The 121,896-nt window shown below is 39.2% G+C and overlaps 1 protein-coding gene across 1 annotated transcript; it reads right to left on the bottom strand.

Moving 5' to 3' along the window:
* Positions 1–14,859: 14,859 nt before the first annotated feature.
* On the bottom strand, positions 14,860–69,458 carry MEOX2 (mesenchyme homeobox 2). Its single transcript, XM_075417465.1, has 3 exons — positions 68,645–69,458; positions 29,099–29,271; positions 14,860–16,113 (listed from the first exon to the last, which is right to left on the bottom strand). Exons 1-3 carry the CDS (start codon positions 69,153–69,155, stop codon positions 15,889–15,891), a joined length of 909 nt encoding a protein of 302 aa, XP_075273580.1. The 5' UTR covers positions 69,156–69,458; the 3' UTR covers positions 14,860–15,888.
* Positions 69,459–121,896: the final 52,438 nt, after the last annotated feature.

Raw genomic sequence — 121,896 nt, 5'->3', positions numbered from 1 at the left:
AAGGGTATTTTTGTCATATTTTTTCAGCATTTTCTGCTCTTGAAATGCTTTAACCTTTTGTTCCTACTGAGGAAAAATGTGTTTTGTTTTTTTGGTGGGAGCGGGGATGGGATGGGAGTTACTGGAAAAATAAATTCCATCTTCAAGGCAGGCCTATCAAGTAACTTTAGAAGAATAACCTGCCCACCCATTGTGAGTGTTTCCAAATTTTATTTGGCATGCCCTGCTGTGCAAGTTCTTGCACTTTTATTTCTGAAAATCTATTATATAGCTTACAATCTCAGATTCAGGATAGATTTCTTATACATGACAATCATTTGATCAGATATAACCTGTTTAACAGGTCTTTGTACTATCTGACCAATGATTATAACTGCTTATTTGTTATTACCAGAATAGTCTCTTTGATGTTTTTGAATTGGAAGCATATGAATGTCAACACTAGGTAGAACCAAAATTATGAAACATCTTATGACACGAGCTACCACTGTACTGCATGTGTGCAGGCAGGAATAATTTTGGTCATTTCTGTGTGGAAGCATAGGAGGTACCACCTTTCAAGCAAGACTAACGAAAACACTGATGTTTTTTATCATAGAGAACAGTCCTAGAGAATTATAAAGATTATGCACATATGTCTGAACTTCAACAGAAAGATAGTTGTCATAATTGACACTGAACATCTTTTTAAAGATATATTCTAGTACCAGCAGATGTACTTGATAAAAATCACTGGGTAATATTTTAAAGCTTGAGCTCTTTAAGCATCATCTGGCCTTAAATCAACCAGTTTTCTTTATCATGAGGAACAAGGAATAATTTCTTTTTCCCAGGAAAATTACATAATTTCTTCCTAGCCTGTAAATCCCTAGTCCTTGAGGGAGACATTATTTTCTGTGGATGACTCCCCTAAATAAACTACAGTGAGTTCTAAATGCTGAGTGCAGTTAATGCGTTTGAACAAAACAACCAGAGTAAAATGGTTAGCTACCAAAGGTGGTAGAACATCTTTGGAATGGTGGAAATATCTTTTTCTTTTCTTCTAATGATAAAGTTACCTGGGCCCCTGGCAGGCAACAATCCCCCTGTGCCAGTAAGCCTGGTAGGAGATGAACACTGCCACCCCCTCACGACCCCAAAGGCAGTCTACAGCCACTGGCCCCTGCCTCTCTGGAGCTAGTGCTCACCGCTGGTCCAGCTGCCTGTGTGCTCCCTGTTAGCAGTTTGTTCCCTTTCGTTGCTTTTGAACCACTGCATCAATGCTGCAAATTCAGGTCTGAGGGCAAAAAAGGAGCCTCTCTCCTGCTGCCCAGAGTCACAAACTGCCAGCCTCCTCCACCCAGGGATTTTCCATCCACCCACCCACCCACCACTCATCTGCAAGTAGCCTCTCGTTCTCCTTCCTTTGTTACATCCTGCAGCTGATGCTCATGCTGCTCCAGGAGCTCTGTGAAGACCCTGTCCTTCACCTGCTTGTCAGCCTTGAAGCTACACAGTCACGCGCTTCGTCCCACTGCTCCCTTACACAATGTCCAAGTACCTCTGCCAAAGTACACCTCCCACTGTAAGACCACCCCAGGAAGAAGCACCAAGTGCTCACCGCAGCCCAGACCTGCATAAGGGCATCCTTCATTGCTCCAGGACTTTTAATACACTCCAGATAATTTATCTGTCACATATTGAGGACCAAACCTTACAATATGGTGCAATCCCATCCTACCTGGAGACATTGCAGCGTGTTCTTCACAACCTAGCTGGCTCTTTAATTGCCAAAATATCTACTAGCTGAAGTCCTACTGACCTAAATAGGTTCTTTTCTAACCAGCAATCAGATAAAGGCAGAAGTCGCAGGCCCTTATTAATTAGCAGTCTCTCTTCTAGGTGGTAACTGACTGAAGCTGTTAGCTCCCAAAGGCCATAGAATCTTTCAGAAACAACTAAAAGCTTAAATTTGGACTGAAGAAGAATTAAAAGCAGAGCAAACTGAATTAATAAATACAAAAAAATCTGCAGATAATGGTTAGGGGGGAAAATGTTATGAAAAAAACTTAAAGGAAAGCAAGCAAGCAAGTGGAAATTCATAGAAACCCCAAAGTTTCTGGAACACTGAAAATCTAGAGCAGAAATCTAGTTAGACGTCCTGGTATAAGGTACCGTATGATGAGTTAATTAAAGACTACCATAATGCATAAGCACTAGAACTGTCAGATAAACTTAAGGAGACATGTTTTCAATCTTTGAGTGCTTTTCCTTTTGCGAGCTTGAAGTTCATTTCATGCCCCACACTTTTTAATATAGTATGAAAAGCAAGAATAACTCTAAAAGTTGTTTGAGAAGATAAATGATTGAAATGAGTATGATCAATCAAATTGCGAGTAATGTATATTTCACAGTTAACCACAGCAAAAGCCTTTTTTTGCTTTTTTTCGTCCTCTTTTTAGATGATAAATATAAATGAAAAGATAAATTAAATTTTATTTATGCATGCACATCACTTTGAGGAAGAAAAGACTATCCACTACAAAATTCACTTATGAAATGCCTGTTTTTTTCTCCTTGAATCTAGTTCCAAAATGTAGTTCTCTGTATATTCATGAATGTTTCTGATCTCTTTTTATGTTCAGGGAATGAAATAGGCTTCAAATTTGTACATCACAAGTATGGAATGTATTCCCTGATATTTAGTTGTGGGGAATCCTTCCAGCATTACAGATTAACTTATACAGCAGCTGGGAGCAAGATGTCTGTACGTTTTCTTTGCTGTGCTGTTTACCTGTTCTGAAACACTTACTGGTTTAATATCTGAGCCAAAGCCCAATCGGAATAGTAAGATTTGTATGTGCAGCTTTTTGGGGGATGCTTAAGGGTTGGTGGGGGTTTTGTGGCAATTTTTCAAGATGCTGGGAGACAAAATAGTGGAAAATTAGAAAAAGATTTGCAAGAGTCCAGGTGCAACTATCAAGGTCAGTTCTGTCTAGTTAAGAGTAGGTTTGCAATGAATCAACTCCATAATTTTGACGTGAATCACCTCTCTAGCTTTTAAGAGACTGATGAGCTACCTGGGGAATGCATGTTCATTCTTAAAAGATTACAAAATCTAGCACAATCTGAATAGTCAATCTGAATAAAGCAATACAATTTATAAAATACATTCTTTTCATTTTTCAGTTTAAAAAAAAAATTACATTGACCTCTCAACTCTCTGTAGTTACTTGTAAATTGATGAAGATTTTAGACTACGGTTCTCAGTCAGTAAATCTGCTATTTACGTGTTTGAGCCACTTCTGTAGCATCGTTAGTCCTTTCTTTTCGGCCACAGAGAGGTATATCTTTGGATTTGGAGTGCAGAGAGACGAAGAGATGGGATGGGAAGTGGGGGAACCGAGAACAAACACAGACTTCCCTCTGCCAGCTCTTCAGAACTCAGAGAAGAAAGTTCATATTGACTTCAGACTGTCTTTGAGAAGTGCCTGAATACAGGTGTAGCTTTGGTGCCCAGGTGTTGTCACAAAGCTAAAGGAATTTGAGACATGTTGATCTATGTCTCCAGTTTAGCTCTCAACATTTTTTTGCCTTTTTATTTCTTCAGCTTTTTTACCTTTCAACCTGAGCAGACCCTGGCTTTTACTCTAATGTAGTAATCAAAGAAAATTGTCAATGAAAAGGCTTCTTAGAGGATTCTTTCCCTTTTTTTCTGTGTTTTGTTTTTTTTTTTCCTCTGCTGGACACTGGATGTAATGATCACATACAGATCTGTATTTGCTTCAGTGTTACAGTACTGTAGCTGACATTAGGATCTGCAATGACACATTTAGTGTGTAATTCTGAACTACCACATATGCAATTAGTGTGTAAAATGTTGGTATCTGTCACATCCAGTCATTCTGCTCCAGTGAAGCACATTCCTACATAAACGTCCTCCACAGACATCTTGTCTTACTGACACTAGCTTATTAAAAATGTCTTGGACCTCATGCTAACTGGCATTTCAGAAGCTGAGAGTTTTCTTTTTAAAATTTAAAATAACATATTTTTCACAGAGCAAGAATTACATTTTCAAAAAAGTTCACATATTGAGTACTCTATGATCATAGATATATTGTAGAGACAATAGATATAATATATGAAGAGTTCTGATGGATCAGGCTAATTAAATTCAGAGAAATTATATTTCATCTCAGATATGTCACTAAGTCTTCACTTGATTTTTTAACTCACAAACACACAAAAAATATCTTAAATGTCGCTAAAAATAAGATACCCTTATTGCCTTGAGCATCACAGCATCACTTGTAAAATGAAATCTCATCTTTTATGCCAGGCTAAGACATGCTTGTACTTCAGTAGGAGAAGATCATTGTAGCGACTGAGCTGATGCATTTTTTCCCATACATTGTTATTCTTTCTTTGCATTTGAGAGATACAATGCCCAGGCATGTTTTTATTTATACTAGTCTGGGGAATTGCCATTACTCCAGTTGATATTGAAGACATATCTGCCAATTCATAGTTACTAAAAATCACAAATTATATTTTAGAGAAGTAATTGTTGCAATCATATTTGGCTTTCCCAATTCACTTTAAAAAAAAAAAAAAAAAAACAGAAAAGATCCACACATTGTTTTCCTTTCAGATAGGAGAAATTAAAGAGGAGTGAAATCCAGTGTCCTGATTAAAATCCAGTTTGTGTAATTGCAGTAATCACAGCAGTGCTAAGTAAGCAAACGGCAGTTGCGGTTAGATATATCATTATTCACATTCACTTCTTCCGCTGTCATTCTCTGGATTGGTAAACAGCTGTGAAGTTTCACCTCAGAGAGAGCTGCACAGCAGTGATAGGAAAAAGTAGAGGTAATAGGTGATTATGCATTGCATAAAACTGCATATAGCTTTTAGTGCAATTCTTTAGATGCCAGTTTAAATACCTGGATGATAATATAATCTTTCACTGTCAAAATTTCTGTGAGACCTGTATTGGTCTTGGTCCTCAGAGTTTTGTCAGACTCATCAAAGATGACTCCAAAAGGACTGTTCAGCAAAAAAGCCTTTTTTTATACTGTTGTGAATTTCTGCTGTTCTGAGGCAGTGGAAGGCGTCTGCACATATTTTGCATATGTGTTAGGAGACTATAGTCTCCTGCCAGAATTAAAACAAATCTCTGTGTTGAACTGTCACATGCTATATTCACAAAGTCATTCAAAAGGCCATTGTAGGATGGGCTCAGTCGCAAGGTTATGGCTTTGTACTCATTTAATCCATAATGTGAGCAGGTATGGGATGGATTTTAGCCGTTAGTTCATTACAGCACAGGAACAATTTCGGTGCAATTTTCAGCTTTGTTTTCCTTTCTTTCTAGTCAAAATGTGTTTATCTAAGCCTCTATTCTGCAAATTTAATGAAGAACGCACTCTTAACAAGTAAAGACTGGGATTTTGATAGGTATTCAATCCAGGCCAAGAAAGGGTTTTAGGATTTTTTGGTTTTGTTGTGTAATGAAATGTCAATGGTATATTTTGATAAATGTAGTCATACAAAGTCTGCTTTTAATTTCACAAGCTCCTAACTCCAGCTTCACCAGGCTTATCTTCGTGCCATTGCTGGATCTTTAATTCTTCTTTTGTTAGTCTCTTAAGAGTCTGTATAACTTTTAACAGGAATCTGGCTGAGCCAAAAAGGAAATCATCTCAATAATGCTGCATGCCAGTGCTTTGTGTACATCTCATTATCGCAATATGCTAAGTCAGTCAGAGGCTAAGCATGATATCGAGCACAAGAGGAAGTCCGTATGAAAGTAAAACTGCTCTTCGTAGTAGAAGACTGGTAGTTCAAAATCACCGAGATGTCTCAGGGTTGATCAAAAAAGTAACAGCACTAGACACTTGGTTACTTACAGGACTGCTCTTTATCTCAGTGTCATATCAATCTATTGTAAATATTTTGTCAAGGGTTCTGCATAATGCTGGCGAGAAAGTTGGATTACTTTCATCACTGATAAAGCAAACAATGCAAAGACTTACTGTCAGAAGGAGTAAATGTGCCTGTGCTTTCTTCATGCTCATTTTTTTAAACCACTAACAATGTCATTCATTCTGAATGCCAAGATTACAAAGAGTAAAAGGACTGTTTATTCAAAAGACCTTCTGAAAACGGCATAGGAAATAGGAAGCCTTGCATTTATACTGGTAATCCCTCACCTCCTAACAACACTCATCTGCTAGGGAGTAACATCTGGCTCAGTATGGTGAGTTTTCATCTTCTGTTGGGAAGGCTGGTGTAAGGAACGGAGGAGCACACTAACTATTGTAAGTGAGAGGCAGCAGCAGTGTTTATCCTGGGAGCTGGGGCTCATGGATCAGTTAAATGGCTGCCTGCAGCCCTGAAGTGTTGATTCTGGCCCATTAACCATCCTATTAATCTTCAAAAAGCTTTAAAGCATGAGTGTTTTGGAGAGTGCATATAGGTGAGAATTTGCAGGTGTCATTCACAAACTACAGCCATCTTCCACTCTCTTTTCAACAAACAGCTTTCCCAGTCTATTAAGGCACAGAAGGAAATTCTTTCCACCACCTTTCACCCTGTCTGAAGTTTCTGGGACCATCAGAATTTTTAGCATTTTGCAATATGGCAGTGCAAACATAAAGGAACAGAAAGTCGGTTTACGAGAATCAGAAGGATATTTGTTTTGGAAAATTTATACACTTTATTCAACCCACATCCTTTAACTTTCACTTTTTGAGTGTCACCACAATGCATACTGCTGCATGAGTCATCTCAATCCTGTATCAACCAACATTTCTGTTCTCTGTAATATTCTGTTTTATTCTTTTGGGAAAGAACAGCATACAAGAAGAGGGCAATTTTAGGCAATTCGAAGGTTATACCATGCTTGACACCTGACTTCACTTTAGTAACACCTGCCTGAAGAATAATTAGCAGGCCACTTTTAAAGAAAGAACTTCCATACACCACAGATGGCATTTTTCATACCAGACAGGCAACGATGTATGTTGGAAGTGAGCCAAACTGTCTGCAAAAACTGTGAGAAATTCAAGACAGACATCTGAGTGGAAGGAAAGTTTTACCTTCCTCAACACCCCTACCCCCCTGCAACCATTCGGGAACATCTGTTCAATCCTACCTCTCTGTATAATGCACTTTATTTTTCTTATCTACTAATACCACAAATTACACAAGAAGGAAAGCAGCATAGTAAGTGTCTTTTATATTGGTTATGAAACCTATGATTTAATAATGTAACATGATGATTTGTCAGCCATAGAAATCCCGTATTATAGGACTCTTGTTAGAACCAAGAACAAAATTTTCTTAACTGGGTAGCAATATGGGGTCCTCAACTCACATTTCCATAAAGTGGTCCTAATTTTCACTTTGTTGAAACTTTGTTGAAATCAAGATACTGTGTGTCATAATGGAGGCACAAAGTCAACAGTCACTTTGGAAATTATTGGCTAATGTCTTAATCCTGGACCGTTCACTGATTTGTATGAACTTTTGTGTGTATGTTGGGCTAAATCCAAATCCCTGTGAAATCAATCGTAATCTTTCCGTTGCCATCCATAGGCTTTAGATGAGGTCCTTTGCTTCCTTAGAAGAATCTTTCCTTCTTTCTTGCAAAAATTTTCTAAATAAAAGGATTCCTGAGAGCTCCTCATAATATTGTCATCAGAATCAAATGTCTTATGCAAATATACTAAATTTAGAAAAGTAACAGCTCTATGTTGTACTTACTATCGCTTATGAACTAAAAAATTGTGCATTTAATTTCCATAGTTCCAATGAATAGGTATATACAGGAGAATTATAGAAATATATATACAAAATTATTTACAATGTGTTGTAATTCCAAACCAGGGCTTTTTTTTGTCCCCTGCTAGTTTTTACTCTCTTAAATGCATTTCTGTGGTGATTGCATAAAATTTTTCTAAGGGCACTTTTCAAGATAAATTTTTAGTTTGGGAAAATGCCCGTTTCAGTATTTTCTCAGCTGTGCATGTGACTTTCTTGGCAAATAATGTGGTAAGCATTCAGAATAAGCATATTTCTAAAAACCCTGCAGTCCATAGGCAAACCTAAGTAACATGTACACTGTCTATATATTCATAGTGACACTAAGGCTGAGAGTCTGTCCCTAAATAATAAACCACTTTTATTGATATTTGCCATGTTCATTGATTCATATGGTTTTGGAGCACACTTTTATCACAGAATCACAGAATCACAGAATAGTAGGGGTTGGAAGGGACCTCTGTGGGTCATCTAGTCCAACCCCCCTGCCGAAGCAGGGTCACCTACAGTAGGCTGCACAGGATCTTGTCCAGGCGGGTCTTGAATATCTCCAGAGAAGGAGACTCCACAACCTCCCTGGGCAGCCTGTTCCAGTGCTCCGTCACCCTCAGAGGGAAGAAGTTCTTCCTCATGTTCAGACGGAACTTCCTGTGCTTCAGTTTGTGCCCACTGCCCCTTGTCCTGTCACTGGGCACCACTGAAAAGAGCTTGGCCCCATCCTCCTGACACCCACCCTTCAGATATTTGTAGGCATTTATAAGGTCCCCTCGCAGCCTTCTCTTCTTCAGGCTGAACAAGCCCAGTTCCCTCAACCTCTCCTCGTAGTGGAGTGGTTTTATAATACAAAACCTGTGGTATTATCATGTGGTTATAAGACCAGAAGGTTCCTACAGAAATTAATTATTGTGCTGATTACTTAAAGGACGCGTGAATCTGAAACTAGTTGGTCACTAATGTAAAATAAGAATTTACAAAGTTTCTCTTAATGGATGTCAAATTTTCAAAATTTACAAATAAAATCCAAACATTAGCAGAAAATTACTTATGGCCAAATTTTGTCTCTCTCTTGAGAGAGAAGTGTATCTGTTGACTGGTAATGTTATTATGTTAGGCATCAGAACTGAATATTTAAATTCAAGTATAAAACCTTAATAGATATAAACATATTAGGTAAAAATTTCTAAAATAGTCACATTGTTACACAAAAATATGAAATCATTTATGGAAAGAACAGGGATGTGGCAACATGCTTTATTCCAGTCAAATAGTTCTCTGAATAGAACTAATGCCATTTTAATTATTATTCAATGTCCTGGATCACATTCTTATACCTTATTTGAACTGTGTCTTTCACTTCTGCTTTGAAGAACCACTTATTGACTCTGGTATTTTGAATCCTGTTAAAGGAAGGAGTCAGGCTTGCGAGGGTTGGAAGAGGTTTCATGGAAAGCATTCAAGGGCCAAATAAGATAGAACAGAACAGAGTCCTCACAGCCCATTTAGTAGGGCACTGAGCCTAATCCCACAAGGCTTACTGGGCCTATGATACACGGTGACCAGTACAAATTATTTGAGTCTCTTGTCGTTTATCCATTAAAAACCTGCCTTTCTTTAAAAAAATCTTTGGAGTCTGTCTACAGAAATAAACTGCAAAAAAGGGAACTATGATTATTTCCTGCTACAACTACTATTTAACAGGCTCTTCATTTACAGCACTTTCTGGGATATTTGCTGTTTGTTGACACTAACCAAGTCTGCTGCCCAGGTGATTGTTTTCAACTGAATGAAAGAAAAGTTTCATCAAATTTCCACAGGCAGAAGTCATGACAGTTCAGATGCCAGACAAAGGACAATGGATAACAGATCTGCATGCACGACTTGGACAGAAGTAATAAATGGCTGAGAAACTTCTAATTCATTTGCAGTTTATACAGATGACTGTGATAACCTCTTATTATGCCATATGGAGGCCCTGACTAACAGCCAGGGGCTTTAAATTACGTTGAAATTGATTCCTGCGCTTCAGCTTTCAGCTGTAAATGACGTCAAAAGACTATGGGCTTAAAGTGAAAATGAACAGAAGTATATAAAAGAAAATGAGCTCTAGTAAGTCTTTATTAATTTGAGGTAATAATGTGCATCATCACTGAAGCCCTGTGCCAGTTATTGCCAGCTATTGGCTACATTGCCCTTTTTAATTGAATATAGACATCAGATTGAGTACAGATTTCTCGCTTTCAATCCACACACATTACATAACGATATTAAATTGCAGTACATAATTGGTTAAACATTACTGTTTAAAATTTCTTGAATCTTGCAGCCGATCTTAAATACTGCATGTACTCTATTAAATACAAGCTCACCCAAGAGACATAAACTGACTGAAGCCAGGAAATTTTAAACGAAGTCTCAAGCTGACATTTTGTCCCTAACTCATATAACTGTGTTTCCTCATAGCTACTAAGAGTGCATGTCCTAATGGTGTTTCTATCTTTATTTGTACAAATAATATTATTGAAGCAGTCAGAGCCTTCATTTAAGAAAGCAGGATACATGAACTACCTTGAAACTTGGCCTGTGGTGGAAAGACATAGGTGTAAAATCTCTCTTTCTTGTGCTCCTTTTTGTCTATTTTTGGATCCATTGAAAAGAAAAGAAAGTCAAGAAGAGATAAGAATTTAATTAAATTCCCCAACTACTTCCAATTTGTGATTTACTAAATTCAGCCAGCTTGCAATGGTGTTGTTTTAACCACACTTCTTGAACTGCTATTGTCAAAATAAATTTGAAAACGATGAAGCCATGGTAAACAAAAACGCAAAATAAAAGCTCAAGAGTCATAAGGGAAGATAAATAAACCCTGAAAATAATATATAGTCTTGTACCCCAGAGGCAGCAGTAAAAAGAATTCTTATCATCCATCATGTTGAAAATTAAACTGTTAAACATGACTTTCTTTTTACAACCAATTATATTTTCTGTGTATGTTTCCTAAGAGTAGACGTTTCTATGTCTAGCTCAGTGATACGCTAACAACAGAACATTAAAGAGAGGTAGACTCTGAACAGATATGATATCAAAATTACTGTAACTCAGAAAATACATCATTAGTCCTCAGAAGCAGGATTCATTGACAATAAGTAGTGAAAAGTGATTAGCCGCTATTGAATAACAGGAACTAATAAATAAATCAAACTAGGTTTCATCACATTTCACTCTGCCACCAAATGCCTGCACAACTTCGGGCAAATCACAAGCTTAGGGCTTGATTTTGTCCATCTGTTAGATGCTATAGTCTTAGCTACACCATACAACTAGATTGGTAGAAGAACCCTCTGCTAGTCTGTAGACAGACAGAAGCCAATTAAGATAAAAAAAACCTTCAAGTTATAGTTCAAAAGCCTTTATCCATAGCTTATTTCAGTGGTATAATTACACTAAAACTTTGATACAAAGTCATAATATGTTCCAGCAGGTGATTGATCCCAGGGGCTTCCATAAGACGGTTTTTGAGTGGTTGGGGTATTCAGAAAAAGACAAGACATCGTCTGCATTGATGAGTCCTGAGCAGACCCGCTAACGCACAAAGTGGAGTTAAAGCACAGGACATTGATTGCTGCTATGTGTGGCTTGAGTATGAGCTAGCCGAAATCTGGAAGGCGCATGTCTGTGTTTCTGTGGGGCTGTGCTTGTAAGAAAATTCCTTCAAGACCATGGTAGGAAGCTCACTGTGCTTAGACTTCATAGCTTCGACTTCTGGCAGTGTGGGATCTCTGCACCATATTACACCTACCAATGGTGTACCCACAAAACTGTTGCTTAAAGCCACCGCAAGTCTTTAAGTAATCTGAGAGGTTACTACGTGTAGTTAGCACCTTACAGCCAAATTCTAATTCTGAGCTGCTTTTAAAGCATGGGAGACAACCAATTTTGTTAGTCATCTTTTTTTTCTGTAGTATGAAGTTACATAATTTGGTCCTTTGTTTGAAGGTTCATTCATTAGGTTACATAATTTGGTCCTTTGTTGGAAGGTTCATTCAATTATCTAAACAAAAATTCTCCTAGCACTGTAAATTCATTTGTACATGTCTCTTTTCAACCTATGGTTGAAGTCTCAACAGATTCAGGTAAAACTAGGAAAATGGAAAAAGACTATCCTTCTCAATAGGAAAAAAATTATTCCTGGTAATGAGATTATTATGGCTCACATTGTCATCATCACATATATTGGCTGCTCACCCACTGCAAGTATCCTAGGCAAATCAGGATGCCACTAACAGAACAATACACCTCTCAAAATGCCTTGGGCTAGGAGCACATTGCCGGTGCATTTCAGGTACTGCGAATAAAGCACTTCCATTTGTTCTGTAAAACGTCAGCTCAACTTGGCTGCTCTCTTTTCAAGTTCAGTCTTAAACTTTGTGTGAAAGACAGCAACAATTCTGCAAATCTGAGAAGGCATTTTTGGCAAACAAAGTATTTGACAGATAAGAAAGTTAAGAATCCAGCAAAACAGGTCATATTATATTTGACTCTGTTGTTAAAAGGTGTTATTTGAAAATTCAAGATGCTTTCTTTCAACCTTTCATTCTAATTTTTCATTTTGAATTTTAGCTATATTTCATCTAAGAGGAAGAAAAAAAAAGCCAAAAATAAAAATCTTTAGTCTGAATCACTGGGGTTTTTTTCCCTGTTTTGATAATGACCATCACCCAAAAAAACTTTCCCATCCAACCATGAAATCAAAAATATGAAGTATTCATAAGTAGTTGACTTATTACTTTATCCTACTCCCATTCTCAGCAATTTTGTATGACAAAGGCATTTGAAAAAGAACTAAGAAACAAGCACAAACCCCCTTGACTTCTGGAATCAATAAAATGCTCTGAAGTCTTGAAAATAAATGAATTACCCATTGCTTGGCTATTTTAAAATAAAATCAAAGACTCACAGAATCACAGAATGTTCGGGGTTGGAAGGGACCTCTGTGGGTCATCTAGTCCAACCCCCTACCAAAGCAGAATCACCTAGAGCAGGCTGCACAGGACCTCGTCCAGGCGGAGTCTGAACATCTCCAGAGAAGGAGACTCCACAACCTCCCTGGGCAGCCTGTTCCAGTGCTCCGTCACCCTCAAAGCGAAGAAGTTCTTCCTCATGTTCAGATGGAACTTTCTATGCTTCAGTTTGTGCCCATTGCCCCTTGTCCTGTCGCTGGGCACCACTGAAAAGAGTCTAGCCCCATCCTCCTGACATTCACCCTTAAGATATTCATAGGCATTTTTAAGGTCCCCTCTCAGCCTTCTCTTCTTCATGCTAAATGAGCCCAGCTCCCTCAGTCTTTCCTCATAGGAGAGATGCTCCAGTTCCCTCACCATCCTCGTAGCCCTCAGCTGGACTCTCTCCAGTAGCTCCTCATCTTTCTTGAACTGGGGAGCCCAGAACTGGACACAGTACTCCAGATGGGGCCTCACTAGGGCAGAGTAGAGGGGGAGAATAAAGTCCCTAGATCTGCTGGCCACACTCCTCTTAATGCACCCCAGGATCTCATTGGCCTTCTTGGCAGCTAGGGCACACTGCTGGCTCATGGTCAACCTGTCATCCGCCAGGACACCCAGGTCCCTCTCCACAGAGCTGCTCTCCAGCAGGTCTGTCCCAAGCCTGTACTGCTGCATGGTATTATTGCTCCCCAGGTGCAGGACCCTGCATTTGCCCTTGTTGAACCTCATCAGGTTCCTCTCTGCCCAGCTTTCCAGCCTGTCCAGGTCTCGCTGAATGGCAGCACAGCCTTCCGGTGTATCAGCCACTCCTCCCGGTTTGGTGTCATCAGCAAACTTGCTGAGGGTACATGCTAACTCTTCATCCAGGTCATTGATGAAGAAGTTGAACAAGACTGGGCCAAGTACTGATCCCTGGGGAAGACCACTAGCTACAGGCCTCCAGCTAGACTCAGTGCCGCTGACGACAACCCTCTGAGTTCTGCCATTCAGCCAGTTCTCAATCCACCTCACTGACCACTCATCCAGCCCACACTTCCTGAGCTTCACTATGAGGATGTTATGGGAGACAGTGTTGAAAGCCTTGCTGAAGGTAGACAACATCCACTGCTCTCCCCTCATCTACCCAGCCAGTCATGTCATCGTAGAAAGCTATCAGATTGGTCAAGCATGATATCCCCTTGGTGAATCCATGCTGACTACTCCTGATAACCTTTTTTTCCTCCACTTACTTAATGATGACTTCCAGAATGAGTTGCTCCATCACCTTTCCAGGGATGGAGGTAAGGCTGACCGGCCTGTAGTTCCCTGGGTCCTCCTTCTTGCCCTTTTTGAAGACTGGAGTGACACTGGCTTTTCTCTCTAAAATGATCATGACAACAATTAATGTGCAAGAAAGATCAAAGCTACAGTGGAAAGGATTTGGAAAACAGACACAGAGTTCTTGACTGCATTTAACTTTTATGATGCCCACAGAGCAGAGCTCCAGGGAATGCTCAGAAGCATTTACTAGGATATACACATTTCTTGCTTACTTGCTCTTTCACTCAGCCCCTTCTATCACACTACCCAGTCCAATTCATCTCCGAAGTTTTGGGGGATATTTTCTTTTTTTCTCCTGAACAGTTTATTGAACAACGGCATAATATAAGCATGCATCCCTTCCTGATATTTATTCCCTTTCATCCATTTCAACAAGGTCCAACAAAATAACCTTTTATATTTGCTCTGAATCTGGAAAAATGATTGAACAGGCTCTTGTTGTTTTTGGCTGAAGGCATCATTAGCTGCTAGATGACTTTTTCCTGCTAAAGGAAAGAGTTTCCCAAATGGATCAAGGTAGAAGGTTTATCCAAGATTAAAAGCCTAAATTTGAAAACAATGCTTTGTGTTGTCCACAGACAGAGTTCCAAAAGACCTGAAAAAGGCAAAGCTGCTTAGGACTTCTACAAAAAACACTTCAAGTTCCCTATGAAATCACTGTAGAGAGACCAGAATTATTTAAAAAGGATTATTTATTAAACATATTTCTTTACAAAGTACAATCAATAGTTTGCATTAAATTTTGGGTTTTGGTATTTGCCTGTATGTACAAAAAAGCTTATAACAGAAAATGTGTCTTGATTTTACACATGGGACACAATACTGAGTTACCTTCATACTTTGATTTATACCAACATAAGCAGTTGAAAATAACTTTCAGCTTATCTGCTGGGTTTTTTTAAATGAAGATGAAGCAACAACATTTCTGCAGAGTGTCAGTACTTATCAATGTATTCAATTATGACAAAGTAGAAACGAATAATCCTTTGGGAAGTTTCCACTGAGAATGAGTGGAACATCACATTTTTTGGCAGGTTACTGGATTATCCTTATGATCCTAAAAATCATTGTTTGCAGTTATAAGATAAGAAGAATTGAGGAGCTAGGTAAGTTTAATAATACCCTATTAGCAGCAGTTGATAGTAAATGCAACATAAGGTTTGTTTTGTCTGTCATACAAGGACGTGTCCTAGCAGACACTATTGTATTGTTCTCTACTTGAACAAAAGTATCTGCATGTATTGTATGTCTTTGAAAAACAAAACAAAAATAAAGAGTCAAAAAGCCATTTATTGTCATGAGTGACTATTGCCATCAGCTAATATGAATGCATTGCTAAAATTAGTGAAGACAGGAAAATGCTGTAAGGTAAATATATACAGAGTTAAAATACATTTCTTATCCACTAGATAGTGATTTTGTGGCACTGTGGTTTTCAGAATATAACGTCTGTTGAGAGCAATGTAATTTTCAGTGCAAGCTAAAGCAAAAATACCTGCCCGCTGTCATAAACATGACAAACAAGTCTGGAATGTTCAAAGTAAGTTCATCTTCCACTTCTCCACTCTTGAGGCACCTTTAAGACATGGCACTTACTGTAAACCATCTAAAAAATCAAGAAAAGCAGACACAATAAGCCTGAATTTTCCATAACAACTTTAAAAATCACTGCCAGAGTCACTTGCATACGTAAACGATGCCTGTGTAAGGCTTGCCAGCAAAGCATCTTTCCTGAGAACGGAGCTGGGACACTCTCTGTGTATCATAAGTGTGCGTGCTCAGAGCTGTGATCGCTGTCGTGGCTGTCGTCGTTCGCTAGTGAGTCCCCCGTGTGCTGGAGACCAGCTGCGCTGATGCCAGAGAGCTCGGAGGGGAGCAGCGTGCCCTTTTTCACATTCACCAGTTCCTTCTCCCGGGCTGCTGCCCCTTGCTGGCCCCCTTTTACCCGCTTCCACTTCATTCGTCTGTTCTGGAACCAAACTTTTACCTTCGCAGAAGAAAGACAAAGCAAGAAAATAAAGATGGGGGTCACTGAAGGTAATAATGATCTTTCTAGCTGTAGCACAGCACTTGGGGTTTTTTGCCTTTTTTTTTTTTTGGATGTGCCTTTCTGTCGGTATGATAAAAAGCTTAGCAAGCCTTCCCTGAAAAGCAGGCAATCCAGTTTTGCATAGGACGTGAACCCTGGGGATGTGAGGATAACGACCGCACAGGAGGTAAAGGGGTCACTGCAAGAAAGCAGCCAGGCTATCTGCAGCTGATAGCTCCGCAGGAAGATCTGAGAGCCCTTTAGAAAACATTAAAAAGCTCACATACTCTTGAAAAATGTCTTAATGCCATTTCACAGGCAGAGAAAACAAGAGGCAAAATGGTTCCCATCAAGGGAAGAAGAAGAACCTACATCTCCTTCACCAGAGAGCCTCGTCTGGTGGCAGGGACCCACACTGCTGCCCCTCGTGCTTACAGTGCTTTGAATCACCCTGCAAAGGAGGGCGGTTACTCCGGAAAGCAACTTGCACTTAAAAGTTTGCATTGCTTTCTGCCTGTTTGTTTCTGTAAACTGGTAGTGAGTTTCAAGTGGAGCACTTTAAAAGCTCTCAAGTGGAGCACTTTAAAAGCTCTTTTTTTTTTTTTTTTTTACTTGCTGAAGTATCTGAAGGAGCATTTCTTACCATCAAAACTTACAACTTCCCTGTCTATTTCACAGATGTATCAAAATGATTCTAGTTGACTGATCTTTGATTCTACTACATTTAAACACATAGCCTGGTCAAATTTTTCAGACAAATAAAAATACCCTGAAAGCCAGAGAGCAAGGCATTTATAAATTTGAGTCAAAATCAGCAAATAATTTCAGATGAGAATGGAAAAGAAATTCATAGCATGAAAGATTAAAAATGTATCTATATTTAAGTCACATTAAGCCCCAAGATTTTACTCCAGCTGAAACTCATTTCCCCTCCTCCCTTTCTCTGTATAGAAATATATGGGGGGGGATGTAATCCTAAATTATTTGCACAGTTTTAAAGTACCAGCACTGCAAACCACAAGGACTTTTTTTTTTCAATAGCCAAAAGAAAAGAAAAAAAAAGATGTGCATAGCATCTGTCAAATACAGTAGACCAGATTAAAGGCTGATTTCAAATCAACTTAAAATATTGTCACTGAAAAGAGTATGAATAGAAGATTGTTGGGTTTGATCCATTTAGAGTTAATGTTGCCAAAAAATCTCGTGCGTGTGTGTCTGTGCAGCTCTGCACATGAAGGTTCCACAGAAAAATAAACAATGTCTGCAACTTTTCACTTGGAAAGAAAGCAAGAAAGCTTGCAATGTCGGTGTATCCTCTGCTGCGTTTAGCAGAATGTGTTTCAGAGTTTTAAAAGAAACAGCAAGGAACAGGCACAGCAGGACATATTGTACAACACGAGTAACAGAGCCACAAAAATGCTGTTTTGCTGAATCTGTCTTATACATCCATGAAACACTGCAGTGTTTACTATCACTTTGAATTTTACATTTAAATTTTACTGCAACTGAACTGATAGTTAACATCACTATCTGTATGTACGTACGTGGGATGGAAGAGAGATATATATATGTATTTTTTTTATGCTCTATATTCCTCTTAAAGCCAGTATGAGCTGTTAAAGCCAATCATTTGGGAACAGAGCAAAATGATTCCAGGTTAGTTAAGAGCCACAAAGCATAGCACATCCTTTCCCTTAGTCAACTCATCAGAGCCAAAGAATCTGGCTTGAAACATGAAATGAGTGTAAAGGGGAAGGTATTTATTACAGGCTGCTGTGTTGTTGGGAATTATCATACTGGAGTCACATGCCAGTGGTGTCCATGGAACCAGTGTCTTCAAAAGGCTACAGCATTCGTACAGCAATGGCAGCTTTTGGGGGGAAGTTAAGATGTCGTTTTGTTTACTTTTGTTTTTTAAAAGAATGAATTTTCTCTTGTAAAAGAGACTACTAAACTGGTGCCAGACAGTGTAGCAGTTGCAACTGCAGTCATAATCTAAACATCAAAAATAATACACTTTGGATTCAACCCAGTACCACACAACATTATCACTCTTCTTCTGAAATAAGGGCCCAGATAATTTTATTCGGTAAGAAGGAATGACAGGATTGGAGTGATGTTTAAAAGATCCAGATATTTTTATGTCCTTGAACATTTAAGGAAGAAGTCACAACACTGAAAGTCTAAAATGAAACTATAAAGTATCCAAAAAGTGGTTTCAAGAAAAATTACAATGATGCATTTGAATCAAAAATTTCAATGCACAGCCTGGATTCAACCTCCTTTAACTTACTGGAACAGGAGAGATCCAGGCAAACCACCTTCCAGATGCATCCATTTCATTTTTGGATACTTGAGAAAGTGAAGCCAATATTTCTGCAGTCATTGTCAGAAACTGTTCTGGCTGGGGCAGATGTAAGCAGGGTGATTGCTGCCTGGCTTCTGATATAGGGGCTCATTTCTGCTCTCCTCCTACAGACAGAGCCAAACTCTTACATCTGCTCGCTTGACTTTTTTGACTCTAATAAATTCTTTTTGTTTTCCATTTTTTCTCACAATATTTTGTTGCTGCTGCTTTTTATAATTCAGGTCACTTCACAAAACCACAGCCAAGAGCAGTTGCTCTCCTGAAGCGTTAAACCCAGGAGAACTGATTGGCACCAGCTTCCAGGTAATGAGTAGCCGAGGACAGGCTGGGGAGTATCTCTTCATTCAGATCACCTACCCTCAGACTAGCTCATCCAGCCATGCCCTGAAATGCCTCCACCAGGGATGATTCTAGGTCAGCAGCTGTATATTAGTTGATATAAATCAATTAAACATCGATGATTTCCTTTTTCAAGAATAAGCGCATGATAAATTTATAAATTCCTCAGATGATCCAGCAAGCAAAGCTATGTCTACGTATGACCCGCTGTCTGGGAAATATGACATTGAAGGAAGTAGGGCTGAAAGGACTGCATTTACCTCTGCACGCACTCTCTTGAGTGTAGGAGAAAGAAAGTATCCCTGGGGCTCCCACAGGAGAATATATCGTAATGACTGGCATATAAGCCTATCAGGCTTCCCATAAAGAGAAAATGGTAACAATTTAAAAAAGGGAAAAAAAAAAGGATTTAGGCTTTTTTATTAATGACTTCAAATAATCTGCATCAGATTTACTTAAAGAATATAAAATAAGAAATTTATTTAGTATGCTAAAATTATTTTCAAAAGCTAGAAATAAATTATAGTGAAGTTTATCATTGAAAATATTATGAGTGTATTTTTATGTCATTTGCTGCATTTTTGTACAGCAGGACTCTCATATGAGGGAATAAGTTAGGTATTTTTATATATTTCTTTATGTCCTCCATTATAAAGTACTCAAATCCACTTTTGACGTGATCTGAAGTACACTAATGTCAATGTGAGTTTTCCATAGTGTTCAACGGACTCTAGATGAAGACTTTAATGCTCATGTGCTAATAATATGTGACAGGTCCTTCACTTGTTATTTCCTCTAGAGATCAAATTAAGATATTGGAATTCTGAACTTCCTTTGGAGCTGAAGAGTCAGTTATGGAGGGTATAGGTGTTACTGATATCTGATCTGTCTATATTTTAGTAAAGGGAAGGAAGTAAAGCAAACTTTGTGTGAAGTACTTCAGAGTGTCAGTTTATCTGGATTCATGGAAAACTGTGCTTATTCAAATGCACAACTCATTTGAAACTTACAGGTGTTTCACAAAACATGCATCAGAAGAAAACACCCTGAAGAAACACAAAGGAGAGAGGAGAAAGAAAGAGGAGAGAAACAAAAGAAAGAAAGAAAGAGCAAGAGTGAGAGAAAGAAAAGAATGACTGAAAGAAAAATAAAGAAAAAATTAAAATAAAAATAAAGGAGAGAGAAAAAGCCCTAACTGAAATGGACTTGAAAAACTCTTGAGCTTTTTTTTCCAGTGAAAGAACTAGCTTGTACAAGCCATTTGCAACTTTTGCAAAAATGATATCCTTTCAAAGTAGTTTAAGGATCTACTACAACAAACGGTACTGTAGGTTTTATGAACCTTTTTATGCTGTTTTTCAAGTCTAAGGTAGCTCCAGCAGGAGCTGAGAGTGCTCACCACCTCCCAGAATCAGGTCCTGAATGCCTTATTAAAATGCACTCCCTTTTCTCCACCCTCTGACTAGCACAACTTAACTGTATCGAGCAAGCATATGTATGTACGGAAAACAAAGGAAGTGGCGGGAAATGAACTATATTAAAGATGATGGGAGCATTAACAGCTGTTTCTAAATCAGCACTTATGAGCTCGTCTATTGAGCACATCTGCTTACTGGCACGAAAGCACAGTTTCTTTTCCCTTAGTCAACAAGTTGTTTAGCATCTGCATCTCCCCATCTGATGATTAGAGTGTTACTTCAGATAGGAGGAAACGATTTCACATTGCGCATCTCCTGATGTGCAAGATAAATAGTTTTCCCGTGACCAATTTGTTTTAAGGTCTACACTATAGGAATCATGGGAAAAGATTCAAAACAAGGAGGTTGACATTGCTAGTGTCTACATCACTAAAGTAACCATTGTATACTTAGGATATATATGTCCTTAGTAGGCTTAAGGGCCACATTATGGGCTCTCTTGCATCTGTATCTTTAATACAACTCCATGATATGGGTATAAACACATCATTTGGGTTCCAAATAAGTGTATTACCTAATCTTCTGATTTAATACCCCTTCTTCAGCAGAGCACTTCAGTCACATTAGGAATAATTGACTTCTACCATGCTCTGTAGAACACAGACACTTCCCTTTCCATGGGATTTTAGGATTCTGTACTTACAGAGAAAAGCTAAACAGTTACCTTCTATAATTAATGAGTTTTTCTTAATAAAGACATTCTTTTCTGGAAAATTAAAGCATAACTGAAATCAAACTACCTTAGTTGCACTGTCTGATGCCTTTCTTCTTTTAAGAAAAAAGACATTTCTCTTTGAAAAAACTCTTTTCTGAAATGAAAGATTCTTTCCTAAAATTAGGTTTTCTATTCCAGGTTTTAGTGGCATGAGTCCCAAACGAGATTAAAATTTGAGGTCTGATATCTTGGAAACCTTAAAAATTAGGAACAAGAGCACTGTGCCAGTTGAAACTGTTATTTGCTATAAGGGATGCATATTTCCAAGTATGAGTCTTTGAAGTCAGTATCCAAAATTCCATGTTTTATTATACCTAAATGATGTGTCAGGAAGACCAAATCACCAAGCCTTTTAAGTGCCCCTGGACAGCCATTGTCCATTTTCTTTTATTCTTATTATTTTTGATCTGTCAATTTACTTTCCTCTAATGCAGACAAACATATGGATAACAAAAAATGACCCTGACATTTCAAAATTTAAAAAATTGATAAGTTTACTTCTCAACTTTCTTTGGCTCTGAAAACATTCCTGTTATTTTTAGGTAGTACACTTATGCTGCCAATTTTTAAAGAAAGTCAAACTCCTGAACTTTACAGAAATCATTGGTGTTATACAGATGAAACTTACCTTTTTTGCATATATAGAGATAGTATTTTCATGACAATTTATTCGATGAACTTATAAAAGCAAATAGGAATGTAAAACCAGAAAAGTTTCCTTTCCTACTCTAGAGTATGACTAAATATAAGGGTTGGAAGAATCAAATCTGTTAGTTTTAAATATTTACGGAAATGGTAGTCAGAATTATCAGGTCACTTCATTAATTAAAGATAACATGAGATTTTAAATAGTTCAGCTGGATTTCAGTCATGCTGGATCATGGGAGAGTAAGTAGTTTTATTCAATTAAACTTATTTTCTTCCTTATATGATTTAGAGAAATTCCAATTTCTATTCCAAAAAAATCCTCTTAAAAATCTTAAATATATTTTAAGCTTAAAACAACTTTAAATAAATCTGAGTATTAAATGTCTTCTTAGTTATTATAAATTAGTACCACAATATATCAACTGGAGAAAATTAACTTTTCTTTGGAAATTAATGAGTGGTACCAGAACCTTCTGATTAAAATTGTCACCTGCTCACTGATGTAAAGCAATCTGTGCCGTGTTACGTTACAGGACTTTGCATTGAATGTGCACAAGTACTTTACAGCAGCTGTTGAGAAAAAAGGGAGGTTTTGGCAGGTGCACAAAGGACAGCTGGAGCTTTTGGCACCCAGGAAAGTGTAGGAGTGAGTTCTGGTTTTTCGTTACATAGAAGCCAGTTGAGGTTTGGGTGCTGCTTAGGTGATACACTCAGGATCCTTTCTACCTCCCACATTTAGACAGGGATGGAATAGATATTATATTTCAGAGGAGAGCAGTGATAGGAGTATTTGATTGCTGTTTCAGAAGTCTTTGAGACTCAGTTTACCTCCGTCTACTCCATCCAAAGAACTGCTAGTTTCTCTACCAGTGATCTTCAAAACTAATTTCATCATCAAACAGCTAACCCTTCCTATTCAAAACTTCTCTTAATGAGGTTTCAGGGTTAACGTACCTCAAGCAGAATGGGACACACTACTTCAGGTTCTTTCCTCCTACTAGCTTGTTGTACATAATCTAAGGGAGTATTTTTTATAAAAGTAGTCTCTCTTTTTTTTTGTCCAGGGGCAAAGAAAGGTAATCTGTGGGGCTGCTGCTAGAACTACCTCTACCTTGTTCTCCTATAATATATCTTTTTAGAGTCTGCCTTCATCTGATTTCTTTGCATATATATAGAAATCTGCAAAAGAAACACATGATGGAAAACTAATTTATGGAGAAGATCACCTTTAGCTAAACTTTGTCTTTTCTTTATATAGGCATTTACCTTCATGAATTATTCACATGTAGAGCATTTTATTTCATGAGAAAAAAAATTCTAACATGCATTATTCTGCACCCATTTTGCACAGGTCATCTAAGTGTGAAAGTGAAAAGATGGTGGTCAATCAAGACTGGCTTTTGGCTGAGTATATTGATGCTTTTTTCTGCTACCACTTGCTACATGTCAAGAAATGGGACTGGGCAGAAAGCAACCTCTGACTAGTGGCCCATGACAATCCTGCAGGGCTCTATGGCTATGGAAGCCATCTCCCTGCCCAAGTAAGAGCACCCTCATTTGTATTCACTTGAACTAGTTCCACAGTTCATGACTTCAAACCTGGAGGGATCTTTTTGCTTTCCAAAACAAGCCAGTCCCAAGTCTTTTGATGGTAAACTAGCCTCAAAATCAGCATCCAGATTTACAACTAGTAAGCCTCAAGAAGCTGCAGCAGTTTTCAGCAGGGCTTGCCTTGAGGAGATGAAACTAGTGAAATCAGACAGAGATTCTACATTTTTCAATGCACTGCATAAAAAAAGCCTCCTTTATTCTACTTGTTCATTTGTACCTCTCCAATACTATTTGTTCCTCACTTCTTCTTTCTGTTTTTTAAAGTGAGCATTAATGACAAATCTAAAAAGCTCCTATCTCTTTACACACGACAGAAAAAGCTGTGTCTTTCTCAACTTGTGTCCAGGAAAGAGTAGGTATAGAGGGAAGAAGAGCCTTACTCGCTTTGTAAAAGCAGCTGTATGAGCTGCTGATATTTCTGTCTATATCGCATATGCTGCTTGGCACACACAGAGGTTTATCCCCACCCAGAACCTCATGGGGTTTCTCTGCAGGTGTAGGGTCGGTTCACAACCAACAGCTTGAGGCACTTGGATCTTTGCACATGGAAAGGCTTGTTCAAATTCAATCAATACTGCAAAAGTAAATATGCTGTTTGAAGTTTAGCCATCTACTTTTTTTTTAAAGAATTATCGTACAGGTCAAAATTATGCACGAGTTATAATTAAGTTTGCCAGGAGCATTCTTTCCTAAGAAAGAACAAACCAAGTTAGCACAGTAACTCTTACTGCTGGTATTTATATTGCTCAAGACAAATATAAAAGTATTAGTGACTTTTATTTTATGAAGAGTGTTGCTTTAAATAAAATAAACAATCCAAAGGATTTCAAGCCACACAGGCTCATTATTATAGTGTGTATAGAGAGTGCTTAACACATGGAAGCTTGGAATGAGCAGCTGCCTTTCAGAGAAGACGTGACAGCACAATAAATCAGACAGATAGGGTCAAGCTTGTCCTACCAATCCATCGTTTGATTTTGTTTGAAAGTATATAGGGGAATAATTTCACCACCTAAACTTAGAAATCTAGCTTCCTAAAGCAGGAAACTAGTCATGCTGTGTGATGCATGGAGAGACATTTATTCTTCCAGAGGTGGTTCAGAACAATCACCTAACTGAGGAACAATGAACTCCCTGATTTCTCATCCAGGTGACCAAGTGAAGCTACTCTTACCCTATCAGTCAAGTCTGAAAAAATGCAGGGATTAACCTCCCCTGAGCTCTGTAATGCTGAAAAAGGTTTTCATGAAGTCATCATGTGATGACGAATTGAGGTAACCGGGTCTGGAGGAAAATTTCCTAATGGAAAACTTCATATATTATTTATATACCCATAACAATGCAGTGCTGCAGTGTGGGTTACAGTACTGCACCAACATTGCCCAAATGCATTTAAATAATAATGCTGCTTGCTTCTCTTGCTGGTAGAAAAAGGCATTACAAAGCTTCTTCCTTTGTCACTCATGCCGTGTTGGTACCACATACAGGGTAGCCAAACACAGATGCAAAAGCACTCTTCATTTTGACAAAATTTTGTCCTTTGTCTATGCAAAATAGGTGGCTTCAGGCCTCTTATAAATGATTGGTGGCTTCTGGGTGGGTATTGGAAATTAAGAAGAAATAAACCTTCTCATTGCCATCAGCAAAATTTAGTCCGACTAGGTGGCATTTTCTGTTTATGCTGGCAAACAGGAGCATTACATACTTGGACTGTTTATTCTGGTAACCTTAGCTAGCCTGCTGAATTGCGACATTACTCTTTTGATTAGCTCCATGCAAAAAGATCTTGAGAGGTGGAAAGATCTCCTACTCTTTCTATATTTGGCAGAACCAACTCCATAAAAATGTCCGTTTTGCCACGCCTCTGATACTCCACTGCAGCTGCTTCCTCTCCTCATCCCACAGTGAGGTATTAAAAAGTTTGCATGGAACCTTCTCCAAGTTTATCTGGATGTACAAAAAAGCCAAGAATGCACTTGTCAAGGTTACAAATATCTAGGGAGCTAAGATAGTTTTTAGTTTAACTGGCTCTTCAAAATATAATAGAGGCCTGCCAGCTGAAAATTATTAACTGCTGGCTGAGCAGAGACTGTGAGTGCACTCTATAGGAGATTGAGCAGGAATTATATGTACCTATACTGCTGGAATACTTATAATACCATAATAGAGCCATCCTACAACCAGATGTGCTTATAATGCTCTCAAAGTGCACTCTTAATATCCAGGCAATTGAGGCACTTATTTCATTTCATCCTCCTGTCTTGTAACTCAGGTTTCCTTTTTAGGGAATGATAGGATTACTTCCTTCTGATCCATATGTTGTGAGGGGTTCTTTTTCATTATTATTTTTGTGAAGTGGCCTTCCGTGAGTCATTTATGTTTGAACTGATCTTGTAAGTTGTTTCAAAAGTCAAATGAAGCCTTACTTTGATGACTGTAGAAAACTTTAATACCTTTATATAGCTTTTTAAATATGGTCAGACATATGTTTTTTTCTGCAGCTTGTTTAAATGCCAGAAAGGTAATTATGAAGTGTTAGTTGGTCAGTGCCTCTTTTAAGCTGCAGCGTATGGTTGAAATTATCACTATAGTCAAGAGGAAGGCAGAACTTTCTTAAGATAATAGGCCTCATGATTTATCTCACATCTTGGGAAATAACTGAAAGTTGTAATTTAGGATGACTCAACAATACTTTCCTCAGATTAGTTTTTGTCCTTCTGCTCTCTGAATAATATGATGTTTGTCACGTTTTAAAAACCTAGTAAAAACAGATATGCTAAACAATTCATCCCATCAGTGGTTAGGTCTGCTCTCAAACCTACTTTCTAAGCAGATATGTTAGTTCACCCGATACCCACTGCTGGTTTTTGTCATTGTATTATCTGAACCAAGTTTCAGTTCTCCGTGTGCAAATTCAATGTTTCATGAAAGATCAAGAGAGCTTCCAGCACAAACAGGTCTACAGCCTACGGTGATGAAATGGAGGTCATCACTTGTGTGTTCATTTATTTCAAACAAAGGAACTACTGCCTATCAGGTACCATTTTCTGCAATGCAGCCTTTGGGGGAAAAACAGTAAAGGAAAACTGTTTCAGAAATAGCCACACTCTAAAAATGATACCTCACTGGAGAGTGTTTTTTTGGAATTCCATCAATATATTTTAATTCAGTCATAATAATTTTAGAGATAGGACTATTTTTTTTTTAATCTGTTGTAAGATAGGTATCAAATATGATCTCCTCTGTTGGGACAGCTAGTAAAAGAAAGTAATAACAGTAGTAAGTAAACAAGTAAGTGCTGTCATCCCACTCAAGAATAATCATTCACTCTGCTACAGATGGAAAGACAGGTCCTGAATATGAGTTCAGTTTCTTAACTGGAAAAAAAAGAAATAATAGTGTCACACCAGGTTCACCTTGCTCTATTTTGGTTTAAGTCACTGAAGGACTACTGATGTAAAACAAGTATGCAAGAAGAGTCAAGCCTTTTGAAATACCGCATTCAGCTTCTGAAGACTGCCATATACCATGGAAACCCACACTCAGTCCCATGCCTATTTACAGCGTATTTCTGTCAAAGGAATATATTTGATTTTATACAGAGACATTTCTAATTGACAACGTTGGAAGTTACATCATTACTTGACTTAGTAAGATTCAGAAAATGAAAAATATGTCCAGAATTTCTTCTCAATTTTCTTTTTGTTTTTGATTAACAATACAGTTTTTATGCTATCATTTTTTTTCTCTCAGACCATTTGATTGTGGCAAGATAAAGAACTAGACTTAATCAAGCTAAAAATCTTAATGCTTTCCTTTTCTGAGCAAGGGTGGATTTAAGCAGGACGAGAGGAAAGAAGACATGAAAGCAGGCAGGAAGGAAGGAACGAAGTGAGTTATCTCTAGCAGCTCAGTTGTCATTCTGTGGTAATCTGGGGAAGCAGAAAAGAATTAGATAACATAATTGAATAGACTAATTATAATTCTATATAAATTATCACAATTATCAGCAGAATGCTTAGAACCAACATTATGTGAAAGACTGCTCCCATGACTTCAAGGAATTCTCTGCACTTGTGTAGCACAGGCTGCCTTTTCTCTTCCAGAGACAACATTCAATACTTATCTGTCCCTTTTCAGTATGTTAAATGCTTTTAGTTTAAATATTTTGTTTAGGATAGTGAACTGTCTCTTCATTTAGTTGTACTACTCAACCTGATCTTTGAAGAAAAGAATAAAGAATTTATCAGGGAGAATAGTTAAATTCCAGGCCGAATTCACCATTATTAGATATGGGAATATGTTTTCTGAATTCAGCTAAGTGATTCGCGTTAAATTGGCCAGCAGGTATTTTTAAAATTTTATTTATCATTACTCAGTTCCACACAGACTCTACATTTGTCACTGAGACATGAATTCATTCCTCCTCCCCATAGCTGTCAAAATCATGTCTGGGAGTTAATCTAATATTGTCTCAGCTTACCTTAGTCACTGGAAATGAAAAAGGTAAAATTTTATCAATTGTTTGATACAAAATGGTGTGCTTTACAAATACAACAAACATATTTAAGTAACTGAAAATGACCCCAGTGGAATCTGGCAATGTGTTCAAGTCAAACAAGACAATCTGGAAGGGACAGCCATTCTCTAGAAGCCTTCAAAGAAAAAAACTGTTTCATTTGCTTGTGTGAGTAAATGTCTGTTCATATGTATAGAAAAGGTTGGATTTTCACTGAGATATCTACTTATAGTGTGTCAATGAAACTCAGGAAAATTGCAAAACTCTCATATCTAGAGGTCACAAATCCTGGTGCTATTTTGATACCTTCCCTTTAATATATCGTCATCTTAGTGATTTTATCTATAGCAGTCTCTCAATCTAATACTGATTCCTGAAGCAAGGATGATTGACTATCAGTAGGCTAAAAGCTTTCAATTTTAATGATAAAACTGTATGTAATATTTAATCAGATTTGGTGTACTTGAGCCCAGTATTCTAAATGTCTTTACTAAAACACATTTTCAAATGTGTATGTTGATGTAAATATTATTTGAAATGTGACTTTACTACCTATTTAGTGTGTTGAGATGAGATCCTGAAAAACTTCAGTACATGCTTAACATTAATATTTCCATCAGAAATCAGTGTGACAACATGCATGATGAAACTAAAGCACATGCAGAAGTGTTTCCTGGCCCAGGGTTTGGTGAGCAGGAAACCAGTTAACAGTGATAAGAAATTCCACCGTCTCCTCAGCTTTCACAGCACAGAATAAGATAAAGCGGTTAAAAATGCCTGTATTCCAGTTTTGCTGGTGTTCCCATTCTTGCTGCCATCTGGAAACAGGATGTTCAGAAACTCTGGACAAATGCATTATTAAATATATGCAGTTGCATATATTTAATAGACTAAAACAAGATGCTCATATTTGTTTCATGCAGGCAAATCAACTGCTTGTACATGCAATATGTGGGACCACTTCTTCAGCCACATCAGTGTGAACAGATTAGAAAAGATGTGCACCAGTTTAACAGATATATTACTTGTGCTTTTATCTTCCATCTCTGCCTACTAGATGAAACTAATCTGTAGCTGGTACATAAAAAAATATAAATGACTTGCATAGCAGAGAGGTAATAGTTGTATGTCATTTTGCTATAAACATTTAATCTGATATATCAATATATCTATTAGTAACATAAACAAGACCTCTACTGTGAGGAGCTGATAACCACTGGTAAATATTGAGCAAGCATTTAAAGTTCATTAGTTTGCATCAGTACCTGTCTTTCAGTGAGGTCAAGGTTTACTGCTATTTCATATCGCCTCAGCCTGGTCAAATAGTTATGATGAGCAAATTCTGCTTCTAGCTCTCTGATTTGCTCCTTGGTGAAAGCTGTCCTTTCCTTCCTGGGTTTACTGTTGACCTCTGACTTGTAGTTTCCTTCTTGGGAATCTGAAAAAGAGAAGATGAAAATATGGAAGCAATGACAAGTGTACAGCGAGATAAGAAACAAGCCCAAAGATAACAGCATGCTTAAATCACATTCTTCAAACTTTCTTCTCTCAGAAACACACCCTTGCTTTCATACCTATGGATTCTTCACTGTAAGTCAGGAAAGCAGCAGTAATTCTGACAGACGTGAGCTGCTGCTTCCATTCACAGGCATCAAATATTAGCTTAAAACCTCTCAATGTTTCATTTCTTAGTAGTTCTCTGTAGAATTTCTGCAAAGCTTCAACTTCTTCCCACGTCTGGCAACTCTCAGTGCATCCAACCAGTACAGGATGTGTATCATTTGATTAGTGTCTTAATGAGTAATACTCCAAGAATCTCTCTCTCTCTCGTATCATTTCACTAATACCTTAAGCCAGAGATCTATTTTAAAGAATACACTTTAAGATTTAGTCCAGTTAGACTTTCAGGGAAAGATAACAGAGAAAGCATATGAAATTCAACGCACATCAAAAAGAAATTGGTGAGCACGTCCTGTGTGATAATGGGATCTCCTCCTACTCATGCCACAGTGCAGGTAGGGAGATTATGCTACAGCTGGTGTCAGCATAGGAAATTTGCTACCACTATAGCTCATTACCTGGGGAATACTTTGGCCACAACCAGAGACCTTTGCTGAAAGTTTTGTTACCACCCTCCTGATTCCTTTTACTCTCAGAAACAGGTACAGGTCCTAAGCCAAACTACTGAACTCAGTGACAGTCATTCTGTTGCTGTCAGTGAAGTCTGTTTAAATAAATGAAAGAGACCAAACTGTACAAAAAAGAAAAAAAAAAAAAGAAAACAGAGAGAGTGGAAAGAAAAAAACTAAAAAAAAAAGGACCAGACATTTATAAGTTTGGGTATGTTACAACACCTATAAATCCAAAATTAGCAGGACATCAGTAGGAGTATCATTAGTCAAATTCTGGCCTCATGAACCATCTTAAAAATGTCACAGATAAATTCACACTTCAGCTGCTGATTTAAATAGAAACCTGCATCAACATCCAAATGAACAGGCCCACAAGCAATCACTCCCTGGGACTCTGTGTCAGATGAATCATCGACATGCCTGAGACTGTCCAACTGGCCAGTGAGTCTGGTTTCAAAACTACAGTCAACTGTCTACAATTTACAGAGGTACAAAAATGTTTTCACTTTTTGTCAGTTACTCTGTTCCTTGGAAGGGAACTTTTTTTTTTTTTAAATGAGAACTGTTGATGCTTGACTCAATGCTATAGTCATTAATTTAAAATGTTTTAAAGCTAATGCCTTCAAATCACCAAACCTCTTAACTTTTGCTGACATGACACACAGAACTCTGCTCCAAATGTGCAGTGTACTGCTGGTTGTATGACTGAGGGTATCCACAAAAGTTGTTGAGTGGGTGTGAGATCTGTTCAGCCACAATTGGATTAGGGATTTTCTAGGATAGGACCCCATTAAATGGCACACCCATTCACTACAGTGTGGGGCCAAGGTCCGTTTTCCAAACTCAACATAGAAAACTGGACAGATAAAAACCACCTTAAACCTAGAAGTTCATTTCTTCCTTCATACTAGTTGGCAAACTAGAGTCACTATAACTTGTCTCTGCTGTTGCAGGAACATGCACATTTCTTTTCTTCCTTGAAATTTCCTCATCTGCCACCTTTTTATAAGGTCCAAATACTATGTAGATGACCTGAACTTAAATACTTGAACACCTATATCAGCATTCCAATGAATCACCGAAGAGAGACACCTAAATCATTTTTCTTAGCGTTCGGACTTAGCATTCTTATACCACCAGACATGTTTCATATATATTTTGAAAGCAGGTTGGTGTGCATACTCCTTATCTGCAGTATGACACAGAAATTTTTTTCATGCAAGTCATTGCTAAAGTCCTCTTAACTTTCTTGGCAAACCTGTGCCTGTGTGAGGCCATGAGCCAAGAAGTCTTCCTATGTCAGTACTTGCTGTAAGAAAGATCCATGGCTTACTGGTTTCCAAACTAAAGGTTGCAAATTTAAATAAAATCAATGCACCAGCAGGTGACATTAATACCATATTGAAAATCAAATACTAGAAATAAAGACATAAGTCTGGAAATGCAACAGAAAGTGGGGTCAAAGGTGTAAACTCTCAGTAGCTGCTACTTTCGTGAATGGTCAAAGGGGAAAACTTCAGGAGTATCCATCCAAACATCTCTCAGGAGGATACTGATCTCTGTAAGTAACTGAGACTTATAACACAAGCAATTTTTTTCTGCAAGCAGATGAAAACAGAATTACTGTACAGCCAGGAAAACCATAAGGAACCAAGTCATCATTTGGGTTTGTACTCGTGGTTCTGAGTTCCCAATTTACAAATGCTGTTAGCATCTAAATGCCAGGTTCCTGGGATACTGATGTAAGGAAAAGGAAATGTAATTACATGAGTAGCATTTGTCCTTCATCTTTGCCAGCACAGAGGATTCAGCACTGCTGGCAATGTTAGCCCACACAGATCCTGTGTGAATACAAGCATGCTTGGACAACTGGTTCTTTAGACATTTCCTGCCATTGCTGGATAGTACCTTCGAATCAATGTTGTAAGTGCCTGGCAGCCACAGTTTTTTCAGCAGCATGATTTTGTCAGCAGACTGACACAGTGGAAAAGATACCAAGTTTTATTTGTTTGCTGGGATTGTCACTGAATGCATTTGTAATAGTCAAGATACTCTGAAAAAACCCCGAATGATATATTCAAATATTGATGAAAGCAAAAGATGGAGAGGTACGCAGAAACCTAAGACAGGCACATAGAAAGCTGACTCCCTCTTGGTACTGAGATTCACACAACAGAACAACTGTAATCCTAGGAAATCTGTTTCAGCAAAGATCTGGCCAGAAAGGCAGTGGTATTCTGCTTAATGCATTTGAAATACTGAAAATACATCTAAAAAGAGACTTAGATGGATGCCAGTTAGGTGAACATCAGTTATGAACTCTTGCTGTTATCTGACTTTCTCTGCTGCAGTGTTGCTGCGGTTTGTGTACAGATTGCCTTTTATTTACCAATTACATCATGCTACTTAGAATAATAATTTTTAGAAATGCTACCTCCACAAATTTTGGTTGTTTTAATTTCCAAAGCGGTAAATCTAGGTTTTCTGATTGCTTCTTTTTAACAGTCTCTATAGAGCCAGGATCAGGAGCACCCATCTCTTGCTGACCTTCAGGTCTCTGTTTGTATCACCTAACTAGCTTCTCTTTGGTGGAAAATGGGTGGGAGACTTGGAAGAGATTTTTGGCAGAACTCATGTCAGCCTACATCTGTTTTGCAGCTGTTGCAACTAAGACAAGAAAAAAGTCTCAAGAACCTTAGTTTTCTTCTACTAGCTACATCTTATACCAAATGGTAGGTATAGAGGCAGAGAAAAAAGCCTAGGGGGATCTAGGCTACACTCCTTGCTGCTCAAAAGGCACACATAAAATATATACAGATGGTACAAACCACTTGGTGAAAAATACAGCAATGTATATTGTCTGTCTTCTGCATTCTCCCAGATGAATTCTGGCACACTCTCAGAAGATAAAGCCTACATGAAGGTATAAGTACCACATCAGTCCCTCTTTGCAAACCTTTGTTCCTTGGATGTCAAGTAACATAGGCAGTTAAACACTGCTTTGAGGGATGCAGGTCATACCTCTTCTCAGAACTGTTTTTATCAGTTTTCAAAAATTCCAGGCAGCATCTTTAATATCTCCTGTTAGACAAAAATGCTTGCTGGTAACCAATGTAGAAGGTACCATTTGGAAAGACATTCCAAGTTATAAATGACTGTTCTACAGATTTTTTGGAGGCTTTGTTTTTTCCCGAGTTTAATAATAGCTTTTTTTTTTTTTTTAACCAAAAAAATCATTACTAATCACACTATTCCTCACCCTCAAAAGTTACTTCTACGTTAAGGAAAGGATTGCTGTTAATCCCAACATTTTTATTGTCCTGCCAGAGTTCACGTTTCCTTCTCTCTACATCAAGAGATGAAGCATACCAAGCAAATACAGAATCTAACTCCTATGTGTAGGAGTGGTCCTATGTAGTGGTCATTTTGATATTTTTTCTTTTGGTGCATGCCTAGGAAAAAAGGACTGCTTGCAGAATAGGGAAAAGAGACTGACCAGAAGATCTGTGGCACAAAGATCTGCTGCTGATTGGCTAGGGTCAGAATCACAGGCAAATGTGCAAGAAGCAACTGCTATTTGTTTTTTTTCAACTAGTTCAAGAGTTGATGTGTTTTCATTTCTCAGACAGAAATGAACTTTCAGATTATACCTGCAATGTAAGATCTCAGACAAGAATTTAAAAAAATAAGTCAGATTGGCACTGTCTATTAGCAGTTGCAGATGGTTTTCAGATCCTGAGAGTGAGCAGTGACAATAACCACTAATAATTTGTGACAAAAAGGCCGTCGGGATTTCACCCCAAGAACTGTTATTCAACTTCCAGGTTTTCAACTTTGACTCACATCTTTCAACACTTATTCTCAGAAAGCCCCTACCATGCACAATGTATTTCTAAACATATTTCATTATAAATTTATAGTGAAGTTGGATAAATTAAATGTATTTAATTGCATACCTTCCTATAAATGATGTTCGGGTGTTTGCAGAGAACAACTACTACCTGGATACTTTAAAATGAAGCAATCTATACAAAATAATCAATAAGAAAACCTTGTTACTTTACCAGTTTAATGTTGTGTGAAAGAACATTTCTTTCAAACTTAATTCCTCTACATTTTTTTACATCACTAACATGTAAACAAAAGCTTTAGAGCTTCTAAATATCAACAGAACACAGCAACGATATGTGATTCAAAGCAAAATGCCTTTTGCTTTTTTCCTTCAAGATATTGGCAATGTGAATTTAGGGAAAAATACTTCAGTATCAGGGCAATAATCTAGCAAAAATATCATTAATCTGAAATACACATATGAAGAAAATAAGCAACTTTGTGCTATTACAGTTGCAAAGGGATATTATGAAGGAGAGGACAACTTTGTTTTTTAATGGTCAGAAGTACATACTGGTATACAGCTGAATTGGCTAATCTAACTGTTTCTAATACTTTACAGTTAATTATATTTTGTGACAAAATAAAGTGGTACACTGAGACACACGCAAGGAGCTGGCATAAAGGTCTCCATATGGTTCCTATTGATTTGCCAGCAACTGCACGTGAGAACAAGAGTCACCCCAAAATAGTCACTTTCAAACATTTTTGACATTTGATATACTATGCAGTTTTCCATGACATTTCTTTCTATTTTAATTTCAAAGTTGCTCAGAATTCATATGTAAACTTATCCTGTGTCCAACTGCCCATTGCTTTCCAGGATCCTAATTTAAATCCTTACTCCTTACTTTTGAGTATAATCTTTGTACCAAAAAAATTAGGTAAATCCAGGGCTACACAAAGCTGCATAGCTATGCTTATTTTGATGCACCTACTCTTATTTGTACCATTTGAGACTATGCAACCAAATGCTGCAGACTTAATTAATCTTTTTTTGTTTCATAATTTTTCTTCTCTGTAAAGTAATTTAAATAATATTCTTAGAAGATTTTTCTCAGTTAAAAGTACGGTTCCAAATCACTGAACATGTTCAATCTGAGTACCTCTTCTGAGAATGTCATTAAAAGTATTTCTGGAGCTGCAATTCACTAAATGTATTTAGAGAATCCTTTATGAAAATTGGAACAAACAGCATCGTCATTTTCATAACTCACAACTCTGCATGTGCAGATAGGCAAAGCTACACAGTAGCACAAGCACAATGTCAAAATTATGTGAATCCTTCTCTTCATTCTAATGAAAGCAAACATTTGTTTGCTTATTGAGTTAATGCTTTTTAATGCAGTCTGTGACAATTTACAATTTAAAAAAGCCTCATATCCACTCCCAAAAAAACCATGAACCAGCACAGAAAAACCTGTGGGTATTCTGAAAAACATTATGTACCATCCTAAACCGTTACCTCCTAGTTGTTGCTGCCAACTTTTTTTGTTATTAATGCCTCCTAAAAGTACAAGCCTAGGAATTATACTGAAGTATTAGAAACACTGATTCGTAACACTGTGATAGCTAATGCTCCAGATTCTTGAAGATACCTAGGCTGGAAAATATGTGTTTCTGCCAGGTCATCTGATTGATCTAACTATATAGCACATGCATGCAACTTCTTTTTCCAACTGTGCAAATATGGAAGACAACATATGAATTCCCTCATATGAAGAATTACGTTGTTTAGTAGATCTTTATGTGGAAGGCATTACTCTCAGTCCCAAATGTTGTATAATTACAGCTTATGTTAGTAAGGGAGATCTGAAAGACACTTTAAGAAACACCTGAAAATTTGTCTAGGAAGTCAACACAGGGTTTCCCTTAAAGAAACCTCACAGGCTGCACTTTAATAGGACTTTATCCAGTGGGACTTCCAATTCCCATTTGGAATTCTGGAGGTACATCTCTTATCTGCAGCATCGGACAGCATACATGTGGTGATTGTTTGCCTATTTCCGAAACCATTTTTATAATTTGCTTTCATGCAGAAGAGTTTCATTAAATGAAGGTGAGAGCTGCCAGCACCATCTCCCCACAGATTAGCAATCAGTCCTCCTGAGTTAGCCTACAAAGAAATTTTCCATGCACAAGCCTCTTAGAACAAAGACATCCAAGTAAAGAAAACGGTAGTTGAGATAGGAGCTTATACAATCTTCCTTTTCTTGAGTCTCATCTCCTAGACATCTCCCACAGAGGCTCTGTCCTACCCGAAGGAAGCGGAACAGAAATGAAGAGCAACCAAACCCACCCCAAACACTGCGCGTGCCTCAGTCATCATTGTCAATCTGATGAAAGCCCTTCCCTGGACAGCAACTGTATCAGAACTCCAAGGAGGCATTAAAATACTCCTTTTGGCCCTACAGTATTGCACAAAAATACTTAGGAAAACAGATTTTTCGTGCAAAGATAGTACATGAAAAATCTAAAGCACTAGAAACTGTACAGAAGTGGCTGCTTAAGAAGAGAAAAGAGTATATGACACATAGAACTTATTTAGATAATCCCCTCTCAACAAGTCTTATCTCCATAAAATGCTGGGCTGTAGTCTTCATTTTAGCTTTGTGAAGAAGGGAGACTCTTGTCCTGCCAAAAATACTAGAGCAGCCAACATAGGCAGTGTTCTGGTATTCAGATTTAACAAAAGGCCATATTTAATTCCTATCTGAAAAACAAAAATCTAAATTATTTTAATGATAAAGAATGCACTCTGGATGTTTTAATCCTTTTGGCCAGTGAGCTTTTTGAGGAGGTGCTTTCTCACAAGTATATGTAAAGCTGTCTCTTTGTCACAGTTAAAATATAGTTCTGATTGCTCCACTTTATATGGCATAAAATACTAAATATTTAGCTTAAGACAAAAACAGAACCAGCAAAACCAGAAATGAGGCTAAGGAATGGAAAAATATGTTGCAGTGACTTGCTGCTAAGAAATATATAGAGAAATTATACCAGTATGTATTCTGCATGAGCTATCTAGAATTTAAATATCATGAAAATAGTTTGTTTTTTCTCTGTAAAGCCAGACTGCCACTGTTAATATTAGGGATCCAAAGTACAGTGGACATGGGAACATATCTAAAGCAACACATTTTACGTACCTTGTTTCTAAATTAACTTTCTTATATAAATGGCCATTAGTTTTACATGTTTTCAAATTTACGTTCAAAGTCCCTTGCATTGAAAGAATCACTACATTCCACTGCAAGACTAGCGATGTCTTCTTCCCAAATGGCAGTCAGCTCTTGCTAATAATTCTGTTGCTTAGAATTTTCAGACCTTCTGGATGTTATTCTCAGGATCCATGAGTAAAACACTATTAATGAGGTGTTACAAACTTGGTTACTCCACATAAATATCTCAATTATTTAATTTTCAGATATCACTACAATAAATCTTCCTTGTGAATTTCCAAACATCCTTCTAATAACCAATTGTTGTGGTTTATTCATATGCAAACAGACTTCAGTTTTTTTACACCTAGTCACTATAGTCACCTTGTCCAAAGTTTGCTGAAATCAAAGTGTAATTTCCAGACTTCATCGAGTGTATAGCCTTATGCTTTCTTCCTTAGCTGACGTGCTATATACAGACAGTGCCATTGCCCGCACTCCTCACACACGTCATTACACTAAAAAAAAGTAAAAGCCAGAATCTATAGCAATTGTTGTAGATCTTGGAACAGACCACATCATTGTGTCACAATACATGCCTTCACCAGGGCAAACGGCCTAGAAATGAGTGTGCCATTTGGGCCAGTTTCTAAGGATAAACTAAGTTCTTCCTCAGATTACAGTGGGCAAGCTGGGGCAAGCTCAAGAATTTCAGTGGAATCGCTTCTCAGTCACAACGGTGTCAGAGCCAATTTTGATCCCATTAAAAGACCCAGCTTTCTGTATGATCATGAAAGTCTTGAGTTGATTAAAGAAAAGTATTTTCTTAGGCTCCTATGTATATATTTTCTCAAAATATACATGCAGAACTTACAGGGAAAATCTTGCTGACTTCTAAGTTTGCTTTTTAAAAAAACTTTATTGCAAGTGCATGAGCTCCTGTCTGAACAAAAAAACAAATAGTTTGCACATAAGCCAAAGAACCAAGGCTTTTAGTTTTCCATACTTAGCAATAAAAGTTGAAACACTTACAGAAGTTTAATACAGTTGGAGTTTCTTTAGGGCTCCATATTGCCTTACTCACCCATCTTTCCAAAGCAGGTCTTCAGGATACAGTTACACAAAGGAAAATATAAATGGGTACCAACAATTCCACTTTAACTCTTTCTAAGAATTATTTTGCTGCTACAGGAAACAGGAAGCCATTTCACAGTGGTATTTTTCAGTATAATTCTTCCATGTGTGTTACACTGACAAATTTTTTTTTTCCATTCATCATGGAACAGATTTATTTGGAACTCCTTAATGATGTAGTGAAAATTTTATATATGTTGAACATGTGACAGAAAAAAACAGTGTCTGGAGCAAATCTAACATCCAATATTTCTGCTTAATCCTGTGTTAGTGTGCCCTTTCTCCCTTCTTTTTTTTTCTTTTCCAATCAGTCTGCCTCAAATGTTTTTACTCTTTCTAAAACCTGTCCTTTTGGAACAATCGTAACTGGCCTCTGCAGTGTATGTAGCACCTTGCAGAACTCCAGGATCACAAATCACCTTCCATTTCACAGTCTTGATGAGTGTCGCAGTCCTCACAAGCAATTTCACATGGTCGTTCTCTGCCTAGGTGGCTGCCCCTGTTGGACGTGGCTCAGCTAGTACGGCGTTACAGCTTTCAGCGTGAGGCAGAGATGTAAGCCCTGTCTGGGTCTTTAAGAAATATCATAGATTTCTGTACAAATGCGTATGCCTGCATATGTTTTAGTGATGTTTTGTAAATCTTATTATCCCTCAGAAAGCATTAAAATGAAGCCAACAGGCCCAGCTGTGCTCATAACATACCTTAGTAGATATCCAGACTTTTTTTAAGAACAGAAAAACACACACACTCTCCTACCAAACAAGGTTGCTGTTCTGGGTGTATTCTACTATTTCATTCACAGTTTACTTTACAACATTGTGCTGAAGTATAACACTAACTATAAAAATGGAAAAACAGTGGAAAGTAGTTTCCCACATGAAATTAAATTGAATTACCTGTCTTTCAGGGGAAACCAAAATAAAAAGGGTTATAAAATAAATTTTTTCAGATATTTAAACTATTTATACCATTGGCTTTCAGACCAGCCATGAAAGTTTCATTTTTCACCTAAAACTATTACTATCTGTTAATACTAGATAGGAAACCTCCTAAAGACTGCTTTAGAAGTCCTGACTATCAGCTGTTTTTGACTTACAAGTTCTCCTACTTAGCAGCATGCCTCATTTTCCTTTCTTTGTGTTTTCTCAAATGATTATCGTAAATGGCAGAATCCATTAAAAACACCCAGAGGATCTGTCATGTTTGAAGCTAACACAATTTCCTTTTTTGAACTATAGTACAGTTGTTAAGGGATGGAAAAATGCTCACATAATTAAACAGAAAACCCAAAATAGTTCTCTAAAGAGTATATTTGATAAAGGAAATAAATCTGTAAAAGAAATAAAATCTAACTAAAATGCAGGTTTAAGTTTTCTGCTAAGTCTATTTTACTATTAATTTTACAGTCTCAGAAAGCTTTTTGATAAATAATTTTTCTTGATTGCTAACAATGAAACTTGTTGTACAGTTAAATTTGTGACTCATAATGAAAAGCTTTGGCAGGCTGCAGTAAAAAAAAAAAAAACACCTTCAACTTTGATGTAAGCAAAAAGCCGCAACACAACTGTTTGGAGTACTTCCTATTGTTTTAAGATTACAGTGCAAGAAAATATTTACTATATATCTAAGAGGGGAGGTCACTTCAACTACAGGTTCATGTACAGCTTTTGAGACAGCAGACTTTTATACCGTACTTGTACTGTCTGCTTTTATATGTATGATATACAGACACTATAGTTAAATTAAAAGGTCTAAGCCTCTTTTAAATGTCTAAAATGGACAGCTACTTCCAAAGGAGCTGATACTCCTTACACAGTCTGAATTTTTAGTTTGGGAGGAGAAAGTACAGTAATAACGGCCTGATTTTGCTAACATGTCAGTGTATACATAAAGTTTGGGTCTCAAGTGAGCACTTGAGAACAGATATATTTAGAGAAAAAGAAAAAAAGAAAAGAATCCCCCAAAACCCATAAACATCCAATGATTAAACCACAAGTCTGCAGTATGCTAGTCAAATCAGAAGGTCAGTTTGTCCCCAGCTTTGTTTCCAAATGCTTTTCAGTAATGGAAAGTCTTTCTGTGATCACTGTACTAATACAAAAGTAGAAACTTTTATTTTCCCAAATAAGAGAGGCCATTTGGCACACAAATGTTAAATAATATGGCCTGACTCTTCCATCATTCACCTCACACAACTTGCTGCATGTAAGCTGGAGAAGAAAGGCCTTCCTGGTAATGTGCTGGTGAAATAGTCTGACAGTGCATGTCAAAGCATAGTAAATCCTATATATGTTTTACAATCCCAGACAGTATTTGTTCTTCTCTTTTAAAGAAAGCTCATTTAAAATACCTACCTCTACTGGGATAAGAAAATTAATAAACATTCATTACAATTGAAGATACAGTTGGGTAAGTATAACTTTTTTCTCCATGCTAAAAGTTGTAGCACCGAAAACAAATACAAAGGTTCTTTAATTCTTCTGAAAAAAACCCCACATAAGTCCACACATTGTCTGTTGTGATTGGTTGTCACCTCCAGTAATGGCTGGCAGGCTGGAGGCAAAACATCATCCCCACTTTTGACTCTGAAAGTGTTGAACTCCGTCTTTCTAAGAAATGAAAATTGCTGGTTTATTTCTTTGCTCTTCTTCCCATCCATATAATCTAGGGTTGGATGCTCTGCAGTAAGAGTAGACGCAATACTTGAGATTATCAGATCACGGAAATGGGGGAAAAAAAGAGCAATAAAATTATTAGCACACCTACTGAGAACACAGGAGTGTATTCTAAAAAGCAGAGACTTCAAACAATGAAATCCCGGCATATATATCAGTAATCAGCAATTACAGCGCTGTACTTCATGCAACAAGAATGAACACTGCATTTGAGAGTGCTAATGGGGTGAGGAGGGAGAGGTAGAAAAAACCTCCTCTGAACCTCAAAAAATATCTCCTGAACTCTGGTCTGGCAGCTCGGAAAAAGAGCACGTAGCAGCTCTGAAATGGCACAAATTCAAGAGGTATATTAAGAAGTGGAATAAAGGTCTGCAGCTTTCCAACAAAATGAGTTATAGCAGTTAGACACAAGCTCTGCAGCCTTACTCTTTTCAATATAAAACTTTATTCCATCTAATTTTGAACTGCTTGGTCACTACGCTTCCGCACAATTAAGTAAGGTCATTGGACATTACACTGTTTTTATCAAGGGTATCTTACTTTAAAATTGCACAGCTTTGAAAAACCTTAAAGCCAATAAAGGAGCTTTTCCAGTCTTTTTTACCCATCGATAGCCACCCCAAATATGGGGCCTCTCACGTTCCTGCTTGAGGCAACGGGAAAGCCTACGAACGAGGGACAGTTTGCTTAGCATTAACCATCCCTGCAATATACTGACTGATAGATTTTGTTGATGTAAAACAAAACCTGAACCATCCAATCTCAGCTGTCTGCTGTATGACAAAGTGTCAAGATGCAGATGTAAAGTATTGAACAACTTCATTCCTTCTCTTACCCGCTCTTCTGCTGAGAGCTCCTTAGCAACACAGCACTTTTAGGATTCATCTGCTTGCTGCCTGGTTATTTAAAATGTCCAGCTAGCATGACTTGCATCTCCCTTCCTTTCTGCGGTCCCTAGTGACTTCAGTCAGCAGAGCAAACGTCACTGGGGCTTGGAGTTACTGTCGATGCTGGACTGAGCATGCTCTGGTACAGCATAGCCCTATAAAAATGGTACTTGTTGAATAACTGCACTGGGTTGTTTTACATTGTTGCAATGTTTTCCAGAGGATTTATAGGCCTCTGGGGCACTGAAAACATGGAGCAATATCTTCTTTTGCAGATGTAAACATGGGTTTGAGTAAATAGATAATTTATGCTGGTGTTAGAGCATTTGGTGGATGTTTCTTGTCATAAACATGCTTTCTCCATCTTTCAAAACAAAACCAAAAACCGGATATTGACTTTCTCTAGCATCCAAAACCCCAGCTTGCTTCTTAAGCAAAATTGGACTCAGTTCATTTCACAAATCTGAGACAAAATTCAAAAGGAAAGGAGGTTAAAATGTTGGTCTGTTAGGGTTATGACTATGCTGAACTCATATAAAAGATAAAAGAGCATAACATGCTGATATATCTGATGTTTTTATGCAAGACTGCCTTGTTTCCACTAAACAACGAAAAGACAGCTACTGTTTAACTGAAGAAACTGATGGAAAATCCTCATTACTATATAAACAGTGGTTTAGGCATAAAAAGTGTTTAGTTTATGCATCTGTGCATTTAGCTGAACACTAAGCTTTTTCTAAACACAATTTGGTGCCTTCCTACTCCCATATATTTTCACTTTCTTTTTGAAAGCAGGAAATCTGTGTCTTCTCATGCCTCAAAATGTAAACCAAAAAAAAATTAATGATTTTTGTATTGTGTGTTGTACCTAACTCACCAGAGAATCCCGGTACATTGCTCCTACAGTTGTAGTTTCCCTTTAAAGTCTGTATTTTGTTTTGTTTTGTTTTTTACTGTCTTTCCAAGGGAGTCTTTGGTCTACCATCACCATAAAAGACCTCATGGGTTACATCATCTACTTATTCTGTTTTGGTATTTAGGCTGCTTTCTTATTTGGTGTTCTGTCATCCAGCTGCTTATCCAGAACTAAAGCTGAAGAAAAAAAATCTTATGCAATTACAACAGAATGTTCTCGTTTTACTTCCTAGTTTTTAAGTCACACCAATAAAAATGTATACATAAACCATTTTTTTCAATTATGGCTGCCATTCCTGGTTCCACAGATTTCACCTCTTTCCAGCTGATCTAGTCTCTATTAAAATCTCAGTATCAATCCCTTTCTCTCTTCATTCACTTTCATGATATCAGCCCTTCAAGCCCTTGACATAATAAAAGTTGTCTTGGCAGTAACTGCCATGCAAATTAATCTTCGCTTTTGTGGACAAACTGAGAAGATGTTGGTAAGACGAGGCTGAGAACAGCAAACATTCCTTCTTGGATTGCATCAGTGGTGACCAGATAAGAAGTTCAGGTTAACCACCCTCCTTCAACATATTAATGAGCATTAATTCACCCGTATATTAACACACAAGTCAAACACGATTGTTTCATGGATGGTGCCCTCTTTGTAAATAGGACCTACCCCCAAAAGCTACTGAATAGACCCACGCTTGCTTTTGTGTATCTTAATACATCAAAAATGCCTTTGAATCAGTTAAGAACTAATTCTGATTTGCTTTTATTTGATTTGCTTTAACTTGCTCTGAGAGATAATAGGAGCCTATTTCAGAGGGTTTGCTACTACTTGAAATTATTAATCATTAATTCTCAAAGAAGGGACACTATCAGGACACTAATGCATGACCCTACTAAGACTTAAAGGGAAATAAACAAACCTACACATTTTTATAATAAAATTTGGAAAAGACTACAATTCAATCAAAGACTGAAGAATATCTGCCTCAGCTAGGAAGGCCAGTTCCCTAGCTAGGAGGACATTTGTTTGATTCAAAAACTGTAGAAAGAGCCCAGAAGCAATTTCTTTGAATGAAGACATGTATGCACAAATAGAATGAGACAGAGAAACTTCCAGATACATTATTCTTTAGTATTAGTGTATCAGCGTTGCTTAAAGGGCCTCGTCATAGTACTGGACACTTCATGCTAACAAATTAAAGTCCATGCTCCCAAGAGCTGACAATGCATTTGTGGTATGCTGCACCTCACTTCATCGTGGCGGTAACAAACAAGGGAAAACGTTGATCACTGCATCCCAGCTGGGTGGAGAGGAAAGACTGAGGGAAAACATCACACTTGTGATGTCCTTCAACTTAGTCTCCCAGTTCATCTAACTGATAACAACAGTTCCTGTCTTGAACGAGACTTTGATCCTTATTCGAGTTAGGTGTGGCAATAACTGGCCAAATCTGCACAGTTACATATTGTTTTGCATACAAATAGTATCACACGAAATTCACATTTTAAATAACAGACCTGGAGGAAGAGAAGGGCAAGGAGGAGTCAGATTGTGTATGATCTAGACAAAGGTGTGCAGACAGGGCACAGGATAATGTTCAGGTCACATCTCGCTGAGGTACAACTGCAGACAGCAACACAGTCTGTTCCTCTGAGTCCTAATGGTCTTAAGTGGTGCAATTCTGAAATTCCATACAGTATGCTTATGACAAAAAAACCTATAATTTATCTCAAAGGTTGCGGGAAATTAAAGAATCATAGGAAAAGGTCAAAATATGCACTGTCCTCAGACTTGTTCAGCAAAAGGCTAAGGAAAAAAAACATGTTGGGGTCTAAACCAAGAATGGAAGGACAAAAGCAACATGATAATGTATATCTAGTTCTCAGCAAACCTTTGTAGACTTTTGTGAGAAGGTGAGCAAATCTTTTGTGAGAGTTGTGTCAACAGATACTCAGGTCTGCTGAGCTACGTAATAATTCAGATACTTTAACATCTGAAAGCACCAGTCTTCATGGGTATAAATCAGCTTCTCTTCTACATGACAAATTGGTAATATGCAATGTGGGTATGATCTTTTCCTTTTATAAATAAATAATGCAAACAGATGAAGAGATCCTTATACATAGAAATCTGACTCAAAACTCCTAAAATATGTTTAGGAAGCAGGAATACAAGCCACAATCACCCAAAAATTGTTTCAGGGTGGAAGTAATTTCTGAAATTACAGAAGCATTATTGCAAACGCAAGGTAACCATTTATCAATAAGAGAGTTATGAAAATCAGATATTTATTTTCAGGCAACTCATATGTCAAGTTGCCCAAGGGTAAAATCACTTATCTGTGTTTAGAATTTCATTTTTCCTAAGCATATTTAGAAAACAGCTGTTTTGAAACTCCCTTTGCACACAGGAGATAAGGGGAACCAAAATCATTCTTAAAGTTTTGTATAAGAGCACACATAGTGTATGAAAGTCATTAGCTCGAATCCAGTTCTGAAAACCTGTTTACAAATCACAATCCCAGGGAGCGCTCATACAGGAGATGAACAATAAGTTGTTTCACAGCTCTCAGCAACATGTGTGTGAAAAGAGAGAAGTGGTAGAAGGTACTCAGAAAAGTGCACTGCCTTTTGTACCCACTTTTCTCAGGAAAATGACCTTCAATCTCCCACAATGCTGTTCCGGATTAGTCATTTCTCTACATCTTCTCCTGCTATTGATTATCAAATTTATCTATCCCATTTTTAACTAGCTATTACACACAGACTTTCCTCTCAGATCCAGAACCTTGTGAATCATTATAAATACAATGTCATAGAACATCTATAGCATTCCTTTCTCAAAGCATTCAGTATTTCTACAAAAGTAGTTAACAACCAGTAAGGCAATAATGTTGAGATGCCAAAAATCATGTTCAGCTCCTCGTTTACTCTAAATCAATATTAAGAAAAACGTAGGAGATGGCAACGTTATATCCGGTACAAATCATCACTTGGACAAAGCATAGCTGACTCTAGACAGAACCAAAGTACTTGTCTGAAATGTTTCCTTCTCTCTGAATGCCTTCCGCCTCACCGCCCCTCCTCCTGATGTTAAGACGTGCAGGCAGATGCCCTTGTCACTGCCTAGCTGCTCTATTTGCTTGGATTGAGTCTCACTGTGCTTAACTCTCACTCCAGATGATTCAGATTATGCCCAGTCCTACCTGAAACAAAGCAGGCAGCAATGAGCAGAATTTGCTAACTGATGTAATGCATATGCAGGTATTGAGTCACGCATCCTGGAAAAAAAGTTTGAGTTGACACATAAACACACAGGTAGTCTGCTTAGTGTGAAGATTCACACGACATACCACTTTCCTTTGCTGTTTTGTGTGCTGGCTCCCGCTTGAAGTAAAGAGTCCACCTCAAGGTCTCTCTCCAGCTGTTTAAAGCCCCCCCCCCCCCCCGAAACAGCTTCAGCAACCTGGCAGCTTTTTCTCTCCAAGATATGACTTTTCCGAGACAACTGTGTTCCACTGAAACAACCCTAAAACATAAGAGTGTGAAAGGCTCACAAACACAGAGCCAGGCCTTTTTTCCCACCAGGACTGAATCTCCATTCCCATAAGAAAAGCGTGGCTCCAGAATTCACTGCTTACAGGAATCATAGAATCGAATCATAGAATGCTTTGGGTTGGAAGGGACCTTTAGAGGCCATCTAACCCAACCCCCCTGCAATGAGCAGGGACATCTTCAACTAGAGCAGGTTGCTCAGAGGCCCGTCCAACCTGGCCTGGAACGTTTCCAGGGATGGGGCCTCCACTAACCCTCTGGCCAACCTGTGCCAGTGTTTCACCACCCTCATTGTAAAAAATTTCTTCCTTTTATGCAGTCTAAATCTACCCTGCCTTAGTTTAAAGCCATTACAGGAGCAGATACAAAGCTCTCTTAACTCCAAAGTAATCAGTTATGCACATACACACAACACAAACAAAAGCTGTGTAGTACACACAGGAGCAAGTTATTTCCGCCATGTTAATATACGAATTCATGAACATGACAGCTTTGGGTTCTCATAAAGTGTCTTAAAAACTTTTTATTATTTCAATTCATCACACACTAAAAGTACTCAACCAGCATAAATAAGAGTGAACCAGCCTTGAAAAACTGGCTGTAGCTTTTGCTCTGAACAACCCCTGACATATTTTGATGCTTACTTGGAGCTTGCCCAAACCTAGGTTTATGTGACTGGATTAATTCTGAGAAAAGAAGTCTCTTTCTGACTGGATTTATATAATCTGCATAATATTTTTTTCAGGTTAATTTTTTGTTGGAAGACAAACAGGAAACTACCAAGCATTTAACTGTTACAAAACTAGCTATCAAACCAAGACAGAAGTTTCAAAATTTTGAGCTCCAGGATTATTTAAAATGGCTTGAAGATCCCCTTTTAGCACTACCTCATCCTGCTATTTATGATCTGGAAAAAATCTGTTTCTTCATTGCCTTCTTTACAACTTCAAAGATATTCAATGAATCAACAGGGAAAGTGATCTCTTATTTGCTCAGTAAAATGTAAAAACATTCTTTACAGTTGTCATGTAACTAAAATTCCTTGAAGTTCATGTAATGTAGAGCTAAGTGTTTAGTAGCCCTCAAATTTTCCATCTTCCTGTAACAAGGTGCTTCAGCAGTTACATAAATAAACCATCTAAGGACATAATCCAAGAACCCTTATGCAATTTTTATTCACACATCCTTTAAGGTATACCTGTGCTTATTTAATCTAATGGGTTTTCCCCCTCTATTTCTCTTATGGATCAGCTTGAAAGTGGCAAATCCAGAATTCCATATCTGTGCAGAAGTCTACATGCTACCTAACTGATACAAAGATACAGGTGTGCAGATATTTCTTCATGTGGACAACCATCAGCCTTTATTGTTAATGATGGGTCATAAGTCTCTGGGAAACAAACAAACAAAAAGATGACAACTGGAGAAAAAAAAATAAAGAAAGATAAAGCTTGACCAGACTTTCTATCTTCTGCTTCATATTTCCTACACTGCCACCAGGTAGATTTAGAATATAGCATTTTCAGGAAACTCAACTGTTATAATGTCTCCTGTTCTCTGCAATTATTCCCACCATTTCATTATTTTTTCCTAATGACCGCAGATTATGTCTGTGATACAGTGGGACATAAACAGTTGTGTAGTGTCGACAAAAGTGCCTTTCAGGACTTGAAGCTACCAAAATCACATTTGAAACATCATCTCTAAGCACTTTCTCAGTGTATGCAGATTCATTTCAAGATATTTTGGCAAATGTAATTTGGAAACTAATCCCAGTTCTATAAACAAGTAGTTTATTTTGTGGGAATTGAACTGTTATACCTACAGCAGAGAGGTATGTGCCTTTCTTTTCCTCGCTTTTGTTTTGCTGTTGACAGAAACACCACTTACGTCGGATTAAACGTGAGCCAGAAAATACATATTGTCAACTGGAGTCCCAAGTTATTTCCCGAAGTTTTCCAAATTAGTTCTGGCATCTGGCACCACAGCAAGTGCCATACTGCTTTTGGTTTAGTTTTATACCGTTCTACCATGGGTCTGTTCTTACCTCTACCTGTCACTAGTGCAATCCAGAGATGAGAGAGTAAGAAAGAAAGGAAGAAGGGCAGCCCCATCCTACCCTCACATGAGCTCGTGTGATGGCGTAAGCTCCTGGCTCAGTACAGGGTGTGGTGAAGCACATCCCCCTGGATGTGCACAGCACTGTCCTCCTCTCTGGTTCCCTTCAGCCCTCCTTGTCAAGGCGGAGGCACTTCAACACTGTGCTGGGAGGATGCAAACACCCAGTCCATGGTGGAAAAGGGACAGATAAAGGAATGTCCCCTTAAGTCACTACTGGTAAAAACATGTAAATTTTTTTAAAAGTCACTATTAATAAACGTTTGGACAGGATACAGCTGAAGCCCTGTATTTATGTTCACAGTAATTACAAGAATAGTTTCTACCTTACTGTGAGTTCAAAATATGAAGTATTAAATTTGCTAGCAATAAAAAATTGAGTGGAATGTCAGCAGGAGTCTGAAAATAAGTGACTTAAAAGGATTTGGATAAGAACAAATTAAATGTTTTATTTATAGGACTAAAGGCAAAAAAAACCAAAATTACTGGCTTTGGATCCAAATCCAAGATAGAACTTTTACTGAAAATGTAATAATGCTGTTTTCCAACAAAGAAAAAATGTCTTTGGAAATACTGATGTTAAAGCTCTTAACAAGCATTAAATGATTCAGAAACAAGCATAAAAAAATGGAATGGATAAAGAAATATGAAAGGTTTTGCAACACTATTTATAAACTATGTTATAAAGCTGTCTTATTTAAAAAATCCCATTAGCTTTTGCTGGACCAGGGGTCCACCCCTAGTGAAGATTCATCAGATTTTCCTAAAAAAAGTCATCTTTCTTCTGTTATGGATGGTTCCTCTCGTGTGTTCAGCTTCCATTAGCAGTTTCTTGTAGTTTTCATATTCAGAGGTATTTGTGCAAGTCAATAGTCAGTTTTATTAGGAACAAATCTTGAAGACACTTTGCCGTAAATTTTTAACAGCAACATTTTCCTTCACTTTTATGAAGAAGTAAACTATAGTAGTTAACTTAACCTAAAAATGAGTCACAGAACCTAAACCCAAGATTTTTCTCCCTTCACAACAACTGTGCTCGCCAGTCAGAAGTTTAACTCACACAGCCTTTTTCAGCAGGTGAAGTAGCTCAGCAGAGAACAACCAGAATGGACTAAGGACTCTACTAGCTTTTCAAGACCAATTTTTCACATCGAAAAGAGGTAAAAGATAACACTTAAGCCACAGATTGTTGGGAAACAGAGATTGCAATTAAATAAATCCAGCTCAAGAGTAAAGAAAAAGCAGATGCAAACTTACACGTGAAAACACTCAGTGCTAAAGGCAGTCAATGCACAGAGAAGTACCCTGTGGAATGACCACCAAGTGCAGCAAGCAAAGGACCATCTAGTTCAAAAAGGGAGCCAGAGAAGTGTGGAGCTCAGAAATATGGCACCAGGCAAACAGCAGCTGACCCAATGGACGTCACAGACCTTGAAGAGCTTCCTGGAGACTTTCAGATTTCCTCTGTCCCTGTGAAACTGGCTTTCTTTAAGTAGTTTCCAAGGACCTGCAATTCATTCTTGGCTGGGCAAGCTCACTTTCACTGAACACAGTGATCTGAAGTTTGTTTGAATTCCTGCTGTGTGGAAATCTACTGTACTTTCTAGCAGGTGTGAGAACACTGAGGCTCCTTCAGTTGCAGCTCATTTCCACTTACTAACTACTTTATCTCCGTGGATGAAGCAAAAGTGACTTTTGTGTTTCCTGGCAGTCTGCTGCTTCAAAGAACCTAATAGTGATTTGTTTATTTCAGAGGAAATGGAGACCAGTCAGTGATGACAGATTTATTGGTTAAATGGACATCACAAAAAAAATTTCATGCAGTACAGGCTGGCTCTAACCACAGTATAAGAACTCATAGTAAGGGGTGATGTGCATTCCAGAAATCCAGTCCTATTTAATCCACTCCACTCTAATACGTACATTTATATAGCACCCTTCACACAATTTCCGAGAGTTCTGTAATAACCACTGTACTGAAAAATATCCAGGTATATTGATGGCCTACATTTAGACTTGAATATACAGTAAAAGGAGCCAGACTGTTGAGTATCTCCTGGCAACAAGTCCGTCAGTGACAGGCAAGAAAAAAACAGGTGTCCAATCTCTTCCAGTTAAATCTCAGGATAGAAGTTCTTAGTTCTGGAGAGACAATTCACAATATGGCAATTCACAATAGCTCCTAGCGGAGGTGAATTTTACGCTGGAGTAATAAAACATGAAAATGTATATGAATCTTTAGTGGCACCCAGTATAAATTGTACAATATGGCTGATCAAACTCAAGTTCAACAAGAGGAAAAAGCACACCGTTTTCAGCATGTGGTAGGTTTGCAATGCATGAAGGTTTACTTGAACTGCATGGTCTCAATGTGAAAAATAAGTACATAAAACATTGTAGAGCAAGATACTACCAGATTTATGTTGTTATAGTCTTCCAGTACCAACTGGCTGTGACAAATGCATCTGTCAAAGAAGCTAAAATAGATTTATGGATACCGTAGAGGAACCTGTGTTGAAAATCCCAGAAAACCTGACAATTGTCCATTTTCTATAAGGGTGAGGAACACTGATCAAGGCAAGCACTGAGATCCAGTCAGTCAGCAGGGCATTCCATTTTATCTGGATTCAATTTCAGAAAAATTTCTAGTTGAGGTCATGCATCAGCCAAACAAACGCACCATTTGGAAAGAAGCTGGAATATTTGTTGAGGCAGAGAAATCTATCTGTATATCACCTCTATACATATGGTTGGCTAAAGCACATCTGCCAATAATTGGCTCAAAAAATCATCAAAATGACAAAAATGCCTCTATTTAAGATGATAAAATAAAAAGTGTTATTTATCATTTGGAGCCACATAACTGCTCAAAAATACCTGGATCAGTAATTCACCCAGCTTTTAGTAACTGGAATTATCATTGCTTTTTGATTCCACCTACTCCCCAGTCTAGCCTGACATCCTGAATGGTTTAGCTCTGTTTATACAGAAGGAACTGTAAGCCAGTTTTGCCCATTTTACAGACTGAAGATCTGAAGTATGAAATAACTACAGCACTGTGTAAAGATTATTGAAATTACTCTGAAGGAAATTAAACTAGTGGGTCTACACAGGGACTCATCTAGGGCGTATAGTCAGGGTGATTTGCCCACAGTAACAGACTTGCTTCTCAGCAGGGGCAGTTTGCCTGGCAAAATCACGATGCTGACCCATATGTGCTAACTTCCAGCCCTGGATGCTGCTTGGGTGCTTCCGCACAATGTTCTAGCAGCCAAATTCACGCAAGTCTATGGCAGATTTGGAAACTCAACTTTTTTCTCCATGATTTTCTTCCAGTGTCTTATTTCAAAGCCACCCATCTTCTCTACTTTTGGGATGCAGGGTAGTATTGTGGCTTATTTTTTAAAAATTAGTCTTCTAAGCCCACTAATAGTCCACTGCTTTTAGTAATTATATCTAAATTTTAAAAACTCCTAATCATTCTTAAAAACTCCTAATCAAAGAATGAAGTCCAAAGGCACTTTTCAATCAAATACAACACCTTATACAGCCCACACAGCAAAAAAAAGGTCAAATGGTTTTTTTACTGTTCGTATTCGTGTGTGAGAGTGTGTGTGCATGTATACAGAACTTAAGTGAAACTAAAAGCCAATTTTTGCTGTCTTTATTTAAATATAAGAAGGCGTACTAGATGCGTTATTTCAGCTTGATTTAACCCAATCTTGCAATTACCTACACTATCACAGAATCACAGAATCACAGAATGTTTGGGGTTGGAAGGGACCTCTGTGGGTCATCTAGTCCAGCCCTCCTGCTGAAGCAGGCTGCACAGGACCTTGCCCAGGCGGGTCTTGAATATCTCCAGAGAAGGAGACTCCACAACCTCCCTGGGCAGCCTGTTCCAGGGCTCCATCACCCTCAGAGGGAAGAAGTTCTTCCTCATGTTCAGATGGAACTTCCTCTGCTTCAGTTTGTGCCCATTACCCCTTGTCCTGTCGCTGGGCACCACTGAAAAGAGTCTGGCCCCATCCTCCTGACAGCCACCCTTCAGATATTTGTAAGTATATATTAGGTCCCCTCTCAGTCTTCTCTTCTTCAGGCTGAACAAGCCCAGCTCCCTCAGCCTCTCCTCGCAGGACAGATGCTAAATATACTATAATACAGTAGCATATATTATGAACCTTAAAGTATAAAAGCACAATGATTTGCAAGCTTCCTATATTCTAGCTTCACTCATGAAATTTTCTAGGACTGGGGGCTTACTTTACAGAAGAAAGTGCACAGCCCTAGTGCACTTACAACTTTAAAATATTTTATATTTTACAGGATTGACAGTTTAAAGCAAACAAAAGCATATGACTGTACTGCATTTTAAGAGTACACTCTCTGGTTGAACTCCCTGAAAAATGTATTAGCAGAGCATTAGGTGCTGAGAAGTAGGTCCCCAGTATGAAAGCGATGTGAGGGACACATATTTTTAAAACTCAGGACATGCTGAAGTAGTTGCAGCCCTGCAATATTAATAATACATCTCTTAACTATAAGCAAATGCTTGAAGGATATAGATGAGAGACAATTATGGAATAAAATGTTTACAGTTAGAAGTTCTACAGCCAGGAAGAGATAGGCTAAATCCTAAAAGCTGCCTCAACACAAAAGGATCAGCTTTCAAGAAAGCTGCGCACCCGACTGTTACCATTTAGGCACCTAAATGAAGAACAATGGGAGCTGCTGGGTTCTGAGCTCTTTCAAGCATCTGGTCCAAATTCTTTCTTTCCATATGAATCAAAACAAATGTTTAGGCTACCAACTTTCCATTGCCCTTTCAGTTTAATGCCAGCTTTGCTAGCTTTTAAATTCCTTAGTATAATAAGGTGAACAATACACTAACTTTGCAAAATGCCCAGTTAGGGACCATTTGCAATACATATATATTTTTTTTTAGTCGTAGCAGACATATAGTTTGTACAAGATCATTGTAAAAATATATCTTTCAAAATAATATCTTTTGGAACAAGATTTTTTGGTTAAATGCTGTTAAAAGAATATGAATCCATCTTACTTGACTATTAAAAAGGGGTCACAGATTAACTCACAGATTTGAAGACAAAACAGAGTGAAAATCAGCAGAAAACAAAACACGGAAGCAGAAACAGTCAGAAAATTACCAAGTAAATTATATAAGAAAACAAAAAGGAGATCACATCATGATGTAGAAGTGGAATCAAAGTCAATGTGTGCTGTGCCACGCTGTGCTAAGAGAGGTTTTAAAGCTACATAATTTCTGCTGCTCAGGAGTCCTACAGTGGTGCGGAGCCTGATGCAGGAGCTGCAATGCTTTGCAAGAGCCCAGGATACATCATTGTGCCTGGACCCTGACACGTCCTCAGGTGGCTGAAGGCTGTGCTAAGTAGTCATAAGACTTTTAATTTAAATGTTAGAGAGCAACTATTGAGACAGACAGGCAAATGTAACTATGTGGTAGTGCCATACCTCTGCAACAAAAACAGGTGACGTAGGAAATGCACAGCATTGCCTGATACTAACGCTGGGAGAGTAAAGGTCCATTCCCAGCCCTCTTCCCACTATGGGAAAACCCGTTCTGCAGAAATGTGCAAATTAAAACATTTTAAGAAAGTCTCTGCATGAGAACACAGAAATTTTGCAGGCTTATCGCAATGAATACTGAAACATTCAACACTTTCAAGCAGGTTCATGAGTAAGTAGACTCAACGGGACAAAAGTAAAGAACAACTGGATATTTCATTTTACATTTACAACACACACAGCAGCAAAAGGAAACAGCAACTAGTGAAAACACAAAAGCATGGATGGAAATCTGTGGTTTTTTCTGACTTGAATGAAAGAAAGCTGCTTCAAGAAGCACGTAAATGGAGTTAGCAGGAAACATCTTTACTAATTTACATGAGCTAATTTAATAAAATTTGGGGGACGGAAAGAAACATACAGTCCGTTTTCAGCTTCTCCTATACCTAATTAGCATTCTTCTCATCAGATTTTCTTTTCCAAACTATGTTCAGGTTTAATGTTTCTACTGCTTTATGATTCCTACATAAATTATTTTCTGTAAGTGATACTGTGTTAAACAGCCATTATGACAAAGTTCCCTCTGACCTTCATTTGTAGAAAGAGGTTTTATTAAGAAAATAGAACAAAAAATTTGGAAAGAATGACTTGAAGATCAGAACAAAGACTCATGCCCACACTAACTAATCCTGTGTAAGAGGATGCATGAGAGTTGCCTTCCAATGCTGGAGGATGAATAGAAAGGATAAATTACTCAGGACTGTAGTAGAGCGTGAGGCAAGGTTCAGAACAAGAAAGTTTGGAGTATTTTAAGATGAGTATCAGGCCAAAAATTCCTGCAAGTGAGATTTATTTCACTATGGAGTCTGCTTCCCAAAACTGCTAATGAAGGCATGCTATTTTTTCAAGTCCAAATAAGCATTTAATAAATTAGTACCACGTTCGTGAACCATATACATAACTGGTTTTGTCACACTGAATTGAAAGAAATCCACCCACACTCAAGGCTTTTAGTCCTCACTGCTTCATCTGTCATTCATCTAATAAAAGAATATAAATATGGATTGCTGTTGGGGGGTGGGGGAAGAGTGTAACTTTTTCCCTGTAAATAGGATTCCTCTAGGTAAATTATAAATTATATATGACTTTTTAGCAAGGTGAGAAGAGAGGGGAAGAGAGTGAGAGAAGTGTTGTTTTTGTTTTCTCCTCTTTGTGAAGGCTGGAAGTGAGGTGAGGAGGGTAGTGGTGAAAGTCAGTATGATTACAACAAAAAAAGCTTTCAGCCATGACAGTTCTGCAGCATTCCCTGAAGGGGGGCAGCCTCTTGATCCTTTTTAATATCCTTATTAGTCTCCAGTTCAAGAAGCGTGTGTGAGGACATGTTTAACTGCCATTGAAGTCAATCGTTCTTAAGCATATGCTCAAATTTTTTCACAAATCAGGACTTTAATCTGTTCCTTATGTACATTTAGGATTACAGAGAAGTCTTCTGTTTTTGAAGTTGCTGGAAACATCAGCTTGCCGATGGGAGGTGGGGGAAGGGAGCAGGGCTCCATCATTTTCAGAAGTCTGCAACTTTCTTGTTTAATTTTTTTTCTAATTTTGATCAGAAAAGTATCTGTATACCAATTTTTAAAAAGCTTCTCAAATACTGTCTGTTAGATTCTGATGTGTGTTGCAGAAATGTGAGTTCCTGACACAACACACTTCTAGGTTTTTCTTAGTTATAAAGTCACAAATACTAAGGTTAGTGTCTTATTCTTCCCTCCTTCCTCTACAGAGTTGATAGAAGTCTTACCAAAACCCAAGGAGGTTTATTTGTAGTGAGGGGAATGAAGACTTGAGACAAAAGCTGTTAAACTGTCGCCATCCTACACTGCAAATACACCTCAATTCTGGCATCTAGTGCTTTTGGCTATTTCAGTCCTGGAACAGAACCCTCTTCACTGAGCCTGAAAGTTGTGCCAAACTGTATGGTGATTTTTGTGATATGGAAAAAAGCCAGCTGAGACTAGCCGGAGAGCAGCCAGTCTTGCGATCTGATGCTCGTATGTATTTATGTCTCCAGAGTTCAGGGTTAACATCTTCTCTAATTTTACCATGCACTCTATTTGCTGATATTACACTGAAAAACTCTGTTATTGAAAATAACTGCAAAATTGCCAAGCCCAAGCATTCAAAAGGTATCAGCAAGACTCCTGTACCTTTTCTTTTGTCTTCCTGCCTGCAGCTCCCTCATCCTCCCAAAACCATTTTTAAAACACATTTAGGAATAAAATAGCGCCGTATAACCAACTGCTGGTCCAGTCAAATCAAGTGGACTATGCCAGGTCACTGTCTGCTGTTATTTTAGATTTAATACACATGTGCACGCACACACTCACACACATAACAAATGTATGTTCATGTCTAATATACCAGTGAAATGGAATCACAAAAAAGTATTTCACTGTTTTCAAAATTCTTCTCACAGAAAACCAGAGTGAAAGGACAAATTGCCAATGCTATTTAAAGAGTTTACAAGCCCCTTCAAAATGAGACTTTACTTTCTTTGAAGCACATTCCTTCTGGCACAAGTAATTATTACCTAAAATCTTGGAATTAAAAGGTGCATTTTAAGAAAGTTAGATTCATTTTTTTTCACCCATTTAGCTTGCTTTCAAATACCCCCTTTTTACACCAGGGTCTGCTAAGCACTGGGTACATCACTGGTATTAAATATTAACCATCAGTATTGTCATGTCTGGGTCATGCTTGATTTCTGCATAGCTGTTTACAGAATCTGCTCGGTGGTACACACCCATCTGAAGTTAAAACCTCAATAAGAGAAGAGAGAGCACACGAAACGTCTTTTCTTTCTCCTTCTTTTTTTCCTATTTCTTCTCAGCCTTGCGCACTGTTCTTACACATCATAAATACATAGAAGAGCCATGGCTGACCTACAATTACCAAAAGCAAGTTCACAGTAAAACAGCTGATGGTCTGGGGCCAATAGGATAATGACAGAGTATTGCTTCTGGATGTTTCTTGCATGTACAGGAGCCGTACCAAAGACAGAGGAGAGTGTGAATGGAAAAAGGAAGAACACACTTAAGATAGCACAGAGAAAACATTGAGGTAGATAAGAAACAGGATCTGAAACATCGGCTGAGTAGCCGTTGGGCAACACTTGCAGGGAAATAAGTCTAACTCTGACACGATAAGCTAGAATCAGAAGAAGGATTCTAGGAAGGGAATTTCAAAAGGGTATGATTGAAAGGTAGGATCATTTCATCAGCTTTGGTTTTGGCAGTTAAAATAGGAGCAAAGAGAGGGCCAGGGCAGGAAAACAGGATTTGATTTCTGCTAAGTAGTATAAAAGTCACTTACAAAACAGTCTGAAAACATGTTGGAGAGAGAGAAGATTGACAAAAGCAACTTGCAAACTCTCAGGGCAAAGTAAGATCTTCTAAACCGTAGTTCTCACCCTGTTCATCCCATGGCCTTGTACTGAGGAAGCCAAGGACAAAGTTGTTTTGCCCCTGTAAAAAGAAACTTTGTGCTTACCCCGGGTCTCTTTTGTAAGCATTTTTTTTCTACGTCTGTGCATTCTTGCCCTGGAAGGAAACGAAATTCTGTCTGCTTTCATAAGGAAACCGACCTTAACTGCATAAAGCTAGCTCTTAGGCTTTATGGAGAGCAGAGACATACGAGACATTAAATGACACAGCAGGGATGGTGCAAAGGCTGATTAGTGAGACCTTCTTTTTGTGCTTGTTGTGCAACATGCTACACGCATTCCATGGACTTGCTTCACTTCCCAAACTTGCAGAAATACTCTTCCAGAGGTATTTAGGGAACATGTACCCCCCGCCAAATAACTTGTGAACTAGTAAGGCTCCTTGTAGGTTCATATGAACACCTCAGATAAGAGCAGTACTTCTTGCATTTCTAGCTCAGTGTGGATTTCATCTCCACCTTTTGTAATAAGAGTCTGCTGATATGTTAACAAGGGCCTTTTAATTAGTAGGCCAGCAATAACATGCAGCCAGACTCCACTATATGCGTAGCATCAAGCTTTCCACTTATCTACGTAATTAAGTCAACCATATGCTTCAAGGTTAACATGGATGCAGCTTTTAGTTTGTGTGAGTGTGAATTAAGACTATCAATTAGATGTGGAAACATGCTTGAAAAACACAGAGCAAGCCAAAGCCTCCATAAATAATATTTTTATGGTATCTACCCATATGTTGGGAAACTACAAACATTTCTTAGCTGCACACCATCGAGCTGAAGGAATCAATGACAGAATAGCAACCGACATGCCTGTGCTTATTTTCAACATTACACTGTTAATTCCACGAGAATTGTACACAGTAAACTAAGCTTCAACAGTGTTAAAGCATCAGTACACAGACCGGCAAAGCACGGAGCGACTTTTGCAGGAGGGAAGGAAATGGCTTTCCCAAGAACTTTGAAGGATTGGGTCATTCTGTAAGTTCTATTTCACCAAACATACTTCAAAACGGCTGGACGGATTTAGCCACTGTACTTGAAACACACAATCACTATCCAAAAAAAGTGTTTGTTTGGGTGTCATGTCTGGCAAAGCTCTGGTGATATGTTTTCAAATACAAAAACATTACATCTCTGATATTTCTCCTGCCAGCAGACTGCAAACTCGATTGGCGCCTTCTCTGCATGTCTAAATTTCAGTTTGGAACCAGTGAAATCAAGATAGCTTTATAGGGTTTGAATACTGTTAGATTTCTGTACATACCCTCATATTAAAGCAATAAAGATGTTTGCCTCATAAAGCTGTAGCAATGCATTGAAGTCTAAAAAGCAAAGGGGTCAGAATGAGCAGAGAAAAAAAAATAAAATGGAAAGCTAAAACAAAGCTACAGGAAAAATTGGCAGCATATTTCTTCATAATGTAAACCAATCCAAAATATTTGCACCCTTGTCTCCAGCTTTTTTCTCCTGTGCATATTCACAAATTTGTAATTTAAGTTGTTCTATTTACTACTTTTAATAATAATATATTGTTTCATAAAAAGAAGTAATATAGACAGAATAGTCACTCTTTTTATTGGCTCAGTAATATAATCTATTAGAAAATCATAGGAATTAAAGTGGCTATAGTACAAGAAAATATAATGCTGCGGATTCAAGATGCCTTATGGACAACTGCTAATGAGGCCTCCTATTTTCATCTGACTCTGCTCCCCTGATCCACAACTGTTTCATCTTGCGTTGCTAAACAGAATAACATTACCCAGCAGCACTGTTCTGTTTAGCACATCACTGCAGCTCTTTAGTTATTGGAGGTTAACATCTAATGGAGATCTGATTAAGGTAAAGGGTGCTATTTTTTGTTTTACAATAAAGAAAGTGCTTATTCTGCAAGGATAAATGGAAATTAAATTGATATACAAGCGTACACTCCTTCAGAAATGACTTGTGTAAAAAAAGAAAGAAAAGGAGGGAGGAAAGAGAGCCGGGAGTGAGACCATTAGTGTGTATTGTTCTAATGTCCTCAGGAACGCAAAGACTTCACACACAGCGGCTTGAGGTCATTGTGGTACTACAAAAACAAGAATATAGAAAGAAAAAAAAAAAGAAAAAATAACTTCATACTACTATGTCACTTCTGAGTCAATCAAATGAGTAACTCCAAACTGCAAAGGACTTGCAACGTTCTCAGTTCTCCCTAAGCCCTATGTAAGGCGAGTGTGACTCACGGACATTTACTATGTTTTAAAGCCTAGTTCAGAAAATATCAGTTCGAAAGGAGGGCACATGCCTTAGTCCCCATTAGACTGCTGTTTGCCTCTGACAGAAAATACTGTCTGGCATTGTAAGCACAAAGCTTTACAAGGCATCTTCGAGCGGTCAACATCGCCATAGCCACATGGGCTTCCATTCGCACTGTTTTTACCAGCTCAGTGTACCAAAGCCTCACAAAATATGCCATTATGTAGTTTATTAACCCCTCTGACTTCAGTTCTTTTTCCTTCACTAAACTAATTGATATTTTCATGAATTTAGGAGACATCTAGTCACTGTTCCTACCATTCTTTTTACAGTAATAAGCACATTTTAACAAGTAGGTTTTGATTGTCTACATATTCTACAAGGATAGGGTCTATAGTGTTCTGATATTCTTCACCAGCTGCAAGAAAATGAAAGGCTTGAAAAGCCACCAAGACCTGCATGCCTCTGAGGAGCCTCCCTCACCCTTTAAACACCCTGCCTTCCAAAGAAGTGCCCATGCACACACAGGGTACATTGCATACTTCTATAATATGCTGTTTTTTGCTTGGCAGGTAGAAAACCCCATGGTTCATTCAACTCTTTTCAGAGCTATATTGTCAGTTCACATATGTCCAACAGATTTTTTAGTATCTATTTTTAGAAGTACCAAAGTGGGAAACAGTATTTTCCACTTGGTAAATTGAAGTGACTAATACCCCCAGTTCACCAAAATGTGTAAACATACACTTGACTTCAGGTGTGTTCGTGTCAAAGTAATACGACTACTTCTGCTGTGAAGTCCTGGCTCCGCTCAGTAGTCAGCTTTGACTTCAGCTCACCCAAGATTTCATTCATCTCCCAACATACAACATTAAATGCACACTGGCATCATCGTAAGGTCACAGTCTAAGAGTTAAAACTCACAACGGTGGCGGAGGATACTGAAGTGCATCTAACACACTTAATGTAAGGCAGCATTTGTTCAGGCTCACTTGCTAAAAATAAAAAGTAGCTGTTAGAGATCTGAGAGAATGCAGAAGGAAGAAGGGTACTTTTAAAAGCCTGCAGTAATCTGTTTCAGTTTTAGTTTTTCATATCCTATTTGCTATAAAATAATGTTCAATCAACCAATTTTTCTCTAGTCCAAGAAGCAGCTTCATAAAAAAAAAAAAAAAAAAAAAAAAAAAGAAAGTAAGAGAGAAAAAAGATTACTTGGCTTCCAGTTAGGGTTTCATAATCCACTGGATTTTATTGGTTTAGTAAAACTACGCTTTTCCATCATAAATGAAAGATTTGACTCATTCCTTTGAGACTTGTTTCTTCTGCTGTTTGGGCAATTATTTTGTTTCATTTGTTGAAAAGAAAGATAAAAGGAAACATAGGTTTAAGTACAGAGTAACTTTTCTTTCAAATGACCGTTAAGTTTTCATGTATGTTTTCTTCTGTTTATGTATTTTAAGGGCCCCTTTTCCTACTACTGCAAAGTTTATTCAGCACAGGTAGTTTTCAACAGAAAGTTCAGACTGCTTTTTTCATTGTATTGAGCAAGAAGCTCCAGTGATTTCAGATCGCGTACTATTGAATGATTACATTCATCATTAAACAACAAAATATTCAGAACCCAATTTCCAAATGTGATTTCTGATTTTTCATTTTATGTATAATCATATGCCTATTTAGTAATGTGCATGACTTCCAGTCAAGTAACCTACCCCCAAAACTATTCATGAAATTCACAATTCCACACAGAAAATAAACTCATGTATCAAGTAGCGGGTAAGATACTGTCTTCTGTAGGTCCAAGATCTCAAAACGAAGGCCATCCTCCCTAATCTACAATGAATATTACCTCTTTACTATCATGGATGTTAACAAGTGGATTTTTGACAGCGTAAGTTGTCTATTTGTAATGTTTAGCAGAAGACTTCAGAAGCAGCTTTTCGTGTATGGCAGTGAACTCTCTACTACTATATGCTGTTATATTAATAATTTTTTGTTCGACTTTGTATCACTCGGTGAATTCTAGGATACAGTGATGCAACTCTGCACTAGTGGTATTACAGATAGATATGTATTAAATTATTAGAGATTGAATAACATCAGTGTGATTTAAATTTTTTTTCTACTAAAATATTATTTCAAATGGATAAGGTTTAGGTAAATATATCAAAGACGTAGATTTTGTAATATATATTGATAAATAACAAGGACAACAAATGCTAGAAAACGAAGACCGCTGGCAGCAGTGGTTTTTTAAACAAGCATTCCTTCGCTGTGTTTGCCGCTGGAAGATTGCGAGACAGCGTATCACAAAAAGCTACGCACCAGCACGGCTAACTGGTCCATCTCCTTCTCCCAAGCTAAGCTACGTTCAACATAAAAACACACGTCTTGAAATCTGGGGCCACCAAAAATCAGTGGGAGCTTTTTCACCAATATCTTCCAGGTGAAACTTCTCTTAGCATGTACGTTTATAAACCATTTATTTTAATAACTTTTTTTAGTGATTCAAATACCTAAAATACATACAAGACAAGACTGTGTGCATCCAACACAATTACATCAGGCTATTTTTTAATGCAAACTTTTGTTAAATACAATAGAAAAGCAGCTATCTGGTCATCAAAGACCCCAGACAGTCACTGCAGAAGCCAAATGACTTCTTGCTGTGCACACCTATGCAGCCACGCAAGCTGATGCTGGCAAAAGTGATGCGATCACCCTGCTGAGTAGCGAGAGGAAGGTTTTTTCCGTGGGGTAGCTGCGTGCCATGTCACTCCTACCCTGCCACCAGCAATACTTGAGAAATGGTGATGCAGATCTGTAAGTCTTTAAAGCCTACTAAAAAAAGCACACGCACGCACACACCCATGCACACACAGCTTTTCTTTAAACAAAAACTTGCAGTACTTTAGAAATGGAAGGAAAGCACTGGTATTGCCATTGTATAGGTTGGGGAAACAGACATAAAAGGATAGGGTATGGGCTTGAGACAGATCGTAAGGCTGGCTTCTATGCCCGGCTGTGCACTGACATAATGAAGGAGCCTCAAGCACGGTTTATCAAACTTCTCTAACACCACACTATTTTAGTTAGAAACCTTATTAGCGACATATGCAAGTATTTATTTTTTAAAAATATGACTTTCCTTTCGTGTCCTTTCAAGTTGCATTCTTAAGTGTATTAGAACAAGGACACAGAATAACACATCAAAAATAAGGATTGAACCCAACCCCATCATAACTACATTTTACTGATGGATTAAATCTTTGCTCATTCCAGCATACAAATGTGGATTTATTTCGCTTCCTTTCCCGAGACTAGCAAAACTGCTTGGTAGAATACATTTTGCTGCTGAGAGAAACACGCTACAGCGACCATTCATACTGCCGTGTAACATTGTATTTGCTGAAAGCACTAATCTGGTGAGCAACATCACATTATTAGCAGACAGCAGCAAAGATAATGTTGTCACCTTCCCTTGAATTTCAAGACACAGAGCTCAATCCTACTCTTGAGAACTTCAAAGATACAGCATATCAAGTCATCACATCACTAAAGAATGAGTATTTCCAAACGACAAACTCTATGTAGATTAACAGGCTCAAGTAAAAAGTACTTATTAAATAACTAGCATGTCTACAAAGGGCAACAAGTCTGACAAAAAAATCTGGAATCTGATTACTTACTGTGCAAAATACTCGAGACGTTATACTAGGTATGTTAGGACAAGTTTTATCCTAGGATGTTAAAACCAATGGAATTAAAATTCAATTTATATTTATCATGCTCAACTGGCAATGCTCGAACAGTCAGGCAATCCTAACATTTTACAAAAAAATGTCTGCAAGAATTATAAAGCATTTTTCTTTCCCTACCATGCAACAGCATCTCGAAAATCCTGAAAGGTAACTACAACCATGATTTTTTTGGAAAGTTTCAGTGAAATTTTCTCCAGATATTGCCAGAATGTTTGAGTCTTTAATCCCCATGTGTCCATATCTCCTTCTGCGTTTCGTTCTAGTACCACACTGCTTACTCATCCAGACCCGTCGGTGACTTTGCTTTGAAGACTGGGATCCTTGCTAGTGCTTAATACCAAATAATAAAAGAATAACATGCAATTACATATCTGTGCCAAGGATTTAAAACAGAGTAACAGAATTAAGCTCCAAAGGCTTAAAAACCCTTGAGCACTTCAGCAGTTCCACTAGAGTCAATAGACCTTCTCACAAAAACATTTGTGCTCCAGTGAACTTCTGGATTGGGATCCCGATGTTTCTAAAAAGGCGGGTTGGGGTAGGGGGAAGTGTAAATCCTACTGAATGATATATATAAACAGACAGAAATACATAATTAGAGGTCATACTTATTTCTGTCCACACAAAATTACTCCTTGGCTATGGGTAAAGAATTCTGAGAATGTATTAGTAAAACAGTGTTTAAAAATTGCACAGTCCTAGAAAAGTTCCTGATTATATTTCCTGAAAGCAGAAGTGAACGTATTGCAAGTTTTCATCTACTAAACAATCCAGCAAGCAGCCACTGGGTAGCCCAACATTTGCTAAGCAATTGGCCTTAAAGATTTTCTCCTAAAACTATGACTGTTATTCATCATATTTTGAATTTCCTTCATTTATGAAACCTACAGAAGTGTTTTTTTGTTGTTGTTGGATTTTTTAATGTTAAGTGATGCTTGGTTTCTGGATGCCAAACAAATTAACTCTTTCCAGAAAAACTGTGCTTTATTGTGTATTTTTTCTTGCTTCCGTTTACAACCACGCTGAAAAGCACAGACACATTGATGAATCAGTTACACCGTTCTTTCTGACTACAAGTGTGCAGCTCATTTTTCTTACTGATGTGTTTCAGAAACACAGAAGTCCTCAAAACCCGTGATTTTGCAGTATTTGTAATCATTTATCAAAATGACCTGCTTTTTAGAGACCATTTCAAACATGTACATATGATTTATGATATTTAGATGTATTTAAAATAAATTCCCTGGAGATGTAACTTTTTACGTCTTGCGTGTCAAGAATAGGTAGGTTATAAAAGATGTTAAAACACTGGAAAAAAGAGTATTGTTTTCTTTTTGTGTGATTTGTCAATGAACAAAAACCAGCAGAACAGCTATTGAAACACTGGATTCCTGAAATGTTTTTGTAGGTTTAACAGCAGTGCTTCTATATGATAGTATTGTAAATACAGTCAGAAATATGAATAGTTGTTATTACCTGCTAGGCTTTCCTTGGAAATTTGCGCCATATAAAAACATTTTTTCTATGTCAAACTTTAAAAAAAAAAAAAAAGCTTCTCATGCCTGGGGGGGTGAGTGTTTAATTACATTAGACTTTAACTGGAATCAAATTGACTTATAACATATATTTATCTATCGCAATTAAATGTTTGAAAAGCTGTAGCGCTTAGAAGGACTCCTTCAATGGTACTCAGCCTCCCCTGGTCTTTTCAGCACAATACGGATATTTTTTTCGCCATAGTATTTTAGGGTTCCTTAAGGCTACCAGGTTCACTTCCTTTTCACGTTTCTCAGTAAACCTAGATCACTCTTTCTGTATAGGCGTTAATATGCTTTTCTCCTGACTGAAGTTTTAAGAAACCTCGGACCTAAGTAAGCCAAGCGAGCCAATCGCAGTTGTAATTTTGCATTCAATGTGTTCTGCATCGTCAAATCGTTCTGCAATCAAAACCTACGCTATAAAAACCAGAAATAAAACAGCCTCAAAAGTCACAGGCAAGTAATGAGAAGGGGAGGCATTAGAAAAATCCAAAATATTCCATATAGAACAACTCGTACCACAAAGCAACAAAGCGCTCCAAGAATATGTTTTTTATACGCTCAGCATGGTTTACATCCGCACCTCATTAGCGTACAGATAATTCTGACCATTAGTGCGCTTTAAAATACGCGATTTTATTTGCAACCTATCCTCAAACTCAGTATCAGCTTTTTACTCCTACATCCTTGACGTACGCAGAGCTGAGTTACAAAGGCAAGGATGCAGATGCCATTAGTCACTGCAAAACGTTAACATCTAAAGATTTGTGTGCATCACTCCTCAACTCGCAGGCTAGTTTCCTGACCCACTTCTGGGCCTACGCAGGTTGAAAGGAATGTTCTGAAGATAGTGAGAGAGCGGCTACAAAACCTGGAGACACCGACAGCTGCAGCACGCAGGAGGCAATGACTGAGCAGGCAGTATTTCCCAGTCCTTTACAACAAGAACAGTTGGCAATTTCACCCTGTTCTGTAGCAGCCTATTCAGTATCTTCAAAGGCAGTTTCCCAAACTGCTTAAAACCTGGGTTAGGGCAAAAGAAAACTGTAAGTCAGACAGTTTTTGAAAGCACCGTGAAAGCCCATTTCACCTTGCTTGCTCAATCCCAAACAAAAGTATAAACGAGCATAGCAGCGTAAAGTATTTCTCTCCTCCCATTCCCCTGCAATATGTGAATTCCAGTGAAAAAGAGCAAGCACGGGGACAAACACACAGTTCATCATCCAAAATTTTGCTCGCCCTCTGGATTTTTGGTTATCATTTTAAAAAGTTACACTCCCACCATCATAGCAAACGGGTAAAACGGGGTATCTCTGCTGGTACATTCTGGGAGTATTTGCGTGGCTGGGCAACAGCTACTAGTTTGAGAGATCAATGATCCAGGCAATGTTCACATTTCACTTTCTTTAAACTATCTGTAAACTCTGCTTTATGAATCAACGTTCCTGATCTTAAACACTCAGAAATAAAAGCAGAGTAGAGCAAGAAAGGGGTAGCCTAAGGTTAATTCAGCTCTGAAATGCGGAACAGATTCAGTGCTCAAGGAAACACTGAACATTCTGTGGCTTGAAGTGATATGCTTAAGAAGAGGAAATATATCTGTAAATAAGCAAGAGCATTAATAATTGTCTCAGAATTCCGGCACTGAAACTTACACGGTGTCTCTTCACTTCTTAGTTATTTACTATTACGATTTTATACAAACACCTATTGAAGTAGTTCCAAGTGTGATAAATATGTCTCCAAAACGTGGGGAAGGCGTGGACGAAATTCTTTTGAGTACAGTAATTTGCTTAAAAAAAAACAGATCAATGAGAAATAAAGGGTATGGTTTTTAATCAAATGAGGGGCAATTATGGATGACAAATAAGAAATGTGGCAACTTAAAAATAGTTCTTGCTGCCATACATTAGAAGGGCATTAAATATCTAGCACCAGAGCCCAGGATTAATAAAGGGGTGGGGTTAAATGTTCAGTCCAAAACTCAGGCTTTTCCCAAAGAAAAACCATAGATACAGCAGCTACCCACTTGCTGGCAAAAGACGCCTATTTTCAGTTTGACAGATTCACAGTCGTGTGAACGGCCGTAATATTTTCCTCTTAGTGGAAGGGATGAGGAAGTAGTTACCTGCCTTGAGCTTCAGAAAGCCTTAGGAAGTGGGGTTCGGAGCACAGCGCAAGATAAGCGCAGCCATGGCTAAAGGCTCGAACCCTCTCCCACCGAATCCAGTGGAAGACTCCAGTCACTTCAGGGCAAGGTTTGGGACGTTCCCCACTGTCTTTTTTTTGGTTTGCATCGCAAACTGCAATAAACAGAAAGCGATACAGATACTTCCCTGATAGTGAAAGGGAACCATTTCCTTTTTTCCTTGAACTTTAAATAGACAGGCAAATACAATGAATCCTTTACACTGACAGGCATCCAGTTATTTTCCCAGTAGTAATGGGGACTCGAATTTTAGCATTGCTCGTACACCTCACGAAATCAGAGAATTTCTTTCATCTGGTAAAACATAATGAAGATGCAACCACAGATTTCGCTACCAGTGCTTTAACTAAATACGGCTTTTAATCTCGGAAGAGTTTTCAGCCCATATACAAGCTTGTGTAAGACGAAATTCAGTTAAACCCGTCCTGAACTGATGTAAATGTTTCTTAATGTAACTGACAATTAATAAAATGGTGATATCCTTGAGGGTTATTTATTAAAACAGATTCTGTTGCTTACCGCTTTACCGAGCTCACAACATTTTGAGTGAAAGAGGTCACAGTTTCAGTTCTGAACTTCATAAATATCTGGAAAAGCCTTTCGCTTTCTCTTCCTCGATAACAAACAATTCGCTACGCCTGCTTGTCAGTTTTCAAACTGTTGAGCTCTCTCTTTTTCAAGTGCCTCCGGCCTCTCTCAGTATATTTTTGATGACCCCCTGGTTTACGTGCGCTCTTAACGGAAGTGCCATCAGTCGCGTTCCCTTCGCCAAGTGGCTTTTGTCAGAGCGGGACTTCGACAGGCTTGGCCAGTTTAAAAAGCGGAGATTATGTCAAGTTTTCTCGTGCGCTCAGCGATGCCAGATCATCGCCCTGGAATGACTGCGGGTCTGTATGTTTTTACGCTCGTCTTTAAGAACTGCAGTGATTTCTAAAAGCCAGACAGCTCCTTCTTTCCCTCCGCCCCCGCCAGCAGCAAACCGAAGAGGAGCAGCTTTCGAAAACCCCGATTCACCCGTCGGCTTCACAGACTCCGAACGTTGCCCCCTGCGCGCCGAGGACGGGGTGCAGCGAGGCGTGGGCCCCTCCGCCGAGCCCGCCGCCCAGGGCCGCGCTCCCAAGCGCTGCGCAGCGGGCTCGGCACCGCAGGGCAGGAGCGCGCTGCGCTCTGAATTTCGAAGCAGAGGTGGCGGATCGGGCCGGGGGGAGGGGGACGCGGGGCCAGATGCTAAAATCCTCACCGAAACTACAAACGCTTCTCTACCCGGCCGTAGGAAACTCTCCCCCGCCCCCGACCCCCACCACCTTGGTTTCGTGCTCCATCACGTGCTGGGTTTTTCCTTTTTATTTTCTTCCCCCGTAGCCCTAATCAAGCTGGCTTTAATGACGGAGAGCCCGAGAGCGCGCTCGAGGAAAGGAGGGACCCGGCAGCCCGGTGTCAGCGGGCCGAGTCGCGGCGGGGTCCCGGGGCCCGGCAGCGCCGCTCCCCCCCGGCACCCTCCGCCCCGGGTGTCCCGCCCCGCCGGGGGGAAAGCGTGAGCCGTTACCTGAGCTGTCGCTTTTCCTTTTGCCGGACCTCTTCTCTGTTTCCACCGGGGACAGAGCCTGCCTGCCATAGTCCCCTGGCGCGCACGCTGCCCCCGTGGGGGTGTTAGTGCCCAGGCTGGAGGAGTTTGAACACAGGACGGGGGGGCTGCTGCCCAGCTCCGGGGGTCCTCCTGAGTCGGGCTGAAGGCAGAGGCTGTGCCTGGCCGCGGCGGGAGGAGACGACATCTGAGGAATGTGCCAGTTCGTCTGCAAAGCCTGGTGCTGCTGTTGCTGGTGGTGGTGGTGGTGGTGATGGTGATGGTGGTGGTGCCCCCTATGATGCTGGCTGGCAAACATGCCCTCCTCATTGGGGTATCCCGCTATTATGCAAGAGGAAGAAGAAGAAGACAGATCAGGGTAGGACATGTGGTCGGATCTTCCATGCAGGGCAAGAGAAGACTGGGAGAAAGGGTGCAAGCTCTGCGCGGTGGCATGGGGGCTGCGCAGGCAGCCAAAGAGTGTGTGATCCATGGCATGCAAGTCTCAGCTTCCAGGCAGGAGAGTTTAGGAAAGATCCAACTTCACCACCCTTTGTCAACTTTCACTTGTAAACAGAGCGGGGCTGGGGGTTGGCTTGGTTTTTTTTTTGCCCCCCCCCCCGCAAAAAAAAACCCGGCAGGGACAGACTGTGCAGCAGGCGGCTGAGCTCAGATAATCCAGGTCTTTCGCCCTGGCGGCCAGTCCCCGCTGCGCCAGGCGCTCGGACCTAGGCGAGCCTCTCCCCGCGCTGCTCGGGTGTCGAGGAGCGGCGGAGGCTGGAGCCAACAGAAGGTGGTCCCGGAGAACTGCTCGGAGGGGGAAACGGCTCCGGGAGGTTATAAATACAGTAGTGTGTAACGTGAGCTGGGGGCTGGCTCAGCGGCGCGGCGCTGACCACATGCGAGCTCCCTCCGCACCGCCAGCGCCATCCCCGCGCCCAGCCGCTCCGTCAGCGGGCGGCAGCGCCGGGCGGCCGGGGCAGCGGCGGGGGGCGGCTCCGAGGGGGGGGGGGAGCCGCCTCCTGCCCTGCCCTGCCCGGCCCGGCCCTGCCGCCGGGGCCGCGCGCCCGCGCCCCCCGGGCGGGGTTTGGGGGGGTGTGGGGGCGGCTGGCGGCGGTGCCCCCGCAGGGCCATCACCGCCCCGTCGGGGCTGGCGGGGCCGCTCGGGGTGCCGCCGCCCCCGGGGGAGCAGGCCCGGCAGCGCCATAGAGACGTGGAGCGAAACCCGCAGGGTCTGCTCGGGGGCGGGGGGCGCTCGGCTGCGCCTCACCTGCGCGCCCAGGTGGGAGCGCGGGACGGGTGCGGGACGTTCGCCCGCTCGGCGCCGCACCCAGCGCCCCGGCTGCCCGCACGCACCCCGCCCCGCATCCCCCCTCCCCGCCCCGCAACGAAGCCACCGGCGCGCACCGGCCCTCCAAGCCCGGCCGGAGATAGAAAAGTTCCCCTCCCTGACCCCCGCCCCCGCAAAGCGAGAACCCGCGTGAGTTTTATTCCCCGTATCTTCGTTTTCTTCCTTTCTGTCTTTAGCGGCTCAAGCGGGACAACCGAGGGAGTCCGGGCTTGGCTTTTCTTGTTTTGTTTTTAACATGCCCGTAGTGGAATTAACAGCAGCCACGCAGGCAGCTGTTAACTGGTTTAAATCAGGATAACGCATTTATTGATCACCGACCAAAGAGGTGCCCGCTGCGGAAACGTTTGTTTTCTTGGCCCTTCCTCCTCGCTCTACCTTCCTCCTCCTCTCCCAAATCCAAATTAAAAAAAAAAAAAAAAAAAAGAGGAAAACCATCGCGCTCCTGCAACTTAAGTCTAAATTCTTGGGTCCATGTGCGAAAGATGAAATGAATTTCAATTGCTATTGGAAAAGAAATCATGAATTACATGAGATTTGCAAGAGCTAGTTTCTTAAACGGAAATTGAGTCCTATTTTGTGGGAAATTAGTTTTGCAGACTTTCTAAAAAAAAATCTTAAACTTTTGTTCAGCAGCTGCTCCACTTTTCCCTGCAGTTTCAGACTGAGCTGGAACCTGCAGCAGTCTTTCGACGGTAAGATTTTTTTTCCCCCCTTTTCTGACATCTAACGCTTTTTTAAAAAATTGTCTTTAGATTTAACTGTAACGACGCGGTCTTTAAAAAGAGAGCGGCGTCCGAAGCAGAAGCTGCTGCCTCCGCGCACTGTTCAAAACTCGGTATTTCTCCAGAATAAAGGAAATCTACAGTTACCACACTGATGAAATATTTTGTGCTTTTCATTGTGTTTATCGCTTCAATATGTGCTCTAATATTAAAAGCGAGGAGTACAAAGAAAACTCGATGGCTGACCCCCTCGTGGGTTCGCTGCCTCTCCGGGCTACGAGCAGAGGGCCGGCTCCGGCCCCCGCATCTGGGCAGTGCCACGACGCGGGGCCGGCGCGGTGCGGTGCGGTCCGGTCGGTCGCGCCCGCCCGCGGCCCCGCCGGCCCCGGCCCCGTCTCCCCGTCGGCCCCGGCCCCAGGTGGGAACGCGGGGAGCGGCGGGGCCGCCCTCCCCCACCTCGGAGACCGCTCCGCTCCCCGCAACCTGCTGCTGTCGGCCCGCCCGGTCCGGCCGCGGGGCCAGGCGCCGTCGGGGGGGCCGGGGCCGGGGCCGGGGCCGGGGGGGAGCGGGAACGCCAGGTCCCCCCCGCAAGGGCCGCCGCCGCTGGAGCCCTGGCTGCGAAGGGGCCGGGGAAGTCCCAGACCCAAGCCGGAGTGAAAAAAAATGCCTTTTTTTTTTTAATTTTTTTTTTTAATTCTAGGGGATGGCCGCACAGGATTTCTCGCACAGGACTAGAAAAAGTGAAATGAGTGAAGCACAATGAAGAAAGTGAGAGGGTGCGAGGGGGAGGGAGAAAGATTAGGTTTCCAAGAGAAATAAGAGACGGAGCCAAATAGCGCTTTTTTAGGGAGAGGTAGGAGAGGCTCCAAAAGGTGAAGAAGTGAAAAAAACAAAAAGAAGGCGGCAGTTGCAAAGTTGCAGTGGCCGGCGAGGTGTTGGCCGTTAGCTTCGCAGCCCCGTCGGAATATTCGGGACCGTGCCTCCCTGGGCTCCCGAGTCCCCTAATAAGTACACAAGTCCTACACCAACTGTTCTTACCCCTTTGATAAGAGATTTTAAGCACGCGAGAACTGGGAATACAAATCTCTATAGAGCTTTATGCTTTCATTTTAAACTATATGAGGAGAATACAAATATAGGCAACTAATGTTGAGGCAAATAAACAACTTCAAACGCTTACTGAAATGATTCAAGAAGTTACTGCGTGGAGTTGTCAAATAATTACGGCTACATGATACCATCCTTTATAAAAATTTATAACTTTTCAGTTAAAGAAAGCTTCAGCGCAAAGCTTTTCAGCAAAATAATTGCTGAAGAAAGTGTAAGCAGCTATTACCTCTCAATATTAACGACCGAATTCTTGTTCGTGGTGTATCTTTTCAGTATGTGCATTTCACCCACATGTGGTACAAAACCGTAACTGAAATCAATGCCATCAAGTTTGCCCAAAGCTGCTAACATCAAGTGAAAAAACAGAACGTTTTAAATATATGAAAACAGTAAACCATTTAACTCATAGAAACATCTGGAGCCAACACAGTTTGGAACATCATTTGTATTTTCATGTATGGGCTAATATTTGCATTCGCTCCGTGTTTTTTGGTTTTGGTGGGGTTTTCTTTTTCTTTAAACTTAAGATTTACGGGGAAAGAGATCATATGAAACTGACCTGAATGAACCGGTGTACAATTCCTCCTCTTCAGGACCTTTGTAGTCTTACTCATTTTTTTACAATGGAGGCTGAAAGAACCACCTTCCTCAATATTTATCAGATTGTAGGTAGGATTCTCGAACAGTTCTCTCTAGCGTGTGGTTTGCATATTTGCAATATGCGTATTACAGTAAAATCAGACAGATGGTCGTACTTGGGGACCACCGTTTGAGTCACACAAATTGTCAGAACTTTGTGGAAGTCAGCAAAAGAGGGCAATTTGTGCCATTTAAGAATATTCTCCTTACTGTCACAGAGAAAGCTTACAAATATGAATTCAGTTTATTTTAGCAAAAGATTTCATTGTACTCTAGAGCCTACCAAAGCAAGAAGACGAGGTTTTATTGTACTGTAATTATGATCAGTTCGTATTTTTCCATGGCAATTTGGTGAAGGCAGGCATCATTATTTAACCTTAGAGTCAATCCAGATTCACAACAGATGTATGTTTATTTTCAGTCTTTCCTTTTTTCCCCTAAATTTTGCCTGTTTAACTCCCACAGAAGCAATATAATTCGTTTCTCTTGATACCTGTGCTGCAATGGAAACCTACAGATATAAGCAGTAATAAAGCCTGAGGATTATGCATCATTTCGGAGATGCTTGAATGCCTTAACTGAAAATCCTTGCACAGAAAATGAGTAATTTGTTGACTGACTTGTCAAAAATACCGAATCCCTGACTACTTAAGAATGATGATAACCATATTCACCATTCGTAAACTACGCTATACCAGTATCTTCACTATACTTTGCCATAAAAACAATTTTTGTGAGAAATTACACTCCCACAACGCGTACCACATAACTTCAACATTGCATTTCTGTGGTGTACTTCCATTTCACCCATTTTAACGTTTACATGTGCCATGGTTTAACACTTACAAGACACAATTTTTGCTTTAAAGACTACAACATATCTATAAAATCTTTAAGCCTGAATTCATGTTTTCAGCTACTTCTCCTGTATACATATGGATTCTGTTCTAATTTTCATGATCTGCAAGTATTACAAATTTTAAAGCTATGCCAGCAATTTAGTATATTACATAAAAGTTGTGCTGAACTATGAGGCCCCCACTGAAAATGATTTACAAGTTTGCATTACATCATTAAATGTTCTTTGAATTGCCAGCTCACTCTAACCAGTAAAATATCTTATGCTTCCTATTTAATTTAAATAAACCTATGAAATATTAAAATGGTTAATGTACTTGAGGCTTCACACCTGAACCATGATGTTTCAGGAATGCTTTTAGAGTTTAAGCTATGGGAAACTTGCATTCCACATTAGATACTCAAAAGCTCCAGAAGAACTTCTCTTCAAAATTTTGGTGTGTGTTTGTTTTAAATAGACAATTTATTTGCAAACTGAACCATCTTGCACAACACTATTTGTTTCCCAATCTGCATGTTATATTGCAATTTAACAATTGTTTCATTCTTTCTAGTGTTATCTCCACTTAAGAACGCTGAACTAAAAAACAGTTATCACAGTCCTTGTAGGATACTTTAATAACACGTATCTTCCATTTGTATTTAGAAATGTATTCAAAGTGCATGTGCAGGCAAGTCAATGATGCCTGAAAAATATGTTTCCCATTTTGTTTTCTCCAGATCTTGACAGTTAGACACTAAACTCAGTCCATTCTCCTATTAAAATTACTAATCACAAAGAAAAAAAAAGAAAGGCTTGTATTTTTACATATTATTTATTATTTGATACAATTTGTGTTGTGGATGTTGATCTGTATATGTATTCGAAAGACATTTTACCAGAGCCCCCCATTGCAAATACAGACACGGCTGTGCGCGGAAGAAAGGCGAGTGTATTTTCAGCACACTGTATTTTTAACGATGCTTAATTCTTACTGTGCTGCACAGTTAATATTTTGCTGATTTACTTCGGATTTTAATCATCCGGAATAAAAAATACAGATGATTCAAATCTTTATGTATCAAATGTTTTACACTATATTTACCCATTTGCTGGGTAAATATACAGTATGCTTACATTACAAAGACGAAACTAGAGAAAAAAACACCACAGTTACCTGAAATATTTATTGCCCCTGGCTAATACTTCCAGGCCCTTTGCGGGACCAGCAGCAGGGGGCATATTTCATAATTCTGCTTCCTTCAGGGGACATTAGGAGGGTGATAAGTCACTAATCTTCATCTCCTCTTTTACACATTAATGAGTAAAGTGCTACTCACAGTGTGCATTCCTAGTAATTTCTAATTTTCTCTGCTCTGGAGCGAGAAAAGACACATATGCATCTATCCATGCACGAGGAATAACTAACTACAAAATATCTGGGTTTTAATAGCTGCTGGGATTATGGCACTTACTGTGCAGGTGTGTTTGCTTATGATTTATGGTGTGATGAGCTCTAGACTTGGAGCAGAAACCCTTCACTAGCTAGTATTCGTAACAGAAAGAGATTCACTGCCCTGAAGAGTTCAGGCTCTATTCATTTCACTAGTTTCACATGGGAGTACTCCTGTGTTTTTACAGAGTCCTGTTTGCGTTTGTGGAGATTCGCTTGACTAGAAGCATTCGGAGATTTGGAACCTTAATTAATAATAGCTGTAGGAAACAAAAAGCTTAAAATTGCACGTACTTTTTTTATGCATAGCTGCGTCATGCTCCTCAAAGTCTAATGTCAGATAACGCTAACAACAGATACTGGATGGGAGAAATCAAATCCAAAGTAATAATTGTTTGAAATAATTATCATTTTAGATTAACCAGGGTTTTTTTTAGATGCAGACATTCTGGCTTGTGAAAGAATGGGGGGCGGGAAAGCAAGCTAGATTTCCCCAAAAAATACATGCCAAGAAGAGCTTAATTTGCAGACACATCACTAAAAGGTATCCCTTTCAAAGATTCTGATTCAGGAAACTATTCTAAGTTTGCCGGCATCAATGACAATACTGAAGCGAAAAAAAAAAAAAAGGCAAGTTCTTCACTATCCTGAGGAACCGTCCAAGTGGCATACCTTAAGGAGACTGACACCTTCCAAAACCACTTTTATTTGCGTAAGCCCATTTTTTTTTGTTTTGTTTCCCCAAAACAGAACGTAGCTTTGTTGATGAGCTGTGAATATATTATATTATATTATTGCTTGAAATTAACCTTTCCAAGATATTTGTATTTGTTATGCATTATTGCAGATCACACTTGCATATCCTTTGATGTAATGCAGACAGGTCTCAGGGTGGGTTCAGTAAAGTGTTCCAGTAAGGGACTGTCTTTGAGGTGCTTTCACACCATCTAAGTATACACAGCGGACTTTGGCATGCTGGATCACTCTCAGGAGCCACCTTCCTCTCTTCACTGATACCTGTCATCTCATATATTTCATTTCAGTTAGATGCCCACAATAGAAGTGTGAAGCCCATTTATTCCTACCCCTTCTTTTCCAAAGGGAAAGCGCCTAGCACTGTGGGCTCGGTGAAGCTCAGCTGCACGGCAAAGAAGAGGTAGGTTATTTGGCATACTTTTCAGCTGACTGAGACACAAAGGCAAAACACAGCACGTGGGGACACTGTCTGAATTTGTGCAATTCCCTCATAGGCATTTTGTCCAAGAACTTTATGCATTTGTGCATTTGAGCTGTAGAACACATCACTTAGGGATTCAGATTTTATTTAATAATCCACGTATATTTCAATACAAGATGGTAAACTAAAAATATTTTCCATCTAACTGTTTCAAAATGCCATGTGCAAGAGAACACAACTAAATGGAATTAACTCGTAACATATGTAACTCTTATTTGTGCAAGAGCACTATATGCCCCTAAATCCAGACTGCCGCATCTGGAGGCATAGCACGTCTCTAATGGAAGAGAAAGGCACGAGACATGTCAGCTTCTTGGCTAAGTTATGCTGAAAGCCGTGCCTTTTCCTTTATGATACCCAATGCAATTGTGATTAAAACTAGTAAAGCAGACACTGTCCAGGTGAACTGCCTTGGAAGCTTTTTGGATTTTTCATCTCAATAGTCGTAGGCAGTCAGATTAAGCTGAGATAAATACTTACAGTATAAAAAAAAATCTTATCTAAAGCTTTTTCATTTGAAACAATTAAGTTTGAATGAAAATTACTATCCCATGGTATGAATCATGTGTTCATAGTGCATCCAAACATACACATTCCCATTTGCAGAGACAAGTTTTGCTGTCACTAAGAAATTTCTAGTGCCTCTTTCTTCTTACCACTTTTTACCTCTAGCGGTATTACAGAATAATATATTCTTCATATACTTTTACTACTGTAGAGACTCTGAAAACATTTTAGAGACACAATTCATCTTTTAAATGTTTTACAGCACGAACTGTCTTCACACTTGACCTTGCTGAGTCTTTTCCCCATCGACCTCACAGGATCAGCTTCACTGTTAGACTGTAATAGCAATCAAAAAAAGGGCAGCTAAACTTACTCTTCCTTGCAGTAAAAAAAAAAAAAATACACCACTGAAAATTGCGTTTTGAAACAAATGTGTGAAAGAGACCTGGTGGATAAAATATTTTATTAATGCATTTTCCAAATTTCATTGCAGTCAAATTGTTAAATGAACTGCTATAGAAGTTGAGTTTAATTTTCTTTCATTCATTTTTATCAGTTAATCTCCGCTTTTATATTTATAGTAAGCAAGGGAGAAAGTATGCCTGTTTATTGTAGTTATTTGCAGCAAATGCAAGCAAAAATTGAGAAACTGCATTGCTACAAAGATTTGTGTACTGAACTTCGACAACCTTATTCATGGACCGCATACTGGATGTATAAATGCACACATGCATACACTGAAAGAGGGTGTTCAACCATGCAAAAATACGAGCATACCTCCAGGCTCAAACCCTGAATGTACTATTAAAACAAATTAGATATTAGTGCCTGTTTTCTTTTAATAATAGGAAGAGTTTTTGGATGCATTATACAAAAACAGAAAGTCTTGCATTAAAGCAAATGAAGGAGCGGAAAAAGCTCTTTGGACAGATTACCAGACAGAGTTCTCACTTTGCCTTCTAGCTGAGGAAAATGTTTGGGAATGTATCTAATCTAACACACCCTATAAAATTGTGCAGTAGTCCCTGGTACAACAGTGATCTGTACAGAATAAAAGGTCACATCCCAGAGCAAAATTCCAAGATTTCAGCCTGCAATCCAAAACTGCCTGTTTAATTTCTGAATTGTCAGGCTGCGTACCCTGTACTGTTTTGCAAAGCAGATAGGCAGTCTTCCCTTATACATGTGCAGTAATTTCATTAGGTATGACCCCCTGCAGCTGTGGTAATGAGGCTGGTTTTAAAACATACCTTGACTTGATCATAAGAATATTTTGCTCTAAAAGTAAGTAATAGATTTAATTTCTAATACGGCAGGCATGGCGTGTATCCAGGGGTGCATGCAGCAAGTTTACCCTGTACAATTTGTAGTACAATCAGACTTTCCCAAATGAAGTCCCATAAATACAAACATACATTGCTTGTTTGTTTTATTTTTTTTTTAAAGTTTCCTTTATTGGTGTATCATAATAGAATGACACAAATATAAGGAAATAGCCATATCATATTAAATACAGGAATACGCTTTCAAAGTCATTTATTGTGCATAGCTAGTAAACATTTCCTGGCAAACAATTTAGAGAGTCCATAAATTCCATCCTAACGCTACTTCCGTAGCTAGATGCAGTGCACCATACACGAGGGTATTAGCTCAGTCTCTCTCATCCGGAATGGGTGGATTGGAATTAAAAAATCCCCACCCCCCCATTATAGCACCATATGTCTCGAAAGTCTATCCTCTCTGAGGGCAAACGGCTCCTCTCAGATCCGCCTGATGGATCACAACTGAAACGCTGCTGTCCCTCGCTATTTAATCTCACCACATTTCTGAAGTAGCTATCAGGAGAGCACACCAAGCCAAGCATCCCTTTGGCGTTAGTGGCAGTTCCCCATGCAGAGATTAGCAGGGATATGAAACAGCAGAGGGAAAATCTACCACACCATGCCAGTCTGCATGGAAAATTTGATCCTCTAGCTAGGTAAGGGTAGGGAAAAGAAGAAAACCTCTCGCTCCAGAAAATCAAGCAGTGCTCTTGATTTCCCCGGTTCCTTATGTAACTGGTTAACCAGTGCCAGTAGACCAGCTTTGCAGCATCTTCAGAGGTACCGAGTCTACCAGAATTTCAAACAATTTTGTCTAGATATCTTATTGAGGTGTTTATTGAGGGATTATTAGGGGAGCAGTGTACTCATAATGGTTTTTGGTGGATTAGATTTCTGCTCAGTCTTTTTCAGTTCTGTTTCTGTGTGTGCGTCAATTTGTAACGGAAAAAAAAATGACACTCAAAACGTCTGGCGTTTGAAAGAATTTGTGTGAGATGATCATGTTAAGGTAAAGTTCATATTGCTCGTAGAAGAGGCTAAGCTGACATATTGCCACCAGTTTTTGTCCTTTTTGCAGGTATGCATTAATATCATTCCTGTTACAGGTATTATTTCCAGATTATTTTGGATTGAAAACAAAGAGTTAGCAAAAATTTGGACTCCTTCCAAGTTTCCAAAGACCAGCTAGAAAGCTCAAAGGGGTTCAGTCACCATGTCAATGTTCTGCTTTATGATCTTTAATTTTACAGGATATAATATTAAAATCTCTCCCCTGCACTCATTGAATCAGAAGCTAAGGAAGGCTTGTGGGACAACAAAGACGACTGAAGGGAGAAAGATTCTATTTCACTGGTCGTGGAAGTATTTTTGGTTTTTAACTCCTTGCTTTTAAAATCTTCTTTCCTTTATTTATATCAAATGGAACCACTATTAAACAGATAGTCCTCTTCTTAGTTAGCAGCTTCATTATATATATATTTCATTATCCATGTATATTATCATAACCCTTCATCAAATGTGCTCTCCTTTGGAAGATTATTACATGAACAACCAAAAGCTTTGGAGTAAAAAGTACGATGGATTATTGCACCTTTTGAAACTAATTAAAACGACCAGGACTTCAGGGCTCTAGAATTTCAGGGTTTCTTTCTTGTGTTCTTTGCCCACGGCTCGACAGCAGACCTCACACAAGCATCCCTCATTTTCCAGCTACTCATCTTTACAGCCTCCCTGTACTTCCTCCTAGTACCTCCAAGGCACCGAGTTCAGCCACAAGTCCTTCAGCGGTACTCTGAAGAGAAGGAGTTTGTGGTCTGCAATTTGCTCAACTTATTGTCTGGTGATAAAGTCTTAATTCCTTTCCTGGACCAGGACCTCCGCCAGCTTCCTTTCATTGTGCACATGGGCAAACAGAGCAAGAAGAAAGATAACGCTCCGCTTGTTCAGCACAACTCCAGCAATCATTTTCTCTTTTATGTTTCCAGCGAATCTGATTGCTGACAAAAGCTTCCAGAAAAAGACAAGCCTGATCAGAAAGAGCAGGAGAAGAGAAAGTCCAGTTTCCCAGATACGCAGCCTCAGGGACTATTCTGTACGGGTGATAGGGTGTACTGGTCACTGGGCCCAGTCAGCCTTGGACTCTCCCAAATCAAACGAGTATTCCTGCTCGTGTGAATGTCCCCTAATAACCATTTTGCTGTGAATACTTGTCTGATTGGCACAACAGGCTATTTTCTGATATTTAGCATTACGCTCATGCATGGTTGTATGGATTTTTTTCCTGACTCTCCTCATGGTACAGAATACGAGTAACAAATTCAATTTGTGTGTTTTATGTAGATTAAATAGTAGGAAATACATCTGTGTAGAAAATGTAGCTAGTTCCTGTGCTTGCAGAGTCTCTCTGGATTTATTGTATTGAAGCCAAATCTATTGTTAATCCATTTAATACTGATTGTATTCTCCAACTATGCTTGGTGTTTCCTTTCCGAACTGTCATATACATAAGGCAGTAGTGTACGTTCATAAGGTACTGGCATAAAATCACTAAATACAGGTAATAAATACATTGTGTTCTTGCTGATAAAACAGTTATAACCTCACTAATTAATTTTAGATGGTGACTGGCTGAATGATCAGCAATATTTTATTAGGATCTCCACGGAGGTCTTTTCCCTTTTGCATCAGGTGCTGTGGACTGAATGGGAGAGCTTTTCATCTATATAGGAAAGATAAAGGGTAGAAGAAATAAAACCAGATCATTATAAAGCAACTGTACCTAAAATTAGAAACGTATACCACAGATATTCAGTTCAGGTCTGTTGTTAAGAATAGTTTGGTTGCAACACAAATGGAAACGCAGTATTCCTCTGTAAAACATGTTTCTAGGGAATCATGTAGCAAGAATTAGGAGATTCATTCCCTGAAAGCATTCTTATTTAATACCATTTTAATAGGTTTTACCCTCTTAAGAAATGTGATTAAATAAGGGTGAGGTAATTGGGAGTTATGGTCCAGTTAGTGAACTTTACCACAAAGCTAGTGGCAAGTTAAATCATTATAATATGGAACAGCATTTTGTGAAGAGAACTGCTGGGAGTCTAACTGTTTGAGTGCTTCTGACTTCAAAGAGGCTGGAATTTCAGACCCCATTTCCAGAATTTTATAATTTGTTATAATTGTAGCTGCATTTTCAGCATGTTACACACTTCTGCTTAAAGCGCTGAAGTGAGCAATCTGCATATGATACTGTAAATAAACCGAGGCTACGAGAGAACACTGCGAATTCAGGTTTACACTTTACTCCTACCAAAAAAACCAAATGGCTTCTGGGCTTTAAATTTTTCACACCTCTCAGTGACTTTGTCAATATTTGTAAAACCACACTCTATGACGAAGCACTAATTCAAATTGTAGCTGTGTCAGACTGACATGTTATATCTCGCTTTTCATGCTTCGTTTGAAAGATTCTTATTGCTGTCACGTTTAAATTATAATTTTAAAAGTCTGTATTTCCTCCATACAGATCATGAAATCTCTCAACATGGAAAAAATTCTTAAGGGGTATGGAATAATATTAACATGAGCTAAAAACCTCAGAGTGTCCATAATAAAACATCAGCTACATTAAACAAATCAAAAATGAAAATTTCCCTAACTGCATCCAACATGGAGGAATTCTCTACTAGAGTTTGGTGTGACAGAGGAATCAGAGACATATAAATTACATGCATATGTGCACACAGCTACAACTTCATTATGTTTGTTATAAGCAAATGAATTAAAATCCAATTATTTATATTTGTTGATTTAAGACAGTCAGCTTTTATAAAGTTGGCAGTGTGAAAGTTATTTGGAGAAAGTATTAAGGGAAAAACTGATATTGAAAAAAATTGATCAAAAATTGACCTCAGTCTGCTAAATGCACTGTAAAGGACACCTCAAAAAAGTCACAATCAAGGAAAAACCTCCTACACTTTTGTTGAAAATAATAAAATTACTTTGTATGTGAAGGCAGCTACTAAAAAAAAAAAAAACAAAAGAAAAGGGAGGAGCAGGGGAAAATGTAGCAATTAATGTAAATTAGAAGCTGGGAATTAGAGAGCATTGATAAAGAAAGCCAAAGGTCACAAAGAGAAAACAGAGATAAGGACACTATGAAGACATTTTGAAATTATATCATGAACAAAAAATCCTAACAATTGCCTTGCTCCATTATTAAATGGAAATTACTAGGACTTTTTGTAATAACCTTCTGAAAAAAAGGCTTTCTCAAATAGTTTTCTTTTGTATTTTGGGGAAAAGTCAAGTGATGTATTCATATCAGATGATTATGATGAAGCTCTATTTCAGTAGTAGCACAGGAGAACGTTAAATAGCAGCTAATAAAACCAGACATTTTTAAAATCAGTAGACCTGAATAATTTGCATGGAGGTATTTTAATACATTTGGCAGAGAACTTGTCTGCACGGTTAGTGGGGATTTTTAGTATGTCTTGGAGAACTAGGGTGGTTCAAGAGAACTATGCAAAAATTTTTGTGAATAGTTAAAAAGAATAAATGTGATGACCTAAATGTCTATAGGCATTTGAGCCTCACATTGATCTCAAACAAAATAAGGAACAGCTTCTAGAAATATTAGTTCATTTTAATCAAAGCAGTGAGAACAGAAGTTTCTGGAAAATTACCTTGCCAAAGCTAAGTAGATATCGTTCAATAAGAGTATATATTTGGTAGGATAAAGGTAATTTTAGTAGCATTAAATATGCAGAGGAATATTGGAAAGTCCTTAGCTGTTAATCATAATATTTTGATGAAAAAAAAATTATTAAAATCAATATTGTACCTATTAAATATAGTCAAATCTCAGTCTCAAGCATGTAATAAGTGGGGAAAAATAACCAGTGGTGTTTATTTTAACAGTGACCCACAAATGCATGGCCCTGTGATATTTTTTTTCTATCTGTGACTCTTTTATTGATGAGAAGAAAACATATTTAGAAAGTTTGCATTTGAAATGATTGGAAGATTAGTAAATAAAGAGCGAGCCAAGTCACTGTGGAAGGCAGACTGCTCAGGAAACTGGCCACAGTAAAACAAACTGTAAATTTCGGTCCCAACAAGCGTAAGACACTGCTCTAACAACAGAGACTGTATGTCACTGCTACGAGGTAGGGACCCTGCCGGCAGACTGAAGTCAGTCTGAAAAAGCCCGTAGAGCAGATAATCAGCTGGAAAGAGCTGTGAGTACAAGAGGGCAGACACAAATCTGATACAACCCACGGGCACATCACCAGACAAATATACAGTATGGTTGTGTTACCTCTGTCCTTGGCAAAGATGCAACCAGTTCTGGAAATAACATGTCCACAATTCAACAGAGATCATTGAAAAATTGGAAAAGGTTCAGAGGAAAGCAACGAGAATGATGAAAGGTTTGGAAAAATGTTCCTTGTAATGAAAGACTCAAGGAGCTCAATCTATTTAGGTTATCAGGGAGGCATTTAACAGGCTACTTGATCACAGCTTATAAATAACTATGTGAGAAACAGAAATTTGATAACACTAGAGTTTTCAGTCCGGTGACAAAGGCATAACAAAGCCAGTGGTAAGAAGATGTAGTTGGAGAAACACAGTGGAAGGTTTAAATCAAGATCGGATGCTTTTCTCCATTAAAATCTATGCTATAGTTCACAAAAAAATAAGTAATTCAGAAAAGTTCTGGTGCCCCTTACACAGAGGGAAAGACTGAGTAGATGACCATAATAGCCTTTTAGTTTTATAGGCCATGAATCTACAGCTTCAATTGCAGGCTTCTCTGCTCCGTATTTTCTTACGCCATCACTGGGCAGATCCAACCAGTGCAAAGTTAATCGGAACCAGGTGGAGCCTGGTTTTTGCAGCACAAGGGAGCTTCCCCCTGAAGCTACATTGGATAAGACCAGGATTTGACCGGACCGAAGGAATTAATACAGCAGGAAAAGCGCGTGTCTATCATATTGATGTCTACCCCTTCAAATTATTGCAAAATGTATTGACATTTGAATGAATATAAAACACTTTCTTGAGGGGTGAAATATGGTAAATTTTATGGCAAAGTGATTTTAATCCCCCACTATCACCACCTAATCGGCTCCAGAGAAATAAAAGGAAATAGAAAATGACGCACAAACACACAGAGCGCTGTTGAAGTGAGGCAGAGTATGGGAGAGAGAGCTAGCTCATTTCGCCTGACTTTTGTGCTCTTGAGAGTAGCGTAGGTCCAGAAACTTTCCTTCAACCACAGAAGTTTCTGCATTAACATTGCTGTTAGGAGAGACTGCAGGAGGAGGTGGAGCAACAAAGGAAAGCGAAATGCTAACGGAAAAAACACATCTAAACAACATACCATACGTAGGACACTCACCATATGCCAGCCTCACTTTTTTCCTCTCTCTCTAATGTGGTCCAATAATTCCAGTCATCTAGACGGTTATCCGCACTGCCTACTTCAGGCATCTGATTTAAGTGCTTTGAGTTGCAGCTGCCCCCCCCTCGCCTACAGCCCTCCAGCACCTCTGTCCCTCTGCCAGCTATGCAGCGAAGTACAAACACCTAGGTTTAGTTCTTAAAACTGTGCCTAAGTTAGATATCTAAGTTAGCCTAAAGCTGTTGTATAAATACCACTCTTTTTCCTACTAAATTAAAAAAAAAAAAAAAAGATCATTGCTATGGAAAAAATCACTTGTTTAAATTACAGGAATATAAAAGCGCAGAAAAGTTTACAAATTCAAGGCCAGCTCCTTAGCTGGTGCAGTTCATATACTGGCATTCAAATAAACAGCCCCATTCCCATTTGCCCCAGGAAAAGTGCAGACTTCAAGTCAGTTTTACAAACCAAGTCAGCCACCTGATTCTGCTGGGTAAAGCACATATGTTTTCCTAAAATACAGAAAAGAACATTTTGCAATGTAAATCCATTAAGAAAAAACCTCAGAGGGAAAAAAAAAATAAAAAGAAAAAGTTGTGTAGGAAATGGCAGCTACTGCAGTCTGCAGAAAGCACTTCTCTTATAAAAGCAGAGAAAAAGTAGTGAGATCAGCACCAGGCTCAATAACAGTTGAAAATAATGTGTTTTTCTGAGGAAGTCTCTTACTTCCCTTCCTAAATAAATTGTCATTTTATTTAAAAAACATTCTAAATGCTTTGCTGCCTGAAGTTAGCTAACAGCTTTACTATATACTTCATTTTTATTGTGTGATACTACAGCATGCCGAAGTAAGCAAAGCATGCAGATCTCAGCTCAGTACAAAGCTAGACGTTCCACAACAGCAGAAAGGCAACTTTGCATGAATATTGTTGAAAGACAGTGAAGAGAGAAGAGGGAATTCTGCATCTTTAATGCGAGTTCTTCAATGCTAATATATATCAAAATGCTCTGTATACTCCTGGAACCCTTCTGTTAAAACGTCTCTAACTCTAGGGACACATCGTATGAGGCAGTTATGCACCATTTAAATGTGAAAAATGCACACTTTACTTGGAAAAAGATGTGTGATGTGAAGTGTTTTTGAGAATAATTGAATGATTTTGTGATTCATTAAATGCTTTTTCCTTGGCAAGCAAGTAATGGCTTTTCCACTAAGCACTCGAAGGGTGAAAAGTCGAACAGTTAGGAGTAAAGCAGCCTTAGGAAGAGGATCATTTACAGTGCTTTTTGGTTTATTCCTTATCTCTTTTTTCTTCCAAGAGGAATAGAACAAAGAGGGAGGGGAAAAAGAAGTGAGTAACTGCATATAGGAAATTAAAAAGATTGGATGTTGGGGACAAAAGGGTATGTTGCAGTTGTCTGTTCTTCGGCTTAAAAGGAAATAGAGAAAAATTGTGGCACCTAAGCTTTATTGAATATGGCTTCACGTAGATATCCCCGCTGAGACCACGGGATCAGTTCTTTTATGGGAGAAAAAAAAAAAAGAGCTGTTTTCATATACCAAATATATCTTTAAGCCAAAGTGTAAATCTTCAGTTTCTTTCCTTTCTTTTTTTTTTCTATTTTTTTCAGAAAAAAAAAAAAACGGGGGGGAAACAATACGCACCTTGACTCCTGCAAAAAAGATCTCTGGCAAAATCACAAGACGCCTGCTTAAGTAATACCCAAAAGGTAACTCATGCATTCCGCTGGCCAGAAATAATTCACAGCACGATGAATCCACAAGAAAGTCAATAGCATATTATAACGCTCTTAGGGGAGCTGTAGCTGTAAGAGCAATGTGAGGCAATGCCTTAGCGTGAGCTATCACTTTATGTATGTGCTGTATACACGAGCATGAATTATATTACAACATTTGACATGCTATGGCTTTTGATCTGCTGTGACTTATGACCTCTGTCCTATTGTGACCTTTATGCCGAAACCTGTAGAGAATAGTTCAAACAATAGAACATCCATGATAGATGACACCTAGACAGGATAAATGTGCGTAAGGAATATAAACACTCATGCTCAGGGCAATAGCTAGCCAAAAATTGCCAAAGATTAGGAAGCTACTTCCCCTGGGATTTGATGTTATGAATTTTCTTGCACCTTCCTATGAGGGATCTGGAGCCAAGGATACTAGCCTAGATGAACCACTGGTCTGATCAGGTATGGCAGTTCTAATATTTCTGTGGACACATGCTAGTGTGGAAAATCCAGCTTATATTGTTAATACAAAGTTCTGCATAAGACAGGAAGGAATCTTTGACAAGTGGTAAAATCCTTGTCAGCTTCCATCTGAAAAGCAAATTGAATTTTGTGTAGATTCTGTTTCCATCCAGATCAACTGTGATTTCCAGCTGACTTCAGTGGGAGCAGAAGGAAAACTGCAGCGAAGCTCCACGTACTGTCTTGTGTGGGGGAGCACCCAGACCCCACTAGCAAGTACACTTTATTTTTAATTAAAAAAAATATAATAATCCCTGTAAATCTGGGGTCTCCAGAGGAGGGAGAATCTGAAGACTGTCTTTTGCAGCTCATCTTTATCAGCCTCTGCTACTGCTCTATTTTTCAACAGCTTGTATTTGGTTACCCTGTTCCAGCAGCTTCCAGCTGCAATCTTGGACTCCAAAGACTGGCTTCCTGATCATCAGCTACCTGGCTCCGGAGAACAGTCCAGGGACCAGGCATTCAAACGCAATTAAATTGCTCTCCAGAAGAAAGCTGGAGAGCAAGAAGTACTGTTGGCATGCTGCAGAAAAGCAGGAAGACAAAGAATCAACTGACAGTCTATATAGCATGAGACTGGAGTCGTTGGCTGAAATGTAGAAGTATACTGCATCTTGGAAAAAAGTATGGACAAAAAAAGCAGCCATGGAATGAAGGTATCCATAAGGCCTTGGCTGGAAAAGTGTTCAGCATTTTTCAACAGCTGGATATAGACACATTAGTAAAACTTTGATCATAAATCATAGTTTTAATATTATTGTCATAACCATAAGCCCTGAAACTTACTATCTTCTCATAAAACACAGAAGCTACAGCTTGTCTATACCAGGTGTAAACGTCAAATTATTTTATTAAGCTGATTTAAAAACAAATAAACAGAAAACTTCTTCTTGTAAAGACTTTGAGTTGTGCTAAAACTGGATTTATTTCAGTACAACCCTCATTGATCAGTTGAAGCAAAACGAGACACTGAAACTATAGCCAGGCCTTGTGTACCAGGACTTACATTTGTTTGAAAGGAATATATTAAAAAATCAAGGAAAGTTATTCTGGTATGGCTAGGTCCTACCACCCCAGTCAGCCCGATTCTCGGCCCTGTGGGAACTCTGCTCTTGCACCGCTCTGAGGAAACCTGTGAGTTCAGCAGGCAAACCCTGCAGCGGCCGCTTGCCTCGCTGCCCGCTCATCTGCCTGTAGGTTGGCAGGTAGTTCTGGAGAAGTACAAGGAATTTACACTGAAGAAAAAGTGGCATGGGACCTGCCAATGTATTTAGCATGAAGTGAGACAGAGATGCATTATAGAGAGAAAACTGACACCAGTGGAGTTTCTATTCCCCCTATGACACTGAGCATGAACCTTGCCTCCAGACCCTTTGTTTTCACACTTCTCTGACATTGTGCCTTTCCCTGTGTTCCTTTTGTCTCTCCGCTTGTCAAACTGTTCCTCAGACACCTGGGCTTTTCTGAGAGATTTCCTACCCAGTGCTTTGGAACTGTGCATTTTTGATCTCACAGATGTATGAACCGAGACATCGTATTTAGTTTAAAGAAGAAAACATCAAAACTTAGTACTCGTTCAGAGCAGCATCAAATGTTGCAATCTGTTTCCTGGAAAGTAATTACACTGTGCAAATAGAGGTTTTATTTTTTCAAGACAAACCAGAAAACAACCCTGAAAAACACAATGGATTCTGGCTGAACCAAAATAAATTGTTTTTGTTTTCTCTTGCCTGATGTGATGCAATGTACACAGCATTCCACTGATGCAAAATAGTTTATTTTCATGGATATGTAAAAAGAAGCTGAAGAAGCAAAGGACATGATTAAAAAAACTGAAGGAGGACCCATGCTCTTACTTTTACTCGGAACCAGGGCTGCCAGGTGAGAAGTGTGTTCAATTCCCTTTCGATCATGTTAACAGGAGTTAAACCTGTATTAGCCCTCTTCAATGCCTCTTCAAAATGCTGCTGTACTGACGGACAAGAACGCAGCTAACGTGATACCAAATACCTAGAAATAACAGATCTGTGGAAGCGCAGATCAACAAACTGATTTTGTAGCAGGAAAATGAGTTAAAGCTATAATAAACAGCAAAACTAGTGGGTAAATAATTTAAGTGACCTAGGGAATTCCTTATGCAAATATAAGGGAAAAGATAAAGCTTACTTGTTTTTTAACAAGATCTTTCACTAAAACCTCTTAAAAAAACTAAACAGCCTTGTGATAAGAGAAAGTCTTCATATCTTAATTTGTTGAAGGGACAATACAGAATCAAATGGTTAGTTTACAAATTAGAAGGAGGTCCCAGAGCAAAAGAGCAGTAGGACAGGCGTCCATGGAATCAACAGTGGTGTGAAAAGGGCAAATAAGGAACAACTTTTTCTCCTCCAGTTTAGGAGCTAGTGGGAATTGAATGAAGGTAGTAGGTACCAGCTCCAAAATGATCAGAGAGAAGTAGTTCTTCGTACAAATGAAACAACAGAAGTGTGGATGCTCTAAGTTTGCTAAGATCACCAGCTAAATTCATGGCAATAACCAGTGACTGTTAAGCATGAGACAACACTTTGGATGTTCCTGAGCCACAAACCATTTGAGATGGAGTAGTTTGGGTAAGTATCAAATATTTGCTTGTTGGTTTGGTTCTTTTCCTTCACTTTTCCTTTACATCTATCTGTTGCTGTCCATTTTCAGTAATGTGCTACCGACCTGCAGAATCTCTGGTAGGATCCAGTACTGTTTCTCCCAGGGCAGTGCCTAATCTCAGGAGCTTTCCTACTCTGGCTGGTTGACACTGATGCTCTTGGTACAGAACACAGAATGTGCAGGAAACTTGACTGAAGATGTAACGTGAAAGTTAAAAAAGAAAAGAGAGCAATAAAGAGTTAAGGTGGGTTTGGTTTTCCTGTTCTCTGTGCAAGATGATGAATGGAAGGTTCCTGACTGACTCTTTGTATATGTCCGAAGCATCCATAACAGTACAACACTATCTGCAGGCAATTGTTGTCTGTGTAGACACAGACAGACCAGGGCTGGCATGTTTGAATCCAGAAGAGTAATTAGCTCAGGCGTATTGCAGGCGAACACTGACACGTTATCTGTATGGCCACTTCAAATCCAGAAGCAGTGTTAGCTCATTTCCACAATGTTGAATCCCCAGGGCTACTCAGACCCAACTCAGATGTCTCAGAGACATATTTCTGTTATGGAGAGTACTCATAAACTATAGCAAAAACATCTATACGTACCAAGTCTAGTCCACACTGACTATAGCTGACATTCAGGTGGAGATAACAGTGCTGTAAGACTGAAGGCCTCGAAAGCCTCACCTTCCAAATACTCTGTCACCGCACACAGCAAATAATATGCCAGGGCTGGTGCTGCAACCCAGCATAACGTGGTGCAGAACACTGGAGAGCACCGACTCTGCAGGAGGCACCTCAGTCACAGGTTTTATTACCATGGCTCAGAGCTGGTCAAGCTGGGCTTGGGCTGTCTTCACACCTGTCCACTCAATCTTAGCTGTAACATGATTCTCAATACCCATTCATATAGTTTTGTGAATAATTTTTAATATTCCAGCCCATTTAATCACGGATTATGGGAAGTTGTTGATTTAGACTTCTCATTTTTCCTGGTCTCATTTCTCTTTGAGTGCTGATAATCCAAAACTTGTTACAACATTTCAGAAGTAATTTTATATGTGGAAGACAAGCTTCTTTTTTTGTAGGTATTTCTAAAAGCAGTTGAGACAAAGTTTTATTCTTTTAAATTTTTAAAAAGGCAGTTCTGCTTGCTTGACCAGTGTAGCTGCTCCTAAGCTCACATGTGGACAAAGAGCAGTGTGCCATCAGCACTGCATTTTACGCTATGTGAGTGCTCACAAAATGGAGGAAGTGGAAGTGATTAATTAAGTGAGAAGCTTTTGTTATGATTCTTTTAGGTTTTAAGGGTAAAAAATTGAGAATGGATCTCCTTGGAGAGGAAGGAGAGAGAATGGTACATCTAAAGGACACAATCTATCATCCTAAACATTGGTAAGTGACATTTCCTTAGGCAGCTGATGGCTAAATATGTCTGGTTTTTTCAACTTATACTGAAAGCAGAAAGAAGGACTCTTAGGCCCTCATTTTCAAAAAGGATATCCACAACTCAGTGAGCATAATTTGGTACACAAGCTACTGGCAGAGTTGTATTTAGCACACTTAGCTACATAGTGCTTTCCTGTGTGGATATTTTGGAAGGAAAGGAATTTGTTTGTTTTCATGTGTTTTTTATTGTTTTTATTAAAGATGCCTGTGATGTGTTAGAAAGCATCATGTGCTTAGAGGAACTGCAGCCCTTCCTGTAAATTCAACAAACTGGTATTTGCTGAAAGCAACCTCTGAATGATTTACCTTTTTCACAAAGAGAGGTGAAGAGTAGGAGAGGGGTGGGAAAACAACAGATTTTTTAAATTATATTAACACTCACTACCTGCAAAAGCATTTGTAGAGAGTTACCCAAATCTCTTGTGGACATTTCAGCATAAGTCCCATACAGAAATACACCAGAAAGGAATGACTAGCTGATTGGGCTACAGGCCAATCTCAGTTACAACTGTATGGTAACATAAAACACCTCGGCCCCTTCCACAAGAAGAAATAATCAAGTCTCCATGATACTGTATTCCTGAGGAATGTGGTTTTTCCAGATAATTTTCATTTTCTGAGTCACTGTTAATTTTCTTTAGGCCCACGTACAGTTCACATTCCTGTTGCAAAAGGCAACACCTTAAGAAAGCACTGAGATGGTCAGAAAGCAATAGGAAAAGAATGCTAAAAGCAATTACTTCCTCCAGAAGACACCCACAGTTGCTTGGGTGTTTTAAAAATATGACAGGTTAGACTCAACCAGGAGGCTCAGGGAGCCAGCCAACACTCTCTCCTTGGTTTCCTCTCCAGCGTGGAGCCAGAAGATCCCAAGACAAGCCCTGCCAGCAGCCTGCACCACTGCCCCACTCGGTCCTCTTCAAGACTCTGTCCAACTGGGAATGAATATAGTGTCTTACTTCTAAAATTATTGCTTTAAGACTCACCACCATTGACAAGTCAGTAAAAATCCCTCCCTATGATTTATTCTAACCACACAAATTTATCAGAAAAAAAGACCTATATATTACTATATAAAGTTGTTCCAGCAATTATTTTTATTAAGTGATTAAGAATGGGCACAATATTATCTTCCATATGTTATTAGAATGTACAGTAGTAGTCCAGTGCTTATAAGGATTTACATTTGTGTTGGAATAATATTCATGAATTGGGAATTAAAAATCTCACTCAAACGTGCCTTCACACAGTGGGCCAAATAAAGCAAAGTTGTTCAACAAGGGACTTCTGTGTTAGAGACCTTGAAAATAATGACTTAACAGTATGCTAACTTGTTGAAAAGAATCTCATCAGAGGTCTGTCCAGCTATGACATGTTATGGATTTACTTTGGACTGAGCCAATGGGCTGAGGTATGCCATCAAGATGAAGGAATACAACTTGAAAGATATATATGTCTGTTTTAAGTAGGAATGTTCATTCATTAGCTCAGTGCTTCATTCACTAAGCTGTACACAAACTCCTGCACAAATGAATGATTCAATACAGGTGCCTTTAACACACCACACAGCAGTAACGAGCAAGGTACTTGCCATCATGGCTCTCCTGGCGAAACAAGGAAGCAATTTCTTCATGGCTGTGCTGGGAGGTAGAAGCCTTGAAATGGAGGAATACAGGCTATACTGGGCAAAGTATTCTTTAACAAAAAGTGATCCGTACATTAACACGCTCCCTCACGTCTTCAATGTTACGAATTTATTTTGGGGCAGCAAGGGATAGAAGAGAGGCGTCTTTTCGAGGTTGAGGCTGAGCAAAACTGTCCAGAACAGCAGCTCCAGAGGCCACTGAAATAAGCTTTCATGGTGCAAAGTATGCTGAAGGGGGTCATATAGTTTATTTCCAGACGTTCCTGTTCTTGGAGTATTTTCTAATGATATAGATGGAATCTGTAAATATTTTCTGTATGAGGCCAAATCTGTTCAGAAATGAGCAAAACCTGTTCAGAATAATTTATTGGGCTGTAAAAACATAATAAGCAGGAAAACAAACAAACAAAAAAAATCACATAGTCCCAGTATTTAGAACTGAAATTAGTAAATCTTCACTGTTAATGAAATAAGTTACCAAATTTCACAGAAAGACATTTGTTTCCCCAGGAAATTTTCCAAGTCAAGAAATATTCTAAATAGAGGAGAAAGCTTAACAAACACCAAACGCTGGCAGAAGCAGCACAGGAGGAAGCAGAGGAAAGACCAAATGATGTAAATGATAAAAGCTCTCAGGTAAAGAATTGTGAAGTGACTGCTTTCAATTTTAATACTATCTTTTTGTTGAAGTCATAAACTGTCTGTAAGACTGTCAAGAAGTCGTTTTGGTAAACAGCCTGAGAAGGACATACGTGTTTTAATAAGAGGGCTTGAAATATAAACTGGCGCATATTCTCAAAATGAAGCAGAGCATAAAAACTTCTATGGTTTTGGTCACTAAAGAGAAGTCTGCCTGTTACAGTAGAAAGGAAGACAGTGCACTAGATAATATTCTATACGGACTTGAGCCAACAGACTTCCATTTTGTATAGAACACAATATATAATGCACATTTAAATCTATGGGCCTTCCAAAAGATGACTAGATGACACTAGAGGACTTATGTTTCTTGAAGGAATACACGTGCCATTGCTGCTATAAAGCATTTTCTCATCACAGACCTTAGAGCTTTCTCTTAAGGAAAAAAACAAAAGAACCCCAAAGTCTTAATGCTTTTAGCCTTTCCTTGGAAAATATTGTAAGCATTAATACACCCATTTACAATGGAGCAAAATGAAGTGCCAGTGGAGAACCTGATTTAAGAAGGACAGAAGACCATAAACACACATGTGATATATTTGTATACTTTTTTCACTCAGACCCATCTACACTCCAGCTCTTTTTAGAATAGCTAAAGAAAAACTCTCTATGCCTCCTGGGCACATACAACAACCGTATATCAAATCCAGTATTATTTACAGTGGTCCACATGTTTGATTTGCATGCTTTAAATTTAATTCAGACTCATTAGTAGAAATTACAAAGCAAATTAGACATAACTGGACCTAGCAAAAATTGAATTGGACAAACTACGGAAGTCAGAGGCAGAATCAGTATCAAAAATACGGTCTTTTAATTGTCAGCTATGCATTAAAAACAGTAATCCTTTCTTCTGTCATTTAACTTCATTTTCCCTTTCCACTGTATTTTTTATTGTATTTGTGGTATTTGGAATACATATGTGATGTCTTTTTTATGACAGTGTGCCTTAGTTACTTTTCCATGACTGATTTTGTAGCCAAAAACCGTATCTTTTGGTCTTCTAACTTGACCTGCTATATAAATTAGAGAACAGGACCCAGCAATTTCTGCATCAGCCATAATATCTGTTCTAGACTGGGTGTCTTTCTGAGAGATATGTTACGGCTCAATTTAAGAACTGCAACAGATGGAAAATCCAGCACATTGCTATGTCGGAATTTGTTCCAAACATTAATTACTATCACTTGATATTTGTGCTCTGTTTCTAGCTCAGAATTGTCAAAATTGAATTTCCAGTAGTTCCATCTTTATTATTAATTGGATAATGATCAAGTAACAACAAGAATTAAAAATTTATAATTAATTGTAATGACTTTGCTAGTTAACTAAACAGAACTGGTCAAGAACATTTTTCCCATGAAAAGTCTTACAAACTGTGATAAAGTCTCCTTCTAACCTTGAGTAAATTGAGTTTCTTTAGTGTCTCCGTATAAGGCACATTTCCCAGACCTCATACCTTTCTTGAAGTTTTCTTCTGAGCCCGTACCAGTTTTTCAGTTCAGTTCCCCAATAATAAGTGCTGTGTAAATTGTTTGTCTTTTGGCCTCAGGTTTGCCCATGCAAAAATATCTTGGTTTAATGAATTTGTTGTAATATGCATTCCAAATTAGCTCACTCCCCTTTCATCATCATTAACTGCTTGTCAAATGATTCTGTCACCTGTAAGATTCGCTATTGATAATCTCACATTTTCCAGACTTTGCTAAAGATATTGAGTTCAGGATCCTGCGTGGAGGAAGCAGGCTGATAAGCAAGATCAAAACCTTCGACCTCAGGAGGGCTGACTTTGCCCTCTTCAAGGAGCTACTGTGAGGAATCCCGTGGGCCAGGGCTCTCGAAGGCAGGGGGGTCCAAGAGTGCTGGTCGCTCTTTAAACGACACTTCCTCCATGCTCAGGAGCAATGCATCCCCCTGAGAAAGAAATCGAGCAAAGGAGGCAGGAGACCTGCATGGTTAAACAAAGAGATTCTAGCAGAGATCAGGTGGAAGAGAAAGGTCCATGGAATGGGGAAAGAGGGGCAGGCCACTTGGGAAGAGTACAGGAACGTGGTCAGAGCGTGCAGGGATGCGACGAGGAAGGCCAAGGCCCACCTGGAATTCAAGCTGGCAAGGGATGTCAAAAACAACAAGAAGGGCTTCTTCAACTACATCAGCAGCAAAAGGAAGGCTAGGGACCATGTGGGGCCACTGCTGAATGAGGCGGGTGTCCTGGTGACGGAGGATGCGGAGAAGGCAGAGCTACTGAATGCCTTCTTTGCTTTAGTCTTCAGTGCTAAGACTGGCCCTCAGGAATCCCAGCCCCTGGAGGTAAGAGAAGAAGCCTACAGAGAGGACGACTTTCCCTTGGTCGAGGAGGACTGTGTGAGGGATCGCTTAAGCGATCTGGACGTCCACAAATCCATGGGCCCCGATGGAATGCACCCACGAGTGCTGAGGGAGCTGGCGGATGTCATTGCTGAGCCACTCTCCACCATCTTTGAGAGGTCCTGGAGGACAGGAGAGGTGCCCGAGGACCGGAGAAAGGTCAATGTCACTCCAATCTTCAAAAAGGGCAAGAAGGAGGACCCAGGGAACTACAGGCCGGTCAGCCTCACCTCCATCCCGGGAAAGGTGATGAAGCAGCTTATCCTGGAGGCCATCATCAAGCAAGTGGAGGAAAAGAAGGTTATCAGGAGTAGTCAGCATGGATTCACCAAGGGGAAATTATGCCTGACCAATCTGATAGCTTTCTACGATGACATGACTGGCTGGGTAGACGAAGGGAGAACCGTGGATGTTGTCTACCTTGACTTCAGCAAGGCTTTCGACACTGTCTCCCATAATATCCTCCTAGGGAAGCTCAGGAAGTGTGGGCTGGATGAGTGGTCAGTGAGGTGGATTGAGAACTGGCTGAATGGCAGAACTCAGAGGGTTGTCATCAGTGGCGCTGAGTCTAGTTGGAGGCTGGTAACAAGTGGTGTCCCCCAAGGGTCAGTACTGGGCCCAGCCTCATTTAACTTTTTCATCAACGACCTGGATGAAGAGTTAGAATGTACCCTCAGCAAGTTTGCTGATGACACCAAACTGGGAGGTGTGGTAGACACACCGGAAGGCTGTGCTGCCATTCAGCATGACCTGGATAGGCTGGAAAGCTGGGCAGAGAGGAACCTGATGAGGTTCAACAAAGGCAAGTGCAGGGTCCTGCACCTGGGGAGGAACAACCCCATGCACCAGTACAGGCTTGGGGTGGACCTGCTGGAGAGCAGCTCTGCGGAGAGGGACCTGGGTGTCCTGGTGGACGACAGGTTAACCATGAGCCAGCAGTGTGCCCTGGCTGCCAAGAAAGCCAATGGGATCCTAGGGTGCATCAAGAAGAGTGTGGCCAGCAGGACGAGGGAGGTTCTCCTTCCCCTCTACACTGCCCTGGTGAGCCCTCACTGCCCTGGTGAGCCCTCATCTGGAGTACTGTGTCCAGTTCTGGGCTCCCCAGTTCAAGAAAGATGAGGAGCTACTGGAGAGAGTCCAGTGGAGGGCTACAAGGATGGTGAGGGGACTGGAACATGTTCCCTACGAGGAAAGGCTGAGGGAGCTGGGCTTGTTCAGCCTGAAGAAGAGAAGGCTGCGAGGGGACCTAATAAATGCTTATAAATATCTGAAGGGTGGGTGTCAGGAGGATGGGGCCAGACTCTTTTCAGTGGTGCCCAGTGACAGGACAAGGGGCAATGGGCACAAACTGAAGCACAGGAAGTTCCGTCTGAACACGAGGAAGAACTTCTTCCCTCTGAGGGTGACGGAGCACTGGAACAGGCTGCCCAGGGAGGTTGTGGAGTCTCCTTCTCTGGAGATATTCAAGACCCACCTGGACAAGGTCCTGTGCAGCCTGCTGTAGGTGACCCTGCTTCGGCAGGAGGGTTGGACTAGATGACCCACAGAGGTCCCTTCCAACCCCGACCATTCTGTTATTCTGTGATTCTGTGATTCTGTGAATTGCATGGGAGACGGAACAGTTCCTCACAGGACCACACTAGAACTATTTTGCCCTAGATGATGGTTCTACATCTATACTTATTTCTTTGCTACTTCTGTTTTAGTCAGTCTTTTGTATGATTCTTAACAGATTTTTAATGGGAACTCTCAGCATTAATTAAGTCTTCTGCAATTTCCCCAGCATTCCATAATTGAAAAACTATTAGTACAGTGAAATAAGCTACCTTAGCTTGCTTCAAGGCTATTATCTGACCCTGCCAATGTGGAAAAAAAATGTAATAATATTTGATCAGCATTGTTTCTAACTACTGATGGGGTAGAAAACACTTTTCATTAGTTTCAAGGTAGAAGTAGATCTTCCTGTCTTTTTCTAGAAAAACAGATGTGTATGAGCACTTCTGCCTTTTACACATCATGATCCATGTTTTCACTATCCTTGCTGAGTACTCGATTTAAATCATTACTAAGATGTCACTTTTTCTTTATGTACTTGAAGTATTGTTTCTTTTTTTCCTCCACCGAATTTTTCAAAGATACTTTCAGCTTCCTGTGTCAATTGTCCATATTTCCCTAGAGTCAGTTTTAAACTGACTGCTATTACTCTTGGTTTTAGTTTTGTGAATTTTTATTGCTGCCTTCATTTACTTCTCAATCAATAGTATATTTTTAGACTGAAGATGTCTTCTAAGTATTGCGAAGTTGTGTTTTTTGACACTGAATTTGTAATTTCATGTTTAAATGTTTCCTGCCACATAATTTTGCTCACAGTTTTTCTCAGCCTTAGGAAACCAGTTTTCTAAAAGGCAAAATACATACATTACTAACAAAGTATTGCCAAGGCAGATATTGGCAAACAACACAGATGTTTCTGATGGGAAAAAAAATAACAACCTCGCTCTTCTCTTTCCCAAAATACATACCAAAATAAGGCTAACTGGAGAAATATTCTGGGTTATTGGAGTTTTTTATTCACCAAAATAAGTTAAGAATATTTGTTTGGCTTTCAAACAAATATTTAGCAGTTTAATTCATTGCTTGCACTGATTTGTCCTAAGGAAAGATATATAGTAATTTAGAAGTTAAACCTAAATGCAAGATCATGTAGCCTGCTCTGACTCATGTCCTCTGTGATCTAGAAAAAGTCGCTTAGTCTCTCTATGCCTCAGTTTCCCATGAGGAAAACTGAAATAACAGTCTTCTAATATAGAGAGATATCAGGTACATATCCACAAAATAATGTGATGACCATGAAAGTATGCTGAGAAAATGAAATAAGTATCTCTGACAAAAAACCAAAATCACTAAATGGATCTGTATCCATCATAAGACTAAGTGCAGAGGCATCGTAAAACTGCGTCTAGTGTTCTGTTGTTGTTTGGAAAGTACAATGTGGAAAGGACAGTTGTGTCTCAGTTCCACTTCATAAGTTCTGAACTTCTTAATTTCAAAATTAAATATTGCATATACATGCGTAAAACCAACAGCACTACGGATTTTTTATTTCCTTTCCTTCTGTATAAGATCTCAAAACATTATGAAAAACTGGATTAGTATATTCTACAGGCTTTTTAAAGGTTGTATGAGTAGCAATGTAGTTCATTTAGACATCTGTGGATTCTTTGGCTTTTCACTAAGCGTCACAAAAAGCAAGCTTAGAGTTTGTTGTCTGGATCTTTAATTTTACCAAGTATGTGTTTAAGAGTCCACATAGATAGACATGTAACAACCTTGCTAAATAGGCTGAAACGCCTAACTTATTCCTTCCAAAATCAACAGTGAACTGCGATTAGATTCTTCCACAATTAATGGCCCAGAAATAATTTATGTGCTTTGAGAAAAAAGACCTAATCACTTGGGGCCAAACCCATACTGTCTCTTGGAGATTCACTAGTGGAACTGGAGGGAAAATAGAGACACATGATTTTTACAGAATCACACAAAAATGGTGAATGTAAATGTGAAATAGTGGCTGCCACGAGCCTTCAAATTCTCAATTTCTTAGCTGATCTGACAAGCAAATTTATCTTTACATGTTTTAATTAACGTGTACATAGGACAAAGACTGTTCTAGCCACCGAAGATGCCTCCTCTACTGCTGCTTAAGCAGTGACTTGCTCTGACTTATCTCTTAAGTCATCAAATCTATTTTTTTTTCCTTTAAAAAGAGGAAACATTTATGGAGACAAGTGACACACAGCATTTCAGTTTTGAAAGGAAAGATTTTGTCTGATTTCCTACCAATTACCACATATTTCAACTCAGATCAGAATACATAACATCTACCTCTAAAGTACACAAAGTTCAAACTCCAGACCCAAACATATTAGACCTTAGAATCCAATCCAGATTTTGAATGCTGGAGTGCTAGCATTTCCATTCCAGCCTGAGGTTCTGTGCAATAAAGAACTGAGAACTTCAGTGTTCTCAAGTGGTTTGGCATGTGTGTGTGTGTGCACACGCCTAACCAATTCTCACAGGGTTAAATGAAAATGAGCTAGAATCAGGAACTTGGTTACAAATATCTACACTTATGAATTAGCCTGTTTGGCTGAAAATACTTTATTAATTTTAGTTCACTAAAACATAACCCAGCTGTAACTTGACCCATTTTGAGTAGCTATACTTAAACCGGTGTTATGTTTTCAGTACTAAAGACTGATAACTTGATAGCTCCCCAGGGCTTGTTGGTTACAGTTTAAGTACAGAGCTGACATTACTTGCTATTTTTCCGAAAATCCCAGCAGTAATATTACAGATGAGATACTGGCATTCAAAGATGTATGCAATGATTTAGTTAGAGCGTGGATATCTTCAAACACACAGCATCATTCACCAACCTGCAATTTTATTAATTTTCGGGTCCCTTTAATCTTATGAAAATGGAACTATAAAACGTGACAAAAACAGCAGTTCAGAAGTATTCTTTGGGCCAAGACAAAACCAGCCTGGATTCTGTCATCCTTACTCACGGTGAACGGTAGGTTGCTCTGTAAATAGTCCTCATTACTTCAATATGAATAAAGGTCACCCAATTTGGTGCTTAGGGATTATGTAACAATTTTTCATCTTCATTTCTCAACATTTTTAGAAAGCATGCATAACTCATTCATTCTTGTTTCCCAGTTGGGAAGCTGGCGTAAAGTTAGCTCAAATGAGTTATCCTATATTGTTCAACAAGACAAAGGGAGCCAAGAACAGAACTTCATTTATTTTTCTGAACAGATTTCAACAGGACAGGGTAGCATTCTATTAGTATTTCTTTCTGCTTCTTTGCAGAAAAGGTACACTTTGAAGAAAACAGAGGCCTGCTGTATTTGGTTTTATTACTGTCATTTCTTATCCCATCAATGGATGCAAGCAATGATGCTGTCTGATCATGACAAACTCTTATTCCAAACACAGAAGTGAAAAATTACCGTAGGTAGCAAATCTATGAATCTGAATGATTTAAGGCTTTCATGCAGATTAATGGAGGGTTTAATTCTATTTCCCAGAATTTATGTGTTTGTTTTCTCATAATAAAGGAAGTTTCTAGCTTCTGGTTGTGAAGATAGCCTTGACAATGTAAACCAACATACTTTCATCTTGTTGAGTCCTCATCCTTACCAGCTAGAACAATAACATCAAGCGAAGTTAACTTCCCCCATTCATCTTACCGGAGTGTCAGCCTTGAAGCATAAACATGCACACTTAAGTACCAACACCATTAACCAATTCACTGCTTATTATCAGATTAGAAATAGCTAGTCAGCACAATTAGACAGTGGCTGGATGTTTGTGATGTTCTTGACATGCTATCACTTGAAAATGTTGAACACACTATTAGTATGAAAATACAGGGCAATCTGCTAAGATCAAGATCTATTCCTCTAAAATAAATTTCTGTGTGATGTTGCACAGTTAAGTTTTGGAGTGCTTTTAAACACCTCCTTCTTCTGCGTATCTATCATCTCCCAAACAGTGACTCTTAAGATTTCTCACCTACTCCCTACCTCTTGTTTTGGTGCTCACTTATTCCAAACTGATTGAAACAACCAAGCAGAAATTATAAAAAACACACTAACACAATCCTTACAGTATTGCAAAGATGAGGGAGGAGACAGTGGAACCACACAAAATCTGCCCTCTCTTCTAAAACATCCCTGATAAAAATGGTGCCCAGTTATCATCCTATTAAATTTTCTCTCTAGAAAGAAAAACACTTTACTGATTGCTTCTGCAATGCTTACTGCATCCATTTTACAGCTGAAGAAACTGAGGCGTTAGGCTGAAAAGGTCATTTAGCAGGAGAGCAATGGCAGAGACAGGAAAGGATGCAGAGTCCTAAGACAGCTCCCAGTTTATTAAATCTATTAAATCACTGCCTCCGGTCAGGTGGCATCTTAAGCATGCGTTGCAAACTCTGTTAACAGCTGCTGGAGGAAAAAAGCTTATCTGCCCTCTGGCCCCTTACCTTGAATGTCTGAGTTACAGCATGAACCCAGAGCCACAGCATCAAACACAGAGAGCAAACCCTACCTTTGGTACATGAACATAAGCAATGCTGTTATCCATGCTTCACCATGCTGCCAGCCTGGTGCCAGAGCACAAGACTGGTGGAGGAAAACAGCCTCTGCAACAAAAACACTTCATAAAGTCCCCAAACAATGCAAATGGACCATAACAGGAACCAAAAATGCATCATTGATTCCTCTCTCTGTATTTTTCAAGGTACTTTCATTTGGACCAGAAGCAAATTAATCTAATTAATAAACACAGCAAGTTCCTGGAAATCTATGTTTCCCGCCAGGGATTTTCCTTTTCTTCTTACCTGCATTCATTTGCTGGGTATAAACTTATTGGCAGCTTTATTCAAACCTTTTTTCTGCCTACATCTTCTTCACTCTGCCTCTTTCTTGAAGCCTCTTTCAGATCAACTTTTTTACACTGGAAATGCAGTTAAACACCTAATAACTTTTTAAAAGTGCCATAGTGTGAGGAAGTGGGATGTCTTCTTTACATAATGACAGTGAAAACACTTGGAAGCAGGTATTTTTCAGAATCAAAATGTATTCTCTTTTCTGACATAGTTCTGAGAGAACTCCTATGCTGTTGTGTTTACTGAGTAATACTTGACATACATTCATTGAACAGCCATCGTGATAGCACTTAATTAAAGTCCATGTGGCTTCAAGTGATGGAAAGCCTTTAAAAAAACAAAATTCAAAAACTGTATTCACTTTCCCTGGCAAATGTTTAGCGATTGCACAAGGATTCTTTCTAACTATTTTTATCTAGAAGGCACTTTTCACTTTCAAAGCAGTTAACAAAAATTCTGCCAAGTATTACACAAGTTGCACAATTATTTTGTTAATGCATTTGTATTTAGGTACCTAGCCACAGTTTGAATGAAGAGCACTAACAAAGGCAGGAGAAGAAGATACCAGACTGGCAGTGATCCCAAGACGCTCACAGGCTGATGTTCAGGACAGCACATGTGGGTGCCACATGAGCAGGTGAAACTGTGATTCTACATGTGTGGAGGGGAGATAGTAATTAAACAATCAGATGTGCTAAGTGCATCATGCTGGGACATTGCTACGTTTCAGATGGGTTGCGAGGACTGAAACCGAAGGCGATAACTCAGGAAGCGGCCAAGTTACAGCTGTGATCGTAAGGTTTTCTGCGTGGTCCCTGGAGCACCACGGTGCCAGTCTTGTCGTGACATGCTCCCCGGCAGCGTCCCAGATGCTTTGCAGCCTAAGGCAAACGTTTGACATCTCTCAGCTGATAAGACTCTGAGATTTTCGCTTTGGATATGCTCCAACACTCCTCTCCCTGCACGCCTCTACATACCGCAGCCCTTCCTAGCCACCATCCGCAAGATTCCCCGCCACTGCCTGCTCCCAGGGACCGTGACCGATCCCCTGCAGTGGGGCGAGCCTGGTGGGCTGGGGCTGGGGCCGGGAATGGGGATGGAAATGGGCTCTGCGCGCTGCTGACTGCACTGACACAGCCCCGTGGCAGCGGCGATGGAGGGGCGCAGGGAGCTCCGACAAGGCGTCGCTTCATTTTGGTTTTCATTGTAGCTACTGCAATAGCTCCAAACGGTAATGCGAAGGGTTGTGATAAAGCCCAAGGAGTTAAAATCTGCCCTCACAGGGCTTTATGAGCCATCAAAAGCTTTCATTGAGATTCAGTATGGCCCTCTGCATCCTGAGTTGTCCTTCCCTCTCCATTTTGGCTGAGAATCTTTGCCTGGATTTTTTTTTCACTATAATGCGATAGTTTAACAATAATAATAATAATAACAATAATAACAATAATAATAATAATAATAACTGCTTTTGAGGTGGAGGCTATACTTTCTGGAGAACATGGACTTAGTCTTTGCAGTGTAACTGAACTATTAACCTGAACTGCATGGAAACGCTACACCAAATAGCGATACATTTGTTCAGCTGGTTCTGGCTCTTTTTAAAGCAAAACCGGGGTAGTTTCTCAAGAAGAGATACAGCAGGGGGTCACAGAGGGCACCTGCCCCTCCGCTCCCAGGCCCTGACCTGAGGAGCACCATGGGGCCCTCTTGTTTCTCCTGTCCCACACATACACAAAGCTGCTGGAGGGACCTGTATGGCTGCACAGTTGTGTCAATGTGCGACTGTGAGTTTCCGTACAGTGTTTCCACACGTGAAAGTCTGAAGGTAAAGCAAACAAACCCATGCCCCTGTGGACCGGAAGTCACAAGCTTGCACCATGGGGCTCAGCCTCCTGGACCGCTCCTCCTTCCACTGCTGCCACAGGCAGTTTCGTGGCTTCCGTAAGTTGCTTCTCTTCAACATCTGCCACTAGGTCTGACACATCTGTATTTTAAATTACAAGCTCTTCTGGGTGAGGGTGATGCATACCTATACACTTTCAGAGTGTTTATCACAACAGCCCTGGTCTCTTGCATCTCTTCTAGGACCCGCAGTCAAACACCACAAGCAGTAAATGAACATCGGTGAGTATTTTACTCCACTGTCTCCAGCTGAATAAAAAGCAACTCAGAGCTTTTCCCCTCATGACAGAAAACCTGCATAGCATGAGCCCAAGCTATTTCACAGACCACCTGCCTTTTCTTAACCATGTGTAGAATTGACTACTAGGAATCCCGATGTTTTTTATATGTTATTAATAAAGTTAACATTTCTATTAAATACTTATCCCTTCTGGGATTCTCACCCAACCCTGAGTGTAATAATCAAGAAAAAAACTTCCTCTCACATTATTAAATGTTCAGTTGCAACAGTATAGAAGACTCTGGTAGTGTAATACCACGTTGGCATCTTTCCAGTATGAGAAATTTTTTCCATAGATTCTTTTTTTCAAGTCAATTTATTGCAAAACAGTTGCTTTCTGTAATATCACAGATTTATCCAGAGTTTACAATGCAATCATTGCTCCTTGCTATTGGAAAAGATTTATTTAGCCGGTTTTGGCCTTCATTCCAAAAGGCTGAATGCCAAATCATTACAGTGTATCTGGTGTTCTGTTGTCAGAAAATATGATCTAGCATTAAGATACTATTCAGAGACTCTAAAAGCCAGAGAAAATAATTGTGGTAAATCAAAACCTCATAAATACTTTATAAATTTTTTTTTAATGTCTGTCCTCATGTGTGACAAAAAAGTACCAGTTTACGTGCAACAAGAATACATAAGTTTTGAGGCTTCATTTCCTATATTGTCTCAGTTTTAAAACAGTATTAAAGTCTATCCCATATAGATGCAAAAGTCAGGCAGTAGTTGTCACATTATATTTTCTGGTACTACTGCATTTTAATAAGCCAAAAGACAGCAAACTGCTTTTCTGGACTTAACTCCAAATGACGTATTTTCCCTTTTTTTTAAAAAAAAAAAAAAGACATTGAGAGGCTAGGAAACATATATATGGCTCTGAAGCTGAGGTCACAACAGTGCAAGCACATACACACAGGCAGTGCTCAATGTGGTTAAAGAAAAGCACATGCCAAAGGTTTAGGAGCAGCTGGCCCCAAATTTTGGCCTCAACACACCATTGAAATTGAACATATGTGTGGACTAGGTTCGACTCCCTTCAGATGCTTCTGAAACACAATAATATCTCACTGGGTAAGAAAGCTGTTCTGTCTTCCAAACTACCTATGCCAATAACTTTTTATTTCTCCACCAAAAAATTTTCCTGTGTAGCATGTCAGTGGAACGGATAACAGTGGTTGCCAGAAGCTTGGAGATGGCAGTATATCTGGGATGGATATTAAACTGAGTCTGTCTAGAGGCATGGGAAGCATGGGGGAGCAACAGGCAGAATAAAAGCTGAAGCAAAGATCATGTCCAGATCTTGCTCTGTAAATATTTCACCTACTTATTTTTGGAGCACCAGAAACCTATCAATAATTTACCTTTTAAGGTTGTAAAATTACATAACCTCTGGGCCAGGGAATCTGCTACCTCACATCATATTGCATACAAATCGAGAAGCAGCTAACCAATGCAATATGGAGAGGTGCTTTCTGCAAAGAGGAAACCACAGAGGCCAGGAGGGAGCACTGGGCTGAGAAAAGCGGTTGAGCTTGGAGGTAGCACTCAGCCTGAGCTGACTCAGTTTCCTCTGGGCAGTTTAAATTGTGGCCATATTCCAAAGGAGGACAGAACTTATTTAATCACCATTATGCATCTCTGGTGGAAGAAACCGAAGGCAGTGAAATCCTGCCAAGCTCTGATGTTCATGGTAAGCTATGGAAGTAACAGCAGTTTCACCCAGCTGGGTTTTTTTGCCAGTGGGGAAGAAGACTGATCTATATGTTCTGAGGTGACCAATAATTTTATGGGCCTGGCTCAAAGGAAATGGATTTTCATAAAAGAGGTATTGAGCGCTTTCTGAATATTAGGCAACTTTAACAATGTTTCAAGTTGAACACTCAGAACCTGACAATAGAGTCCTCTATCAGTTTTTAAAATTCGGGCCATTGTACGGACCTGTTTCAGATAAGAGTAGAGAGGGCATCTCACCAAGAAACCAAAACAGAGGAAGAGGTAATCTGGGGAGCACTGTATACAGTATGTCTACTTATACCCCCCTACCAGAGCTTTTGATCCATCCTAATTCCTATTACATCAATGTGCTTTTTGAATAAGTCAGCACCTCTGCTGACTCTGCAATAACAGTCTCATTTTAAAAAAACTCCCAGAGGTAGGAAGCCTTAACAAATCTGGAATCAAAATCCAAAGTTCTAGGAGATCTTGGTTTTGAGCTGGATATTCCAGTTTAGCAGACTGCAAGCACATTTGTAAATTGATTACTCCCAGTTTACTAGGGTTGTGGAATAAGAACTCTTCATTTGGACACTGTCTTCAACACTGCTTAAATGCCCTCATAGTTTGATGATAAGCTTGAACTAGTAGCGAAAAAGGGAAAACATGCAACATAGAAGAAGCAAAGCACTCCAGTTAGATTCAGCTTCTAAGAAATACAGATAAAGCTTTGTACCAACCACAGTTATTTTTTACTGAAACATCCTAGTCAACATATTACTTACATGCACTTAAAATACATTCTTACAGTGAAAGCACACTGAAGTTGCATATCAAAGCAACCAAAATACACAAATTCTAATATTGCTGCCTGACCAATGTTAATTCAGTCCCCTTAAATATATACATGACAGTTACTGTCTCGCACCAGGTGATTCCGTACTGTATTTTCTTAGGGCCTTTGTTTCACCAGGGATATTCTTAGTAAGCATCTGCTGAATATTCCATTTTATCTATGTAATTCTATGTAACTCAAAGTATGACTTCCCATCACGTTTTTGTACAGAGCTCAGTCTTATTCTGACGGAAGAATCTATGTTGATTCTCTCAGATTCCACAATGGCATCAATTTGTATAGTGTTTCTATCAGCTACAAATTATGATAATACCCCTGTAAGTTCAGGGGCAATCACCATGCACATTCTTATTCAGAAGTAACAGAAATACAGACATAGTTAGACCTGGAAGACAAATTTCACACATGTAGAATGATTTTTATTTAAAAGTCTATCATGGCAAGTATTTTATAACTTTTAAAATCATGGTTCCCCATTCAGTTTAGCCACAATTGTGAGTGTTGAGTAGTTCTGCAGCTTGGTCCTCCATAGCCTTTGCCATTGGACACCCAGAAAGCAAATAGCATACAGTTTCTGACTGCCTTTGAGAAGCCAATTTTAATAGAGTCGCCTGGCACCACCTCCCAGGAAGCAGAGGTAGGAATGGGAACCCAGATCATCAGGGCACCACAGAGCTGCTGCACATGCAAGATGGTCTTTCTACCTGCTGCAGTTCCTGATTCATTCAGCACGTCTCCCAGCCTCTGCAACAAGTAAGAATGGCTCCCATTGCTACGAAATCCTGATTCACCCCTTAATGTGTTCACCCTGTGTACTGAAACTTTCTCCTGCTAATATAGTAAACATGTAAGCAAAGCCTTCTATAGCTAGAGATGGCAGAAGAATTCAGGTTATCTCTCTGTGTTCCATAGGAAATTCTGCAATTACGAAATGCTGAACAAGCCCCACAAATCTATAAAAAAAGAAAGCTCTCTGAAGCTGATCTGTTTGTTTTGATTTCAACCTTTAAAACTGTTTGCAGTTTTTAATATTGTATTTAATCTAGAATAAGATAAAAGATGACAAGAAATATCAAAGCATCTCATTCTGAAAATGGGGAAGCAAAACCACACAGCAGCATCACAGCACCTCTTCCTCCCGTGTCACCAAAGGAAATCTTTGAAATCAGCAGATATTACTATAAATTATCTGCAGCTTCAGTTCTGGTGCAACCAAAATTTTGGAAACTTCAGAACCAGAAAAATATTATTTTGTGTTGATTGTGTATATGTTATTTTCTCTTAAAAATGAAAACCAGAAAAGCAGAAAAAAAAATCTGTCAGTTGGTGTCGTATTATTAACCTCATGATTAACAATGGGGTCAGAACACTGAGATCCTTTGCAGACTTCAGCCACTGGCAGTTAATGGAGAAGCTATCAATCAGCCACAGAGAATTTGTGTTAGGGTTTTGTTTGCTGTCAGAGAAGAAATGGTGACAATTTCTTGTCCAGGAACTCAAGACTCACTCAAGACACTTGAAGAAAGCTTTTTCTCACAAAAAAACCCCTTCCTTTCCCTTAAGGCTTCATTCCTTCACCTTGCTGCTTTGTCATGCTTAATCTGACTCCTCTCCCTGACTCTGAGGTACCTCTGGCATCCTACAAAGCTGTAGGGGAAGATAGACAGTAGTCTTACGTCTGAGCACAGTGGCTGTGACCGCTATTCTTGATGGTGAGCAGAAATCCAGTATTATTCCTAAACACACCCTACTCTGTTGTCTCCACCAAAAGCAGACTTTCTGTCAAGTCTAGCTCAGTATTTACACTGATACATTTTCAGAGGGCGTATAGTGAAAATACACAGTTCAATTTATTCAAGTTTAGTGTTGTTAATAGTGTTTACCTTAAGAATATTCTTAACATGCCTGTCACAATAATTACTAAACCTGAAACATTAGCAAAAGCAAAGAGATTTCCCATTTTACTTTCCAGGAACCCAGGTTAGTTTTGAACAACATGAATTCTTGGAATCTAAAGATGACACCATCCTACAGATCAAGTTCCAAGCAGCAAAGTTTTCGCAACACCTGCACAAAGTTCAAAATATATTTTCATAACCTCTATCTCTAACTTTTAGAAACTATGAGAAAAATTCATTAATTATTCTCCTTTTCCTCCTCTTTCATCTCCCCTAGTCAATGAAAAATCCTAAAATGAGTAGATAATTTCACATTATTAGAGTCTACAGGTATTCTGTACTTGGTTGTGATTCCTTGCTGGTGTAATTTCCTTGTGACTTTCCCTTAAAATAATATTTGACTTGACAACTATTTTGTGTTTAGGAAGATTTAAGATCAAGTTCAAAGAACTCAGTATAGACAGAATACTTGTAACTGTATGTGAAGTTTTAGTCCACTGTACACTCTCTGACACAGAACACTGGCAGCAACTAGGCTCCAAGAGTTAAATATAAATCTGTCTTTTACATGCCCTGTGAAAAAAATCCATTATTTATATATATGAATACATTGGCCAATTGTCAATGTCAAAGATATTTTTTTCTATAGCTGTGAAAGCTCCTAGGTTTTGAAAAATCTTTTTCCATGCTAAAGCTCTAGATGCTAAACCTTAGAAAACAGTTATAATCTTGTCAATCTGTATACAAAATTCACAATTATATCATTCAGATTTCAGCTGTGAGGAAGCTTATACCTGCCCACAAGGATATCTGCTGTTCCTTAAATCCCAGTCCTGTCCAGGGCAAAAGACAATAGTCGACAAATGCACTGTGCAGAAGTATCTTTATTTTCTGCCCTGAACTTCTATAATGAGAAGTTTCATGTGGGCAGAATGGTATCAGGACTGGTTACACTTTGCTTCTACTTTAACTGCTTTTCATTCAATTTTTAGGTTTAAAACTCTCTTTCATGACAAATGTCTGTGTTGAGTGAAGTTCAATTTTTATAAAGAATATTAGAGGAAACAGAAAAAAAAAAACAAACAAAAAGACATTTTCAGTTAACTCTGTTTTCTGATTTCAGCTGGCAAGATCTGAACCATTTCTGTACTTTTATGCAAGATGTGATAGGAATATTATTATGATCCTTTAAAATACTTAGTTTTGGTCAAGTTCTTAATTTTTGACTTCAGAAAAAACCAGCAACATCCTTCCAAACACAATGCTCTCAATCTAGAAGAAAAATGAGTACTAACACAGTAGGTGGTCTTCCCACTGAATTGCTGTCAATGCCTGCACCATCTGGGTTTTCCTTGGAGGCCTCCTATCAGAGAACTGACAAGACCCAACCTTACTTAATTTATGAGGCAAGATCATAGCCAATGATGATATGAATGAAAGCATGTATAGTAAAATCTGTGAGGTTTACAAATGTTGTATGAAACAACTGGTGTATAAATAGGTTTTAACACCTTCATGGAACTCTGTGTCAGTGAACTTCCATGGCCTATTCAGTTTACACACTTTTTGCCTGGGAAAAGTACCCAGTAAAGAAAATAAGATTTCATTTTTGTTGGAAAAAGTATGAAAACTTTATTTACTACACATGGATGATGTTTTGAAACTCCAGTAAGTGCCCAATTTTTTTGCTCCTGCAGCACATCCAAAAGCGGTAGTCAAGTGGCAGCATAGTTGCTTACAAAAGTTGAGTTAAAGAATAAAACAGAGTTTATACAGAAATTAAACAAAAACTGAGTGTCCAAAATCCCTATTTTATTAAGTAACTTAGCTTTTTACTGAAGTTTAATTTTATCCTGTTTAGAATTCAACAGAGAAAAATGTATATCGATGTCTTAAAGGACTCTAAAGAAGAAAATTACACTTTTTAAACCCTGAAACAATACATATAAAAGAACTTAAATTAGAAACAGAAGTATATGGGTATAAAGAACTATAAATGATAACTGAGAGCAGCAAGCTTTTCAAATCTCTGAACAGTACAGCTGAGTCACCAATATCCCATATAACTCAGAAAGAAACTGATATATTTCATGATTAATAATTTCTTACCAATATCCCAAACTAGAAAGCTGGTGAAAAATCAAGTTCAGAAGTTCATATCCAAGTTAATACAACCTGAGCTGAATTACAAGTCACTGTAGTTCTGACCTCCTACTCACTCATGAATTTTTCATGGTACCGAAAGTTTTTCTTCCTGCCCTTTTATAGTTAATAATTTGGCTACCTTCCCAAAGAAGCATTTTTCTACTAACCGAAAATTACTCACCAGTTTCTTTTTTATTTCTTTGTTATTTTCTCATTTTAATTATTTTGATGTCTTTTTCCCTCTTTTTTAATAAAAAGATCCACTATGCAGACTTTCACTGTTCCCTAGAATATCCAATAAAGACGCAAGAGATGAAACTTTGCAGCCAATGTCCAGCAACATTAAGCAAGTTTTCACTTAATTTCCTCTTAATAAATCTGGCTTGTCTAGACAAAGGCACAGGATAAAGACTTTAGGCACCCGACTTGGGAGCACTAGCTCTGTATAAAGAGAGCACAGGTTCTGCAGTATCTACAGCTTCATGGTGGTAAGACTTCCCTACAGCTGAACCAGGCCTCAAGCTGTGAGAAACAGCTGTAACATCTACTAATTCTGTGGTGCTAGGGATGACGTTGAAGACTGGATCTAAGGAACTGGGAATTTCCATGAGCAACACTACCAGCTGCTCCTGGGCAGCTGATCTCAAGCATGCCTTCTTAAGAGCAGCTGCCCTGTTAACACGGGCTTGTGAAAGGCAGGTCCTACTTAACTAACCAGATCTCCTTCTGTAACAAGATCCGCTTAGTGGATGAGGGAAAGGCTGTGGATGTTGTTTACCCGGACTGTAGTAAACCTTTTGACACCTTTTCCCACAGAATTCTCCTGGAGAAAATGGCTGCTTATGGCTTGGATGGGCATATTCTTCACTGGGTAAAAAACTGGCTGTATGGCTGGGCCCAAAGAGTTGTGGTGAATGGAGTTAAATCCAGTTGGCAGCCGGTCCCAAGTAGTGTTCCCCAGGGCTCAGCATTGGGGCCAGTTCTGTTTAATATCTTTATCAATGATCTGGATGAGGGGATCGAATGATCGAATGCACCCTCAGTAAATTTGCAGACAACACCAAGTTGGGTGGGAATGTTGACCTGCTTGAGGGTAGAAAGGCTCTACAGGGGGATCTGGACAGGCTGGATCTATAGGCCAAGACCATTTGTGTGAGATTCAACAAGGCCAGTTGCCAGGTCCTGCACTTGAGTCACAATAACCCCCTGCAACGCTACAGGCTTGGGGAGGAGTGGCTGGAAAGCTGCCCGGCAGAAAAGGATCTTGGGATGCTGGTTGACAGCCGGCTGAACATGAGCCAGCAGTGTGCCCAGGTGGCCCGGAAGGCCAACAGCATCCTGGCTTGTATCCGGAATCGTGTGGCCAACAGGAGTAGGGAGGTGATCATCTCCCTGTACTCGGCACTGGTGAGGCCGCACCTCGAGTGCTGTGTTCAGTTTTGGGCCACTCAGTACAAGAAGGACATGAGGTGCTGGAGCATGGTTGAAGATCAACAAAGCTGGTGAAATGTCTAGAGAACAAGTCTTATGAGGAGTGGCTGAGGGAGCCGGGGCTGTTTAGTCTGGAGAAGAGGAGGCTGAGGGGAGACCTTATTGCTCTCCACAACTACCTGAAAGGAGGCTGTATGAGGTGGCGTTGGTCTCTTCTCCCAGGTAACTAGCGATAGGACAAGAGGAACTGGCCTCAAGCTGCACCAGGGGAGGTTTAGATTGGATATTAGGAAAAATTTCTCCACTGAAAGAGTTACCAAGCATTGGAATAGGCTGCCCAGGCAAGTAGTTGAGCCACCATTCCCAGATGTATTTGAAAGATATGGCGCTTAGAGACATGGTTTAGTGGTGGACTTGGCAGTGTTAGATTAGCGGTTGGACTCAATGGTGTTACAGGTCTTTTCCCACCTAAATGATTCTATGATTATCTATATCTCAAGGTGGTGTGTGCATCCTGAAGTCAGCAGATCTTATTACAGTTTGAAGACTCTCAGTTTAGCTCAGGTGTTGCACTCAGTTGGGAAAGCACAATTCTTACTTGCCTGCAGCATACAGGGGCAGTTCTACTGACCAGAATAGAGATAACAATTTTTATATCACAGTTATACAGTGCTTGAGATCTACTACAGCTTTCCAAGACTGTTAATGACTATTGCCTTCCCTTCTCCATGGCAAGAAAAACACAGCAAAACAGATGATGCCTTCCTGCAAGCAACTAATTTCCTATAGGCAAAACCCTGCAGAACAGAACAGATGTCTATGAGAAGATGACAACATGAGTCATGGACTCATCAGTCATTCTGAGCCCTACTCAGCCACAGATACTCTCTCAGCATAACTGACATTTTCCAAGACCTGCTTTATGTGTCTGAATCTTAGCCTTGCAGACACATTTAAATTTGAGCTCTCATACACGAATTTTTGTCCAGGTCTAACTCATCCACTTTTCCTTATTACTACCACAGGTATTTGCCTCTTCTGTTACATGCTCAGTTATTCACAAAACTTGTCCTCTTTCAAATCCTGCACTCTATCACAAATCCTGAGCAGCCTTTTTTAATTCTTAAAAGCCTATTAAGAATTCAGGTACTTACTGTTTTGGTAAGGTGGCAGAAAATTTCATAAGGAGTCCCAAACAAGCAAAAGTCCATGTGCTCATTGCTAGCAGGTATCACCGGACATCTTTTTTCTGACTGACACAAGTGCTCCATAAAATGCAAGTTCAGCTTAGGAATCAAGTTAATGGTAATAGTATAGGCTAAATAGTATTTAAAAGACATAAAGTGCTGTTAGTTCTAGAACACCTTGTATTTTAAACTAATCTTAATTTATAGGAATAAAATCCATATTTAAAATATTATTTCTCTCTGTATTCGTACAAGCAGCAGATAAGAACTCCAAATGAAGTTATGTCTTCTTAAAAAGGTACCACGACCTGCATTATTTAAAAGTCATTGGGACAGGAAGCGAAGCTCTGCTTCTCTCAGATACTTTCTTTAGCTAAGAATTAACAATCAAATGTAAATTGTCTGGCCATTTTGAAGTCAGTAAGACTTGCAAACATACAGCTGAAGACCACACAAATTTAATCATACATTTTCAGGAAAAGGTCTGAGCAGGAAGGCTGTTCTGTCATTCAGAGAGGAAAGCAATAGAGAAATGCAGTGTTCACCTTTTCGTCTGCAGGTACACAACAGGGTAAGGAAAGGGCATTTTGAAACATGCGGGGTTGTTTTAACATGAAAGTCAAATGCAGCTCTCATTACTGAAAATACATCTATGCATTATGGGTATCATATCTATGTTGCAGAGAGACTTGCATTATGTAAATGCATATTCCTTCCTTTTGCTTCAGTCCCAGACTGACTCAGACATATGGTTTGCAGAATGCTTGCAACTGTCTCATTTTTGGCACTTCAAATACAGGAAGCAATACGTTATTTGTGTATTCTGTGAGGGACTACTACAACACAAAGCCCACTGAAGCAGCTCACCTTTGGATCATACCCTTCAATTCTCTCCTGACTAGTCTACATAGTTTCCTGAAAAGGCATCACTTAAATTTTTTTGTAAAGGTAGTTTGACAGCTGCTCTACTGGTTATTACTAGTCTTAAGGCTTTTCCTGCGTTGTTCTGCATTTACCCTGAAATTTTTTTCCATTGCCTCTGTGTTAGGCTCCAGACTTGATCTCAGCGAAGACAACAGGAATCTTTCCATTACTTCATGACAAACGGTTTAGATTGGAAACTTGAGATCGGAAAGTCTGCCCTCTGGGGTGAGAAGTGAATTGCATGACTCTGAACTAGAAAGGCTCCAGTCTGCATCAGGACACTTGGATATCCCACCACACCCTAGTTTCTGAGTACTTGTAGGAAAGCTACAAATTTGCTGTGTCAGCATGTTAGGCAGCAGTGCTTATAAAGACATGAAATACGTTTCTCTGATTCAGCATCAACAATGCTTGTATGTCATTTCCAGTTACATTTTGTTCTAATATGGCTTAAATAAGTGTCATTTAATCACAATTTTATTTTTACTCTCCTTGCATTTCAGTCCCAGTGAAGTTGCCTTTTTAAAAATCTGACTGATCACAGAGAGTGCAATGATATGAGATATTACACCTTACTCTTTTTAGGCAGTGCACATTGGTCATTAATTTACCCTTTGTGAAAGGACACTTTTTTTCAGTTCTGTCTTCCAAGATCTACAGTAAGGTCTTTTCTTCTAGGAAGAAAACAGGTTAATAAATAATCCAAAGTCTGAGGTTTATTGGCCTTTTTTGTCATTCACCTCCAGTGGGAATTATAGCAAGGAACAGTTGCCCTTGTTAACCTGCAAACATTTTTCACTCAGTTAGGTCATTGCCTCTGGCTCAAGGGTCCAATTTTCCTTTCATTCATTAAGCACATTGGGAAGCGGAGTTCCTAACCCTTTCCAGTCTAAATGTGGAACAATCACATCCCCTCACAATCAAGTGCCAATGTGCTGGGACCTTTACGTTTCGCTGTGATCTCTCAGTGACGCAAGTTTTTAACAATTGAAGGATATTAAGTCAAAAAGTTGTTTTCTAATTGGAGGAGCTCAAGGGATTTCAAATAATGAACTCTTATAAACTGGAAGCTGGTACATGTGCCTTTCCAATTATTTTTGTTTAAAATCAGGCGAGAGGGCACTGCTAATCTCAGAAAGCAGATTCCAGAAGTTCTGCCTAGGAATTAAGGCCACGAAGCATAACAGTTGAGCAGGCATAAACCATTATTGCTCTGGGGAGATGAAATGACATAGTCTCACGTGTCATTTTACCGGATGGTGTCATAGCTAAAGAACAATGTAATTCCAGCCTTAAAAAAAGTATTTGGTATAGCTAATTCACTTTTGGAGCATTCATAAAGAAAGAAGGGAGAATGACTCTTTCCTATCGGTAAAAGACTTTGCTATAGAGAGTCTCTGGATGCAGAGATGGATGAATGATGGATGCAGTCTGGTAATTAAGAGCTAAACATTTGAGTTGTATGTAAATAGACTTCTCTATGCACGTCATTGGCTGTGCCAAAATGTAATAAGAATCTTATCTCTGTAACAAGTTAGCAGCAGTGTTTAAACAGAGCCAACTCTGTAAGATAAGCAGAAAAATCGCTAATCCTTTACAGCAGGATAATTGGAGATTTTGTGAAGTAGAATACTTTAAAATCAGAATGAAATAACTAAAAGGGTAACCTCTGTAAAACTGCTCAGAAAAAGCTTTGGGATATGGCAAAGGAGAAGACAATTGAGTGAGAGAAATGTGTAATATGGAAAAGAGGAGCTTGAATTTCACATTTTCATCTGGTTTCTACTCCTCCTGAGAGATCAGGAAAATGTACAGGAAGGATTTCTCAGGAGCTTAGCACTTCACGGCATAGTGGGGAGGGGTAAACTGGAAAGAAATGCAGTTAGGACATGAGATAAGCACAGTATGAACCAGAATCTTGACAATGGAGGACGAAGGGAAAGGGATGCAAACTGAAGACAATACAGAAGGGTCTGGATGTGTGGGATGCATGTAAATAACAACTCAGCTGCAGATGGAGGAAGAGAAAGGTTGACATTAACATTGGCTTTGAACAGGAAAAAAAACAGAGCTGATGGTCACAGGCTGGAAGAAGAAAAACTGCTGTGAGTTTTCATCTTGAAAATATTGTGGTCTGTATAAAGACTCCCAGAAAAGTTAGCAGACATGTCAGGGGAAGTAGAATATTATTCAGTGGGGAGAGATGGAAAGGGAAATTTGGGAATTATGTCTTGGCCAATTGTTGAAGAAGTTGGAACTAAGTCAAATTTTCAGGGAGGTTCCCAAAGAGAGGGAAAAGCAAAACTGGTGCTTTTCAAAAACTCACACATCCAGCTTCCTTGTTACTTGTAGAATTTATGTGTCAAATGTCAAGATTTTGTTATTTCTAAAAAAAGAGGGAAGAAACATGTTTTGTTTGAACCATGTGACTGCCTACATGCAGACAGCAGAAGTGAACACTTCAGCTACAAGGGTGTAGGGCACTTAGACACACAGATTTTGGGGTCTTTCCAGATAAAGTTACTAGTGCAGGCAGGCTGTTTTGCACTTCTTACATGCTCGAAGGCTCAGAGCTAAGTTAGGTGGGACACTGGTCAGCAAGAGAGTAAGTCACAAAAAATCAGAAGCAATTTTTTTCTTCAGTTGGGATTTGTCAAAATTACATTCTTAAAGTTTATATGTGTAAGTACATTTAAGTATATGTACAGAGAGAGAGAGAGAGATATCTATATCAGTATAGTTATAAAGATGTAATTCCCATCTGTCAATATTGTGCCAGATACCAGCTAGATTCTGGAGCAGGCCCTGGTCTCTTGTTTAACAGCATCCAGCCCAGCAGAAGCATTCCCAGGTGAACTGACAGCCAGGAGTAGCTGGAGGATTCTCATTCTCACACTCCCTGTCCAATAGGGTCCAGGGCAGGCAGACTTCCCTAGAGCTGGAGCTTCCTAAGTCTTCCCAGACTACTACTGACTCCAGAACAACTTAATTCTATTTTTTTTTTTTTTTTTTTTTTAAACAGACATGAAAGTCTTTTCCATACTGGAATGAAAACAAAGGTTCTCAAATTTGTATGTGTGTGGCAGATTTATGCTGGAGGAATTCAACTGTCTCTCACATGGTGATTGTTACAAAAGCCTGGGACATCAGAGGTTGAAATTTGTGCTCTGATATAAAGCATATATCCAACCTGATACATTTCTAAAAGGTTCCATTTCAACAAAACACCGTATTCTTTGGAAACTCCAGTGCAGTGAAGCTTTTTTGACTATTCTACTCAAAGCTCTTTGGAGTGTTTGAAGGACAGCATGAGGCCAACGCCACTTTCCAAAGTTCTCCCTCTGAGTATGGGCTTCAAGTAAAGCCACCTGAAGACAAGCACAGTATTTAAAAAAGTATGTCTAGATTTAGTTTTGCGTGAATGAAACTAAATTTAGAAATATCCAAATACTCTGTGAAATGGGCTAGCTGATTTCTGTCCAGTTTTAGTCATACACACAGGTGTTACTGGAAGCTCAAGGGTTTTGGCTAGAAGATAAATAGAATGATAGAGAAAGAATGACGTTGCTGTCAGTTCTCATCCCAAAACCTGTAATGCTGTTGCTGCAGATTACGTACTTTCAATGTCAGCAGTTATTATAATTTTACTGCAAGTCTGCTGTTATATGGTGGTGTTCCTAAAAGTCCAACTTCTGAAATCTTGAAAAGACACATGAATTTAAGTGCAGTTTTCCCCTTTAAAACAAATTTAGGTTTGTATTGGCTGTAGAGAAAAGTTTCAAATTATGAGTCAAAATTCTCAACCATCACAGAGCAGATGGGAAGGCTCTTCAATAAATTTTTTTTAAGTTCATGATTTTGAAGCAGTTTGCTGAATTTCTGGAGCCCAATTCATAATGTTTGAGCACTCAAGTTTGGCAATACTTGATTTTTTCTTTGCCCACACACAAGCTGATGCAAGCAAGTCATGAAAAAGGGCCGAGTATGTCTCGTAATAAGGCTCTGCCAAACCTTTCTTTGCTGACAAGAGAAGCATTTTTGAAAGGCCTGAGGAGCACTGAAAGTCTTTTTGCCAGCTTTAAAAACGAATCCAAGTTGCACCTCTGTATTCCAGGCCACACAGACTGAAATAATTTCTGAAACAGAGATTACACAGAAATTAATGTCCTCATACACAGTTGTTAAAGCACTGAAATCCAAATGCAGTACTGATTCTTTACATTATAAGTCAATGTTACATGACAAACTTTAATTCTGTGAGTGTATATGGTAATAACAACAGATTGTACTAGTCTATTCAGGAAGAAACACTTGTAGGTTAACTTCTTGATCGCATTGAGAAATTATTTAAGAAACACTGTAAAAGCTGTTTACACTTTCAATGTATTACACATAAATATTTGTTTATGGAGCAACTGTGTGGTGCTTTGCCTTTGTCAGCAACTGCAAATTGTTACTAATAACTACATTCAGGGTTATAAATGCCATAACCCCTATCTGACTTCATGCAGTACTTTCCAAGAAATTGCAAAGTGAGAACTCTGGCTTGGGCTTTAAGGAAAAGTTATGCTGAGATACACAAAAGTGTTCTGTGAGAAGTTTATTAAGTGCTTTTCATATTCCCCGTTACCCCCATCTCCACAGCCACACCGAGGATGCACTGTAGCCTTACACAAAGGTGTGTCTACAATGTCAGTTAACCAGAATTTTGAGCCCATTCTTAAAATCAAACCTAACTCCTACCATACACTGTTATATCACAAACACACATATACACATCATTCTTCTCTTCTTTCCCATCCAGTTCAAACTTCTTCCTTCACTAAGGACCTAAGTCCCTGACCTAACCAGCTCTGCAGGCACTATTGCCGTATAAATCTCTTACTAGCCCCAAACTTTACCTTCCCCTTACATTTCCATGTTTGACTCTCAGTTCACTGCATGGGAATGTTTAATTCCAATTAAAACACATCACACAACAAAGAGCAGAAAGTCTGAAGTGTGTATTTGAGACACGCTAGCAATCAGTTGAAAGATTTATGGGTCATCCAAAATGGACCATAATTGGAAAAATTCCTTCCTCATACTCCAGATAACAATATCAGACTTTGGCCAGTTATTTGGGTACTAACAGAAAGGCCTAATGAATTAGCATTTTTGTATAGTTTTAAGACATCAGGTCTTACAATATTACCTTGCCAGGTGAAAGACCAGGGGTATAGAGAAACTTTATACAGCAGGATAGAGCAATGTGTTCAGGAAAGCATTCTGGGTGTTCTGCTGTACAGTAAGGCTCTGCTATCCTCCTTCAATCAGCACAACTCCCAGAGGCCAAAAGTTATCCCAGAGAAATTAGTACAGTATTTGGCCCATTGTTAGCACACTATGCTTAGCAATCTCTAGCATAGAACAATACCCAGTGGATTTTGTGGGTTCAGCTTTCTCCAAAACCATTTCTTTCCTTCATACAAAAAAGGACAAAAAAAGAAGAAAACACACAGGCATGGGAAAGTAAGTTAGGCAGGAAATACATCTGTATTCACATTTGTTATCCAGAAGAAAAGTACATTTAAAAAAAAAAAGATATGTATTTAAAAAGTTTAACATTTTAGCTTAATTTTAATTAGTGTTTATTCAGAGAACTGCAGGAAAAAAGAACGAATGCCGTATAACACATCTGATACTGGAAAACTCACATTGATTAAAGTAGGAGCTGGAAACACAGGAACTCTAGGTCCTTTTCTATATTTTTATTTATAAATGTAATCTAGGCTACAATTTGATAATAGTTAAGTAAAGCATTCGAGAATTTGTATCATGCAAGAATTCCTAGGAGAAGAATCCTGTGCGAAGAGTTATGTTTAATGATCTGGAAGAGATGAACCTCATCTGCTTTAACTGATTGTGTGTGTGGTCAGAATGGTTCAAGTCATCTCTTTTACACCAATTTTGTTGTAAGATTTTTCTAGTTCATGTTTACACGACCAATAAATGCAAATGCACTGGTTATAGTAGACATGTTTCAGTTAACCTTACCTGTCATTAGCAAAGCAGTTTCAGAGTAGTTCTGTGTTAAACTATATCACTTAGAAAATTCAAGAAACAAAAGGCAGTTTATAGGGTTTGGGGGCAAAATAACTCAAACCATTGATGTTCATTTTGTATTTGTCATACTTCATGGGAACCAAGCGTAGTCCGATGAAGTCCTCATAAATCAATAAAAAAGAAAATGACATATGCACTGACTATATATGAGAATAAAAGTAAAAAATCACTACTGTTAGTCATCAATATTTCTTATTACTTTCCTATTAGTAGGTGGTTCTCAGATCAAGTCCTGGAACTTTAGAAAGTCCTCCAGTGACAAATCATTCAGGCTTTTCCTCTCCATCATATAATTCCCAAAAAGATCTCTTACTCTAGTTTCAGAAATCCCATCTGCTGGCCACTATCATCAAAGAAAAGGTGAAGAAATTCTTCATGGTCACTCCCTTCTTATGTTCTGATGGCTTTCCTTCAGAAGAGAAGTTCTCTTCAACAGTAGGCATCATTCCTATTGGCAAAACCCTCCCATTACTAAAATCTTACCTGCAACACCACATCATATTTCTTTTCAGAATGATCACTGTCATGCCTTAAAATCCTTTTTTTATTTGCATTGCACCACATGGGAGGGCATTGCCCAGTGCTGGCAGCGGTTTGGAGAATCAGTACCACACACTGGAGCTCTGGCTTGAATTCAGTCTGGTCTATAAAGTCAAGTGCTGACAATGTACTTGAATGTCAAGTGCTGACAATGTACAAAGAACAGTCTCTGTTCTTTTTGCACAATCCAAAGTGTGCAAAGAGACTAAATACTATGACTTAATCTAATAAAGAGGAAGAAGAGTGCTGTGCACAGGCACATCAAACACATCTATATTTCTGAGCAGTCTACACCGTAGACTCTCTGACTGGGAGAGGTTACAGCATAGATCCTACGACACTGTTCATGAAAGGACTGCAACTAAGAAAAAGAGCTTTCTCTGCATATATACCTGAATATATGGGTATGTATCTGAAAAGAAAGGAAGAACAGTTCCAGTGAAGATCTGCTTTGTGAAATCATGGCAATGCTGACAAGTTATTACTAAAACAGCATGCTTGGTTCTATGAGCACTAGCAAAAGTTGATGTTTAGTCGGAAATGTTTTTTTTTCTCGTATGGGTTTGTCAGTAGGAGGGTGGAACTATAAAGTTCAAAATATTTCCTGAAACATGTAAAGTTTTCAAAAATGAAAAGCATTTTCAGTGTGTGGGCAACTATTTGATACATATTTCCATTAAAACAGACTTCAGCTTTGCAAGCAACATAATTATCAGCCTACAAGCCCATTCTTCAAACCTTTTTGAGAGTGAAAGAGTACAGACAGTAAGTTTATTTTTCTTGTTGCTCAAAATTAAATTCTCCACCTAGTTCTGGACAAGTTGGGAAGAAGAATTTTCCAAATCCAATTTCCTACAACTAACAAAGGAAAAAAAAAAAGCAGTTCCACATTTCTTTTTATGTATGACCCACCAAACTCTAAATAAATTGTATTAACCATTATTCTGGCTCTCAGATATTTTCTCTGTTTCAGACAGAAGATGGATCCTGCGTTTAAATCAGTCTAACTCACTCACACTAAGCCTACTGTGTCAATAGTAAAATCACTTTTACCCTATTCTGGACAGGATGCTTAATTAACTCCTAACTTTCGAATATTTTCTGTAGTGACCTAGAACACACACTGAAGACA

Source organism: Opisthocomus hoazin, chromosome 4, assembly GCF_030867145.1.
Source record: "Opisthocomus hoazin isolate bOpiHoa1 chromosome 4, bOpiHoa1.hap1, whole genome shotgun sequence".
NCBI classification, from domain to species: domain Eukaryota; kingdom Metazoa; phylum Chordata; class Aves; order Opisthocomiformes; family Opisthocomidae; genus Opisthocomus; species Opisthocomus hoazin.
This window is presented reverse-complemented; position numbering and strand designations above follow the sequence as displayed.

Excerpts from the sequence above, each read along its gene's own strand:
- MEOX2 (XM_075417465.1), bottom strand. The coding sequence starts at position 69,155 with ATGGATCACACACTCTTTGGCTGCCTGCGCAGCCCCCATGCCACCGCG. Across the intron at positions 29,272-68,644 it reads AAGGAAAAGCGACAGCTCAG|ATTCCCAAGAAGGAAACTAC; the intron begins GTAACGGCTCAC and ends TCTCTTTTTCAG. Across the intron at positions 16,114-29,098 it reads TTGACCTCACTGAAAGACAG|GTAAAAGTTTGGTTCCAGAA; the intron begins GTACTGATGCAA and ends TCTTCTGCGAAG.